Raw genomic sequence first — 144,179 nt, forward strand, 5'->3', positions numbered from 1 at the left:
TTAATGTTTCAACACAGCAATAATTAACTTACTTATAAATTTATCACAGAATCTTGTTACATGCTATTGTATTCTAGAATACAGGCAGGATATTTGGTCGCAATGAACATTTCATGCCATTATTGTAAAAACAATGTGCATAAATTTAACCAAAGTGCACCATTTTAAAGAAACTTAAGCCAACACTGCCGTGTCCAGACCATGGTTTGAGCCGATTTCAGGTGTTCTTTGGGAGTGGGTACAGGCCCAAAGTTGCGACGCTTAAGTGCGGTCGAGTCAAATCCTGGCAACGCCCCGGAAAAGTAATCTGTAAATAAAAGAAACCATAACTAGTTCATACATAACATCAGTGAAGGACAGTTTTTTACACGACCACTTACCCTGTCCTGATATATATTGCGACACTCTCAGAACACTTTTAATTTGCTTACTCACTCCATCCGCCGCCATGGTTCCTGCTTTCGTGTTGTCATTTTTTGTCCTATTTGGACTTTCGGAACATTTTATTTTCCTCGGGAGCAGCAGTCAACTTGGTAAGCTAAAAAAGAAATAATGATAAAATGTGAATTTTTAGTAATCAACAGTTCTGCTGTTACAAAAAAAAACTTAATAGAACAGTTTCAGTTTTCAAAGTATTTGTCAATAATGACTGTCAAACATCAACATTTCAGATATTCAAATGAAACATACTTATTTTGGTCAAGACCGTCGACTATCTAAGTCATCAGATAGATTTTTTGTAGTGATGTTCATGACTTAAATCAGATAATAGCCATTTGCTCAAAACATACTTTAAAAAGCCTGGACAAGAGGCAACTCCTATTTTCATCATCTTGACAAACATTTTAGTCAAGTGATAGGCACGTTTTTGAAAGAACTGCTGCTTTTTCGAAGTAAAAATATAGGGAAACTGAAAAACAAGCAGATCAAGATGTATGCATATCAATAAAACAAGACAATTAAACCGATAGCAATCAAAGACAGCAGAACACCATTTCACTTAAATAAGAAAGTGCAAAAGAAACTTGAACAAAAGGACATCATTGGAATGGTGATTGACGAGACGACTCCATGGCTGTCACCAACCATGACTTCTCCAAAATGGACAAAATATTAAACTTAAATGGTGCTGCTGTTTTCAGTCAACTTGAAGTTTGAAATCCTCCAAATTGAATGTCACCCTAGCAGCAGATACATAACAACTTTTATGACACACATGTATGGGACTGTACAGATACAATAGATTGAACTGAATTTGGCATTTTGACAGCATATATATGAAATATTTTTAGAAAATATTACCATCTCTCATTCAGAACATCCTAAAAGCAAGGACCAAATCGGATGGTGCTCTTGTATTGAGGACAACACAACAAGAACCTATGACAATTCGCTACAAAAGTATTCCATGGGTTTCATAGATATGGACCGACACTGAACAGAAGTTGGTGTGGGCTCAACAAGACGGAAATGACATTCTTCAGAGTGGTATTCCGTGGATCAGGAATGTCACGAGACCCGGTTAAAATGAAACGCACCAAGTCCATAACCCATCGAGAGACAGGTTCCGAGCTACTGTGCCAAGTTGATAAAAACAACTACCACAAAGACAAAGCCTCTGAGAAGGGTGACGAAAAATGATGTGAAATGTGGATGGACCGAAGATCAGAAAATGCTTTACTAATTTTACTAGATGTGTTGAGTGATACGGTGATGAAATTTTACGACACAAACAAACCGATTCAAGAATTGATAACAGACGCAAGTCCTATGGATATATCAGGAATTTCGACCCAGGAAGGCAAGAGTGGCGTTTAAAGAAGCAGGGCATTAACTGACACAGAGATTCGATACAGTCAGGCTGAGAGAGACGCACTGGGAATCGTGTGGCCCACTGAACAGTATAGCATGCATTTGAACGGAACGCCACACTTCACAAATACAACATACCATATAAAGCTCTGGAAATAATACTTTGCATCTAACGTCAGGGATTCGTCTGTAGCTGTTTAAAGGGACAATTAAATATCAACTAGGAAATACAATATCTCGAATTATATGTCAAGGCATCCATGAAGTGAGATCAAATTATGATTCGGTCGCTTCAGAACAAAGCCATAAAACACTGCACATAATTCCAACTGACAACGAGGGAAACAGTCGAACCACTTTGAATGTCCAAATAACCATTCGGTCCAATGCAAAACCTGAGCACTGATATCCTTGGACCGTTGCCATCGGGGGGATAATGTTATCTAAAAAGAAGATAGAATCGGTCCTTTTAACAACGAAGCCCTTGCACACTATGTAAAAAGCCCTGGTTGTAAAAGCTACAGGAAAGAACTGGAACCACGAAATGTTTAGGCTCCTTCGTAAATAATGATCAACATACTAGTGTGTGTATACCACGTGATAAATGACGTCATACATGCTACGTCGGAAGGCAAAAAAAAGCTTAAAATGAAAACTTAAATCAAAGATAACTTTTCATTTACAACACTATTTCAAATTAAACAAAGGGCAGTCTATGCCGCTTAAAGAGCCCCGCATTTGTTTTAATACCAAAATTTGATGAGGTCATTAGTTTCATCAAACACTTCGACAAACCTGTTTCCAAAATAATGTTTTGACAGGGCTCCGTCAGACGGCCGTATTGTGAAAAGGTTTGTCGAAGTGTCTTAAGAAACTAAACTCACGATCAAATTCTGGTAAAAGACCAAAGGTGGGGCTCCGTAAGCAGCGTAGACTGCGCTATGTTTCATTTAAAATGGTGATGAAATAGTGAAGTTATTTTTGTTTATTAAAGTCTTTTTTCAAATCAAAATATTGCCTTCCGACGTAGCATTTATGACGCAATTTATCACGTGGTATACACACATTGTACTAGGAACACACAGCGACGTGATATTCGTCATACAGGTTATTGTTCCAAAGAGAACCACAAACTTAACTCCCTGAACTAATGCACTAAGCAGAAACCAATGACGTCACCACAAGGAACAAGGACACCGAGTCAAAGATGATTGTCAAACAAAACGTAGATCAGAAACACAAGGCTAACCACCAAACAGAAACAATTCTGGAACTCGGAATTCTTTAACATCAATCCCGCCAAGTTGAGGGGTGATACGAACTGCTTAACTGTGTAATAAAACAAGAACATTTGGAACACAATGGCACGCAAAGCTGCGTTGTCAATAAAATTTATTAAAATGTCCAGTGGATATAACACGTATACAACATTGGACACATTTCAAAATATACTTTTGTACAGCGACCATTGTTTAAGGTTTCTGCACCATATACAAGACATGTCAAGATATGTCAATTCCTTGCCGTTCTTTCCAACAAACCCACACAGCGATCATTATATGCCTATACTTATATACTTGCAATAGTACAATTGCCGATCTTACTGAACCCTACGTACGCCAATCAACCATCCTTGCCAATCTCTCAACTAACCGACCATCATTGACGTACGTGTCTGCGCCAAACACATGACCACCGTTCTTGCCAATCTCTCAAACCAACCATAATTCTGTTTACGTGTGTTTCTGCAACCCACACATAACTACCATTACTAACCAATCTCAAAGTATCAACCGTAATATACTTACCTACGTTTCTGCACTGCACCCAACAGATGGCAATCACTTCTTGCATATCCCTCAACAAACAACCCTTTATTTAGTTATTTACGTTTCTGCATCCAACACATGGCAACCACTCCTTGCCTATCTCCTAACAAACCATTGATGTGTTTAACTACATGACTACATCCCATACATGACAACCATTCATTGCCTTTCTATTAACAAAGTATTTTATCCATGCGCCTGAACCAAAGACATGGAAACCGTTCCTTGCCAATGTTTAAAAAAACAACAACATTATTTGCAAATGATTCTACACCACACACAAGGCAACCAGTTCTTGCCAATATCTCAATACCAGCATTTGTACCGTTGTGTCTGCACCCCAAACATGGCAATCTCTCAAAGAACCAATCATAATTTACCTATGATCCTGCACTACGCACATGCCAACCATTACTTGTCGATCTCTCATTTACCCAAATGTTATGTACATCTGTGTCTGCACCCAACAAATGGCTGTCTCTCGATTGGCCAACCATAGTTTACCCATGATTCTGCATTACACACAAGGCAACCAGTCCTTGCCAATATCTCAATAAACCAGCATTTGTACCGTTGTTCTGTTCCCAACACATGGCAATCTCTCAAAGAACCTACTATAATTTACCTATTATTCTGCACTGTACACAGGTCAACCATTACATGCCAATATCCCAATAACCCCATTCAGAACTCCTCGGTCATTTTTATCGAAAACAACCTCGGATGTATGCCGGTACATCAGTTGAAGCAGTTCGTAAATTTGTGAATAATATCATTAACTAGAGCTATCACTGAAGGTGATTAATACCCCCGAACGCCGCCTCTTATTATGATTTATCATTGTATGAAATTCCATCTAGTAGTTTTAAAGTTACTGTCCGGACAAAAGTTTTACAAAAAAAAACACAAAAAAAAAACAGAAAAAGGCAATAACTCCGTAATTTGCTAAAATAGTGTAATGATTCATATACACTGAACTCCATCTCATTGTGCTGTACCATTGTATAAAGTTGTATTACATTCTATCCGGTAGTTTTCAAGTAATGCTCCGGACAAGAAAAAGTAACAAAGGGCAGTAACTTTGTAATTGGCTGAAATAGAATTGCGGTTCCTGTACACGGCACTTCCTCTCATTATGATCTATCACTGTATGAAGTTTTTTAAAATTCCATCCAAAAGTTTTCAAGTTATGCTCTGGACAAGAAAAAGTAACAAAGGGCAGTTACTCTGTAATTAGCTGAAATAGAATTGCGGTTCATGTACACTACACTCCCTCTCATTATGATCTATCACTGTATGAAGTTTTATTAAATTCCATCCAATAGTTTTCAAGTTATGCTCCGGACAAGAAAAAGTAACAAAGGGCAGTTACTCTGTAATTAGCTGAAATAGACTTGTGATTCCCATACACTGCACTCCCTCTCATTATGATCTATCACTGTACGTAGATTTATGAAATTCCATCCAATAGTTACAAAGGGCAGTAACTCTATAATTAGCTGAAATAGAATTGTGGTTCCTTTTCACTGCATTCCCTCTCAATATGATCTATCACTGTATGAAGTTTTATTAAATTCCATCCAATAATTTTCAAGTAATGCTCCGGACAAGAAAAAAGTAACAAAGGGCAGTAACTCTGTAATTAGCTGAAATACAATTATGGTTCTTGTGCACTGTACTTCCTCTCATTGTGCTTTACCATTGTATTAAGTTTTAATAAATTCCATCTAGTAGTTTGCAAGTTAATGTCCGGAAAAATATTTGACAGCAAAAAACAACAAATAAAGGGCAATAACTCAGTAATTAACTCAAGTAGAGTTATGGTTCTTGAACACTGCACTTCCTCTCATTGTGCTTTACCATTGTAGAAAGTTCCAATGAATTCCATCCAGTACTTTTCAAGTTATACTCCGGACAAAAAAAAGTAACAAAGGGCAATAAGTCAGTAATAAGCAAGAATAGAGTTATGGTTATTGTACACTGCACTTCCTCTCATTATGCTCTATCATTGTATGAGGTTTAATCCAATTCCATCTGGTAGTTTTTTAGTTATGCTCCGGACAAGGTAAATTGCAATGGACCGACCGACAAACCGACGGACCGACTGACCGACCGACCGACCGACCACAGGGTGACTCCAATATACCCACTTCAACTTTCGTTTGTCGGGGGTATAATTAGTTCTGGCTTCCATAACTTTAATGTTGATATTTATTTTTTTGATGTTTACAACACAGTAAAGTCAACCAGAATCAATTGAGTGTGATGATGCAATGCAATCACATGACCATGATGACGTCGATGGATTCTATTTATAGCATCGGATTCACATTGTTCATTTAGTTGAATCCAATTGCAGTAAGGCTGTAAATACCTTTTGATAAGTAAAAACAATTTATTTATTCCAAATTTGTTATTAGTTATTTATTAATTATTCGAAATAAAAAAAATAACAGCAAAATAAACACTAGGTCACATGGGTATTTTCTGAAAATCTTAGTGTCACGTGATTAAATTTGAACACAACTATGACCTAGATAAGGAATGCTTGTAATAGGATTTATTAAAATGCTAAATCAACTATCTTTAAAGCGTTTTTTTGGTTTTGAAAATGAGTTTGTGAACTACATTTTACTTCATTAACCTAAGGATACAGCTATTTTGTCTGTACAATACATACAAGTGAAATAACAGCGTGACATAAAAATGTCACGAATTCTGGTAGGGTTTGGATACGGCGTTCTCTTCAGCGAACACATCCAAAAAGGTAATATATAACGTGTTCGCTGAAGTTCTTTAGCTAGGGTATAATTAAATGTAGTGTTTTAGAGTTGTATTTATTGACCTAGGTTTAGTTTGATTGCCAGTGAAGTTAATAATTGGAGACATAATAAAGATTCCCAAGAGTTAAGTTATAAAGTTTAAATGCTAATAAAATTACTACGCGATCTATTTGAAGCGGACTTAAACGTACTGCTTTTTAAGTATGTAAAGCGTCCAAAACATACGAGGTTGTTTTCGATAAAAATAGCCAAGGAGCTCGGAATGGCAATAACCCAAGTATTATGTTCATCTTTGTCTGCACCCAACACATTTTAATCTGTCTACGAACCAACTACATTTTACTTACGAGTCTGCACTGCAGACATGTCAACCTCTCCCTTGCCAATATCTCAATAACCCAGGTAGTATGTACCAAGTGCAAGATGGGATAATCTTAACTTACCAAAACGTAGTAGACTTCGTAATACTTGTGCAGTGATGCAATGAGGATGCTGTACAAACATAGACATCACAAGAACATTGAATTAGCTTTTCTCTTTATTGCACATATCTTTTAACATATACAATTCATATATTATACATTTTGTAAAACAATATTTACAATTCATATAATACTGTAGATATTTCATTTAATATAATAATTGTAACAAATGCAGTGATGCTGTGAGCTTACACTTTCCTATAATAATTCATGTCCTACTTAAAATACATTCATTTTCAAATTAACTTTTGAAAAACAACAACAAAATATTCCAAATATCATCAGATGTCAAGTAGACTAGGTGAAAAAGTCACAGCATGCTGTACAACCTTGAACATCCAAGGTGACAATGAATGTAGCATACTACACACTTCTGAACTTTTAAGGTGGCAATTGACACAGCACACTATTCAGCCTTGAACTTCCCAGATGACGATGGATGTAGCATACTATTCACCTGTGAACTTCCCAGATGTCAATGGATGTAGCATGCTATACACCTGTGAACTTCCCAGATGACAATGGATGTAGCATGCCTTGCATAATTGAACTTCAAAGGTGGCAATAGAAGCAGCATACATACAACCTTGAACTTCAAAGGTAGCAGTTGACACAGCAAGTTATTCACCCTTGTTATTCACCCATTCCAATGGGTGAAGCACACTATACACCTGTGAACTTCCAAGGTGACAACAAATTAAGCATGTTCTGCAACTGTGAAATTTTAAGGTGACAATGGATGTAGCATGCTATACACCTGTAAAGTTCGAAGGTGACAATGGATGCAGCACACTATAAAACCCCCAGGTGGCAATGGGCGCAGCATGCTATATACCCTTGATCTCCTAAGGTGGCAATTGACAAGGCACGTTATTCACACTTGAACTTCCAAGGTGACAATGGATAAAGCATGCAATACGACCTTGAACCTCTAAGGTGACAATGGATGAAGCACGCTTTACGACCTTGAACTCCAGGGTGACAATGGACGCAACAGACTATACACCTGTGAACATATACGGTAACAATAGATGCTGTACAGTCAGGTGACAATGGTCACAGCCAGTTATATAGCCTTGAACTGCCAAAATGACAATTGCTGAAGCATGCTATACATCCTTGAAGATTCAAAGTTGCAATGGACACAGAATGACTTTCAAGGTGAAAATGGTCACAGCATGCTAAACACCCTTTAACATCCAAGGTGACTATGGCCACAGCAACACTATATATACTCCTTTCAACTACCAAAGTGATAATGGGGACATAGTACCTTTACATCATTGAACTTCAAGATGACAATGGACGCAGCATGCTAAACAATCTTGAACTTTCATGGTGACATTGGATGCTGCATGCTTTTTGATCTTGAATTTTCAAGGTGAAAATGGATGCTGCATGCTACATGACCTTGAACTTTCAAGGTGACAATGAATTCTTTATGCTATACACCCGTGAATTTTCAAGGTGACAATGGACGCAGCACACTATACTTCCTTGAACTTCCAAGGTAAAAATGGACGCAGCAAGCTTTACTACCTTAAACTTCCAAATTGATGCAACACACTTAACGACCTTGAACTTCCAAGGAGACAATGAATGCTTTATGCTGCAAATCTGTGACCTTCCAAGGTGTTAGTTAACACAGCATATTTTACAACCTTGAACTTCCAAGGTCACAATAGACGCAGCAGGCTACACTGCCTTGAACTCCCAAGGTGACAATGGATGCTGGATTACTATAGTGTACACCCTTTATCCAGAGTTACAATGTACAAAGGACAACTTCTAAATTAACAATGGTCACCCAGGCTATACATCCAAGGAGTGTACAAGATGATGATGGATGCACTTTACACACTTGATCTTCAATGGCTACAATGGACACAGCACACTATACACCCTTCAACTTCAAAGGAATGTTGTCAGGAACCTTGTCCTCAAAGCAGGCTATATATCCTTGAATGTACAAGGTGACAATGGACTCAGTACACTTTGCACGCTTGATCTTCAAAGGTTATAAATAGACACAGCATACTACACACCCTTGAACTTCCAAGGAATGTTGTTAGGAACTTTGTCTTCGAGGTGAAGTTTATCTTTAGGTTTTGACCTGAAAAAGCATTGGAATAATTTGTTAACAGAACAACAATGTATAGTATTATGATGTTCTCTATTAAGATAGCAAACAACCATAATTCAGATACACATGAGGACTTGATATTTTGTTTCACTAACTAAAATACATAATTAACAAAGGGCAATAAATCAAAACAAAGACCATTAAGTAATGCTCTGGACAAGACTGCCCATTGAGGAGAAGTAAAAAAATAAGCATAAAATAATCAAAGGGCAATAACTTTTAAAATACCATACACAAAATAATGTTTCCTTTGCACAGCACTTCTCCTCAACACAGTCCATATGTGTATGAAGTCAAAACCTCAAAAATATATTGAGTAATGGAGAAAAGTAGAATTGTCTTAATGTCCCAGGACGGGCGGAACAATGTCAGATTAAGAATGTTGAAAAATATAATAAAATAAAAACTAATACCATATATGGTGAATAACCTTTGGAAATGGCCAAGAAAGTTAAATTACTCATGGGGGGAGGGGGGTATTGAGGGGTATGTGTTGACCTATGCGAAAAAGAGGGGTGGAGGATTATGTAAAAGTTAGAGTCATAGTGGTTTGCTACCACCTTGTCACTATCAGAAAAAAGCAATATTCTATAATATCACTGTTTATTGTATATAATTAAATTTCTGTATAAAACTGATACAAAAAATTCAAACTAAAAATATTTGCAGAAAGTGCATAAAACATAACTAAGGCATACAATGTATCAACTATTTACAACAGATTAAGGTATACATGTATAAAAAGTATGCTTAAAATATTATTTTCCACTTTAATACCTCCATATATAACTACTTTTGTATTTTCTTGAAAAAGAATATTTAACCAATCTTTATCAAGCAAAAGTTTGTTTTCATCAGATTTCATTTTTCAATGTTGAATTTCATGATCATTATAAAACCTAAAATTCATGCAAATCAGTTAAAAACATACATTCAAAATAATTACAGAAAAACATGAAAAAAAAATCATTTAGAAGTTATGTTCAATGATAAGTTCAATGTTCAAGAAAACCAAATCAAGATAGTGTTTAATACTGGTGTTCAACTGTAAATATTTTATAGGATACAGCAACATCCATTTTTATAGTATGTGATCAATTATGGTGATATCATTCTTAAATTATCGTTTTTCAACATTAGTCAAACATCATTTTATCCCTTTTAAAAACTATTCAAATTTATGGTAACTATCAGACTGAAAAACGGTAAAATGTTTTTAAAGAATTATGAATTCTAGCCATAAACTAACAAGTCATTCTAAGAAACCATGACCATTCAGGTAAACAGTTATTTATTTGACCCCTGGTGTGGAAAGTCATCTTCTGTATGAGGAATTTTAAACAAATAATATGCATGTGCTTAGCTAAACATGCAAGTATTGCAACTGGTGACAAGTTATGTGTACAATGTTTCATGTCAAAATCTTGAATGCTTTTCATTATGACCAAGGTTTATGATTTTACATGATGCTCAGCTACCGATAATAACACCAAGGCTATGATAATACCTCAAGTTTATTTCTTGCGCTAACAGACAAAATAAAAATTGCATAAAGGTAAATAAAGCAACTTAAAGCTATTCCTAAAAGATTTCTGTAAATTGCTTTAATCACACAGGTGTTTTTATTTCAGTTACATAATTAATTGTGAATTTAAAACTTCGCAAATAATAATATATGGTTTGAAATAAGTCTCCATATGGAAACTATTCATTTCACTATGGTATCGTAAATCATGAAATATTCAACCTCATTAAGAAAGGAAAACCTCAAGATTTTAAAGCAACCTAGAGAAGAAGACTCATTCACTGCAAAAATAAGCAGCAAGGATTAGTTAAACAACGGCAAACATTAAAGCAACTCTCTCATAGATTGGCACAAACACATATTAAACATCATGAACACAGCAAAGCAAATCAGACTTAATCAATCAGAATTATTTTAGTGTGAGCACCTGTAGTATTTTCACTTTATACAGGTAATATTAATAGAATGACAGATGTACATGCATAGCATTCTATTTTTATCAAAATTGCATTACTTACAAAATTCAAAACGCTTTCCCCCAAAGTTGGTATTTCCCCATTTATGAGAGAGTCTGATTAAGTTACTAATATTAGGATAACAACTAAAAAACACAGCAAACAATAGGGCCCATATTCACTTATGTAATTTGCTGATTGATATTATGATGTACATTTGTACAAATATTTAAACATTTCCTTTTGTAAAACCAGCTGAATTAAAATGACTTAATATAGGTTCTTTTACTGAAAATGTGTTAATAATGTGATGATAATTATTAGATGTGGTATTAGCAACAAATATAGCCAGCTTAACCAATTTTGTTCTTCATATATAACAATTGTAGAATCAAATGAAGATTTACAATTTTGAATCTTGACTTAGTGAATATGGACCCTTAAAAATTGTGCAAAATAAGTAACTGGCAATAACCATGGCATGACAGAAATAAACAGTGTAACTCAAGGATAAGAATGGGCTGATTGTTCAGAACTTAACAATAACAAGGTTGTTATATCATAGTAAATGTTCCTCAGAGAATGCAGTACCAATCCTTTAGTTTTTAGGTGAACACTTAAATAAGTTATCTAAAGGGATTGATAATAATATTGTTAAAGACGCACTCTTACTCCCAAATAGAGTTACCATAATTAATACAATTGTTTTAAAATACCAAAAAGGATGAAAATATGTCAAAAACAATGTTTTTTATGAAGGATACAGAGTTTGATTTGAAAGGAAGGTGCAGAAAACATAGTATTTCTACCATATGAAATGATAAGAGATCAGAGTAAATCTTTTAGCATTCACCAATCATTTAATATTTTTGTGTTTTCAGCAGGTAAATACATGGTCATAATCTTGTTATCAGTAATTACTATTTTCCAAAAGAGCATTGTTTAGTAAGTAGTTAAAGGTTTATCACTTAAAAATTTATGTTCGTTATAAGTGTTTGTATTGATTTTGAATAAGAGTGTCACTTAAACATTATTGTTGTTGACTTTCAAATCCATATTAGTCTGAGTTTCATGGATATACGGTACTTGTAACCTGCAGTAAATCTTTCATACATTTTAGGACAACTGTTTCAGCCATGCTTGTTATATTTGAATATATCAGCGCATCATTAAATATCTTACCTTTTAAGGTAAAAATTATGCTGTTAAAAATGTTAACTTTTGCAAAGTTTTAAACAATCAGCCTATTTTGTAACAGAACAAAAACAACACAAATACAACATTACAATACAGGGAACAACATTAACTTTCAACACCTGTATTTATTTACAAAAATTGCCAATTGTCTGTTGGAAATGTTACTTGATTTAGTTTCTATATGTAACCATCCTTGACAAAAAATTGCCAATTGCCTGCTTAAATGTTAACTGATTGATTTTCAACATGTTTAGGTCATAAACAGGTAAAACAAAACAAAAGAAGATTCAAGAGAGTGTTATGCAGTGATAGACGAAATAAAACAAAAAACACCACAAACTATTTCAAACCAAGTTGTTAAAACAAGCAAGCTGGTGCTAAACACTACAGTGTTTGACCTACTTTCCAATCAGTCTACGTTTTTCAGATCGATGAATAAATGCACCATCATCTTCATCCATCATTTCGATAAGCTGCGAAAGATCGCTTGAATCTATCGGAGCTATAGAAATGTCTCTGACAGCTCTGAATTGACCACAGTTGTTCAAGTGCTCATTTTCAAGTCGGAAAAAGTTCCATACAAATCGCCTGAAAATAAATAATTGCAAAATAACTTATTAGGTCAAATTCCACTGTACTGACCTCATTTCAAATATCACTACACAATTTTAGACATACGTCATAAAGGGAGAACTGAACTGAATTTTACTGTAGATAAAACACTACAATCAATTTTATACAGGGGAAATAAAGCTAGTAAAATCTAGTTAAAAACAAATTAACAAGAGATACTAGGTTTAGTACATATGAAACTAGAACTGTCCATGCCCACGCTTACGTACAGACAGAATCAAGGATTGAAAAGGGCAAATCTATATGCCTCTTCAATAAGTAAGGGCATAAAAACAGAATTGAAATATTTTTTTCCATAACTCCATTCCAAAAAAATGTCAAAAATCACAATCTAGTTCACAGACAATTGTTTTAATCATATTCTGGCATACTATTGATTGTAAATATCAGCATTTTTAAAATGTTAAGTAGGTTTTTTTACCAGAGTGAGGTAATAAATTTAAATATGTACTAAAATTGATATTAAAGCACATGTTTAAAATAAAAGAGTGTATTTCAAACCTGAATATTTCCAGTGAGGCAAGCAGGGTGCGCAGGATTTCACTGTGCACAAGAAGACCTTCACCTACGGATACAGAGAGCGACCACACAAACCGCAGAACAAAATCCTCCACCATCGCAAAGTAGTAATAGAACTGAAAATGTATAGATCACTTTACTCTTGAATATCTCATATTGTGAGGTGAGGTTTTGCAACTGACAAATTCAGGAGATTTAACATTGCTAAGTCTGCAATCACTTAGGAGATTTAACATTGCTAAGTCTGCAATCACTTAGGAGATTTAACATTGCTAAGTCTGCAATCACTTAGGAGATTTAACATTGCTAAGTCTGCAATCACTTAGGAGATTTAACATTGCTAAGTCTGCAATCACTTAGGAGATTTAACATTGCTAAGTCTGCAATCACTTATGTCTTGAGTCTAAGTTTTAGACTCAGGCTCAGAAAACTGAATTCTTAAATGTTTCAAAGAATCTATAATACTAGCATTACAAAATTTTGACAGAAGATAATTTATTTTGTTCCTGATTGTAGAGCAGGGTTATGTGTAACACATAGTTATTACCCTGATTGTAGAGCAGGGTTATGTGTAACACATAGTTATTACCCTGATTGTAGAGCAGGGTTATGTGTAACACATAGTTATTACCCTGATTGTAGAGCAGGGTTATGTGTAACACATAGTTATTACCCTGATTGTAGAGCAGGGTTATGTGTAACACATAGTTATTACCCTGATTGTAGAGCAGGGTTATGTAACACATAGTTATTACCCTGATTGTAGAGCAGGGTTATGTAACACATAGATATTACCCTGATTGTAGAGCAGGGTTATGTAACACATAGTTATTACCCTGATTGTAGAGCAGGGTTATGTGTAACACATAGTTATTACCCTGATTGTAGAGCAGGGTTATGTGTAACACATAGTTATTACCCTGATTGTAGAGCAGGGTTATGTAACACATAGTTATTACCCTGATTGTAGAGCAGGGTTATGTAACACATAGTTATTACCCTGATTGTAGAACAGGGTTATGTGTAACACATAGTTATTACCCTGATTGTAGAGCAGGGTTATGTGTAACACATAGTTATTACCCTGATTGTAGAGCAGGGTTATGTGTAACACATAGTTATTACCCTGATTGTAGAGCAGGGTTATGTAACACATAGTTATTACCCTGATTGTAGAGCAGGGTTATGTAACACATAGTTATTACCCTGATTGTAGAGCAGGGTTATGTGTAACACATAGTTATTACCCTGATTGTAGAGCAGGGTTATGTGTAACACATAGTTATTACCCTGATTGTAGAGCAGGGTTATGTAACACATAGTTATTACCCTGATTGTAAAGCAGGGTTATGTGTAACACATAGTTATTACCCTGATTATAGAGCAGGGTTATGTGTAACACATAGTTATTACCCTGATTGTAGAGCAGGGTTATGTGTAACACATAGTTATTACCCTGATTGTAGAGCAGGGTTATGTGTAACACATAGTTATTACCATGATATTACAACCTTTGCTTATATGATATAATTTTTACAATAATTTTAAAATTTAGCTTTTCTGAGTCTGAGTCTAAAATTCAGACTTAGGATGTTAGTAAATACTGACCATAACTTTACCATTTGCCAGCAGTAAATTGATATTTCTGAAGGTTTTTTAATCGTCATCTGATTAATTTGTGAAATATTTATCCCAAATACCATATAACCAATCAACAATAACAAAGTCAAAGTTTATTGATGTAATAAAGTAACACCATATTTAAGACATCAGACTTTGTACACTAGGTAAAATACAGCGGTGAAATACAGCTGAATTCCACTCTGGTAGCACCATATCATAATTGTAATAAATGCCAATATTAGAATTAGACACAGTTTAACATTAAATGGGTTTTGACTATACCATAATGCAACATATTAATAATAGTAAAAGTCAACATGACCTTGACCTTTGACCTACTGACCCTAATTCAATTATTTATAAGGGTTCCATGACCATGACCAATGTGCACAGCAAGCTTGAAAATCTATAACAAGTTAATCAGGGAGTGATTGTTCGGAAACAAAACTTTGATGCGGACAACAATGCCACAGAAGCTGCCAAACAAAGTAAATGCTGTGTGACTGCCATGCTTTGCAGGTGAAACAAAAATGACCATGTTTAACCGAAAGCCTCATTCATCAAAATGATGACTTGAACAAAAAAATAAAAAGTATTGAACCAACTTAAATACTATGTTTACAATATAATATGGTAATAACCCACAAGCCAACACAAATAAACAATTCATTATACCAGATAAACTTGTGGTAATTTTGGTAACTAAAGCGAATCTTACCTTATATGCATACACAGTTTCTTCTCTTAAGAACCTATTTTCCCCTGCACCAGAGTCAAGCAAACCCCAGTCCATCTTCAAGTCCCAGGTCAGCGTATAACAGGAACTGAATACAGCCGACACAATCCACAGATAGAAGAAGGCATGGTTCTGTCGATTTTCTTCACCATTTAGCTCTGAAATACGCGTTTGGAGACTCAGGTTGTAGGATCTAAATTTATACCTCAATTGCAAGTGATAAAATATCTCATCTGAAGGGGGAGATTGTCTCATGGTATACATCTCTGCCCACCAGGGCTACAATCTTTTCGCCTCTCTAAAACGGACACCAGTACTTGTTCCTACCCAAGAAACAAACTCAAACCTCTCTAAAACGGACACCAGTACTTGTTCCTACCCAAGAAACAAACTCAAACCTCTCTAAAACGGACACCAGTACTTGTTCCTACCCAAGAAACAAACTCAAACCTCTCTAAAACGGACACCAGTACTTGTTCCTACCCAAGAAACAAACTCAAACCTCTCTAAAACGGACACCAGTACTTGTTCCTACCCAAGAAACAAACTCAAACCTCTCTAAAACGGACACCAGTACTTGTTCCTACCCAAGAAACAAACTCAAACCTCTCTAAAACGGACACCAGTACTTGTTCCTACCCAAGAAACAAACTCAAACCTCTCTAAAACGGACACCAGTACTTGTTCCTACACAAGAAACAAACTCAAACCTCTCTAAAACGGACACCAGTACTTGTTCCTACCCAAGAAACAAACTCAAACCTCTCTAAAACGGACACCAGTACTTGTTCCTACCCAAGAAACAAACTCAAAAGTGGTTTATATAAACAGCTTATAAATATAGCTGTGTTTACAATAAAACTAAAATAAATTAGTATAAACTAAAGCAATCTAAAGAAGAATTTAGAAGATGAAAGAGTAAATCTACCCTCACTTCTAAATATGGTATAAAGGCATTTAGGCAATAATAAGTTCCCCAAAAACCAACAACAATGAATGACATCTTAAGCTTTACTTGACTAAGAGAAGATAAGAAAGGGGGATCATCCCGGTTAAACAAAGGCTTACTAGGCTCTGTGAGTGTCATCTTGGTTGTGGTGCAATGTGTCACACCCAAGGGTGGCTCAGAGCCTGGACTTACACTTATCATCCTATTGGTATTCAGCCAGATATGTGATGTAACTTTGGAGACTGGTACTGGTTCCCCTAATACAAGTGCTTTTTAGAACAATGCAAGTACGGTGATATACATGCCAACGCTTGTTTTTTTAAGTTGATAAAGGGGCACAAGTGAACAATTATGAAGTCAAGTGTTACAGTCACTGCTACACATCAGTGTATTTTCTCTGGCAACATATGCTCTAAGTTTTATTTAAATATCTTGAACATTCAAAGATTAAACGTTATGGTCCAGAACGGTCACAATGACAACAATGACTAAAAGGATATCACAATAACAGTGTGAAGAAGCATGTGACTTAAAACGGATTCTCACGTGTAGAAGCAAAAAATAGCATAGCCTTTTATAGGCTTAGAATTTTTTTCATATCTTGTCTGTCAAAAAAGTTATTTAGAAATTAATGTCAATTACTTGTTTGTTTACATTGGTCTTGACCCGTGGTGACCTATGTGAGAACCCCTTTAGGTCACATGATTCCTCACCCTGATAACTCTTATTTTACACAGAAAAGCTAAAAACACTTAATAATCATCTTTATACAGGGCCTTACCAATCTGTAAGTGGTAGAGTGTAGAAAATATCGCAGTTAGGAAAGAAGTGGAATATTTCCCGGCATTGATTATATGAGGAAACACAAGCTTTGTATCGCGATATCGGCGCAGGCACTGAGCAAATCTGAACCACGCTGGCAGGATGCTGATCACTGTTCGTATACCATACACTCGTTTGGTGCAAACACTTGGTCCTGTGATAATGAAAGAACATATTTATAACATTGTTAGTTTTCTGTTTCACAATATATTTTTAACAAGTAAGCACTCAAAGTGACACAAGCTATGCCAGTCATTATTATCCCATTTTACTCTAGGCTGGTTAACCAACTACCATGTTTACCACGTTTGCGTCTAGGCTGGCTAGAAAATACCATAGAATCGGAAAAATTATAATAATCAATAATTGTTGTCCAAGAACCTTCAAATTATGGCCAAAATGTTTGAATACACTACAAATATGAATGACCATTTGGGTGTACAATAATAAGATACACAAAATAGATTACTTTAAAAAATATATATATATAAAAGCATTTAAGTATGGTATTAATTAAGTTACTGAGATGGTTTGGCGTTAAGTTATTTGTTTAAAAAAAACACACAACTAATTATTGAAAATAGTAGCAGCCTATTTTTTGAAAATATTTAGAAATCTGTTGTTTTCTTATATCAGAATGTGTTTTTCTTTCTTTAAACATATTAAATTTATTCTACTGTTTATAGGTAAAATATGTGACATTGTCAGCAAAATAAGACCTAAGAACTGTATACATACATTTGAATTGAGTATAAAAAGCTGACCACAACATGCAGTTTTAAATAATACGATTTCATTTTTGAACATATTTAAAAAAAGCAATGCTTGCATGGCAGAAAAAAACACATAAAAAATGTCACTTTTTACGCGAAAGGACTAAATTCCAATGATTACATCACAGATATTGTAATTTTATGCTTAATTTTAAAACATACTGTCAGGCCCCAACCAGTCGACCTCGAATGCATAGAAGCAAGCCATGAACTCAAAATCCAGGAGAACTGTAACTAGACTGTTCAGCTGATCAGCCAGCCAAAAGTCTGCAAATCCCACATGGTGGAACGGTGAGGTGAAAATCCGGAACTGGAAATAACAAAAATTAATAGCTAGATATAATATTAGCGACATACCTTAAGCTTGCCTGGAGCCTAAATCATGGCGAACATTTCTAGAGTGTAAGATTTCAAATTTAGAAACTAGTATATATTGATAAAATGACAATCATTTGTAAGATGCAACTTGTGCAAGGTTTAAAATTTGTGTCCTGATTAATGTGAACATTTTTGTTAATATTAAATTTCTTTGATATGTAAATAACTTATAATGAATATAAGACACTCCTATGAATCCGTAGAAACTTGAACCCATAAATTTTTACCAGTCTACAATTATATTCACCAGAATTCTGAGGAGCCACATTCTAGAGCTATGGTGTAGTATCTTGAGTGGGTTGATAAGAAACAATAGCATGAAGCCTGCCATGGCCAGGGGGAAGATGTACCCGGACACGCCAAGTAAATCGCTGTACAGATATCCCAGCGTACTCACACACCAGACAACCGCTAGGCCCGTGGACAGCTGAAACAGCAAATTATTAATGAACCAGTTGTAATTTGTACTTCTGGATTAAAAATCAGGTGCCCAATATCATAGATTTTTTTTGTTTCAAAACAACAACAAAGAACAGTGCAACAGATAAAAAGATGCATAACTAAACAATAACACAAGCCAGAGTTATTGGCCCTTCAAGATTTGTGTGTATTGTATCTCAAAACAAGAGTCCTGAGTTTTGTGTAATTTAGTTTTCTTTAACAGGTTTATGGTTTTTGCCGAAATGAAAGCTTTGGACCAACATTTCCACCGACAATGGCACCGAAGCTTTCATAATACTTAACAAAAGTGCTGCCCAGCGACTGCCAACACCCATCTGGGTTTTTTTTAAACAAAAATGGGACATTAATTGACAATTTTTTGAGCCAGTGTTATGGAACTTGCTACAAATGTGAATGTTGTCACATGTGTGCCAAGTTCCATTTTGAATTTTGCTAGAGTTATGGCCAAAATCTAAGATTATGCTGGAATTTGATGATGACACCAAGGCTATCACAATAACTCAAATTTTTTATTCTTGAAACTAACAAAAAGGTCTTGCTTAAACATGAACTTCGTCAAATGTGAGGTCTTATCAAATTATTGTGCGGTAAGGATTATCTTGTTCAACAACCAAATGGGTAGGCTTTAATATACATTTATTTATAAGGCTTTATGTAAGAATGTTATTGTTATCATTAGGTCATGGTGTTTAAGTAATCACTATATCAGTATAAAGCTTTTTAACCCTTAGGATGCTGATAGCAATTTTAAAGGCTTTGCAAACAGCTTGGAACCAGACCAGACACCGAGTAACTCGGCGCCTGGTCAGGTTCCAAGCTATTTGCCACTCAGTCAGTATATCCCCAAAGTTTTAAGTAAATTGAAAGAAATTTAGAATAAACAAGATGACATTTTTGAGCAGACGACAATTTACCCAGCATGCAAAGGGTTAAGGAACATATCAAGACACATACATTTTTGAATTTTTTTAATCAACTATTAAATCGGTAGGGTCAGCCCCTATTTTGAACATAGAGTCGGGTAAATGAACCAAAAGCACGTTTTTTAGGCTTGAGTCATAATCATCACTTACCTCCATGAGCTGTTGATGTGTAAGATGATGTCTAGGGTCGATCTCAAAAATGAGCACATGATTCACTCCAGAGGATCGCCAACCATATGTGTTAATACCGAGCAGAAAGATGTCGAGGATCACAATGAACATCCCTCGGTACATTCTCAGGGCTGGCTCCCAAGGTCCAGGCTGCCATGTGAAGAATGCTGAGAACCAAAGGAGGGGAGCATAATAAAAAGTAAAGATACTTGATAAACTTTGGTGAAACAAATCAGAAATAAAGAAGAAGTAGATATTTTCTTGATGCATTTCTTTGCAGAATTGTCCAATGCATTCAATTTCATTATTATTATAGTATATATTGTGCACGAAATGAAGTCATTGTTGAGAGCCAAGCCTTATAATAAACAAGGCAATGACTTTTCAACTCTCTCATTGGAATGTTTAAATACCTGTCTAACAGAATAATTGGATTAGCTAATAACTTCTTTCACAAAAAGTTTAGAATAAACCCTAATGTTTCAGCCAGTGTTTCAACATTTTCATATTCTTGCTGTTGTGTTTGTACTAGTTAAATCCCAGTATTAATAATGGAATATTACCCGAGATCATGATGACAATAACAAGGACAGCAAACACACCCGAAAACAAGCCCACTCGGAATGTGGTCATAGGGTTTTCCTGAAATAAAAATAGCACAAGAATTTATGTTATCCAGTGTTATAGATGTCCGCCTCCCATCCAAGAAGTTGAAAGTTTGATCCCCAATAAGAAAACTTTATCTATACCTCTAAAAATGCTTTCTCTCAAGGTAACAGACTTAATCATGATTCCATAAGTTAACAGTTTTCATCCTAACTGGCCTAAAGAAATTAATCAATCAGATGAAACAAGTAAAAACAAACAGAAATAAATCACAAAATGTTAGACAAGGTCCAAGGAAGCTGCTACAAGGTCAGGGTTCTCAATAAGTTTCGGTTGAACCATTTCAAATAGTAAAGTAACCGACCAGAATCTACTTTTTTTTACTTAAAATTCGCTTATTTTTTCCAAATTTGAACCAGCCCAAATGGCATGTTAACCATCCATTTTGGCCAGCAGCCAGTTCTTGGAGAGAATACTGCAGAGCTTGTAAATTTTTCTCAGTTAACAATGGAGACAAAACTCAACAATCATTTAAAGAAAGGACCCTACTCCTTATATGTTTATTGCCATATTTTGGGTTAGATGCATGGTTGTTCTGTAAATAGTTTCATGGTTTGTTAAATCAATACCAAGGTTTAAGATTTTGCATGTAAGCAACATCACTATGATAACAGCTCATACTTTGTAAGTTGGAAATCTGTAATTTGCTGATGAGTAAATGTCTCATAATTCTTGTATTTCACAGGAACCAGTGAATTCCAAAAAAAATAGCACCAATAAACCCTTGCTACATTGGATGATTGACAGTCCAAACTCTTTGTATTTCAGACCACTGAAAATTTAAAGGTTTTCATTTCTGTGATCCTTGGCTACATTCAGTCCAAATCTTCCTATTGAAGACCACTGAAAATGTAATGGTTAGAATTTCTGTGACCCTTCGCTACATTCAGCCAAAATCTTTGTATTGAAGACCTCTGAAAATGCAAACTTTTGAGTTTCCAAAATTACAAACCTTATCTCCGAGTGGTGGAACCCTCAGTCTTTTCATTGCTTTCGATCTGTTCCCTCCCTCCAGGCTTGTGGTTACATTTTGCTGAAGAAAATAGCTAATGATATTCACAATGGCATGGGAACTCAGAAGTGAATAATAAAGTGAATAATAAGTATCATACTAGGATTTTAGCCAGGGTTTAGAAAGGACAAGATGCTCTTGAAAAGGGACAGGGTCCTAAGGAGAAAAGGGACAGGGTCCTAAGGAGAAAAGGGACAGGGTCCTAAGGAGAAAAGGGACAGGGTCCTAAGGAGAAAAGGGACAGGGTCCTAAGGAGAAAAGGGACAGGGTCCTAAGGAGAAAAGGGACAGGGTCCTAAGGAGAAAAGGGACAGGGTCCTAAGGAGAAAAGGGACAGGGTCATAAGGAGAAAAGGGACAGGGTCCTAAGGAGAAAAGGGCACATTGTGCTGGTCTGTGAATAATTTGAACACTAAATTTTTCCGAAGGGCTTCAACTGATAAATATGTCAAGATTATATGAATTTATAATCACATTTTAAGTTTTAATCGAAACAATAGAAATATTTAATTATACGAAGAATTTAATTCTGTGAAGGCAGAAGGGTGCTACCATAACTACCTTGACAGTACCTAGCACCTGCAAGACAGTCCATACTATGGGTGCCTGCATGCTATGATTATTAGCAGTAACATGAAACTTTGGTGACATATTTCCCACTTAAATCAGTTTCAAAGATCTAACTAAGGGTTAAATCAAAGAAAATGAGTACCTCAACTTCATTTATGAGATGGTCAACCTCCTTGTTTGTGTAGAAAGCTGCCGTGTCAACGTGTGACCGTCGCCATACCATCCCCCGGGTCGTCTTCATTAACTGAAGGGAGGAAATAAAAAAACATGATTTCAATGGTTTGGGTCATTTTCCTGAGGATTAAAATCAGTGACATCAATATCTTATAAACAAATATTTAGCTAGATATTGAATTCCTGACCTGGCCCCAATTTCTCAAAACTTCTTAAGTCCCTTATAACAGGATTAAGCTAAGCTCACAATTTTTGTTTTTGAATAATTTGCGTAATATTTACTTCTTTAAGCGTTTTTATACTTAAGATAGGAATTATCTTTATGATAATTACAATAAACAAAATTCAATTTAAGAATGTCTTTTGGCGTATTGAAATAAGCTTCTTAAGCCTGTTTAGCTGAAGAAGTTTCAAGAAATTGGGACCTTATCAATTGGCAAAATATCGTGAAAAATAAACCCTGTTGAAAATTATTTTTCATCTTATCATGTTTCTGGAAGATTTTCTGGAATGTTTCTAATCTAATCAGCACCTTTCAAGATTATTCCCAACCTTATACTGTTTTTTGAGAAATTTTCCAAAATATTTCTAATTATCTTTAGGATTTCAGAAATATTTCTAACCTTAACATCACCTTCGAATTTCAAAAATAATTCTAAGCCTATTAGTATCTTGATAATTTTCTGAAATTTTCTCACCTTTATTAATATATCTTGATAATTTTCCGGAATATTTCTCACCTTATCATGTTTCTTGAGGATTTTGCGGAATCCAGTGAAGTTAAGGGTCTGGTAGTTTTGAAGGAGTATCAGACTCAAGTAGAACTCACTGAAGGCCAGCTTCATATCATGGAGCTTGCGAGTCCTGGAAATATGACACATATAGCTAATAATAAATTCTTGAAGTTATATACTGGTATGTATTGTCTAAATGTGGAATTCAAGGCTTTCTGTAATATATACTGACCACAGATAGAATTCATAGAAAATAATAAGAATTGCGTTAAATTGAAGTAATGTAAGGTTTCAAATGCCAAATATGTCAAATTGTTTAAGTTTTAATTAAAACACAAGAAATATTTGACGGCATCAGCATTTAATTCTACTAAGGCAGCAGGGTGCCTATGCTGGTCTCCATGAGCACACAAGGGTGCTACCATAATAGGACAGGATACAGAAACCTTTCAAAACTCTTTAGCTAAAACACTAGATACATGTAGCTTTGTTAATGTCTATGCAGCAAATAAATACTCCTTGTAAATGGTTTAATTCTCCACCTGTTAAGCTCCTTGTTTTCCTTCTCCTTGAAGAAGCCGACACTGGCTCTTCGTCGCCGCAGATGAAGGGTGGAGGGTTTTTTCTCATGCTCCGTGTAGTGTTGAAGGTCCGACTTCAGACTCGCGTACTTCCTCGTTGCCTCCGAGATCTTCTCTGAAAAGATTCACAGAGAATAATTAGTTCTGTGCATGGAAATTTTGGGCAAGAGACCTTACATGCATCTCTTAAACACATTTCGGCATTTCAGAGACCTTCTGTTACCCCCATCGCTCCCACCCATAAAATTTAATCTGATTTATATCAACCTCAAAAGTGCTCCCAGAGACTCTAATCTGGAATTTTAGACCACTTGTATAATAAATTTAACACTGTTACTTGCCAAACTAAATAACAGCAACAGTAACCCCAGCAACATATATGAATAACTTATATTACATGTACGTACACATTTCAGTCATTTGTTGTTCAAATGTTTCACAACAAAGCTTAGCAGTAATTTATTCACTGCATGTAGTAATAAGAACATGTATGTAACTTAAATTGAAACTGACAATGCTAACTGCCCCATCTTACAGTTATTCCAACTTTAACAATCAAAGAACATTGTTCAAATTGATATTTAATTATTCTATCCAGCATAATACTCAATCTAGTTCTACTCACCATAGAAAAATGTGTTGATTTTGGCAAGCTCTTTATCACAGAACTGAAAAAAGTTCTCATCAAATCTGGCAAAGTAGCGCTGAATAATACTCTCATCAGTCACTGGAAATATAAAAAAAATATTATAAGGAAGACATCAACTTTTGAAGGTGGTTGTACAAAATTGTTTCAAGACAAGCCTGCATTTTTTATGTTCCTATATTTCAAGGATGTGATTGACCTACTGACCTTGCAGTTGAAGGGCTGAAGCCATTTCGGCCATGGGTTTAGGGGGCTCTTTAGGCCCCCAATGGGAGTCAAACTGGGTGAAACACCCTGTCGCAGGAGCAAAACTGGCTTTTAAGAAGCCCTTTTAAGGGCTTTGCTGACTTCAATTTTGAAGCAAACTTGAGTATCAACAACGAAAAGCAAGCAGTTAACTTTTTTCAATCAGTAAAAAAACAACTTTGTTTTGGTCCCTTGCAGACAAATCACATCCCTGATATTTATACAAGTTACTGCACCCATTTTAGGAATTACTTCAAATATACACAAGGGTTAACACAATAATAATAAATACCCCCGGACATTATCTTAACAAATGAATGGTACTTTTCAGATATTTTTTCTACGAGGTGCAGTCAAAAAGTTCACGGACTGCCTTTGTACTGTTGTCAGTTTTTTTTTTAGGAAAAATTAAATTGTACCGAAATAAAGCAAAAACAATTTTCTAGAGGACTGTACATAAATTACTTTTTAATCATACATAAAACAATCATTTTTTACACTGCAAATAAACATATCTCACACCGTACGGATCACTTCGTACGGAAATGACGTACTGTTAACGTTCATTAATGTAATTACGTCAACGTAGGCTCTTGTGTGCTAGTTAATGCTTTTCAAAGTATTGCCCTTGAAATTCAATACATTTTCTGTGTCGATCTACCCACTTCTCAAAAATATCTGCGTACCACTCCTTTTCGTAGCTTCTTATTGCCGACCTGACGGCAAATTTCATTTCATCTTCACTTTCAAATCTGCGACCTAGTAAGTCGGCCTTTAATCTCGGAAACACACAAAAGTCCATTGGCGCAAGGTCGGGACTATACGGCGGATGTTGCAGTCTTTCATAGCCAAAAAAGTCTATTGTTAGTAACGTGTCTTCAGCCCGATGTGCAGGAGCATTGTCTTGATGAAAGATCAAATTTTCAATTTCGCAGTCAAGACGTTTCTTTCTCAATGCGTTCGTGAGATGTCTCTGCACGACCTAAAATGTCACAAACATACCCAATATGAACCCAAATCATATTAAACGAAATGCCTGGAATCAATAAGAATAAAACATTAAATTTTATAATAGTATTTGTGATCATAATTGATATGTTGATGTAACTTACTTTTTGATAGTAATCTTTATTGACTGTCTGGTCGCTAGGTACTGCATGTTGCAGGAGCATTCCCTGGCTGTCCATGAAGAAAATATACATTATTTTCTTTGATGATTTGGATCGCCTCGCTTTTTTAGGAGGAGGCGAAGATCGTCTTTTCCATACCATTGACTCCCTCTTCGTTTCAGGGTCATAAAAGTTCACCCAGGTTTCATCCGTGGTTATGATACGACTTAAGAATCGACCACCCTCCTTTCTCCAGCACTGTAGAAATTTCTCAGATGCTTCTATCCGGGTTTTCATCATTTCTTCGGTCAAAAGGCGTGGCACCCATCTTGCGCATACTTTTTTCATTCCCAAGTCCTTTGTCATGATGTTACATACATTTCCATGGCTTAATCCAACACTATCTGCTATATCGTCGATCGATTTCCGTCGATCTTCGGAAATGACACGCTGCACTCTGTCGATACTGCCACTATCCTGTTGTCGACCGCTTCTTTTATTGTCACTTACGTCTTCACGACCGTCCCGGAAACGCTTGTGCCAATCAAAAACGAGCGTCCTGGAACATTTCCTTAATCCATCCTGCGGATTCATAAATTTATATGTTTCCGTTGGTGTCATTCCCACTCTCGCACAGTATTTAATGACTGTCCTTTACTCCATTCGCTCGGATGACGTTGACGTTTCTACACCAGCGATTTCTTCCATTGCTTTAAACAATGCGCATGAATGCAATGATTTTCAAGCGATGATGTTTGTTTTGCACGTGTGTTTAGAAATGACGTTGATGTGACGTCATGTAAATTTATCCGATAAAACAGCGCCAAAATGTTGCATATCTAGCGTTAATAGCAGTGAAGACAATTTGGTAGTCGTTAATAATTCAAAGTGATCCGTAGCATAGGTTATATGTTATAATAAACATATTTTTCAATTAAAATATGGATAATATGTTATTAATTTTTATAGCAAAATGTAAAAAATTCATTAGGATTTATGTGTGACAAGAATCGTCATAGTCCGACGTCAAAATTGTGCAATATATAACCAGTCCGGGAACTTTTTGACCGCACCTCGTACTATGTCAAACAAGTTGTTTTGCTATGTCAAAGAAGTTGTTTTACTATGTCAAACGCCATAACTGTTATTGGATGGAGTGAAATGTCACACAATTGCAGGTGCACAATTTTCCATGCCAACGAACAATCCTATGAAGTTTCATGAGAAATAGGTGCAGTAGCAGAATGGAGCTAATTGTGACACAACATTTTTCAGGGAAGCAATGTGACGTGATGTGAAAGAAATCAAAATCCTGTTTAAAAGGGGTATAAAAAACATAATTTCAATCACAAACTTTGGACCAAGTAGTGTTTTGTACCTTGTTGTCAAGCTTATCATGCAATAACTAGTGTGCAAAAAGTAGTGTGTACTTGTACGGTATATATATTGAAATATTGTCGTGTTCTATCCAATATTGCTGCTTATTGCAGGGTAAATCTATATATCAATCTCCGCATTCAGTACATTACTACAAGTAAATTATTTTTCAATTTCATATCAGGTTTACCTTCCTCAGAGGGGGCCTGTTCTTGGGCTTGATACAGCATATCCTTCATCACCTGTAACAAAGTAGATAAGACTAAGGCAAAAAAAAAAAACATTGTGTGGTACAGGTTACATCATGTCCAAAAACAGGTAGGGTAGATAGGCTTTTTTTATTTATTGATTATTAAGGTATTAGGCTTTGTGTAAGAATGATAGTGTCATCATTTGGAAATGGCATTAAAGTAATTTTCAGAATAAAGCTTTAAAGGTTTTTAAACTAAATATCAAAACACACACTAACAAAAAACATTTTTTTAATCATTTTTTTAACCGACAGACTATAAAACTGGTACAGTCGGCGCCTTTTCCGTAGATAGGGTCTGGAAACCTGAATCGATAGTAATTTATTAGGTCTTAATAAAGGATTTTTTATTTGGCCTGTTTGGGGACCGAAATTCAGCCCCTTTTACTCCCAGCCAAAAGTAATATATTTTCTCCCCATAACAGCCCAAAAATGCCCTTCTCAAAAAAATAAATAAATAAATAAATTCTTGAATTTTATAGAGCCATTTAAAATGCAATTGTTTCAAATACTGCCATTTTTACACAAGTGTAAGGCTTTAAACACAAAACCATGATATTTATATGTAGGTCTACTTTTACGAATGTGGAATCAACAAGACAGGGTAAAACTATAATATATTGCATCACTTTGTATAAAATCATTGGCAGTGTTTCAGTGTTTTCATGTACCTCATACTGAATGTACTGCTTTCTCCACTCGGGCGTTATGTGGGCCCCAAGATGCTCTGCAAACTTCATCTTTACAGCTTGCTACGTCAAACTATAATAAATATGTAATTCATCAAAATGGAATCAGATATCAATGCGACAATGAGATTGATACAGCCAAGATGAACGTCAATATGGCCTAGATAGAAACAAGAGCTGTCACAGTATGTGACGAATGCCCCCGAATGTGACAATGATCTATGAACAAGGTCAGTACATGAAAAGTTGATCTTGCCTTTATGTGTCAAATACATAAGGCAAGTTATTTTAAATTGCCTCTAAACATAAAAAATACCACCCATACTTGACAACCTACACTGTTATGTCCTTATAAGCAGCATTCCATTGTGAACAAACACTTAGCGTGACCTTGAACTTAGAGGTAGGGACACGGGTCTTGCACGCAACACGTCGTCTTGATATGTGGAACACATGTGGAAGTTATTTTTAAATTATTTCCTTACAAGGGAATGTTACAGCCCGGACACGACAACTTATATTCTATGTCCTTATATGCAACACTCCATTGTGAATAAACACTAAGTGTGACCTTGACCTTAGAGGTAAGGACATGGGTCTTGCAGGCGACACGTCGTCTTGGTATGTGGAACACATGTGGCAAGTTTTTTTAAAATCTGTCCATACAAGGGAAAGTTACAGCCCGGACACGACAATCTATACTCTATGTCCTATATGCAGCACTCCTTTGTGAATAAATACTAAGTGTGACCTTGACCTTAGAGGTAGGGACACGGGTCTTGCACGCGACACATCGTCTTGGTATGTGGAACACATGTGACAAGTTATTTTAAAATCTGTCCATACAAGAGAGTTACAGCCCGGACACGACAACCTACACTCTATGTCCTTATATGCAGCACTCCATTGTGAATAAACACTAAGTGTGACCTTGACCTTAGAGGAAGGGACACGGGTCTTGCACGCAACACGTCGTCTTGGTATGTGGAACACATGTGGCAAGTTATAATAAAATCTGTCCATACAAGGGAAAGTTACTGCCCGGAGACACGAGTTATTGAGCCGGACACACGGACGGACGGACGGATAGACGGTGCGATTTTAATATGCCCACCTTCGGGGGCATAAAAATGATGAGGCCCAGTCCAGATTGAAAGAAGTAACATCAATGACGTTAGAATTTAAGATGAAATGGCCAAGACTGTTAGATGAAATGGCCAAGACTGTTAAATGAAATGGCCAAGACTGTTGGACCTTATGGCCTAAGTCAGCAAATCCGAATTTGACAAAACAGAAGGATCCCATCTCATTGAGATTGATAAATCTCACGGCCCAGATTCTTTATAATGTCTTCTTGACATTCTTAACTTAATGTCAGCCAATGTTGTATTGACTGCTTCTAATAAACATTGTTAACAGTTCCTGGCTGTGTTCTTACAGCAACACACAATGTTTTATCAGTGTAAAACTAGTAAAAGCTATGAGGTTGCGCTAATGAAAAATACATTATTTTACATATTAAACTGACAAAGACAAAATATGTTCACATATCCAGGGGTTGTCAAGACATTAGGAACAAGACATAATGGACCATTTTGGGAAATTACAGACCATGAGGTTTTTTTTTAACTATAGAATGTACCATATTAGGGGACATAAATACAGACCATATTTTATAATTTTAATTACAGTTTATTTTAACTTTATAACATATCATTTTTGGGGGGGGACTCTTCGGACCATGTATATTTGTGTGTCATGTGTTTATTTACATTTTCTAATATATGTTTGATTGCTTACTGAAATAAATTTTCATACATGCCCGATCCTTATCTTGGTCTCCGAGTTGGGGATTAAAATCCCTTGGAATAAAAAAAATCAATACAGTTTATACTTTTTTTAGAGAATTTTTTCAACAGGCACTAATGACAAAGCGAAACTACAGTATGTGAGTGAGACTAAAGTAATCACGAAATCAACTCCACAAGGGAGAAAATGACTTCATGAATTACAATTATTATTTTAAAAAAAATTGATTAATGTCAAAAGAAAACTTTTTCATAAAGTGATTAATTAATTTGTGTAATGATGATCAAGGGCAAAAAATTACTTTTTTGGAAATGAAAGAAATTAATCATATTTATTCCATTCTCTTACTGTCTGAACGTCATCATTGCTGATAGTAAGCAGAACTTTTTAATTGACTTCAGAGGAAAGTAAGTCAAGAACATCTTTTTCACAAAGGGTTTCATAGCAGTAAATATATCATTTTTTTTATATAAAAATATTTTTTCGTACTTGCCTCTAAAATTATTTTGATATTTTGCCAATTCAGACCTGCTAAAAAAATCCACCTGAATTTACAGCCTTCTGAACAAATCCCCTGGAATGATCTCCAGAAATATAATGGCATATATGAATTTTGGATTGTCATATTTGTATGTTTTCTTACATCTATTTTAATAAATTGGCATAGTTTCACAGTTTATTCATCAAGCCTTTCGAGGACATGAATATTTTACATTTTATTTTATTAAATATAAATTCAATTTGTATATCTATTTACTACAGATTTATTAACTTTAGGTGTGTACTGGTCTCTAACAACCAGTGGAATTTCATAGGAATGGTAATGTCCACAAATATGGTCTGTAATGCAGGGTTCTCAATAAGTTTAGGTTTAACCGTCTCAAATGGTAAAGTAACCGACCAGCTTCTACTTATTCTACTGAAAATTCATTTAGTTTTCCAAATTTAAACCGGCCCTATTGCCATTTGAACCGTCCATTTTGGCCGGCAGCCGGTTCTTATTGAGAACACTGGTAATGTCCCCAAATATGCTCCCAAATTTGGTCCGTAATGTCTCAAAATATGCTCCCAAATTTGGTCCATTATGTCCCCAAATATGCTCCGTTATGTCTCGTTCGTTAAGTCCGCGATTCATCCCGGGTACGAATCAATATTGGCGTGAATGAATGTGGGTACAAATGCTATTGTTTGATACTAAAAAAGACACCAACATAATCGGATTTTTTTCAAGGTCATAAACCAAAGTAAACCATTCATTTACTTTGTAACTTTTATCAGATGTCAAAGTAGTTTTTTTTCAGAAACTCAGGTCATTTCTAAAAAGTAAACAATGGTTCCTGTCACCCCTGTCACCAACTTCCTCTTCCTAAGTAGGTCAAGCGGTGATGATGTAAGTCGTTCCACGCAATGAGTTGCAGATCAAACACCTTTGCAGTTAATCGATTTGAAGAGGGGACAACTACTGTAAGTAAGTTTTCTAGTAGAATGATTTCCATTTAAACCATTAAAATATTTTCGATGTACATTCTACGCGAAACTCAAACAAATAATATAGATTTATTTTCCAGATTGCAAATTCTACAGGTTGTAAATTATTTCAAGTTTGTTTTGGAAATGTCAACCACAGCTGTCACGCAGAAAGATTTGTCAATTTAAGATACAGACAGTCAACTTTGGCAGGTTTTGCTAAGTATTCTATGTATTGCAATGTTTTGTTGAGAACATAGCTGTTTTAATCCATCTGATGACAATTGTAAATTAATCACCAATGCAGATAGGTTTGACCACCTTCCCCTTCTTCACCTGGGATTTGGAATTTTGAAGCTAAGAAGTTGTTCACACCAAACTTTCACTGATTCTTATCTTAAATGGGATCTTCTCATGAATCATAATCTGTCTTAAATTTTGTTACAGCTCACTCATGTTTATCACTGTTTTTTTGTATTTGATATGTACCATGAGATATGTTTTATACTTCAAAAACACTTAATCAGACGCATCAACCATGCCAATAATACAGTTTGTTATAAAAAAAGAGATCGTTTTTTTAAACGTGTCTTCATAGTAAGTAAATAGCTAAACCTCATATGTTGAAGGCACTGTCTAGCACTTGCCCATCTTTTTATGCCCTTAAGATAAGATATTAATTTATGGATAATAATATATGGTTTAATTTAAAAAAAATTTTTTTGCTGAAGATGCATTTAGCCAAAGGATCAATAAAGTGTTTGATTTCAATATGAACTTTGAATAGCTACTGATATTATTAAATCTGGACCAAATTATAGCTGCCATTGTTAATGCTTACAATGTATAACTGCTGTGTGGAATTCAGCATTAAATTAACAGCAATGAGGATGATAATGCTTGAGTCTGCCAATATACATCTATTTATATGGCCATAAGTGTATCTTTCTTTTGTGCACCTGTGGCAAATCAGGCAATGTATTAGTTTCACGGTAACGGAACTGATGTGGTTAGGAATTATGAAGTCTCAAATGAAAAAAAGCTTTATTTTAATACCCTTTTGGAAAGAATGATTTTTAGGTTTTATATGGAGAACTACTCTCTACTATTTACATGGAAACATTTTAATTAAACATTCCATTAATAAAATCATGGTACATGTTCATTTCTACATTGATAATCTTCTCATTCCTATATTTACAGAAAATTTACATGAAGAAATCACAGATACTTATCAATTAAGTTTATGTATTTGCATATCATGAAATTAATGATCACAAATAACTCAACTGTGAATAAAAACCCCAACTATGTAACATAGATGGTGCTTGTTCTATTTCACTTGCTTAGCATTGCAGATATGTAAGGATCATGTTGTAAGGCTTCATGTCCACTCTCTCTGAAATTACTCAACTGTGAATAAAAACCCCAACTATGTAACATAGATGGTGCTTGTTCTTTTTCACTTGCTTAGCATTGCAGATATGTAAGGATCATGTTGTAAGGCTTCATGTCCACTCTCTCTGATATGAGCATTGATCTCATAAACTCTTTACCAAACTTGGTTCATGTTTTTTATAAAGAAAAGATTCTGGCAAACCTTTGAATTGGTTAAAGTGACACTCATATTTGAAATCAATATATAATGATACACATTTATAACAAACATAATTTTTGAATGATAAACCTTTAATTATTTACTAAATAATGCATTTATGGAAAACACCATGTTTTCTGCACCTTTCTTTGAAATTTAGCACGGTATCCTTCATTAGAACCATTGTTTTCGATATTTTTTTAATTCGATATTTGGTAAATTAAAACAATTGTATCAATTGTGGTAAATATTATTTGGGATTAAGGTTGCATCTTTAACATATTTTTAGTATCTAAATGTAAATTTATGAACTTCCATTCTATTTACAGCTGATGACATCTGCTACAGCTAGCAAACCATAATTTTGTGAACAAAAACCCACATCTTAGTAGCTACCATAATAATTTGTAAGATAGCCTACATCTTACATAAATCAACATGCCTACTATGTCAACAAAGCCAGATGCGGATGTGGAGCCGGAATGTGAAGAATGGAGTTGGAAATCATTGCCAGAGCACATACTGCTACAGATATTCAGCTATCTAACGGCACAGGACCTGGCACAGGTAACCAAATCAATAATTTGTCATTTTCTTTGATTTCTCCAGGTTCTTTTTTTTAACCAATTTTGAAGCATAACATTTCAGACTCCATTTTTATATTTCGCCACATTTTAAATTTGCAACCTGCAGTATTTATGTCAAAAAGTGTACTGTACATAAGTTTGATCCTTGGTTACTCTATTACAGGCTGGACTCGTATGTAAGGTGTGGCTAAGAGTTGCATTTGATGAGCTACTTTGGAAGGACTTGTTTTATCGACACTGGGGCGTATCTCGATCCATCGTCATGGCCCCCGGCAAATATTCATGGATTCAGGTATCAGTAGAAGATTTGTTTCAGTGACTCTTACACGTTTATTGGGCTAGACATGGAACATTTTAATTTGGTGTGTTATATGAACCAACTGCTTTTCATCAGTCAAAGTTAAAACAAGAGTTCTTGTGTTCTTACATTTTTGAAAATGTGTCTTTATTTTGTGTTTAAGCTCCAGTGAGAATTGATAGACTTTCCTGATAAAGGAAGTATTGAAGTATATTCATCCCTAGAAATGGGATAAAACCTCAGAAATAGAGTGCTTGGCTGTACGTGAAAGATTGAAAAATATGACCTTTACAGTGCATTGTCCCTTTAATTTGGACTTAGTAGTGTGTGACCTGACTAAGTTTGCTATATTTAATAAAGAGTAATAAATTTAGCCCAGAATGCACAATTTTGGACTAGATATTGTTAAAATTTTAGTGGGGGCGTACCCTCAAACCCCCATTCCAACAAATAAATTTCGGTTCTGAGAACCATGTCCTTGTCTGGGTGGTCAGATTTAAATCCAAATTTTGGTATCAAAATGAATGTTTGAACTGTTGTCATATTTTGTATTCATTCATTAGCAAATTGTATTTACCATGAAGAGCATGAAAGAAGACAACAACAATGAAACTTAGATTGTTGAAAAAAAAGGAATTTTCTCTTGAAATATTGCACTTATGAAACCATCTCTTACAAAATTCTGAAGTTTTTTTTAACATGGTTATTGAATGTAAACACATTTCAAATGATTATTTAATTAGATATTTCCCAATCTCAAATCACTGAAAGCATAATGTGGAGTCAAAAAAACAAAAGCACTGTTACAATGATGGCTGTAAGAATTTTTTTATAGGAGTTTGGTTGTCATGGCAACTTATATAAATAGAATGTATTTGGATATTGGATACCGAGTGTATCTATCTGTTTCTGTTACTGGAAAAAACACTAACATAGGAATGAATAAAAAGAAGAGTTAACATGTTTTCTAAAAATGTTTGGAGTAATTTTCCTTTTTTAATCGTAATCAGACAAGTTGGAACATATGTTCATGTTGATAATGAAGAAGAAAAATAGCAGATGCATAACTGTTTTTACCCTTTTTTCTGTCCATTTTATTCATGAATAGAAACTTCATCTTTCATGCTTTTGCACAAAATTATCTTAGATATTTGACTTAAGATACAAAAATAGAAGAAACAGAATAAAGACATTGTAACTATGATAGCAAGAGAATTTCATATATGTCAGAATTGTTGTACAATAATGGAGAAATTCATAGTGTTCATGAGAAATGAACTTCCTTGTTGGGAGGAAAACTCCAAAAGTAATGGCAATGAAATTCAACCATAGACTTTTAAATTCGTAATGGAAGCCCTGGTTAAGGCTTGAGTTTATGAATATCTGGTCAAATAATTTATTATCTATCAGAAATGGTTTGATTCAGATCCAAATAATACATATAATAACTGAATTTGAGAATTTTATAGAAGTTTAATATATTTCCCATTGCCAGGCGTTCAAGCAGGCCCTTCTTTTCCCCTTCTTTTTTGTTGAGCTCCTACTTTTCCCTACTTTTTCTTTAAAAAGCCCTACTATCCCTACTTTTTTGTAAAAATAGTTCGAGAAATAATAGAAAAGTTTTAACTAAACACATTGTTGAAATTATCTTAATCTTAATTTTAATAAGAAGCAATTTCTAGTATTTTTGTAGGATAAGTTTTACGCAGTAGGTCTCCAGTGCTTTTTATTCAAGAGGGGTTCTGTGATGAGAAGGAGTGGTGCATGTTGACAAGACTGAGACACCATTTCCTCATCCTGTGGCTGAATCCATCTTGAAGCTCTGGTTTCTAAGCAAAGATCACTACAAGTACATCACAATTGATGAATAGTTTAAGTATCATAATTTGCATTCAAAAAAGTTAGTGAAGAGCCCTACTATTACCTACATTTTCAAAAAAAATCCTCCTACTTTTATCCCATCTATTTTGTTATTGGTCACTTGAAAGCCTGCATTGCCAAAAAAGTATACCTTTCTCTGTTGGTAATTTATTTTTGCTTTATTTTACAGTTAAAAAACACAAAATATTTTTTTCATATGGCCTTCTAAATAAATTAATCAGAATTCATCCAAGTATCACATAAATGGGTACATTCAGTGAATGTTGAAAGTTTGTGAAGGGATTTAGCATAAGAATTATGGAAAGGTGCTGTACATGATGTCCATTTTTGGAAGCACCTATCTGCCCTCATGCAAACAAGCATTGGACCCTTTTGTCTTCATGGAATTAAATGCTCAAGACAGTCAAATATTCCTTTTGTATGGATGAAAACTTATAACATGTTTATAAATATATATACAAACAAGACATAAATGGTAGTTAAAACCTAATATTACTTCTGTTCAATTAAAATGATTCCCTAACAATTTTTGTCAAATGCATTAAGTTCTTCATAACCTGACACCATTTAAACACTAAAAGCAGCCTGTCCCTTTTCTGCAGCAGCCTGTCCCTTTTCTGCAGCACACCGTCCCTTTTCTGCAGCACCCTGTCCCTTTTCTGCAGCACCCTGTCCCTTTTCTGCAGCACCCTATCCCTTTTCTGTAGCACCCTGTCCCTTTTCTGCAGCACCCTATCCCTTTTCTGCAGCACCCTATCCCTTTTCTGCAGCACCCTATCCCTTTTCTGTAGCACCCTGTCCCATTTCTGCAGCACCCTGTCCCATTTCTGCAGCACCCTGTCCCTTTTCTGAGGCACGCTGTCCCTTTTCTGCAGCACCCTGTCCCTTTTCTGAAGCACCCTGTCCCATTTCTGCAGCACCCTGTCCCTTTTCTGAGGCACGCTGTCCCTTTTCTGCAGCACCCTGTCCCTTTTCTGAAGCACCCTGTCCCATTTCTGCAGCACCCTGTCCCTTTTCTGAGGCACGCTGTCCCTTTTCTGCAGCACCCTGTCCCTTTTCTGAAGCACCCTGTCCCATTTCTGCAGCACCCTGTCCCTTTTCTGAGGCACGCTGTCCCTTTTCTGCAGCACCATGCCCTTTCAAAACCTGACTCAAACTTTATTCCAGGGTTCAATGCAACATGATGGTAACCCCCTTATATAGCAATAGAAAAAGTTATCCTGTCCATCTCCATAGCTCAGTGGTAGAGCATTGGTTGTGGGTTTGCAAGGTTAGGCGCTCAAACTCTGGCTGCATCAAACCCAAAGACATCAAAATATGAATCCCTTGCCTATAGTGGTTGGCATAAAAAGGGTTGTACAGGGAAAATGGTGTACTCAGTACTGGTTCAACCCAGAAGAGCTGTATCCTGTGTATCAGTGCAGGGCTTTTTCTATAGTACCCACGGGTCCGACTATCGGACCCATTCCCAAAGCAAAATATAAGATATTTTTCCCAATCTTCAGAAAAAAATCCCAATCAAAAAAAAAAAAAATTTTTTTTTTTTTTTTTTTTTTAGAAATTCTTTTTACCTATACTGGTTCATTTTCAACATCCTAATAATTATGTGATGTGAAGATTTTTTGGTAATTGAACTCAGAAGTCATTGATTTTCATCACATTCAGTGATGAGTATAAAATATTATCTGTCATGATTTATTGCAATAGATATTTACACCCCAAGGATTGATATTTCAGCCATTGTGGGTCTTTTAAAGGGAAAATAAACTAATATTAAATCATTTCCTAATTCACAGGAGACTAGACAGCTTTTTGTTTTCACTGTAAAATTTCCCAATTTCCGCATTTTCACGACGCAAAATTTCCCAAAATGTCTAGGGTCTTTTTCCCAAAATGGGCAGAAAAAGCCCTGCAGTGCTTTAAATCAACCATGTAAAAGAGCCAAAAGGTATATTCCCAATGAGCACATGGATCTCTAATATCTAATTAGGTTTCTTCAAGTCTTCTTATTCAAATGTATCTGGATTTGACTGCAAATTGCTGTCATATCTATCTCATGGCACTCATGGCATTTAAAGACAATTTAAGTCATAATGGCGTCACAGCAGGGTCAAGCCATAATTCAGTCACGCAAGACCTTGCTAAACGCAAATAAACAATCTTATACTTTCTTTTACTTTGTTTCAACAGATTTTATTGAACTTAAGGACACAGCATACCAACATAATTACAGACTATTATAACAGTACTGTAATTCAAGGATTGAAACAGTAGAAAAAGCTATTATAGATCCTTTCCTTCTCTCAATTGTACTCTTAATTAACATTAAATGCAGGAAGTATTTAAAGAAAAAATCCTTTACAGGCTGAATAATAAATACCATACAGCAAGCTTAGAGTAGCTTTGGAGTTAAAAAATACAGTTAAATATATTGAAAATCTAGTTAATGTTGAAGAAATAGTTATCATAATAGAAAACTATTTATAAAAAGAAGAAGAGATTAATGATAACAATACCGGTAGCAGGTCTGATAAAACTGACAATTTGCCGGTTTGGACTAAGTTTGATCAACATGTGGACCGATTTAAATAAAGGAAAATGGCTCAAAAATCGGTCTCAAATGTGTTCATTTTTTTATATTTTTGTTCCAAAATCATCAGTAAAAAAAGTAGAAATTATGATACTCAAAACATTGTTTGTTATTCACTCATCTCTAGTCCTTGAGGGCAATAACTTTACTCCACATTAGTTGACTTAGCTGTATTATTTCATCAAAGAGAAGTCGACTTTGCCGTCTTTTTTCATGTAAACCATTTATTGTCTGACTTTTGCTACGAAGAGCTATAGTCATTTAAAGGACTGGACAGATGATACAGTTGCAAGAAAAATAGAAAATTGTCAAAAACTTACATGAAATTGATATCTTTGTGAACAAAGTTGAAACTTAATTTTTGATGTATCACATCGCTTACCACAGTCATGCATCTTTTGCAATTTTTAAAATTGGTATATTTATCTGTTCTCATCACGTGACTCATAAAATGCCTAATATACTCTTTATGGCTTCCCAGAAAAACAGACATTGCAAGAAAGCTTGAAATAGCTGCTAAACAATGTAGACACAGAGCCCAACAGATCAACATCGGTGATAATACTGATCAATTAAACTCTAGGCTTGTTTTGAGGAAATACTGTTTTTGCTGATTTTGGGACCATCTGGTGTTGAGTCCCTTAAAAGGATGTCATTAATATTCCGCGAAAGCCATAAAATTTTAAATTAATTATACCAGTTCTGCTATTTAAGTATATAAACAGCAACATGCTTGATTAACTGCTGAGACTGAAGTAGAGTGCTGCTTACATCACTTTAAGACAATATTTTGAAAAATAAGTTGTCGCCATTTGTCGCAAATGAGAACGATAGTGATTGCCAGAGGGAATGATATACAGTACACTTATAGTCATGCCACAGAAACTCTAGATGAAGATGGTCACAGACCGATTGAGATTTCAAGATTTTAGAAGCCCTCACTGGTAGTAGTAATAATATTGATACCTGTAATGATAATAATTATTATAGTAGATACTAATATTATCATTGGTGTAAAAGGAGAAAAAATGGAACGTTGTGTTTTAAACTTTGCCTTTGAATGTTACAAATTGTGTTCCAGGAATACAAGAGGTTACTGTATCACACGCCATCCGTGGAGAGCGAGGTTCTGAAGCAACATACAGACCAGGTTCTACACGTCAGCTTCTCACACAACGGGAAAATGTTTGCTACCTGCTCCAAGGACGGCTTTATTAGGGTAAAATGTTTTGTTTTATCTCATTCTGTGCAAAATGCAAAAGCCCTTAAAGGCCTGAAGCTTGTAAAAAATCTTCTGGGCCTATTGAAATAGTCCAAGGGCTTGTACTTGATTATTTTGGCTTTTAAAGCTGCACTATTACAGATTGATTGTTTTGACAACTTCTTTATTTTTTTGTCTTTGAATGAGCCTATTTTTGCTTTAATGTCTTAAAACCAGTGATATATAAGGCTACTGACAAAAAATCAGATTGCAATTTATCATATTTAAGTTAAAAATTCATGTTTTATGGCTAAAAGCATTACTAATGCTTTAAGAAAAATGAACTTTTTTGGCAGTTTTACTTCAACATTTGCATTTTTTTCCATGTGAAATATCTAATATGACTACGGTAAATTGAAGGCAAGATACCCAAATCAGCCAATTCTGAGACAACTTTTTCAGGATGTTTCAAAACTGACAATCTGTAAGGTTGACATACAAAAAAGTTGTATGTGTCTTCAAATTTCCATTCTTGCCTATGAATTCAAATTATTGCATCAGACAATTTGCCAACATAGATGTTGGCATTTTCTGTAAAATAGGCTTGGTAAATCTTTAGAAAGGAATCAATACTTGTTCACATGGCCTCTCACATGTTTTAATATCTCGCAGATGTTCTACTGCCCTAACTTGTTAATAACTTGCTATCCCGTGTTTAGCACATGACAAATCTATTGTTTGACACTGGCAGTACTATAAATAAAACTGTAAGACCTTATGAAATGAAATGTTTGTTAATGGTAACCAAGGAAAAAAACACAAGGTAAAATTACATTTCCAAATATTTCAGATAAATAGGTCAGTTCTTATTATTACTACAAGTACATTAACACATTTTACAGGGCTATTATGTATAGAATACTTGTAACAATATGTTATCGTATAAATGTGTATAACAGCTTTTGTATCCCTTTATGTGAAATGTATCTTGTGATAATAACCCTATAAAACTTTAACATTGGCCTTAACTCAAAAAGCATTTAAAGGTTTTTGAATGAAACTTGGTACACATGCTGCTGATCCAATATGCAATGCACAACAAGTTTCATAACTCTTGCTTGAATAATTTTGCTTTATGCACCTTGTTGTTTCACTGAATGAAAACAACAGCCAACAAGTTTGAGTTCGTTCAGGGGCACTCCTGATTATATTACACACTAGCTATGAACAAGAGCCTTGGGTTTTAATTAGCTCCACTGGCCGAAGGCCATGGAGCTTATGTCGTCACAGATTGTCCGTCATGAGTGCGTGCGTGCGTGTGTGCGTGCGTGCGTAAACTTTTACTTTAAACGACATCTCCTCTGAAACTGATAAGCGGATTTTGACAAAACTTCACAGGAATGTTCCTTTGGTGGTCCTTTACCAAAATTGCTCAAATGGTTCCGGTCCATTGCACAATATGGCCGCCAGAGCTAAAAATAGCAAAATCTTTAAACGACATCTCCTCTGAAACGGTTCGGCAGATTTTGATGAAACTTGACAGTAATGTTCCTTGGGTGGTCCTTTATTAAAATTGCTCAAATGGTTCTGGTCCATTGCACAATATGGCCGCCACAGCTAAAAATAGCAAAATCTTTAAACGACATCTCCTCTGAAACGGATAGGCAGATTTTGATGAAACTTGACAGAATTGTTCCTTGGGTGGTCCTTAACCAAAATTGCTCAAATGGTTCCGGTCCGCTGCACAACATGGCTGCCAGGGCAAAAAAATAGAAAAACCTTTAAAGAACATCTTCTCAGAAACCGATGATCAGATTTTGATGAAACTTAACAGAAATGTTCCTTGGATGGTCCTTTATCAAATTTGCTTCAATGGTTTCGGTCCACTGCACAAGATGGCCCCCAGAGGTAAAAATAGAAAAACCTTTAAACGACTTCTCCTCAGAAACCGATGATCGTATTGCAATGAAACTTGACAGAAATGTTACTTGGGTAGTCCTTAACCAAAATAGCCCAAACAGTTCTGGTCTGCTGCACAACATGGCAGCCAGAGCTAAAAATAGGAAAAACCTTTACACCACTTCTCCTCAGAAACCGATGATCAGATTTTGATGAAACTTGACAGAAATGCTCCTTGGGTGGTCATTAACCAAAATTTGTTAAATGGTTCCAGTCCACTGCACACCATGGCTGCCAGAGCTAAAAAATAAAAAAAACTTTATACGACTTGTCGTCGAAACCGATGACCTTTTTTCGATAAAACTTGACAGAAATGTTTGTTTGGTGCTCCTTTACTCAAATTGCCCAAATCATTTCAGTCCACTGCACAACATGGCAGCCAGAGCTATTAAAGTAAAAAAATTTTTTAAATAACTTCTCCTCAAAAATTGATGATTGTATTTCTATGAAACTTGACGAAAATGTTCGTTAGGTGGTCTTTGCTTGAACCTTTTGGCCAGTGGAGCACAGGCACTGATGTGCCTCTTGTTTAAACTGATTTTATTCAACATATATATATCAAACATCAGATTGCAACATTATAATATACTGTTATACATATGATATATTATAAAATCCACATATCAATATCTTATCCCGCCCAAGCACTGTGGGATGGGGAGGGGGAGAGTGGGGGAAAGGCACACCAAGGGGATTAAGAGAACTGCAAATACCCCTTCTGGGCAAATGGCACTAGCCTTCAAGCCCTGCACTGGTAAAATGCTTTTCAGGCTTCCTCAAATTATGGATTTCGTAGAGCAGGGCTTGTTGAGTTTTTTTATGCTAAGCACTTGTGCAAGAATTCTGGATTGTTCATTCTGAACACTAATTTCTATAATGCCTGATTATGTTGTCGAAAGCCCACCTTTGGAACACCTATATGTAGTGATGTTCCGATGAACGATTATAATCGAAAATCGATTGGTTGGGCCTGAAATCGGCAACAATCGAATGTATTTGGTTATAATCGATCATCTAAAAAAAATTGAAAAAAAATATAAGTAAGTGTTCAGACGTTATCTTTAACGAAATGGCAGATGCAAGCCACAATGAGCAAGTAAAAATGAACTATTTTTGATATAACACTTAATAACTTCAATCATAGACATAACGTATATGCATATAATGATTAAGAGTTTAATAATTGTGCATGAATAAAACTTCACTTTAGGTTTTATCTAGTATTTTAAAAAAAACGATTGTACTATCGATAATCGGTTACTTGAGTGGAACCGATTATCGATTGTAAAATTGGAACTGATTCCCAACACTACCTATAATTGTTGTCAAAATTCCTGTGGTTGAAGTGTTCTACGAGTCAAAAATCCTTTGAAGCAATTGGACAATTTCCCAGTTCAGGTTTTCAACGGGCCTTTTAAACACTGCCTGATGGAAATCTGTCTGAAGTCCCTAAGATGATCCCCCTTCCCCGGTTTCCTACCCTCTAATATTTGCAGGTGTGGTATGCAGGATAACATGAAAATACATGCAGTATTTGTGTAGTATGATTTAAACATGTTATCAATTCTGACAGGTGTGGGATGCTGCATACCCAACGTCCATCAAGTACAAGGCAGATATGCGCAAGTTCACGTGGAAGTACACACAGTATTCACAGTTCAACTCAACTGACAGCCTTCTCCTTGTATCTGGTGTACACTTCGGCTCGCTGAGTACTTCCGGGGAAATTGCTGTCTTCAGTTTGGATGGTAGGGACAATTAAGTTATCATATGTCTGATCCTATGTCATCCTTGAACATTATACAATAATCTTTATACTTAATATCTGAATGTCTGTAGTATGTATTATATGGGCTGAAGGCTTAATAACATGGTACAGTACACATCCAAGAGTAGGCATATCAATAGCAAGATCCAAAATTTTACTGAAATATTTCTGAATCGTGACTTGTTGACCAACTGCAAATAATGAATGAGACTTGACATTGGCTTGGATTGATTAATTTGCATTATACAGATAAATGTCTGCATGTTTGGTAAACAAGTCGTTAAAGCACTCAATTTTACCATCAAATCCCGGGTTTGATACCTTGCCTGGGGGTATGTGAGTGTGGCTCGTGGTCACCAAGCCAGATAAGTGGGTCTTCTCAGGGTACTCTGGTTTCCCCAGCAATCAAAGGCCACACCTTTGTACAATATCATTGAAGCGAAGAAGACTTAAAGCTGCACTCTCACAGATTGAACGTTTTGACAACTTTTTTATTTTTTGTCTTGGAACGAGCCAGTTTTTGCGAAAGTCCATGGATACCAGTTATATAAGACTTCTGACAAAATATCAGATTGCAGATTTTTATTTATAAGTTCAAAATTGATATTTTATGCATTTTTTTAAACCATTAGTAACGGTTTAAGCCATAAAACATTAATTTTCAAACAGAAATATAAAAAATCTACGATCTGATTTTTTGTCAGCTATCTTATATCATTGGTTTGCAGTTATTAACGCAAAAATTGGCTCTTTCCAAGTCAAAAAATAAAAAAAAAGCTTTAACATAAATATATATATATATAATTTTTTTACAAATAATAAATTAACATATATATATAAATTATAGGCCTGATTGTTTAGAACTTGGGTAAAGTTAAATGTGTGATTAATGACATCGTTGTTAACTTAAAATGCCAACTTTTTTACATTGAGCTCATATTTAAATAAAACAAGTAAAACTGAAACAGCTGCCTCAAATTTTGTTAGGAACACTGTATGTCCTTGAAACTTCCAGAGCAGTACAGATGTGAAAGTTTACAACAATGATGTTAATAACTGTTTTAACTTCATCATGATTAACTTTCACAAAGTTCTGAACAATCAGCCCATTTAATGGCATAGTTATTGAACAATACTACCACACTGCAGGTGAGTTTGTGATGCAGAGCCGTATGATAAACAAGCCGTACGATGTGTTTGGAACATGGTATAACGACTACTACCTGCTGTCGGGAAACCTCCACTGGACCGGACATCTCAACTCGTGCTCTGCAATCTGGCTGAATAAAGTGAGTTTGTCTTAGTTTTAACATTAATTTTTTTAGTCTATTAGGATTTCCATATAAAAAATCTTAAGAAATCATTTCAAAATGCAATTATTTAGACTAAGGTTTCTTTTTTTATTTGTCACAACAGTTCTAATTTTCTTTTTGCTAGGTGTGTGTCACCATACGTTTTGCTATGCCTTCAGGATAATTGAATTTAACACATTCTCTTAAATGGCTGATTCTTGGAGTAGGCATTAACAGTTTTGAGTATTTTTTCATATTTGTGTCATATAATTCAGGCATATTTGTGTCATATTATTCAGGCATATTTCTGTCATATAATTCAGGCATATTTCTGTCATATTATTCAGGCATATTTCTGTCATATTATTCAAGCATATTTCTGTCATATAATTCAGGCATATTTCTGTCATATTATTCAGGCATATTTCTGTCATATTATTCAAGCATATTTCTGTCATATAATTCAGGCATATTTCTGTCATATTATTCAGGCATATTTGTGTCATATTATTCAGGCATATTTCTGTCATATTATTCAAGCATAAGTATGCCATATAAGTAAGGCATATTTCTGTCATATCATTCAGACATATTTTTGTCATATTATTCAGGCATAAGTATGTCATATAAGTAAGGCCTATTTGTGTCGTATCATTCAGGCATACTTCTGTCATATTATTCAGGCATATGTATGTAATATAAGTAAGGCATATTTGTGTCATATTATTCAGGCATATTTCTGTCATATTATTCAAGCATATTTCTGTCATATAATTCAGGCATATTTCTGTCATATTATTCAGGCATATTTGTGTCATATTATTCAGGCATATTTCTGTCATATTATTCAAGCATAAGTATGCCATATAAGTAAGGCATATTTCTGTCATATCATTCAGACATATTTTTGTCATATTATTCAGGCATAAGTATGTCATATAAGTAAGGCCTATTTGTGTCGTATCATTCAGGCATACTTCTGTCATATTATTCAGGCATATGTATGTAATATAAGTAAGGCATATTTGTGTCATATCATTCAGGCATATTTTGTGTCATATCATTCAGGCATATTTGTGTCATATCATTCTGGCATATTTGTGTCATATTATTCAGGCATACCAGGAGACAGGGTCTGAGGAGGAGTCTGTTGTGATGCGACTCTTCAAGTTCTCCAACATCAACGCAAGTTCCATTCGAACCATCATGGTTGCCAACTGCCTGGAGGAGGAAACCAGACAAACTCCTACAGGTAGCCTTACACTTGTCTGGTTCTCTTTTAATCTTATTCCTTTTTTAGAAAAAAAAGGTTGAGGTATTGTGAAAGTCTAACTTGTTGTTGTTGTTGTTGTTGGGGGCATGCCAACATTTAAAACACATGTTGCCAGATACCTGACACACATGTTAAGCAAGACCCATAACTTTGGCTTTAATGGATATTGGGTTATGCTACAGAAATAACAACAGACCAGTATTATCAATAAAATAAAATTTCATGTTAAACTAAGACTTTAAATATTGAAATAGCAATGATGTTGTCCTTTTTCAAATATTGTTAAAGCCATGCTGTTGTCAGTATAGTCATTGTGGGTAACAATGGGTAAGATGAATAATCTATTATGATTAACTCATAAAATATAAAAAAAAAATCTGAAAATTAAAATGGGTTCCCATCCTCAGCTATGTCCCTTAATAAACTGGAAAGCGTTGCTGCAGATGAGTATCTTGTTAACAATTTGCTGCATCAAGAGAAAAAACATGTAAGCAGAAGTTTTGTTTTACAAATATAGACTTTTTTTTATCATCGTCTAGTTTTCAATGAATTTAAGGATCGTTCTGTAAAATTATATTTTTTGTGATTTTTAGAGGAGAAAAGTGAAGACCTGTCATCAAAAGAAAACCAGTCTCTAATTGATGAACAGTTAACCAATCAGGAAGATGATGAGATGCAGGAAATGGAACCCAACAAACCTTTAGACCCAAAAGAATATGAAATGGAAGCAAGTAAACCAAAGACATCAAAATCTCTTCAGGGAATCCAGGTGTTTGAAAATGGAGAGTTCATTACAAAATATCTGGAAGTTGACCCAGATGTTCCCAATGATAAACTGAACTGTACAATTGAATACAGCAATGACTACCGGCAGGCCCAGAGCCCTAAGAAACGACTGCTACAGAGACCATGTGGTTACCATTCTGACACAAATGATAACCTACCTGCCTCAGAAATAAGTGAGCAGAGCAACAATGGACACTCGAGCACGGATTCATTCGACCAGAGACAGCTTCTGTCAGAAATCGAAACAGGTATTAAACTGTTCAGTAAACTCTGGATAAAATGAACTCCTTGGGTCCTTTCAGATGTGTTCTTTATATCCAGAGTTTATGTTTTGTACAAACTTATTTTCTATATCTGTAGTGTGTATAACAAACTTATTTATATAACATACAGGGCTTGTAAGCACTTATCAAATATTCAAGTATTGAAACTACATTTCATGGCATTATTTTTTTAAATGAACTTCATCCTATTCAATTTTGCTTTTACATTTCATCTTATTATTTATTTACAGCAAATTACTTGTATTCCTTTTTACCTCCTTTTAGAGAGTTTTAAGGAACAATAAGTGTAGATCATTGTAGAAAATAAGACAAGTTCATAAAAGCTCATTTTTGGCCTTGCCATTGTGTTGTTAAGTTTAGTTTAAACTTATTTATTTTACGATTGTGAAGTTATTACAACATTAAATTAATCACTCTCCTTGGCACGATGTTAGCGAGAGTGTGGTTTTGTGTTGTGGGGGAAACTGGAATACCCAGAGGAAACTCACTTGTCCGGCTTGGTGAAAACAAACCAAACTCACTTGTGCCCAGACCTAGAATTGAACAAGTGTCGAAAGCAGCTGTTTCTTTGTTCTGCTTAACAGTTATGGAATTTTGCTGCACCCTGTCCCTTCCGTAGCACCGTACTGCCCCAAAGGAGACCAACACAGGCACCCTTATGCCTTGTTAATATTTCTTAAGTTTAGATTAAACTTATAATGCTATTTCAATAAATACAGCACATGGCACTATACGGTAGTTGAAACCTAATATTACTTTAATTGAACATATTTCCTACTATTTTCTGTCAGATTATGTTCAAAATTTCACAGCCCGATACAATGTGCTTTTTTCTCATTTAGCACCCTGTCCCACTTTTACAGGAGACGGCCCTTTTTAAAAAATTGGCTAAAGCCCTAAGTATATTTGTTTGTTAAATTTTGATATTGACAAAGCAACTGATTGCTTGTTGTAGAAAGATGAGGCAAAGTTGATGGTAAATTATCATAGCATTAGCATAGTTGAAGCCTTTGCCATAACAAAAGAATGTTCAGAAAAATCAAATGAAATTTGGTACACATGTTTCCAAACGATAAAAAACCTGTACAGAAAGGACCATTCAGCTGGCTTATTAAAGTGAGTTATGTGTCTTTTTCTACTGAAAAAAGACGAGTGTTGACATTCACTTTGTGGCACTCTTGTTTCCTTCTTTGGGGACCAGTGCCTGAGCCAATATTGATTTGATTTTGATATGAATTATGAATTTATGCCTCTATATGTCCTGATACCTGTTAGTACATTATGAATGCTTGTAAGAATGATCTTTATATTTTTATTCTTCCAGCAAGCAGACCAGGTAGTAGTAGGTCCCAGACTGAAGATATGCAGACAAACCAGCCATTCCCCACTAGCATCACTAACCAAGAACGGATGGTTATTTCCAATAACCAAAAGATCTTTATGCCCATTAACAGATCTGAAGACTTGGTAGCAGCCTGTGAAACAAGTTCAAGTTCTTCTAGTATTGCTGGTGCAGTGAGTCATTCTGATGTTGAGTTGCCTAGCCACGGTTATCAAGGGTTTGTGTTCACTAGTAACAAGAAAAAGGTTAAACTGCCAAATGTCCCATTTGACTGCGGAGTTTGGAGAGATAACACTAGTGAAATGGATATTCAAGAAGTGCCCTTAGATTCAAGGCAGTTAAATAGAAGAAAAGTATCGGGTGCGGAAAATAATGTTTTAAATACCACTGGATCAAGTTCAGATACCGCTGTCCCATTTAATGTCAACGCTGTTGTTGGGGAGTCCCATGCTGAGGCTTTATTTGCTCCGGACACTGGACAACAGTCCCTGGAAGCGTCAACTTCATCAGTCGCAACGTCATCTCTGAAGAGAACTCTCCATGGGCAACAACAACAACAGGGCGAAATCTGCAGAGACCCAAGAACATGTGACTCCCAGTCTAGTCAGCACTCATGCGATGATAGAAGTGAGTCAAATGATGATCTGGGTGAACGGAAAATCAATTTCTGTTGTGTTGACTACAAAAAGAAAAAGGTGAATCCTATTAGAATGCGTTCTGATTATCGGTTTAGTGTTGAAAAATTGAACGTTGCAGAAGAAAAAATGGATGCACAAAAAGTTGAAACTTCAAAAGCTCAGTCCGATCTGAGTGCAATTGCAGCAGAAGATTCTTGTCTAAATCAAACTAGGCAAAACCCTTCTTGTAGTCAAGTGACTGGTTTTGAAGCTGATCTTAAACCAGTCAAACCAAAAATTGAGACTGGTTTACAGAATGAGAGCAAGAGCTCTAAATGTACCACAAGTTGTGCTGGTAAGGTCACCCAGTCTAGACTGTGCTTAGGAAGTGCTAACTTATCTCAGGAAGAAATGGATACCCAGTCAGTTTCTGACATACTTGTAAATAACCAATGTCTGCCTGTAAGAACTCAATGTCATAACCAATCAGCTGAAAACAGTGCAGCAGTTAGTGTTCCAACAGCAACTGTCAGACCACGACCAAACATATTTGACATAGAAATACCTGAAAGACATTATAAAACCAGAAAGTCAGGAAATGGAAAATGTAAGAAAATCAAAGACAAGTACTTGATCTTCACAAAAGGCTCAGAGACTTATACTCCCCATCAGATTGGAATAAAAAGAATCAAACCATTCCAGGCGTTGGGCAAGGATGGGTCACGGTTGTTGCCGAATGTGACTGAGACAACGTACAATAATGAGCAGGCTGGTGACACGTATGACGAGGTGGATCACTTGATTGACATGCATGGCCACATCATCGGGATGACCTTGTCACCTGACCACAGGTTTGCATATTGCAATTATGTTTTGATTTTTTCATGGAGCTTTAGCCTGACACAAGCATGCAAAATTATATTCATTGCCCCAATACGAGGCTGATGGGTCGGTTGGGGGTATGTTGAAAAATCTTAAGCGTAGTGTAACGAGTTGAAGTATCATGTTTCTTACATCTAAATTACTCACTGTAACTTGGTTGGCAGAACAAAAAGTAGTTAATATTATTATAATTTTATATTTTCTTTAAAAATCTGTCAACTCTCTAAATGGTGAATATTACACAATTAATACCAAAATAAAATGGTGTTTTTAGCTTGATCCTGTTATATTAGAAACCTGATATTGTTCCAGCTGGTGCCTTGGCCCAATTTAAGTCCCTTATTACAGGATTATAAGCTAAGCTCACTAGTTTTATTGTTTGTTTTTTGTTTAATATTTACATTCTTGAGAGTTTTAGGAGTAGAAAGGAAATGATTTTCATGAGAATCACCAAAATCTATTTTTACTTTAGTAAGATCATAATTTAGTAAGAAGTCTAATTAAATCAGCTACTTGTTTAATAACATTCAAGATATTGGGCACTACGGTCCTTTTAAATTAATGGCTATAACTCATTATTTTATGCTTGTTTATAATTGTATAAACCTTATTTACAAGGTCATGGTTAAAATATTTTACTCAATTTTCCACTGTATTAATATTGTCTTACATTATATGTATACAGATAATTCAGATATATATTTTCAATTTTGTATTATTTAAAAACTATTCACTACAGATACTTGTATGTGAACTCTCGTCCTTGGCCGAAGAACTACTTCATCGAGAACCCACTATATCCACCGCCGATTGCTTCAGAAATCGACATTCACGTTATTGATTTACTCAACATGCGAGAAGTTGGAACAATGCATCGTGCTCATAAAGCCTACACGTCTAATGATGAATGCTTCTTCATCTTCCTTGATGTGTGTGAAGAGTATGTTGCAAGGTAAGTGCTTTGAAACAAAGTTGGGAGGGGGGAGGGGAGTATATAATAAAAGTAAGCTTGTCAAACTGTCAGTCAGTCTCTTATAATCACATTATCACTCATGAAAGGACTGAAATGAACACATAAGTTAAAACCATTGAGTTACAGTCAAGTTTGCCTTCGGATACGATCCACCACTGTTTGATGGAGTTATTGCCCCTTTTGAAAGAATTAGTTTACCATTCCATTTTGTACTACATGATGGTTGCTGAATTCATGGGAAAACCCAGATTAAATTAGTTCTGAAAAATGAAAATTGAGTCCAAGGTAAAATGAGTGTGTTGTTATATTTGTAACAAAGTACACATTGTGATGTGAAATGTTTGTTGTTTCTGAAATTGTATACCTACTTGAAATTCTTCTTGACAGTGGTGCCGAGGATAAGCATGGATATCTCTGGGACCGTCATTACGGGCTCTGTCTCCACAAATACCTACACACCGACGTTGTGAACTCTGTGGCGTTCAACCCTGCTGACCCGGAAGTACTGGTCACCGTTAGTGATGACTTCTCCATCAAAATATGGAGGTCTCTTAGCCGTGAGAAAGAGGTTTGTACACATTTGATGTCTTGATTAGTTAACTTACTTGGATGTTTAAAGCTGCACTCTCGCAGATTGAACGTTTTGACAACTTTTTTATTTATTTTTAGTCTTGAAACGAGCAGTTTTTTGTGTAAAAATCTGAAAACCAGTGAAAACCAAAGTTGATGTTTTATGCATTTTTCTTAAACCGTTAGTAATGGTTTAAGCCATAAAACATTAAATTTGGAATGGAAATATGAAATTATGAAAATCTGCGATCTGATCTTCGTCAACAGTCATTCATCCCTGGTTTTCAGATATTTATGCAAAAATTTGCTAATTCCAAGACAAAAAGTAAAAAAGTTGGAAAAACAGTAAATCTGTGAGAGTGCAGCATTAACATTATTTGGTTTAAGGTTATTTCCATACATTGCAATGTCCAAATCCATTTTACAGATTTAAAAAAAAATAGACAAATTAATATACATGTACGTTCTATTTAGTCAATAAAGAAAGAAAAACTGTCCCATGTCTATTTTGGAAATGCATGTTATTCAGCTTCTCACTTATTATAATGACATTGGTGTCGTAGACAGCATGCAAATTTATTAACCTTAGTGATAATTCAAAAACATTTTAAGCTATTCACATGAAACTTAGTTAATGTGTTGCCGAAGACTTTAATAATATTAAAAATTTGCCTTTATGGACTGAAACACAACAACATGGCATATATTGTGTATCAAAAAAATTTCAGTTTATGTAGATAACGATTGTATTAATATTGCCCCAGGTGGTGAAGGCCTTCAATCGGGAGCACAGCATTCGACTGAAGCACGTCCAGGCCATGGTATCAGACACAGCCTCATATCCAAACAATGACGTGGTTCACAGGCTTGGTATAGATTTGTAAGAAGAGAATGCTTATGAACAGCTACAATGCAGCTCCACTATAGCTCCACTGCCCTGGCTTTTAACTAAGAAGAGAAGAGGAATGGTATTAACAGCTCGACTTAACTCCACTGCCCTGCCTTTAACTAAGAAGAGAAGAGGAATGGTATTAACAGCTCGACTTAACTCCACTGCCCTGCCTTTAACTAATATAAGAAGAGAATGTGTATAAACAATGACTTGGTTCACAGGCTCAGTATAGATTTGTAAGGAGTTAAGGGGTATAAACAGCTCCACCGCAGTTCCATGACTGTTAACTTTATAAAAAAGCTTCATGGAATTACGGGTACACATTTATAATCCCTAAAACAACAGGAACAGCAACAGCAGCAGGAACAGCAACAACAACTACAGCTATGTGCACAGTGCAAGTCCCCATAGTTTATTTCAATCAATAGATTACGAAACCTAGTGAAGAAGTTATACAGTTGAAACCAGTTGCCTCAATATCGCTTGGCCTGATTTCCTTGTTGGCTCGAATTGGATGTTAATGTCTGATTTTATTTTACTCTCTGTTAGCATTCTCACTTAGCTTGATATTCGTGAGGTTCAAAGTATTTTGGCCGATACCTGGGATATCAAGCAAATGGGTATCGACTGTATCCTTAAAAAGAATGGATCTGTAAAGCAATACAATGTTTTTGTGTTTATACACTAAAGTCTTTTCTGTTGAAATTACAAATGAAGAGAAGCCTTCTTTAGAAGGCAAGTGCAAATATGAAGGCAAGTCAAACAACCTGTATATAGTTGATTCATGTTAAACATATATTTTTTTCAAAGAAGATATTGTCATAGCCTTGGTGTTGTTGAGCATCTTGTCGTCAGCGTAGATGTTGTGCCAAAAACCTTGCCTATAACTCAAAATCAGTTCAAGATATTCACATTAAACTTGGTACACATGTCGCCATACATATTACGCACATGTTCAGCAAGACGCATAACTCTGGCATGAGTAAATGTTTACTAATGCAACTTGATGGAATTAAAAAAAGCAGACAAGCGGTGGCGTTCTCTCAATGGTACTCTTGTTCATGCATTTAAATGATCTTCTAATGAAATTTTCTTCCTTATATTCTCTTGTTATTGCTATTGTTCATTATAGTATCATGTGATTATTCAAGAGTGCAATATCTTATCAATATTGTTATAATTATTAATCGTATTTGACATCTTGTTTAGCTGTATAGCAATTTTGTGAACATTTTTGTCTAAAAGAGTTTTGTTATTCTTTGGTGGTTTTTGAAATGATAATTACTGATTTCTTGATTTCACAATTAAACACATGAATTAGACTTTGTGTATTATTATAATTTTGGATGTGAGTTTTCCATTACCTTTTTCTTGGGGTTTTAAAAAAAGGTCTTTTTGTTACTCTTAACAGCTAGTACAGATATATTTAATGCAATCTTAAGCTTTTAAAATGCTGCAAACCAATAAGCTTTCACCACCACCATGATGCTCCCCAGGACCTGCAAAAGGGCCTTAAAATGGGCTACCAGCGTAAAGTTCAGGGATGTTTGATTTCAGCCATTCCCACCCCTGTTTAACACAAAATGTTCTGTAGGCGATTGTTCAGATTTTGTTAAAAGTTAACAATATTGTTAATGTCATTGTTGTTAATTTTCAAAACATTACTGCTCTGGAAATTTAATGGATACTTTTGTGATCTGCTGTATTTCTAGCAAGATTTGAGACAATTGTTTGATCTGTATTTAAATTAAAAGACACGTATGTGAGTATATCATCAAATAGTTCATGTTTAAAAGTAAACAACATAAATATTAATTAATAATCACGTTGTTAACTTTAACAATCAATCTTCGTATGTCTTGATTCAGTTAATGAATTTTTTTATTTTGTTCTACGTCTTTTAGTGTATTATTGCTTACATTATTATTTAATTGTGTCATTTTCGGAGTATTTTTGTTGAGGCATTATCGTATCAAAAAGTTAACCAGTAGTTTAGCAAAGTACCATGCAATAAGTAGGATATGGATAACTTATGACAATATTCCAATATACACATGTCACACTCAACTTACGGTAAGCTTGACTGAGTATGGTACAAATAAGTTACCAAACCCTCATTTTTTAAATTATAAATACATAACTTGTGGTTACATGGATGGTCAGATAAGACTATTAATATACTAACTTTATATTTATAAATGATTCTTTCAATCCAATAACTAACTAATTATGGATTTTTTTTACTAATACTCTTGATCTTATGTTATTGTTTGTTGATAAAGATAGCTTCATTGTGTATAATTTCTTAGTTACTTCCACCGTATTCCCATCACAAATAGCTATGTTTAGTTGTTCTTTATTATTATTATGCAGATAATCACTCATTGTAAAATAATTCAAAATCAATATATATCATAAGTAATCGGAAATTTCTCAGGCTAATTAAAAAAAAATCTCTCTCAAAAATTGGTTATTAGTTTAATGAATCTGTTCATTAATGTTAAAAGCACAACTTTGTTTATATGTGATACTTCTATCTAATCAATCATTTAAGTATGGATTGCAGAGAAATTCAAACTTGTAACTATATTTTTTAGTGTATGGTTTTAAAACAATGTTTGTTTACATTAAAAATACTTAAAATAAGACAAAAAATGAAGCGGGTTATGTAAAAAAATGAACGGGTAGTGCTGTGTTGACTAAATGTTATTTGTATCAAGCATTATGGATAACCCGGACTTTATTTAAATGCTAGTATTAAAACATGTCATGGACATGTCTACCTTGTTGTTTACGTTTACTGTTTGATTTAAAACTGTTCATTCTTGTGTGTATAATTATATGGTGGATTTTGTTTGCGTTAATGTTAAAAATGTTCTATTACATCACAAGGAAATCTTGCAGAATAAGAAATTCTGTAACCGTGTCACAACACATTATATGTAACAGTCACAAGCAGCAGTCCACAGGCTCAAATGTGAGACGAGAAATCACATTTTTTCAACAAACCTTTTCTTTTACTGTCTATTAATTGACTGTAAAAATAAAACCATCATTACTTAAAAACAGTGTGTTGAAAATCCCGTTGTATAAGCCGAACTTGCTTGATTCTCAGAATCTTTTTTATTATTCCCTTTGTTTTTCATCCTATAACAAAATAGCATCATTATGAAACATAACAAAGCTTGTTGGTTAACTCTATTTTCAGTTTCAGTGTCACATGTATGAATTTTCTAACTCAATTTAAATAATCTTTAAATTAACCCTTTCATACTGAGGCATTTAGTTAACATTAGGCATTCATTATATTTGCACAAACTCAACATTGTTTGATTTTTTTCGAAAAAGAAAGGAAATGTGTTAGCTTTTGTGTCATCAGTAGAATTCAAATGAAATTTAGTACACATATTCCCAGAGACAATTATGTGTAGGCGACATTTAGTTCTCGTCTTCAATTATTGTTGAATTTAACCCATTTTCCTTTGAAGAAGAAATAGCAGACAAGCCTTGGCAAGCTGCTCGCTGTTTTTTTGTAATTGCACAAATTAAAGTTTGCTCTTGCATAGAACACGCTTAGTTTTTGTCTTGAATTATTATTTAGTTTAACCCATCTCCCAGTGAAGAAGATAAAGCAGAAAAGCCTACCGTAGTTGTCCGCTTGCTGGTTTTTTGTTATTGCACAAATTTAAAGTTCGCTATTGAACCAGGGACACTTAATTCTTGTCTTCAAATATTGTTGTATTTAACCCATTTTCCATCGAAGAAGAAATAGCAGACCAGCCATGGTGTCCGCTTGCTGGGTTTTTGTAATTACACAAATTTAAAGTTCGCTTTTTGAACCACGGACACTTAATTCTTGTCTTCAATTATTGTTGAATTTAACCCATTTTCCATTGAAGAAGAAATAGCAGACCAGCCATGATGTCCGCTTGCTGGGTTTTTGTAATTACACAAATTTAAAGTTCGCTTTTTGAACCAGGGACACTTAATTCTTGTCTTCAGTTATAGTTGAGTTTAACCCATTTTCCATTGAAGAAGAAATAGCAGACCAGCCATGGTGTCCGCTTGCTGGGTTTTTGTAATTACACAAATTTAAAGTTCGCTTTTTGAACCAGGGACACTTAATTCTTGTCTTCAATTATTGTTGAATTTAACCCATTTTCCATTGAAGAAGAAATAGCAGACCAGCCATGATGTCCGCTTGCTGGGTTTTTGTAATTACACAAATTTAAAGTTCGCTTTTTGAACCAGGGACACTTAATTCTTGTCTTCAGTTATAGTTGAGTTTAACCCATTTTCCATTGAAGAAGAAATAGCAGACCAGCCATGGTGTACGCTTGCTGGGTTATTATTATTGCACAAATTAAAGTTCACTTTTTGAACCAGGGACACTTAATTCTTGTCTTCAGTTATAGTTGAGTTTAACCCATTTTCCAATGAAGAAGAAATAGCAGACCAGCCATGGTGTCCGCTTGCTGGGTTATTATTATTGCACAAATTAAAGTTCACTTTTTGTCCATGTTTTATACAACCATGCAAATTTATGTTCATCCATTTAGATGGTGTTTTTTCTAAAATAATATAATAAGCTTCAAGTTTATGAATCGTTATTTTAATATGATAGTTGATTGTACTTTCCTGTTATTGTCAATTAGTTAAATCCGATGGTTAATTGTGTTTGCCTGTTGTTGCCAATACGTTTAAAATAAATCTTGGAAATTTTTTCTTGTTGATGTGGCTGGTTCAGTTGAATGACCATAGCGCTGTTTTTTTCAGTCATTCAATTAGTTTAAACAATATATATTTTAAAAAGATTGTGAAGAAAGTTATGATAACTAATACCAAGTCACTCTTGTTGGCACGATGTTGCCTGAGAATGTGGTCTTGTGGGGGAAACAGGGGTACCCGGAGAAAACACACTTGTCTGGCTTGGTGACCATGAACCAAACACATATGACCCCAGGTCGGTTTCGAAAGCGACCTTGTTGAGAACGAGTGTGCTAACCCGACAACCAGTCATTTAATTGATGAAAGCAAGTCAGTAAACAATAGAACATGGTTGTTAAATCCATTGGATTGCTCTGACCACAACCTGGATGTATGACATTTTTGTTCTCGAAAAAAGTTGAGGCCTACCAGTTTCAGGAGACACAAAAAAGTTGTAAAGTCAAACGAGGCATTCTAGATTATGTGGTCAATTATATAACACTTTGGAAGAAAAGGCTTACCAATTAAAGTTTATTTCACAAAAGCATCAACATATACATATATAACAAATACTTAAGTTCAACACAATTGTTGTTTGTCATGGACGGGATTTTGGCTGTAAAATTACCAAATTGAATATATAACAAATACAATTATATTTAAGAGAATACAAAATTACCAGAATAAAAATCAAAAGTTATATTTAAAGATAACTTCAGACATGAAATGCATCAATCATAATTTTCCCCTCTATTATAATAATATAAGGCAAGTCAGTTTGTTATTGCAGACTGATAAAAAGCAACATTAATATAAATCACATTCATTTAATATACCAGTATGCTTTCCGGTGTTGTATGTTGAGACATTAAAATGACCTTTCACTGTTTTAAACAGTGAAAATAACTATTTGATATTTTAGCCTGCTCTCACTTCAAAATCAAATATTATGTAGTTTTAGGTCTACAATAAAAATGAAAATTGTTTGTTTCCATGTTTATATTTCACCTCGTGAACCCCAAAAGTAAATATCTAACACATGGCTATGCCACACATGAAATAAAGCTTTTGGTACTGACACCAAATACCTAGCAAGCTAAAATACACTGAAACAAACAATGACCCTTTTAACTCTAAATGATTAACATGGCATTTAAAACAGATTACTACTGTAGATGGTAAGTTTTGCAAAATAATCTTCTCAACCACAGTCCACACGCACTTGTCCAGGGTTCTTATCCACTAATGTCCCAAGTCTGTGTTATGAGACTCAATAATAAAAACTGCACATCTTCATTGTATTTCAACGATATAATCAAAAGAACAATACTTGTTAAACTGGCCACATATGTTGCAAACATCATGTTTAACCATCATTGTAACATTTTCTATATTAAAAATCTAGATTTGGGATCATTCATCAAAGTCACTTATTTAAAGCTGCCCTCTCACAGATTTACCGTTTTGACAACTATTTACCGTTTTGACAACTTTTTATTTTTTTGTCTTGGAATGAGCAAATTTTTGCGTAAATATCTGCAAAATACTGATATAAGACTGCTGCAACAGATCAGATCGCAGATTTTCATATTTCTGTTCGAAAATTAATATTTTATGGCTTAAACCGTTACTAACAGTTTAAGAAAAATGCATTAAACATCATTTTTTAAATATTAAAATGTGATCTAATTTTTTGTCAGCAGTCTTATATAACTTGTTTCCATGGAGTTTCGCAAAAATTGGCTCGTTCCAAGACAAAAAAAACAAGCATTTTCAGTGAAAAGATATCCCCCGCCAACGATGGCTTGTTTGTGCTTGATGGCTTGTTTGTGCTTGAAGGTTAAAAAAAATCTCAGAAAGAATAAGATAAGCACATTGGTTCATATTTATTTCAAGTTTCAAGAATTTCTACCAACTAGTTACTGAGAAATGGCTGTAAATGAGAGTTTTTCAAAAAATCAAGGGCAATAACTCCAAGTACAATTGACCAATCCAAAAAAAAAATGAACAGGCATCATCCCAGTATAGTAATTCATTTTTATTTTAACTTTCATGAAATTCTGCCAGCTAGTGACTGAGAAATGGCTGTGAATGTGCATTTTTTTTAAAAATCAAGGGCAATAACTCCAAGGACAATTGACCAATCAAAATTTTTTTTGGACGGGCATCATTCCAGTATAGTGGTTCATATTTATTTTAAGTTTCATGAAATTCTACCGGCTAGTTACTGAGAAAACGCAGGTGACGGATGGACGGACGGACGGAAGGAAGGAAGGACGGACGGAAGGAAAGACGGACGGAAGGACAACGCCATTTCAATATCCCCCTCCCTATTTCATAGGCGGGGGATAAAAAGTTGTCAAAACGTTTCATCTCTGAGAGTGCAGCTTTAAGTCAGACTCAAGTTGTTAGTGAATATGAACCCTGGGCTTAGTAGTTAGTTAATTGCTCCATTGGTTGAATGGTCTTGAATACCTCCATATGTAAATAAGTGCAGTAAGGGTTCAATTTTGTCAATTATTTGAAATGTGACTTTATATAAAAATGCTCAAGTACATTAATATTGATAATTCTAACATACCACGTATACATAAAAATAGCCAAATATGACCAGCAGAAGGCCTCAATTGTAATCAGTAGTAGGAATTTTGTACAGTTTCATATCTTGATCCTAGTAAACAGCAGTACAAATACAAATTTAAAAAAAATAAAGATTAACATTCAGACAATTAATATTCAATGTCCTAATGACAACAAATGTATATCAAGCGGCTGTCGTTTAAGCTCATAAATGACATATTTATTCATTTGACGATCGTCCGATACCCACGTGCAGCCAATTCTGTTTATTACTAACTGTACATTGCTGAAACAGAATGGGTCAGTTGTGGGTATCCAATGATAACAAATTATATACAGTACAAATGTATTATGTGTATTATAAGTGTATTATATGTTACAAACAAAATAATACATCACAAAATATCACAGTACGACAATCAGCAGTTTAATAGATATCACAAAAATCACATCATACCATTGGAATGTAAACTGTATCACTGTAAACACTGTTTTAGATCCTTAATAGGTAAACAGAACGAAATTTGCATATTAATTTTCTTCTTATAAAAAAACATAAATTGAGGCACCACAAGGGGTATGGCTCATATGCTGTTTTTACAGTTGAAAAGAGGTTATAAACAACAATTATTAGGTGGTATACAACTATTACTATTGCAAGAGTTATGTGCCTTTTGTCTCTGGCTATATGTTTACCATGTTTTGTTACAATATCTTAAACATTTATAAGTTGTGGCCATGGTTAATGTTCTTGCATGCAAACGATGATGCTATAGGCTATCATAATACCTAAACTTTAAGAACAAGGCAATAAACAAGATTTTTTATAAGTTCCTCATAAAATGATCTAAATAAATGACAGACTTTACTGCATTCCATTGATAAAAACTAAAACAATGGAGGATTGTTTTTTATTCTCCTTCTGTGGAGAGAATTGGTTCTCTTCCCACCATCCTATAAAACAAAGTAGATCTGCCTGCATTTTATTTTGTTTCAAATAGCTATGGCACCATCTTGTCAATGATCATGCCGTAAGTTTTAGGTTTCGAAAAGATTTACTTGGTTATGATGAAATATAATTCAGAACAACTTGTATGACTGGAAAGGCTAGACTAGGTTTATGTGCAATCTTGACACTCGTCAAGTATTCATTTGAATTCCTAGATTGTACAATATCCCGTTGTACGCTCTTCATTAAGATGGACCATATAAAAGTACTCTTAAAACAATAAAGACAAAATATAAGTTAACATTATAGATAAACAATTACTAACAGCTTCAGGAAAATATAATGAACACAAATGTTAAAATGTCATGGTATTTTAAATATCAAATATCAGTTTTGATTTTAAGAGTAAAAAATAAACAAAAAATATTTGTACACGATTTACTCTGATAAAAAACATTTTGATTCCAATATAATATTCTTCATACATTTTGTAACTATAAATGCAATATGTCAAAGTGATATAACAATTAACGCAAATAAAATACTGGCACTATTCAATAACAACATCAAACTAAATTGCATTTCTGGCTAACAGGCTTTGTGTAATTGAGTAAAAGTATTAATTAAAATGGATGACAACATTTACAGTACACTCAACAAGTTAGACCCACTTTCCTCGCTCACTCCGAGGGATAAAGTCGATGAACGCGGATTTCCTCCGAGGGTAAAACTGTTGCCCTTGCTAAAATACCCCCGAGATCCTCCGAGTGGCTGGCTCACCGCCAAGTTTGATATGAACGAAATGGAAAATCGTCCGATTTTATGATCCCTCGGCGGGACCCCGAATCTAATCAGATAAGCAAGAAATCATTCTTGTTTAGAAGCTATTTATTTTTATGCTTATGCACATTGTTAATCGTAATAGATTCTTACCAACGTTTTATTTGTATTTGTTTCCGTAAAAGCCAATTGAATATTATCTTGAATAATAAACATTGAATTATTAAAGTATTGCCACTAATTGTATTGCATCATAAAGCATCCGACATTTTACACAATTCTGAACCATGACCTCTGACATCAAGTGCGTGATCAATACAATGTGGAATATACTATTTATTATTGGTGGTTAAAAATAGCTATGATGTTTAATGGAATTTTCCACAGAAAACGAGGCAAGAAGGCCTTCAACCATGCGCTGTGAACTTTGAACGCGTGTTTGACCTGATTTTCCGAAAATGTGTAACCTTGCCTTTCTCGGGTGAAATGTATTTATCAATGCATTCAGTCATGAGCAAAAACACAATTTTAAGATGCATGTGCAACTAGTGAAATACGACTGCATTCTTGTGGTAAGCTAACTTCATGCAAAACGGGCAAAGGAAAAAGAATAATAGCAATTTACTGGAGCCGTCATAATCGGTTGAAAATTTTAATAACAAAAAAATTACTTTTGCGTAGATTCTTATCAAGTGTCTGCAGAGTTTTGCAGAGTTAACCCCTCTGAGGAACGCCACGTTCTTTATTCTTCGGTCGACTGATCACCCTCCGAGGGCCCTAAATTCAAACTCCGAGCAATGCGGACAGTCGATAAATTCATTGTGCTGGCCGCGATAGCGAAAAGTCCGCGGAGGGAAACGAAAAGTGGGTCTAACTCGTTGAGTGTACTGTACAAGTAATTGGACGAAATTCCAACAACAACTTTGGAGTTCCACATATTAACATTTGATTGTTTTCTCTCATTTCAGTAAGTTCCCATTAAACTTACTGGGTATAAATTTTCCCACATTTTAGTAAGTTTCTTATTTAAGGTGTTAAACTTTATACAGTTCAGTATGTTTTTATTAAACTAGGTATTAAATTTCCCAAATTCATTACGTTCCAACTACATTTCCCAAATTGCAGTAAGTTCCCACGTAATTTCCCACATTTCAGTCAATTCCCACTAAATTTCGCACATTTTTGTAAGTTCCCATCAAGTTCCTTTCAAACTAGGCGTTAATTTTCCCATCTCGCACGTCCTTGAGATTGATGGTCTTTGCAAAGACTGCAGTCTTTTTCATCTTCTTCCAGCGACTCTGCGACATCTTCTCCTTCTGTTTGCGTCTCTGTTCCTCCCGAGCCAGTCGCCTCTCCTCCTTCTCTCGGTCCTGAAAAACATGACATCATCTTAGCATTCAGAGACTTGACACAAATTCCCAAACAGGTACAAAATACATAACCTAGATGTGAAGTACCGAAAAAATCTGATAAAACTGGACACTGTGAAGCAAACGCTCCTCTGTTTATTTTTAAGGTGTACAAACAGCTTAACTCTACAATTATTTAAGCCCCTGTTTCAGGCAACATGTATACCAAGTTTCGTTTCAATATCTTAAATGTCTTTTAAGGTATAGCCATGGTAAAGTTTTTGCACAATGACGAAGACATGGCTGACAACAACACCAAGGCTATCTACATATCTTGACTTTTTAAAAAACAAAACAAACAGTAAAGTCTTTAAAAACAAGTCCAACTCACCGACTGGTACCATCTGATGGGGAAGGCCCTGCGCCCATCTAACGCAGGTTGGGAGTAAGCAACCTGAAACTTCTGCCGTTCCTTTGTTGTCACACTTTGCTCTATCACCAGCACAATCTTCGCCCACTGGAATATACAGGAAGGACAACTTACCAAACTACAAAGAGGACTCAGGGTTGTGCATTGACATTCTATGTATTTTGGCAAAACTCTTTTTATCAATTTCTCCAACAAAATTGTTTATATTTAAATATAAAACAATGAAAAATCAACTAATGAAATAAAAAAAAATTGGTTCCAGTTTGGGTTTGACCTGATGACAGGAAAATCCCATAAAATCAGAAGTTTTGCAATTTTAAAATATATCCAGTGTGCCAACTTTGCATTATTCAAGAGTTAAAATTCAAAGGAGGAATTTTAAAGCTGCACTCTCACAGATTGAACGTTTTGACAACTTTTTTTGTTTTTTGTCTTGGAACGAGCCAATTTTTGCGAAAATCCATGGAAACCAGTTATATAAGACTGCTGACAAAAAATTGGATCACAGATTTTTATATTTAAGTTAAAAATGATGTTTTATGTATTTTTCTTAAACCGGTAATAATGGTTTAAGTCATATAACAATAATTTTCAAGCGGAAATATGAAAGTCTATGATCTGATTTTTTGTCAGCAATCTTATAACATTGATTTGCAGATATTTATGCAAAAATTTGCTCTTTGGAAGACAAAAAATAAAAAGTTGTAAATACGGCAAATCTGTGAGAGTGCAGCTTTAATAGGCATTTTAATTCCTCAATTAACCAAAAACAGGAACAAAATGGGATGCAAGTCCCCAACCCCAACACAGAAAAAAAAGTATAGGCTCTTAACATTGTACTGGATTTTTGGACTTACCATTAGCTTTATAAAGTCTAAAATTTATGTTGTATTCCGCTGTATTTTTTGCATAATTTTCCTACCATATTGACATCAAAAGCTCACTTAGACACTAATAGGGAAGCCTGAAAATCAGTTTTAATAGTACCTACCTGTCTAAACCACTCCTTCTGCGTCTCTGCTACAAGCTGGTATGTGTTTCCCATCATAGCAATCAACATGTTGACAAGCAGAAGAGTTACCATGATCATGTACAGGCAAAACATCAGCTGTAACAGTTGGGTAGTGGGTTTTACAGTTAGGAACAGGAAATGGAACAGTAGGGCATGGGAATTTTAAATTGCAAAAATGATGTGAAATATATATATATAACCTAACTCATATGGATTGTTTGACATACAAGCTATTAAAATAGTCTTATTTATATTTTTCGGAAAACAATTGAAGTGTTTTCAAGAACAGTTACAAATTTCGAAAATCTGACAATCTATAATGTATTTAAATTACACATGCATAATATATTACCACAAAGGGCACACAACAAAATTAGAGCTCAACTGACTGTAAAAAAATGCACTTATATAAGCACAAAACAAAAATCACAGCACAATAAAACAACTGAAAACTAGGCAAAACATAATTATTAAATTAAACAAAGGAGTTCAAAGGGATCTTATGTTAGGAAATTCTTGTTCCACTGTCTGAAACTCATATTTTTAATGAAGCCATTTAAGCATCATGATTTAGTTATTGTGAAGGTCAGTGGTTTTTATCTCAGATCATGTACTCTGATCAGTTAGCATTAAAATTGTTTTTTTAGCTAGTTATTATAAGAAGATGCGTTCAGCACTTGAAAACATCTATTCCATAAATAAGTGTACAAGTGTTGAACATGCCAACAGACTTGCTACCTACTTGCGATTTCCTCTGTTCTGTGGTAAGTTACAAAATATTCAAAAGCAAACCAGTCATGTTCTGTAAATTATGTTTTTTTGAGTCACACACTATGTCACACACTGAAACTCACTATGTAACTCACTGTAACTCACTATGTCACACATTGTCACTCACTATGACACACACTGTAACTCACTATGTCCTACAATATGTCACACACTGAAACTCACTATGTCACACATTGTTACTCACTATGTCCTACAATATGTCACACACTGAAACTCACCATGTCACACATTGTTACTCACTATGTCCTACAATATGTCACACACTGACATACACTGTAACTCATTATGTCACACATTGTTACTCACTTTGTCACACATTGTTACTCACTTTGTCACACATTGTTACTCACTTTGTCACACATTGTTGCTCACTATGTCACACAGTGAAACTCACTATGCCACACATTGTTACTCACTTTGTCACACATTGTAACTCACTATGTCACACATTGTTACTCACAATGTCACACATTGTTACTCACTATGTCCTACAATATGTCACAAACTATGACACACACTGTTATTCACTCTGTTACACACCACATTGCCTAAATTTTGCTGCATAATGGAGAGCGCACTTCAGAGACACATGTTATATAAATTTTCCATTCAAAACCATGAAAGCTTACTGGAGTGTGATTTAACATTTCCTGCTCTCTTTTGGTTAACTTATTCTATTGCTAACAATGCTTTTGAAAAGCTGGTCAGTAGATTAGGAATGTAGGGCTCTTATATGGTCATACCAAATAGCGCTCTTCCTAAGCAACTTGCCCCAGCTCTCTAAGTGACATCAAATTAAATGGAAGACTTTCCTATCAGATTAATTGTATAGTCATTTTGAAGGCTGAAATGGGATATAAGCAAAATGGTCTAGTGGTAATGCACCTGACTGTCAATCTAGGGGTAACGGGTTCGATTCCCTGATGCACAACTAAAAAGACTAAACGTCTTCCGGGAGAAACGTTAAAATGGGGGTTCCATGAGACAATGCTATACACTAGTGCACATTAAAGAACCAGGGTATCTCTAACCAGGGTTACATTCGGTCTATGAACTATGCTAAAAAAACTTAAAATGACTACACAACAAGCTAATCGCAGCACTTGACGGATGGGCCATGCGTGAGTGCGATTATAAATAAGCTTACATACACACACCCTGGCAAGTTCTTACACCCAAACAAACTGAGAACTTATTTCTAAGTTACACTTACGCTAAGCATTGTAGTATTTCTAGAGAACGGGAAAGTTTGTACAATGTCTTCAAAGTCTCCAACCGACATTGAAAATGTTCCAAGTACAGCATCAATAGGGTTCGCAAACACACAGGGGTCAGTTTTAGGGTTACATGAACTGCCTATGAAAGCTATGTAAAATGCTGCAAAACAAGGAAAACGAAACAAAATCTTAATACAATACCACAATATTCAATACCCTACAACAGATGTGAAATTATGGATCACTAAGTATATACCGGTAATCAATAAAACAAAAATCTACAAAACATATGGCAAAAATAGCAGCGACCAAAACAAACAATATAAAAAGTAGCAGAACAGAATATACCCATATAATACAATGACAATATTTAATGCTTCTGTATTGGTATGTTTTCATTTGTCTCCTTGGCAATATCCATTGTAGTGTTGTTGTTGTTGTTGTTGTTGTTGTTGGGCATGATTTATTTTAATTCATTGTGTTAATGAGAGAATAGTTTAAAAATCAAATCTGAAGCTTTTGTAGAACAAGGAAATGGTTTTATGCTTATATTTAAATATGATACTTAATTCGGATCTGCCCTCGATCATTACCTACTTTGTATAACAAAAGAATATATTGAGTCTATGTACATTTGCTACGTGTGACCTTGACCTTTGAAGTACAGACCTGGGTCTTGTTGGTGACACGCCACTTCATAGTGGCAAACCATCATGGCAAGTTTTTTGAAAATCCTATAATGCATAGTCAAGAAACAGCCTGGGCAAGAATCATTTCAACCTTTGAACCTTAAGTATGACCTTGACCTTTCAGGTACAGACCATTTGCTTGGCAGGTTATCATGTGAGTCATGAAAATTCATATCAGCATGCTTCAAGATGGTTTTATGTCAATTAAAACATTTTTCATGTTACTTTAGTATTTTTTTTTGGCAAACTCAGTCATCAATGTTATGAAACCAAAAACACAGACAATCATGTTATTATTGTTATACACCCAAATTGTTGTTAATTATTTTAATTTTAGTTTGTTAATTAATAAACAACTCAGGGAAGGTTTGGACAACATGTAAACAATCATCATCGTCAGAAACCCTCTATACCCTATGCTCTGAGCTTCATCCTGTTCTGTGTGACAATTGACTGGCAAAGCCTTGGTTTTTCAGCCAGAGAATCAATTTGGAGGGATGTATCAATATTGTATTATGCAATCCTTGATAGCTATATATATCGACATTTAATTATGTCATCCTTGATAGCTATATATATCGACATTTAATTATGTCATCCTTGATAGCTATATATATCGACATTTAATTATGTCATCCTTGATAGCTATATATATTGGCATTTAATTATGTCTTCCTTGATAGCTATATATATCAACATTTAATTATGTCATCCTTGATAGCTATATATATCGACATTTAATTATGTCATCCTTGATAGCTATATATATCAACATTTAATTATGTCATCCTTGATAGCTATATATATCAACATTTAATTATGTCATCATTGATAGCTATATATATCAACATGTAATTATGTCATCCTTGATAGCTATATATATCAACATTTAATTATGTCATCCTTGATAGCTATATATATATTGTGACATTTAATTATGTCATCCTTGATAGCTATATATATATATATATATATATATATATATATATATATATATATATATATATATAGACATTTAATTATGACATCCTTGAAAGCTATATATATATCGATGTTTAATTATGTCATCCTTGATAGCTATATATATATATCGACATTTAATTATGTCATCCTTGATAGCTATATATATATCAACATTAAATTATGTCATTCTTGATAGCTTTGTCAGTAACACTCCTGACGACATTCCAAAAGGACTATTGCATAATTGGATCTAGTCTCATTTACAAAAAAAATAATAAAAACAAAACTTTGTCAGTCAATTATCCCACGAGACACCGATATGCTGTTAGAGAGTGTACAGTGGGTGCCGACGATGGTGAACAATACACCAAGACCACTGAGCCATACTATTGCCAAGACATGGTGTCGGGTTGAGTCAAAAGAGTCGTAAAAATCTCCGAAATCGCCCAAGGACATTATAAACATGGCCATGATTGCTTCTAAAGGGTCAGAAAACGCACTTCCTTCTATACCCAAGAAGATAATATACATCGCTGAAAGGGAAAAATTGCTATTGTGTAAGAAACATGAGTAGCATCATCCAGAAAAAAATGCACCATGTACTGTATTCTGAAGTATTATTTATGTATGTTAAAGGCTGTTTGGAAATAAACCTGCGAAAGAAATGCAAAAGAATATTAATGCACACATGAACAGTTGTTGGAAAAAAGTTCTTTTGCCCTCAAAGAATAAAGGTCAGGGAAAATAAGGTAGTGCCAGTTTGTATTTAAGATGTTATTATTTTTTCATTCTTAAGTCCAAAAACAATCACAAAGTTGGGTACGATTTTTTTTTTTCAAAATTTTATTCGGCAAATAATCACCATTTTAAACTTGATTGACAGAGACCCTTAATTCCAACAAAATTCATTTTTAATTTTTTTGCAGCTCAAATAAATATTGTCTACAAATAAACACAAAACAAACACACACAATTGTGACAAAGAAAGACGCTACAGGTTCGTAACAAATAACAGAATAATTTTTTCGAAGTCCACAATTTATGATAAGTGTGACTGATAGGATGCAAGTTGGCTTAAAACACACACAATTTAAATAGCATTTCATTTAAGTTTTTAAAATTAAATACATTTGTAAATAAAGAGTTAATGCACAAAATTGTTAAGCTTAAATCGTGGACAGAAATAAGACAAAGAATGCACTCATACATATAGTACACTCACGCGAACAAAAAACAGACAAAACAAAAACAGAACATAGGTCTGAAGTAAAACACGCAAGAAAATCTTATAATTAATTTTAATTACAATTCCCATGAATCTGTAGTCATAACTAAGGCTCTCGAAAGAATCGTAAAGATCTCCAAATTCGCCGAGCGACATCATGAACATTCCCATAATTGACTCTAATGGGTCGCTGAAGGTATTGCCTTCCACGTCACGGAAAATTATAAACATTGCTGTAAAGTGAAAGTTGTAATTCCATATACAGTTAAGACACAATCAACTGCAAAAAAACACATGCAAAGTAAAGTTACAAAGTAGCAGAATACAAGAATGATAAAACTTTCCATTGTACAAATTCAATAAGAGATGTTTGAAATTTAAACATTATGCCTCCTAACTGCAGCTTTATCTGTAACTGCATTACAGTTCTTGAAGACAGGGGTCATCTTCTACTGTTCTCAAACTATTGTGTGGACAAAACTTTCAAAAACTTTAACTGTGACCTTCACCTTTGACCCCAAAAGCAATAGGGGTCATCTATCAGACAAGGGCAACCTACCACTTAAGTTTCATGGTCCTAGCCCAAACTGCTCTAAACTTATGACGTGGACAAAACTTTCAAAAACTTTTACTTTGACCTTGATTTGACCCCAAGGACAATAAGGGTCATCTACTGATCAAGGGAAACCTACCACCTTAGTTTCATGGTCCTAGATCAAACTGTTCTTGAGTTATTTTTTAGACAAAGTTTTCCAAAAAACATTAACTGTGAACTTGACCTATTGACCAAAAAGACAATAGGGGTCATCTTCTGATAAAACACAACCTACCATTTTAGTTTCATGGTCCCAAGACAATGCATTCTCAAATTAGTGTGTATTAATACAAGGTCTAACAACTGAACAATAGACAGACTGACCTACAGACATGTTTTTAAACCGAAACCAGAATTTGGACATGGAGGATGGACGAATATTTTGAATAAAGTGTTACTCTAAAAGTGGTATTTGCATTCAACAGGCATGTGCCAGTTATCAAGCCAGACAGCCAGTGTTTTTTCCAGTTTCCCCCACACATGAGACCACACTTTCGCTTAACATGTTGCAAACATAAGTGACTTTGCATAAGTTTTATAAATTCCTTCACAATTGTTGTAAAATAAATATAATTTAAACATGAGAGTGTTCATTTAAAATAGTAATTTCCAAAACTATCTTAATAAAATAAGATTTAATACGAACACTGTGAGAAGCCGATGATGAAGACTAGGTAGATGATGATGAACCTTTTCAGGTCACCCTGGATCATCTTGTAGATCATGACAACAAATGGGCCGACAATCCGAAAACCTCTGAAAATATGTTTGCAAGAGATAGTTCATTTGTTACACAAAGGTAAACCTCACTTAATACCACTATTGTCAATTATACAATGAAAACTACAGGGACAAGCCCAGAAGTTGAAAATTTCAAAAATTAGCCATGTTTAGGGACACAAGGCAAGGGCCCAATTACAATAAACTAAAACCACAATACATAAACATAATAATAAAGACCATATTTTTTTAAAATTCAGGGCTTTTTTCAGCCTTGCAGGCTGATAACAATTTTGATCACTTTACTTTTACCTGCAGAAGAAGAGGAAATAGGGTGCGGTAAAAAGTATGGCGAGCACCCCCATCACGTCTTCATACTGGTAGGCCCCCGCCGCCCGACCCGGTAACATCATCACAACAAACAGGCATGCTAGCAGGAACATGGCTTTTGTTGGGGCACCTCTCTGGAAAAGAAAACAATTAAGGTGTTTTATGTGTTCAATGCTAAAGTCAATGAAAACAAGACAGTTGTTTTGTAATCAAAAACTGATGTCTCCCCCTCTGCATATTGTCTCAACATAGTGAACATTTGTGGCCAGTTATTTCAAATCTTTTAACCCTTGCAAGAGATATGATGCAGACATGAAATGGGGTCATATGACCTTTGACCTCTAGGTGTGAACTTGACCTTGAACGGAACTGGTTGTAAAATGCACTCTGCACATCGTCTCAATACGGTGAACATCTGACACAAAATATGACCTTTGACCTCTAAGTGTGCCCTTAAATCCATTTATGGGGGAGACATTATAACCTTTTAACAAATGCATAACGTAAATAATAGCAATTATGTTTGCATAAATATAATTCAAATTATTTGCTAAGAAATAGTTTTACTTAGCTACATGATGCCGTTTCTAAGGCATTCGGATACATTTGCATGTCACCGTTATCAAGGTCACGTGATTTTATTCATCACGTGACGAGATCTCGCGATAGTTCTTTCTCTTTGGCGATACTGTAGCGGCCGCTACAATTAAAAAACTCTTAACAATATCTAAATTAATCGTAGTATTTTGACAAGCATTCAGCGATGCCGGGACGCGGAAGAGGTGTGAAGAGAAGACGGCACCAGGTCGACCCGGACAGGACAGCTGACGTGCCTGAACAACGCGATGACGGAGGTAAAGATATCAATGTAACCGCCCCAAGGATCATTGATTTTGAATCCATTATAAGGGAATCTAACATAATAAATGGGTGTGGTGAGGCAGTTTGTAACGTACAACCATTACAGGACACTGTGTCTAACATTACCAGTAGCGTCGCGCAATTAGCACAGCAAACGAACGTCCCTACTATCATACGCCTGGCGGGCGACGATGTCGCCGCACATGTGCCAGAATCACTTAAACGCCAAATTATCAACGGCGACTATGTAAACCTTGCGCTTCTGTTGAAAGGCTCAGTCGAGCTTTCTGACCTTTGTGGCGGAGCCACTTTACATCTTTCTAATGACGGCCGGCTTGAGACGCGCCCGAAAGAATGTAAAGATAAGGTAACGAATATCGAGAAATGGACTGACGCGTTCATCATATATAGTGCAGTGTACATATCGGCCCATAAAGATGCAACACAGGGTTTGTTCAAATATATGCGCGACATAAGAGAATGCGCCGCACGCCAAGGCGGCTTTGCGTGGCGCGCGTACGATGAGCAATTTCGGATACGGCAAGCAATCGAACCAGCCCCTTGGGCACGTATCAACAACGATCTCTGGTGGCGCTGTCTGTTAGTCCGCGATACCGCAACTCCCACAAATCCCACCCGCAAAACTCTTGTGTGCAATTATTTTAATGCGGGTCATTGTCACTGGGCGAACTGCAAATACTTACACTCATGTGCTAAATGCGGGGAAGGCCACCCGGCGGCCCATTGCCCTAGGCCACACACGATACAAAATATCCCCCGTTACCCTGCGGGAGCGACATTTCGTGCCCCCCGACCGAGGCGACCAGATCAGGCCCAATATAACGGTGGTCGACACCAGATTCGGTATTCTTCCATGTAATTTGAATGCGACTGAAATTGCCCCATCCCCCATCAACCTTAACACACTGTCAAAACTTCTTTTAAATTACAACGAGTCTGAGGCCGAATATTTGTTAAAAGGTTTCAGACAAGGTTTTAGCCTACATTATCAAGGCCCTAGACAGGAGCGTATGTCAAAAAATCTAAAATCAGCAATGTCAAATCCGCATATAATACAGCAAAAAATTAACAAGGAAATCACGGAAGGACGAGTCGCGGGACCGTTTACATATCAGCCACTGCCAAACTTTATAGTGTCGCCTATCGGTTTGGTTCCCAAAAAAGCCCCGAATGAGTTCAGAATGATCCACCATTTATCTCACCCTCATGGCACCTCGGTTAATGATTTCATAGATCCTAATCTGACATCTGTGCATTATACCAATTTTGATAAAGCGGTGGAGCTAATACAAGAGCTTGGCCAAGGTTGTCACTTGTTTAAGATGGACATAAAAAACGCATTCAAGCTCATTCCAATAGAACCTCAAGATTTTCCGCTATTAGGTTTTCATTTTCAGGACTTCTTTTATTTTGATAAAACTTTGCCTTTTGGTGCGTCGATCAGCTGTGCAACATTTGAACGTTTCTCAACGTTTTTAGAACATTGTGTTAAATGTCGTTTGTCATCGGGTTCGTTGATACACTACCTAGATGATTTCCTGGGTGGTGATAGGTCAAAATCCGCTTGTTCGCAGGTGATGAACACATTTGAAAAGATCATGCATCAACTTAATGTACCCATGGCTTCGGATAAGACGGAAGGCCCAGCGGAAGTTCTGGTTTTTCTGGGTCTGGAATTAGACACTAGGCAAATGGTGGTTAGGATCCCAGGGGATAAAGTCAAGGAGGTCATATCCAAAATCCAGGCTATACTACAGAAAGATAAGGCAAAGGTGAAGGAAATTCAATCCCTCATTGGTTCTCTCAATTTTTGTTGCAGGGCCATTGTGGCCGGGCGCCCTTTTTGCAGACGTCTCATCAACGCGATCTGTGGTTTCTCCAAGCCATTTTATTATGTCTGAATTAAAAAAGCAGTGAGGTTAGATCTGGCGATGTGGCTCTGGTTCTTTGAGAGATTTAACGGCGTATCGGTTTTTCACGACCGTTTTTGGTTGTCGAATGAGGACGTTCAGTTTTTCTCTGATAGCGCAGGAGGGCCAGGGTGTGGTTTTGGTTTGTTTTTTCAGGGTCAGTGGTTATCAGCGGCTTGGCCTGAAGAATGGCATAACGAGGGTATAACAAAAGACATCACAGTCCTGGAAATATTTCCTATTTTAGTAGCTACATGTATCTGGGGCCCACGCCTTAGGAATAAGCGCATTAGGTTTAATTGCGATAACTCGGCCGTGGTACACATTTTAAACACGCTAACATCGAAATCTGACAGAGTTATGTCCATTGTTAGAACGATTACTCTGAAATCCCTCCAGTTTAACCTTCTTATTAGGGCCCAGCATGTAGCCGGCAATAACAACGGAATATGCGATGCTTTATCCCGGTTTCAGATGGACAGGTTCAGACGCCTAGCTCCGGAAGCAGACCTGGAACCGCAGCTTCTTCCGGTACATCTGTGGAACGTCTTCAGCGTGGAGCCGTCGACCTTTTGCAACATGCCATTGCCCCTAACACACAATCAACATATAGAACAGGGTTAAATGCACTAAGGGGTTTCCGTCGGAAACTCAATTTCGACGATGTATGGCCAATTCCCGAACATCATATAGTAATGTTTATAACATACTGTTTTCAAAACAACTGCAGTGCAAGTACGATCAGGACATACATGGCCGGCATTAATTACTTTCATAAGTTGCAGAATTTTAAGGATTTTTCTACAGTTTTTGTTGTAAACAAACTGTTAGAGGGATGTAGCAGGGCAGGTCGACACCCGGAAGAAGCCGACAAAAGGCGCCCAATCACACTCTGTATTCTCATTTCAATAACGGAGGCACTTCCTTTGGTGTGTTATGATGCATTCGAATCTAAATTATTCAAAGCTATTTTTACGTTGGCATACTTTGGGCTTTTCCGCATTAGCGAGCTAGTCGCCCCTGCAAACGCATGCGCAGGTAACCAAATACGCGGGGGTGATTTGTTCTTATTTGAGGACGGAATAAGAATAGGGGTACGCTTGGTCAGATCCAAAACTAGTCAACGCGGTCCGCCTATCACCTTTAAAATACCCAAACAAAGCATTGGGCCATGCCCGGTTAAAGCCGTTACTGATTACCTGGCTGTAGCGCCAATTTCCCATACTGCCTTTTGTCACATGGACGCCGCACCCGTCACTAGGCAACAAGTTACTGCAGTCTTAGAAAAATGTATTAAACGCGCGGGACTTGACACAAGCGTTTACAAAACGCATAGCTTCCGTATAGGTAGGGCTACTGATCTCGCGGCACATGGGTGTCCTCATGATATGATAATGAAACTTGGTCGGTGGTCGTCGGATTCGTTCAAGGGATACATAAGAATATAGACACGCCGAACTGAATATGCCTTTGAGGTCATTACTTGAGTATATGTATTTAATAGTATGAGGATTAGGACACGTTGAATTAGACGGCCCGGGGAAATAGGTTAGGAGATAAAACCTCATATACATAAATAACATTACGGATACATATATAAATATATATATATATATATAGAGAGAGAGATAAATATATTTCGCAGACATATGGGTCCTGGGAGATTCAATCCCGCGTCGGGCCGGCGAGAGAGCACGATCGAGGGGTATACCAGATCTGAAGCTTCCCGCGTCAATTTCCTGGTGGGGAGTCGGCGGCCTCACCTGGCCTAAATTCAGGAGGTCGTTCGAAACGCAGGTTCTCTTGTGTTCTCCACCAAAGATCATAGTCATACATCTCGGGGGAAATGACTTAACCCAGGCTCCCTGTAACGTAATTTCAAACCAAATCGCAAAAGAAATCCGCTATCTTAGAGCGGCCTTTCCTAACGTAATAATAATTTGGGTTGACATTTTGGACCGCATGGACTGGCGCACACAGTCTTACCCAAAAAAAATAATTAAAGCCAAAAGAAACCGCTTAAACAGACATGGTAGGAGCTGGGTTAGGCTTACGGGCGCGTTCGATGTTCTGTCGATCGATATTGACTCTACTACACCGGGGTTTTATCTGTCCGACGGGGTACATCTCTCGGACGTCGGACTAGAGTTTTATTTAGATTCAATGAAGGACATCCTTAAAAAACATTTCTAAAAACAACCGATCATTTGCGTGGCCTAGGCATCAGAATTTTGGAGGATAAATTTATTTCATTAAATTTATTGTGGCGTAAAATTCTGTCGGTTGGTTGACCGTTGGCACATAAATATTAATAAGTTTAATATAATAAATCATTTATTGACTATAAAATAATGACTACTGGATTTTTGACCTCTACCAGCGTTTAGCGTGGCTCCGGTCTCATGTCCTTTACAATGGTTTAGAGGTTACAGTCCACCAATTTTTAAATATAGTTAGGAAACATGTTGTACAAGTTAGTTTAGTCTTGCATGGCCGTCGGGAAGGTCATTCCTGATATTGTACCATGTGTCAAGGCTAACGTTGTTTTGTCAGAGCCAGTGCCGGCTCCCGAGCTAGTGCCAGCTCGCATTAATATTAGTTTGAGCTAGTGCCAGCTCGTGTACAACTGTTAGGTTTAACATCTGTGAACAGTTTTTCTTATTTTACATTTACAAGCATTTAGGATGCTTCAACCGGCGGTCTTACGACCGACGGGATTTTACGTCACGCTGCGGCCAAAACTTGCCACTACTTAGGTTTTTGATAAATATGGTTCATACATATGTATATATGTATATGTCTAAAGGTTTCCATCAATAAAAGTAAACATATACCCACGTTTTGTTAGTTTTTATTTCGCATGATATAAATAATAACAGAAACTGTCTGTCCTTCGTAAATTGATAACATACCCATATAGTATGAACTGATCTTACATTGAAGACATGAAATTTTTTTATCGGCAGTCGGAGCACGGTAGAGTTCATAACCTTCCTTTAGGTTTAAAAACTCCTAGCACTTTACATGATGTAGATCAAAACTCACACAGTGTAGATTCACATTCAGATGAGTGGAATGGTTGACACTTTTACTACTGAACATGAGCCAATCAACAGCCATTTGGCTTAATTGGTTAAACCAAAATCAATAGGTTAGAGTCTTACCAGTGTTGTGAAGAAGATGTTGAAACCTTGATGGAATATTTCCTTCATAGCGAGGAACAGGTACATGATTGCTCCAGTCAGAACCAATATCTCCAATACAAAACGCGCCTGGAAGTTACAATGATACTTAATGAGTTTGAATTTTATATGCCATGCTTGTTCATGATTAATCAACACTATGATTGCATACAATAAAACTGTTCATGAAGGACCTTCAACATATTGAATATATAGCTAATTGTTTTTGATTAACCTACAATATATTGAATATGGCTGACTGTTCATGAATGACCTACAATATATTGAATATGGCTAACTGTTCATGAATGACCTACAATATATTGAATATGGCTGACTGTTCATGAATGACCTACAATATATTGAATATGGCTGACTGTTCATGAATGACCTACAATATATTGAATATGGCTAACTGTTCATGAATGACCTACAATATATTGAATATGGCTGACTGTTCATGAATGACCTACAATATATTGAATATGGCTGACTGTTCATGAATGACCTACAATATATTGAATATGGCTGACTGTTCATGAATGACCTACAATATATTGAATATGGCTGACTGTTCATGAATGACCTACAATATATTGAATATGGCTGACTGTTCATGAATGACCTACAATATATTGAATATGGCTGACTGTTCATGAATGACCTACAATATATTGAATATGGCTGACTGTTCATGAATGACCTACAATATATTGAATATGGCTGACTGTTCATGAATGACCTACAATATATTGAATATGGCTGACTGTTCATGAATGACCTACAATATATTGAATATGGCTGACTGTTCATGAATGACCTACAATATATTGAATATGGCTGACTGTTCATGAATGACCTACAATATATTGAATATGGCTGACTGTTCATGAATGACCTACAATATATTGAATATGGCTGACTGTTCATGAATGACCTACAATATATTGAATATGGCTGACTGTTCATGAATGACCTACAATATATTGAATATGGCTGACTGTTCATGAATGACCTACAACATATTGAATATGGCTGACTGTTCATGAATGACCTACAACATATTGAATATGGCTGACTGTTCATGAATGACCTACAACATATTGTATATGGCTGACTGTTCATGAATGACCTACAACATATTGAATATGGCTGACTGTTCATGAACGACCTACAACATATTGTATATGGCTGACTGTTCACGAACGACCTACAACATATTGTATATGGCTGACTGTTCACGAACGACCTACAACATATTGTATATGGCTGACTGTTCACGAACGACCTACAACATATTGAATATGGCTAACTGTTCACGAACGACCTACAACATATTGAATATGGCTAACTGTTCACGAACGACCTACAACATATTGAATATGGCTAATTGTTCACGAACGACCTACAACATATTGAATATGGCTAACTGTTCACGAACGACCTACAACATATTGAATATGGCTAACTGTTCACGAACGACCTACAACATATTGAATATGGCTAACTGTTCACGAACGACCTACAACATATTGAATATGGCTAATTGTTCACGAACGACCTACAACATATTGAATATGGCTAATTGTTCACGAACGACCTACAACATATTGAATATGGCTAATTGTTCACGAACGACCTACAACATATTGAATATGGCTAATTGTTCACGAACGACCTACAACATATTGAATATGGCTAATTGTTCACGAACGACCTACAACATATTGAATATGGCTAATTGTTCACGAACGACCTACAACATATTGAATATGGCTAATTGTTCACGAACGACCTACAACATATTGAATATGGCTAATTGTTCACGAACGACCTACAACATATTGAATATGGCTAATTGTTCACGAACGACCTACAACATATTGAATATGGCTAATTGTTCACGAACGACCTACAACATATTGAATATGGCTAATTGTTCACGAACGACCTACAACATATTGAATATGGCTAATTGTTCACGAACGACCTACAACATATTGAATATGGCTAATTGTTCACGAACGACCTACAACATATTGAATATGGCTAATTGTTCACGAACGACCTACAACATATTGAATATGGCTAATTGTTCACGAACGACCTACAACATATTGAATATGGCTAATTGTTCACGAACGACCTACAACATATTGAATATGGCTAATTGTTCACGAACGACCTACAACATATTGAATATGGCTAATTGTTCACGAACGACCTACAACATATTGAATATGGCTAATTGTTCACGAACGACCTACAACATATTGAATATGGCTAATTGTTCACGAACGACCTACAACATATTGAATATGGCTAATTGTTCACGAACGACCTACAACATATTGAATATGGCTAATTGTTCACGAACGACCTACAACATATTGAATATAACTAATTGTTCACGAACGACCTACAACATATTGAATATAACTAATTGTTCACGAACGACCTACAACATATTGAATATAACTAATTGTTCATGTTGAATATTGTTAATTGTTCACGAACGACCTACAACATATAGAATATGGCTAATTGTTCACGAACGACCAACAACATATCGAATATGGCTAATTGTACACGAACGACCTACAACATATCGAATATGGCTAATTGTTCATTGTTCATGAATGACCTACAATGTCCTCGTTCGAGCAGATCTTGAGGAGGTAGCCACTATCAATTTCCGTCACATTCTGCATGTTTCCGTTTGTCCCGTTCACTTGTCGGGTTGTTGGGCAACGATCAGTTCCCGGACGAAGTACAAAGGACGATACAAACAAGAGGAAGTACACAATGAAGATCGCAAACCTCCGGTAAAATCTGTGAAAGTATAACAATAAGAGCATGTCAATTTAGACAAAGTCACTTTTCTGTGTTTTTAAGTAAAAAAGGACATAACTAAATAATTACCAATGCCAGAGTTATTTGCCTTGCTACACATATTGTGTCTGGCAACATTCATACCGAGTTTCATGAGGTTATCTTGCGTGTTTTAAGACATGGTCAAGGTTAAACGTTTATCTATATCACAGATGCCACACCAAGATGACACTAACTCAACGTTTTTCTCACAAAAACAGAACTAAAATTAAAAAGATTATACTTTGGACTAAAAGTTAATAAAAAATATTCTGGAAAGTATTTTTCACACTGATTTCTGGTGACACTGCAACTATCGAGATTTAATAGCAATATAGGATTGATTAATTTAACGTTGCTTGACACTAGTGTTTACACATGCCTACCTGAATCTGGCAAAGACCTTCCATTTCTCCTTCAGCAGGTTGACAATCAGTCCATCCATCATGTCAAGGTGCCCTTCTGACTCCTGCAAAGTAGCATTGGAATAAAACATTTAAAGCATTTAAAACCATACATCACACAAAAGGTTAAATTAACACTATTTCAGTAAAATTCATTATTAGATCTTTTTGCAGATATTTTGTCTGATTCTTGGACCGGAAAAGAATCTAATATATTAATATTCTACCACTTTATTTACACTGCATCTGTTGTCATTTGCATTATGGAAAAGCGTACCCCATAAACCACGAGGTTTAGGACCGAGAATTTGTCCAGCTCTCCTGCAGCGCTGATTGTGTCAATGTCTGGGAGAGGGTACCCAGCACATGTCACGTTACCGAAGATCCAGTGAATATGCCGTATTATCTCCAGAATGTGCTCATACATCTGCAAATACATTTAAGATTGAGCATTTATAAGTTTGAAGCATTAATTAGTAACCGTATTTAACTCCTCCTCCCTTCACAATGGCTGCTAAGCAATTTTAGTTATAAACACATCCTAAGCAGTGGATGTTACATGAATACCATGTAACAATTTTCATTTTTTTTTTAACTGCCAGACTGCACTGAAACTAAAATAAAGGATATTTGGGGGTTCATATTAGGGGAATGCAAAGTGGCACTCACAGTGATTCCAAACCTATTTGAAATGTTTGAGTCAGCTCTTTTAGTTCAAGTAATATAACACAAGTTTTTCATTACCGTAAAATCACAATGAAAAAAATGCTTTGGTTATCGATAAACAAGCACATTTCGCTGAGTTTATTGGCTTGCAGTAGCTACAGTTTCCTACCTGGCATAATTAACAACAATATTTCTCACCTCTTTTCGAGCAAGTTTTGCGGCCAGGGTTAGAGGAGTCAACCCCTGTCTATTTCGGATATCGAGCCTCGCTCCCAAGCTGTACAAAATGTTAAACATCTCCTGAAAAGTGAATAAAAGGCATACTTCTTATTATTTAATCTATAATATTGTAAAATAATATATTTTTGTGATGGTCAAATTGAACGCATTTTACTCTTTTGCAATTAATTTAATTTAATAATATATTAATCACTCTTACGAACAAATAGATTTCAAAAGAATTTGTACTTTGTTTTTATAAATATTTTTAATAAGTCAACTTAAAAAAAAAGTTTCATAACTACTAGGATTTACATTAATTGATAATTTATTAATTTTACTTATATTCCATAATAGATTTAATAAATAAAGTTTTAATGTCTTATATTCACATTACCATTATCCAGACATCAAATGAAAACTTAACACAAAATAAAATAACTATTAACACATGCCACGTGATTTATGGGTTATATTCTTATCACTGCAACAATAATATAGTGTAACTGCTAAAATAGCCCTATAACATCATGCGTTTCATGTATTCCCTCTTAGGCCACTGTTTTTTGTCTTCTTAATTATTGTTTCACTTTCTTTTACCAAAAAAAATTTGTTTGGTTGGAGAAAACAAAAGAACACAGAGAACAAATTTAAAGATTGATAATGAGGAGTTTAATCATTGTCAAATACAACCACAACATCTCTTGAGATCACCACGATTAGAAAAAAAGGGGTTGAGAATGGTCTAGTGGTATTGGTAACTGTCTCTCATCCAAGAGGTTATGGGTTCGATCCCCACTAAGGGTACTTTCTCGTGGTCTCTTGAAAAGGACAGAATACTGGTTGATGTTCAGGAAATGGACTTGGTTCTATTAGCTATCAGGTTTTGTCAAAATCTAGCTAAAATAAATTAGTATAAACTTATCATATCTTGTGTAACACATTCCCTAATAGTTATAAGAACTTGAATATCAATCACTACAGGGCTCAAAATTTAATAAGAATATTGTGAATTAACAAGACAGTTTACTAGCCCTAAAAAATGTCGGAATTTTCTTTTTTATTTCTGTTTTGCCAAAAATAGAGTTGACAGATCAGCAAAACAAAAAGTCAACAAACAGTGGCCTATTAAAACACACAATCCATACATTGCAATGATTAAACTCATTTCTCATCAATGAGCATGCATTATCTGAGTAAATTGTTTGCAAAACATCAAATTATTAAAAAGCAATTTTTCCATGCTTCCCAAATTACAAAACATACCTAGTCCACATACTGAAAGAGGTGTTCAGAGAATATATCTATTAGCTGTAAAATGATGCTATGTTAGTAACTATAAAATACTGAATCATGTTTCCATATAGATGTATAATATTGATGGCTCCATTTAAAAAAGCTGAACCTACATTTTTTACTATTTCAGGGTTTCATCTTTTTATTAACATATTTTAGTTTGCTGCCTTTTCTGAAAACACCGGACTTAACAGCCAATAGAAATTGAGTTTACTGGTCAGAAAAAGTGGCAGAAAACCCCGAACCTACATGTCATTGTATATGACATTTTATATTGTTTTTGTATCTCCTGAAAAAGTATAAGAATAATTAAGTTCGGCATTTTTAAATGGTGCCATCGATATAACATCAAGAAACTCTTTTCGTGTTGGTGTTTGTGCTCATGTTTCTGTCAATGTGATCAAAATACTAATTCAAATTTAATTATCAGGAAGGCCTCTGGTAAAAACAATGCTAAAATCACATCTGAGTTAATAAACAGTTTCTGCATGATTATTTACTGAGAATAGAGACATTAACATGAGCCAACACTCAAAAACATTTGATTTGAAAAATATTTAAGAACGAGATAATGACATCTAAAACACTACACAGATGAGAAGAAAGTACAAAGGGCCAGTCTAGATTATAAGAGCCAGCCAGGGGTCATATTTAATACAATTCTTATCCTTATCCTCTAAGTGATAGTGATTCCATCGTATTCATTTAATTGTCCAATCAAAAAGCTCAGATTCTTTAACTCTAAAATTAAGTTAAATCTAAGTTTCATATTGCAAAAAAGCATTCCCTAGGGAGACTCTCAGACAACCAATAAGGCTAAAAATCTTTTATAAAAAGTTATACATAATATTATTTTACTTTCTGAAACATCAAGACATTGAAGTATACAGACTGAGGCTGACACAAAAGTGAAAATTAACTACACAAATTATTAGAAAAATGTGCTCATTAGATTATTTTTTTGTTAAACTTTATGATGAATTTCACAGCTGCAGTATTGTTAGAAACAGTTGAAATCAAACTAAGAGAGGTAAAAATTATTTCGTTCATTAAAATTGTGCATCTAAGGGAGATAATTATTTCCTAAAACTCCTGATCATATCACCTACTGTTGGCTCTGTTTTTGTGTAATCAGTCTGCAAATATTTATATAGGAAATAGACAAGGGAGTAATTATAGCATGTATGAATTAGACATGATTAACATAATGACATAAAAAGCTAGCGGAAAATCCCCATTGGCATCTCTGGTACACCATTTGGTTTGCTGCACCTTGCACTATTCAATATGTTGCAACCACTCTAGCTCCTAAAATTTTTTCCAACACAAACTACTGGGTCAATATTCACGGCTTTCTTGAGTCTGAGTTAGAATTTCGAGACAGCGAAACTGTGTTCTATGGTAAAATTGCTGCTAGAAGTATAATATTAGACTCAAGACATATATGTCTACATGTATTTCACATATACGTGAATAGGGGCCTAATATTTCCTTAATATAAGTCTTTCTCTTAACACCCTCCGATTTATCCAAATTACATAATATATTAAAAGCTATTATGAACTGTAAATGGTTAAAAAAAACGTTACAAACTGTCATATATAGGTTTGTAGCTCAAAACCTTGTGGCAAGATATATTGTGTCAACACAATTTATTTAAAAAAACATCCTGAAAAAAAGAACCTTTTACTCATAAAAACAATCCAACAAAAGTTGTGTAGTTGAAACCGGATGTGTACCAGGGATGCCAAAGATGTCATAACACAAACATTTTATCAGAAACAAATTAACAGTAGATTTGGATGTTTTAAGCTTACATTAATCATCTTTAATCTATAAATTCAATTAATGTGTGTCTGCTAGCTAGGTATGAAATGTTATATTCTTATCAAATCTACAGTACACAAAAACAATAGTACAAGAAAAATTTGCTGCACCCAAAACAAAACCTTCAAGAAGCTATAGCATGCATTGAAGGAAAAATATATCATGAGTCAATTCCTAGCATATTTGATAAAAATGTCTTTTATCTATAAATTCAATAAGCATTTATCTGCTAGCTAGCTAATTGTGTACAGTACATGAGCAAATTTTGTAGAAGTATTTCAGTTTTTAATTTTGAGAAAAAAAAAACTATAGGAAAAAATGCTTACACCTGAGTAAAAGAATTACCCGGTACTTAAGATTTGAAAGAAAAAGTTCCTTGTACCATAAAGATCAATAAAAAGACATCCAAATTTACAGTACACAAAACAACTGTACACAAAGAAATTGCCGCAACCAAAACAAAACATTAAAGAAGCAATAGCATACATTGAAGAAAAAATAAATAATTCCAAGCCAATTCCTAGCATATTTGATAAGTAGTAGCACCAAAATAAAATCATACTTGAGGAATAATGGAATCTTGCTCATAAGTGGTCTGCAAGATGTTTATTAAACATATTTTTAAAACAAAAATGTCACAGAGCAAACAAGAACACTTTGACTATAACAATAGCCCGACTTTTTCATTGGAAAAGAGACAAGGCAAATTGTCAATCACATGATAACAAAAGGACTGAAAACAAAAATAGTATGAAGCGATTTGCAACAAAGGTATTTTGGACACATGTTTCACAACATCGTTTTAAATAACAAACCTTTTTTGATGTATACTGGCAGCAAAAAATAACAAAAATGTTTTTAAAAAATGTAAAAAAAGACACTTTGAAAATATAATTGATTTGACCAATGTAATATCTTTAATGCAGTTATGGTAAATACAGATATTAATATAGAATATATAGGTTCATTTTATTGGCAAATTTAAAGCTATAAAATGCTATCTGAAATTCTTTTTTTAATTTGATAAGCTTTCTGAAATATTTCAACATAAAATTCAATGAGATTATTTATGGATATTTTTTATTATATTTTTTAAAACTAACCTCTCCGTCCATAACGGTCTCCTTGTTGCATAAACAAAAATAGCAAGAATGAATAAAAAATATTCGTAACATCCAGATAAATTAGCCATGAGGGCCTAGAAGGCTGTATATATGCTATATTTGACCAAAACTTTTATTATTATAGAAAAACCCGAAGTCAACACATAATGTTAGGATATTGTTGTGCCTTCCCTAAGAAACAGACTATGAGCTTGTTTTGTCAAAGCATCTGATTCTGTGTCAATATACTAAGGGTATGGTTAATTGATGACATACAAGTGAAAACAAGTCCTGTAGAGGCAGACAAAGAAACATACTCATCACAAGATAAGGTATTGAACTATAAGTTCTTAAATGTGTTTCGAAAAAAATACAATTGCCTCCTGGTGGGGCATACAGTTTGTAGAATAATGAAAACAAACTTTTTTCCTCTACAGAACTTATATTTGCTGAGGGCTATTCCAGTAAAATATATAACCCCAGGGGGAAGGCAATTATTTGAATAATATATTGCTGGGTATGTATTTTTGCTAATTTTGACCCCAAAAGGGAAAATTTGCTTCTGTAGGTGGGTGGCATAATATAAAAGTGCCTTCCCCCAGGAGGATATATGTTTAAATGGAATAGCCCTGATGACATCGCATTCATAATGACAACATTTACTTAATCTTTCATTAAAAAGATTATCATTAATTTTGTTAAAGAAAAATAACTTAGAATTGGAACAAGTAACGTATATCCAAGAAAATCCAATTTACCTTTCTGTCCATGATGACCAACATGTGCATGACTGTGTTACCGTTGCTGTCCTGGAGGTTAGGGTTAGCTCCCTTGGCAATCAACAAGCGTACACATTCCTCCTGACCCAGGCAGGCAGCAAAACTGAGCGGATACTCCCCAAAATACACATGCCTGCAATTAGGAATACTGAAAAGCACATCTTCCATATTTGTCATTTATTTTATTATAGGCTGCATGCCCTAATAAATGCACAGATGGGTCATTCTGATTATGCCTTATGGACAAATTTTCTGGTATTTATTCAGATTTAAGGACTTCAACAAAGCTTCAACTAGCTGAAACTTGTTAAAATGTGGTTTATCCTGCTTTTAACATTGTCCAAACTGCGAGTGCACATGCCAACGTCCTTTCTTATAACAAACTGCCACATTGTGACATGCCTGTCAGTATAGATATATAGAGACATTCAGAGACATCCAAGGAAATATTTATATGGATGCATTAAATTAAAAGAAAAAAGAAAACAATGATAATCTGACACTAGTCTATAGGTAAGGGAATCACTCACGATGTCCGTTTTATGAGTAAAAGTATTGGTGTCAAAATTGAAAGGACCTTAGAAAGTTCCCCTCATGGGAATTGAACCCACAACCTCTTGGGTGAGTAATGCACACCCAAACCGCTAGACTCCTCTTATCCTTTAGGTTTAAATAAGGATATAATACAGATTCTCAATAGTTAAATACAACTCAAATACCCTTCATAGTTTGTTTTCGCACACACATCCACCCATTCATGGTCGACACTGTCCGTCCGAGAATCCTTCTGATCAAACGGCGTGAAAAACGCTCCACAACATCGCTGGTGGTAGTCAGCACCTGGTTGATGGAAGAAACTATGTGTTATCATAAAAAAACAATTCATATACTGGTTTCCACATGTAACCATGGTTTGGATTTTCCAATCCAGACAGTCACCCCATGATAGATATCATTAATCATATTACAAAATTACTGATTTTGGCTGAATAATCAACAGATTTCACTTAAAACACTTAAAACACTACTGGCCACGTGCTTAAATGATAAGATAAACTCAAAGCATTGGTATCATAATCTATTCAAATTTGAGCCTTAGAGATCAGTTGAGAAACCTGCACTAAGTAGTAAATTATCTGGCCGTTTTTCTCTCTTAAACCAAAATTGATAATCAATCCGTAATTTTACTTACCTTTATCAAGTAGATACTTCACCATGCATGGGTCCTCAATCACAATCGCCATGTGCAGGGTATTCTCTCCTAAAAACAGTAAAAACATTTTGTACAATATGAAAGCTGAATGCAATATACAGCCTAGCTATTTTTGGACCACATTTAACCCTAATCACACAATATACATTTTTTTCGCCAAAGTAAAAACAACTGGGTCATCCATGTTAACGGAATTATTAAGGAATGTTTTTAATTAAATAACAAACTTTGAATAAGGTAAAAATAAATGTTTGTGGGTACCTGGTAAACACACCTCTTATTTTTCAAAATAAAACCAAAACCATATCAGTACTTTGACAACTGTAGTTGTATTTCGGGAGGGTTTTATTTTCGTGATATTTGCAAATGTCACAAATGTAAAATCTAGCAAACATTTACTTTACATTTGCTTTCTGTTGATACAATTATGTTGTCACAATCTTAAAGCTGCACTTTCACTGACATTTTATTTTGTCTCGGAATCAGCTGATTTTGGCATCAATGCCTTCATTTAAGTCATATAAGATAACTCACAATAGGACAAATCTCAATTGGTTAAAAATCTCATCTTTAGTCAGCATTCTTATATCCCTGGTTACCCAACATTAACGCAAAAATTGACTGATTCTAAGACAAACAAGAAACGCCGCAATGCAACGAAACCAGGTTTTTAATGATTGACAGAAGAACTTCAGCCTGTGTCTGTTTTTCTATTTTTAGTAACAGTGACCTTGAACCTAGGGACCCCAAATGCAATCCATTGAAAGGTATCCATAAACTCTTCCTTTATACCAAGTTGTGTCAGGATATGTCAACCCTAACTTAAGTTATTCAGTTTCACCCATTTTTCTATTTTTAGTAACAGTGACCTTGACCTTGAATCTAGGGACCCCAAACGCAATCCCATGAAAGGTATCCATAAACTCTTCCTTTATACCTGCTTTGGTCAAGATATGTAGACCCTGCCTAAAATTATTCAGTTTCAACTGTTTTTTTCATTTTAAGTAACAGTGACCTTGACCTTGAATCTACGGACCCAAAACGCAATCCCATGAAAGTATCCATAAACTCTTCCTATAGACCAAGTTTGGTCAAGAAATGTCAACCCTAACTAAAGATATTCAGTTTAAACATTTTTCTATTTTTAGTAACAGTGACCTTGACCCTAGGGACCCCAAATGCAATCCATTGAAAGGTATCCATAAACTCTTCCTAAAGACCAAGTCAAGATATGTCAACCCTAACTAAAGTTATTCAGTTTCAACTGTTTTTCTATATTTAGTAACATTGACCTTGACCTTGACCCTAGGGACCCCAAACGCAATCCCATGAAAGATATCTATAAACTCTTCCTATACACCCAGTTTAGTCAAGATATGTCATCTCGAACTAAAATTATTCAGTTTCAACCGTTTTTCTATTTTAAGTAACAGTGACTTTGACCTTGAACCTAGGGACCCCAATCGCCAAACCATGATAGGTACCTATAAACTCATTCTATAGACCAAGTTTGGTCAAGATATGTCAACCCTTACTAAAGTTATTCAGTTTCAACCATTTTTCTATTTTTAGCAACAGTCACCTTGACCTTGAACCTAGGGACCCCAAACACAATCCCATGAAATGTCTTCATAAACTCTTCCTATAGACCAAGCTTAGTCAAGATATGTCATCCCTAACTAAAGTTATTCAGTTTCAACCGTTTTTCTATTTTTAGTTTCAGTCACCTTGACCTTGACCCTAGGGACCCCAAACGTGATCCCATGAAAGGTATCCATAAACTCTTCCTATTGACCAAGTTTGGTCAAGATATATTCAACCCTAACTAAAGTTATTCAGTTTCAACCGTTTTTCTATTTTTAGTAACAGTGACCTTGACCTTGACCATAGGGACCCCAAACGCAATCCAATCAAAGGTACCCATAAACTCTTTCTATAGACCAAGTTTGGTCAAGATATGTCATCCCTAACTAAAGTAATTCAGTTTCATAGGTGAGTTTGACGCCGCCCGGACACCCGCCCGCCCGAACAACGACATTCGCCATTCTAATAACCAGGTTTCACTATGTGAAAACCTGGTTAAAAATACAAAAGTTGTCAAAACAGTCAATCAGTGAGAGTGCAGCTTTAAACCTCACCAAAATAAAGAATCAGTAAAAAAAAGCATTACCATAGTATTCCTCCCCAAGATAGATATCATTGATCAGCTTGGGGAAATGAAGAAGCAGGCGCTTTGCGAGGTTGGCGTGTATTATTGAAGAGTTCAGGAGACACAAGTGAAGAATTGTCTCCCCTACTGTGCCTCGCTCTTCAATCTTCCAGCAAACCTCCTTGTACTTCCGGTCTAAATATAGAAAAACTAATGATGTCATTTCTAAATAAATATAATTATACAGAACCTTCTTGTTATTCTAATCTAAAAATATAAACACTAAGATGTCATTTCTGAATATAATTAATAATATTATTAATATTATACATAATATGAAATGGGTGAAATATTTTATACAAAAAAAGCTAAAAAAGTTCAGAATATTTATATTACTATAAGTAAGTATCATTAAAACATAAATAGAACATTACCAAATGTATACATAGCATTATAATTTTGTTATCAATAAAATTAAAATGTAAGCATTTTATGCATTCTGGGAATATGATGAATGTTTTTATTGGTTTCAGATGCATTCAACATAATTAATATGTTAAACAAGAGCTGTCACAGTATGTGACGAATGCCCCCGAATGTGACATTGACCTACGAACAAGGTCAGTACATGAAAAGTTGATCTTGCCTTCACGTGTCAAATACATATGGCAAGTTATTTTAAATTGCCTCTGAACATAAAAAAATACCACCCATACTTGACAACCTACACTGTTATGTCCTTATATTCAGAATTCCCTTGTGAATAAACACTATCTTTCACCTTAGAGGAAGGGACATGGGTCTTGCACAAGACACGTCGTCTTCATATGTGGAACACATGTACCAAGTGATTTTAAAATCTGTCCATACAAGGGAAAGTTACAGAGCCGGACAGACGGACGGACGGACAGACGGACGGACGGTGCGATTTTAATATGCCCACCTTCGGGGGCATAAAAAGTTTTTTTTATCATATAACACACTTAACAAGATGCCAACACTCATTCAATTCTTTCATACAGTGCTCCAGCTAAGCCTAAATAGCAGGGTCGGGCACCAAGCTGCCCTTTTCCAGCACCCTGGTGCCTTTTTACTACACCCTGTTTTTATAATGCCCATTTGTTTGGCAGTCAATTTTTAAAAATAAGTAAAAATATACATAATTTTGACACTACTGTAAAGATCACAGCTTAGGTAGTCATGACAAACAAATAAGTATTGAAAGTAGTTACACAGCCAGGATATGATAAGGGCAGGGTGTTGGGTCATAAAGGGCACTTTTGATGCACATTGAAAGAGCCTTAATGAGGCACTTGCAATGGCCAATGTTAAATTCTTATTGGGTATGCTGGAGCACTGTCATATGATCATTAGGTTAGCCAGATTTATAGGACTTAACTGGTCCAAGAACTAAGATTTGCATGACAAAAAAAGTCACTAAGGCAATGACAATCAAAATGACAAGCTTATAAAAACCATGCCATTTTCAAATTAATAGGAATCATGTGCAAAGATCTGGCAACTACTTTTTTTCTTTTTCCCTCTACAATCTAGCCTCCACAACTTGATGACAAACGTTATGCAATGGTGCAAAATACGAATAAAATCCTACTTTTAAGAATGGTTTAAATATATTATTTGTACATAAAATATTAACTGAAAATCATATGAGCTAAACATTAAATCTATTGATATAATTGAAAAAATGCACAACATAAAATTGAACTCAATAAAACTTAAAAAAACACAAAAACCATTAGTATAAAAGATCCAATAAAAGAAAACAACTTAAGTGATTTTTTTTATATATGTACAGTCAGAACCAGTTGGCTCAATATCCCACTAGAGACAGGCCAAAATACTTGGAGCCTTGCAAACATCGAGCCAAGCGGGAATGCTTACAAAGCGCTACACAAAATGGTCCTTTACATCCAATTCGAGCCAAACAATATCGAACCAAAGAGTTTTGACTGTAATCATTTCAAATGTAAAAATTATACTTTTGTCAGACTTTTCGAAAAACCTTCAAAAATTGAGCAACACTGACTTTATGAATTTTTTTTTTTTCAAATCAAAGAATAATTAGAACTCCTAGATCAGCTTATGCATTATCTACAGTGAATGCATAAAAATAAAAACCCATACAGTGAAATCATTTAAATACTGTGAAAGAATTGTTGGATGCCAATTGGAAAACTTGTTTCAATTTTTTTAATGAAAATCATATACAAAATTCCTTTGTAATATATAAGGTTCTATGTTAAAACAAAACATTATAATGGCAAAACAACATTTTGCAAAATAAATGATTTCAATGTGTGAATGCAAATTTAGGTTATTCACTCCATATTATACAGGTGCCATGACACCAAATAATTAGATTTCCATCATTTTATTTGATTAGATATTAAGGTAGGGTGTAGGCAAGTCTCAATAAAACCAATATACCTTCCTCATCTAACTCTGAAATGCAAAATCAAATTTCTGTTATTTCGGAAGACCTGATTTAAAATAAGCCAACATTTTTTGCAATATTTCAAGGGGAGGGAATTAATATCATCAAGACATACATTTTATATATACAATGGGTGTGGAGTGCCTTAAATCACTTCACAGCTAAACTATAATGAGAGTTTGTCTGGCTATGCTTTTACCGACTTAATTGTTCAAGTAAGCACAAAAAAGCTATTTCTTCACAAAAAAATATATGAGGGTAGCTGCATGATGCTATGGACAAATTTTTTATTTTGAAGTGAAAGTATTACCATCTTTTATCAAATCTGAAAGACAGGAATTATCATCATACTAAAAAAATTGTTCAAATTCAACTAGACCAGTGAGAGTGTTTCAATGTGTTTTAAATCAATTGTTCAAACATAATTGATTAATTTACCATTCATTTTAACAAAGTCAATTTTAAGTTATTATTTGCATAGCTAAGTTAAATTACCATTGTTTGTTAATATTAAATGTTATCATATTAATTCTAATTTACATGTATATTTAAGCAATACCAAAAGCTAAAAACATCTTAATTAAGAAGTAAAACATAATTTTTATAGAAAATGAATGAACAGCAGTTAGCAAATTAAAATAGAAATTATTAATTGCTACTAACCAAAGAACAAAGAATTAAAATAGATTTTTTTCAATTTAATAGTGTAATATGTAATTCTTTAAGAACCCCCTTTGTCAAGATATCTTAATTTATCAAATAGAAAGTAAGAAAATATGTCTGTATATCACGTCTCCAACATAAATGATGCAACGCCATTGGTCCAGGACTGGTCAAGCGGCGACCCCATATTTTTCCATATTGGGTGACCAAATTTAAATCATTCGAAAATGGCATTTTTTTCAGATTCCGATGAATATTCTGATGATTAAATGAAACATTTAAACAAGTTAACAGGTTGTCCACGTGATATATACATTACAGGGTTAGCAGATGACCAAATATAGGATATACGGGGCGCAGGAAACCATATTCGGGTGAGAGTGAAATTTATCCTATATCGGGTAACCTACTAGCCCCGTAGGTTATAATATTTGACTAAGTGTTTAAAATTATATTTTGTATAATGAGATGGAAGTATTTTAAAATTTGTCATAAAAAAAACTGCGATAACTCCAAAAGGTGATCGCTATAGAACTGTAGAATGTTTGCGGGTTCATCTACCACTCCAGTTTCATTGTCCTAGAATAGTTCCTTCTTGTCACTTTGCTTTACAATTATTAAAGGCACTTACAAATTGTCAAACAGTGAAGAACCTTTTACTGGGATAAATGTTATATCAGATGCATTAAAACTAGACATGCTTTGACTAGTTTGAAAATGAGGCATTACATAAAGGACAAAGATTGAAATTCAGGAACATTCAAAACTTTTATAGAATAACTCGAGGTTTTAGATCGGGTCAAGGCATCCTTATGTTATCACAGTTGTACTACATAACTATTCAGCCTTTATTGATTTTAACAAGGAACATCAGTTGATTCAAATAGAGGCAGGGACAGAAGACAAACTATAATTATGAACACTAAGCTGGTAAATGTTTGTTAATATGCATTTATAAAAAAAATAATAATAAAGTGAGTCCTGCCTTCTCTGTTTCCTGTAAAAAAGGTTATGAGTAATCAATATCAATGCTGTGAGTCCAGGAAATACCAAATTTGAGTTAATTATTAAACATAGTCAAACAACACAAACTCATACAAGTCATAAGAGACTGAAGTCTTGCCAGATTTGGAGAAGTCATCCGGTGATTAATTAATTGTTTAGGTGCAAAATGTAAACAAAAATATTTTTAAGGATCAATAACTGGGCTCTCAGTCTGATATGCTTTTCATATTACATGTAGGAAATTAAAGTAAAAAATAATCTGAAAAGTGTGAGTGCAGGGACTGCTAAATGTGAGTAAGTGTGAGATGTGATTTTTTTTTTACTATTATTGGATGTTTGTAATTTAAGGCAAAAGATGTTATCCTTATGCACCAGTTAATTGTAACAACACCCCCCCCCCCCCGAGGTCCAGGGAATAGCAAGGACAAAGACTTTCGGTCCAGCAAATCCCAGGTAATTCTCTGCCCTGCAAGGACAGTCCAGCCAATCCCAGGTAATTCTCTGCCCTGCAAGGACAAACTGCTGGTAAAATTCCTGCTAAATGCCCCTGCTGCACCCTGGGGACATCCTGTAATATGAAACTGACTTCTTTCAAATTGTTAAAGAATCTGGAGGATGAGGCGCCGACTTTTTTAAATATCTCACTAGATCTTCTTAAACTCCCGGAAAAGCTTGGCTAAAATGCAGACAAATCTGTTTGAAGAACAGATATTTCCGGGAACAAAGACACAGCTATTTTCACGTGAAAACAAAACTACCGCATTCACTCCGCACTGCAGGGCCACTTTAAAGGTAAAAACACAGCCCATTTCCCCCAGTATACCCCCGGACCTGGGGGGGGGGGGCATAGTTACAGTTAACTAGTGCATTATCAGCAGAATCATTTAACCATTCATCATTTTAATGGGATACGTTCTCCAAAAACATGTATGGTATGACTTTGTGTTAACAAAGTGTTCTCTCATATGTAAATATCTTTGTGTTAACAAAGTGTTCTCTCAAATGTAAATATCTAACTTCTATGTTACCTAATGGGAATGATAATGTTTTTGATTTCAGAAATTTACAGTAAACACCTTTTGTTTCAGTTTTCCCTACCTGGTTTACTATGTAAATAGTTGCCCTCAGCATCTGTCAAGTTCATGTCAATTTTTGCAAGCTCATTAGCCATTTTTTGTTTCTCTTTTCCCATCTTTATAGCCGTCTTTTGTCTTTCCTTATTGCGCATCATTATTATGTCAACAATGGGAACTTTCTTTCCATCTCCATTGTTATACAAAAACTTTGGGACCTCTGTCAAAATCTTTGCATCCAGTTCAGAATAATTTTTGGTCCAACCAGCTTTCTTTGCTATCTCAACTAATTCCCCTCCACCCTTTAAATTGACAAGCTGGTAAAGGTTCCTAGCTTCGCCTTGCTTCTTAACGCCCTGTGCCACGACCGCTGTGTTACCCATTTTTGTTTATTATAGTGAAATTTAAATAAATTTATGTCTCATCGACCTCCATCTCCAATGTAAACAACATCCATTTCTAATTAGCATACAGGAAGTTGGAAGGCGCATGATCAAGACTGGTGTAAAATTTATAAGCAGTTTTCATAAATATTGTTTATCTGGGACCACAAAACTATACCAGTCTGGAATTCATGACACCGAAACAGGATTTTATTACTCGCCGATTGAGGTAAACTAGTCACGCTCGGGCTGTCAAGGTATACATCCTTAGCAACTGTTTATAGCGCCTGTGGAGACCAATTATCGAACTTGGTATTTCCACAAGAATTAAATCGATTGACCGGAAACAAATAAGTGAGGAGGAAACTCACAAGATTTAAGTGGAATTGTGTTTATTTTTTAGGCGAAAATAATGACAACCGTTGAATTCGGAGGAGGTCCGAGCCTTCATCAGAGGCGGGGGTTTACAGCCTTACGAGACGGTACACATGTACCAGGGTAGGTTAAAAACACAAACTTTAAGTATTATAAAAAATGTAGAGATATGTATGCTACATGTATGCTTTAAATGAATTTTGTAAAATCTTTATTGTCACTTTTCTCATAAAAATATACTTAAAACATTGTTGTTTTTTATACTCATATGGTAACTTTGATGCATACATCTACTACATGTGCATACACTTTAAATAAAAAGTATAAAATTCACAGTTATATCACCAATGTTGGCAATTAGTCTGTGTGTTACTGTATTTGTTGTTTGTTCTATCAAACATGACTAGTAATTTAGTTTAATATTGCCTAAATGTATTTTTTTAATTTTATTTTATAATTGAATTAGGGAAAAAAATAGAGGTGCCTAATTTTCATGGTTTAAAATGTATCACTTTAGGTAAAGACAGGCACATATGCACATCATATATATCGAATTACTTTTCTATGAATTTAAGAACATTACACGTTGTGGTCATATAAAATATTCAATTAAAGACTACTCCATACCATAAGAAATTAAATATGCTGTGACTATATTACTTATGTTGGATATACATTATGTTCATATCTGATCTCCAATGTATACTCATTTATAATGCATAACCAGATATATATCTCATTGATTCTCAATATCTACTTTGAACAAATTGAATGCCAAATAAAGTACTTTAGTTAAGCAGCATTTTATGTTGAGTGAACAAGTTTAAGTGCTTACTCAATCTTCTTGACTACCTTAAACAATGTACTTCTGAAATGAAAATTTATGATCAAATTTCATTTGATTTATAAACAGCATTTTCCTTACATACATGTAGTTGTGATACCGTCTTTATACAACATAGACCAAAGTATAAGAAATATCATGCAACATAATGTGTATAATATACCAATTTCTACGTACACTGTAATTATTAATGTATTGTTTAGTACCAAAATAGAAAAATATTATCTTCATCATGCAGAAACTTTAACTTGGCAATTACTCATATTCCTAATATTCAACTGAAACTTAGTACAAATGTTGTCAGAGACAATAATATACACATTTCAGCAAGGCTTATGACAGGCTCTAATATAGCTTTGTGGTGCTCAATATACAGTAGATTGATGCCAAACAGTTAATTTACATCTTATTATGTTTAACTGACATGACTTAGATTATCAAAATAAAAAAGCATATGATTTGTAGATAAAAAAATATCAGTCTTCATAAATGTTTTTTTAATAAATAGCTATGTGGCCACTATTTCCCCAGTTGAAAGAGTACCAAAATTTGCTAGCAATACTGATTTTTTATATGTTTTATCATTAAAGTCAAACATGATAATGCCTTAAAAGGCAAAAAAAAATTTTTTTTAATCAACCTATATTGCGCAAGAGTTATAGCACTTTTTGTGACTGAAAAAAAAACACACAATAAAAACACACAGGCATTTGTGCTCATTATGCAATGCTCTTGTTCTTAATTAAAATATTTTTTTAATCAAGATATACCAGGTATAGTATTTGTTGACTTTTAATGTAATGGATTATCTTTCGTGACAATAATTTATGTTTGGAAATGTTGACTTAAGCCAACCCTCTATGAACCACCAGATGTTTTAAGTGAATTACGAAGTTATATTTAAATTATTTTATACAAAAAAACATCTTTGATTTTTTTTACCTGAAAAAATTGTTGTCTGTTTAATGGTCAGCAGCATTCCTCTGTCACTAATAATTCTGTATTGTCTGCAATTAGGGATCTTAAATAAATGGGGTGCATGAGACTGTTACAGTTAGTTATGTGTTTTAATGAGACTGTTGCAGATATGTATTTTAATAAGTTATTCACATAAAACAAGTAACATTGATTATTTCCCTTTAATACTTCTTATTTAAATATATTCAATTACTTGGTATGGAAAAAAGTTTTTGAAAATTTGCATTTTAAATTAAAATAAATTTATTTATGACATGTAAATTTCAATATAACGAACTTTACTATTTATTTGAAGTAGGACAATGTCTTGTTAATTATGTTTTTATATTGTTAATTATTTTTGCTATTGGGTATTAAATTTTCAAAGTAATGGCTGACTATAGTAATGGCTGACTATAATTGGTATTAAATTGATATTACATAGAAGTAAGTATGGCATTGTCATGTTATAAACATATTTTTATTGTATTGTCTGTATTGTTTTTCTTCAGGTACCGAGGATATTGCCCACAGATAAAATACCGGGTTGGAAAAACATATGGCACTGACACACATGAACTGGCAAAGGTACTACGTTGTTGTAATTTAACTTATAATTTTGCTTCAAAAAACTGTAGGCCAGTATTTTGTGCTCTCTATTGCATTTATAAAACTACTTTATGAGGTTAACATTTATTTATCAGACCATGATGTCATACTTAATAATGTATCCACAGGTGACAACAACAAGTTCTATGTCTGTTATAATTCTTGGACATGTGTTACAAATTAAACAAACTCATTTTTGCGGTTGCTGTTAATACTGAGAATAAATTTGTTTAATTTGTAATACATGAATGTGTACTAATAGTTTTGGAGTGATTTCATAGATTTCATAGATATTTTTCTGGAGCTAAAACGTATATTTGTTTTCCCAAATGTAAAAAGAAAATTCCAAATTTCTGTTTACTTAATCAATTCTTTTAGCCTTTCTGTTATATTTTTAAAGAATTCTAACATGTTTATTTCAAGGCACAATATGAATATGAGAATTTTGCCAATCAGAATGCTCCGGCCCCATTCAAGAAATGGTGTATTAAAAAACCACAGAATTTTAGTCACTGTTTTGATGTTTAGCCTGTTCTCTTGTCTAAATCAAACCGCAGTGCACATGGGACTTGATCAAATTATCATCACACGATATGATGGGGTGGAATGGTATGGTGTACCTTTTGAATGTTTTGAAAAATATTTATGAGTTGTCCATCAGAAACATTTTTGCCAAAATGTTAATCATTAAATTTGCTGATTACCGGTACTATCATCGAAATTAGGATTTTGGATGAACAAGCCTGAATTCTTACAATACTAAGTGACTAAACATAAAATAATTCAATAAGCTCCGAGTGCTATATAAATCAAGAATCGTATCAATCCCATAAACCAATCAAAGTGCAAGGCTTGCATGCTTGTGGTAATTTCGACTACTCTGATATATATGGCTATCACAAAATTTTAATATCGCTACTGATCAGTTTAATTATACATACAATCAGGCTGTTCCTGAGTTATATTACCTCTTTTAATTGTTGAAAATGCTCAACAAATCCTAAGCAAATATTTATAGAACACTTAAAACTTGACAAAATATTTCTTGCTACCCCTGTGTCTGCAGTTTTAACTATTGTTCAAATAATCAAGTTTGCCCACTGTAAAATAATACTTAGCTGTTCTCTGTAATCTTTTTTCACATGGTTGAAGCATTACATTATTTCTCAAACATACTTATATTGGATTATCCGCTATCTTTTCAAACCCCCAATTAAAATCCATAAATCTTTAAATAGTGGTTAGGAATATTGTTGAAAATTGCAATTAATTTTCAAATTCTAGAGTCAACAATATCGGAAGTGTTTGAATAGCCATGTGTGAAATCTATTTTCAGATGAGTGCAAAAGGTCGACCAAAATTTTGAATCCAAAATTTTGCAATGTTTTTTCACCTCAGAAACATTTTAGACCAAAACATGAAAGACATGAGCTTTAATTATTGTACAATAGTTTTTGGTGACTTGTTTCGAGGTGTTTTATTCATTGCATAAAACACTTTTACTTGTTGAAAAAGATGTCTACTTAAGGTCTAAATCTCATTTATATATATGTCAATCATTAAAGCACTATCCTGGTCAAATAATCCGTTAAAAGACAGGCAACAAAAAATTGCCCAAATATATCATATGATACAATTCTTTAATAAACAAAAATATTGCTGTGAACCGCGATTTAAAGTAAGGTTTCAAAATAAACCTGCAGCAAATGATCAATCACACTTGAGTTTAGACAAAAGAGGTAATAATACCTATACAAATGTTTACTTTATAGCCTAAGTACACACTGAGTACCTCATGATAATTAACAAGCATTGTTTCAATCAAGCATAAATGATGTATGTCGATATTCAATGGAGACCTTTCTCATCATAGTTCAGCCTATTTGTGAAAAATTATCGCAAAAATCAATCAGTAATTGTCTTTATGAGCTTAGATAGTTTGATACTGTATGGCCCTAGCAATCAGTATACAAACAAAACTATTGAATAAGGTTTAATATCTACTTTAATTAAGTTACTTAAATGGGCAATATAAATTGAACATTGAAATGAAAGTTACCTGCAGTAATTGAAGTGGCAAACATTTTTAAATAGTTGATATGCTGTTTAGTATAGAGCTGAGGTGGTCTTTCTCTGAGCAAAGAGACCAATCCCAAATATCCCTGCTTGGTATGGGCACATTTTCAGGTCTCTCTTAAGGACGTTTGTTTGTTTCCTAGAGTTTATGAAGGTCAACCCTTCCATTGGCTGCATGATGGGTTGATCTCCCCATTACACCATCATGATTTAGTGTGTTGTTTTTTATGCAATAAGTGACATAAGATAGAAGGGACTGCTACCATATCTCAGTCAAATCAAGATATTGGAATGGTTGAAAAATCACATCCTCGGCACCCCAGTGTATCATAACCTGTATTGTATAGGTTATGAAACACCGGGGTGCCGAGGATGAAAAATCAGTTAGAAAGAAGAAGGTCCTGATATGAGACCCTAGCTGTTTGCTTATATACCTCTTAGTTCTTAAATATGCTCTGTGTAAAGCACCAATGCATGCGATACAATTATCCTAGGTTTTAACCATTACTGAGTACATCATTTTTCCAGTTCTATCCTTATTAATGCAGAGTGCATGGTTACAAATACCCTAATAGGGATACAGTACTTATACCCTATTTAAATCTCCTTTGGTGTGACGCATCCAAGGATTTAACATGAGAAATTCCGCACCTGAACAAAAATGCTAGGATACCTAGGCAGTTGGTCTGATAGAAAAGATTAAATTCTCCTTTCTAACAATGTCATGGAAATCAATTGTGACCTTAAAATGTCTTAGTTAAAGTTTTTAATTCAAATTACCCCTTTTAGCTTTTGTCTCAGAGCAACCTAAAAATTGAAAAATATTTTTTTATTACTACTGTATGCAAATGAACTTAGCATTTCAAGGTTTTGAAGCTTTGAATGAGCATTGCTTATCTCCGCCCAAATCTACCAAGTGAATTTCAAATGATAGCCTGTCAATCTACTAAACATATCAAAGAAACTGACTATTGCTGTCAGCGCTTTGGTGTATACTTTTACATCACTTGGAACTATTAGTACAAAAGAGGTGGGCTTATACTGCCCTGTAAACCATATATGTGCTCATTGCATTGTTTGCACCTCAACTATCCACTTAAATTGTAGCTTTCAACTGTGCTGCAAGAATGACAAACCAAACTCTTCAAAGAGTTGAAACTGACTGTTTGAAACGCCGTTCAGGCAGTACAAATGAATATTCTCCTTGGTTCAAAATAGCATTGTGATCATGTACATTCAGGGTAGTTCTAAACCAGCAGTTAGTGTTAGTCTACTTATAAACCTGTTGTGGTGTTCAAACCCACCACCTTTAGGGTGATAGCCAGGCACTAGGTCATATACCACTTAAATTGCAAATCCGTTTTTTCACTTTAATATTCAAAACCTAATAAAACCACATGACTTGTGTACTGATATTGGCAATTATTATAATTTGAGTGCTATTTAACTGGCAAATTAGTGACACCACGTAGCTATAAATTAAAAACAACAACATTTCTTAAAAGGCTATTTTTTTTTGTACACAAATCATGTGGGGGGTTTTATATGAAAAGTCAAATGAGTCAACATGATTATGCATTAAAAGTAGAAAAATAGGTTTGCATCAACTTATATTGTACGCCTTCAACATGTTTTATGTGTACAGACCCTGATTTTTATGACTTATTTAGCATTGGCAAATCTTAGGAACAGCAACAAAAGTAATTTTAAAGCAAATTTTATCTTCAAACTGTCATCCTTTCCCGATTTATGAGGAATACAACCATGACCCATAAGTGTTTGCATTTGACACCTACCTTTGAATTTGAAAAGGTTCATGATCTATTTTAAAAAGATCTTGAAATGTGAAGTGGAGACTTAAATATGCTCCAAATCTCTCGCTCTAATACTTAAGTACAGTTCCATGTGCTTGTTAATGTGCCTAAAACTTCATAAAGAAGCATTCTGAAAAGAAAACGACATGCACGTATATTTGGTCAAAGATTTATCTTGATTCTTGATCAAATAAAAAGATGAGACTGTCACATTAAGTTTTTGTAGACTCTTCAATCCATTCATTTTTTTGCTAAATATATCTCCCCGATATCTTATATTACACCCCGTTATCATTTGCTATCAACTCGTATTCCTTTGCTTTTGTCATGCTACCATTTAGCAGGCTTAAACTCTCAATTTATCAGCACAATTTATCTAATATAATACTGTTTTTAATCTGCTACTAAAATTACGAGCTTCATAACTTGTCCTGGTTTAAGGGGGCACCGGTTGACAAATAGAAAGGGAAATCTTTAAAGAGAGAAATGTAAATATTCCAACATTTGCTTATCAGTTTTATGAAACTGAAGATATATTATGCCATTGCCTTACGGAAACCTGTATAATGCTAGGCCGTATAATTAGGAAAAGGCTAAACATTAAACAAATTTCACAGCAATTTTGTACACAGCCTATATCTTTAAATGATAAGTACGATGTTTATAACTTTTATAAAAATATTAATCCAAAAGTATTCATATCAATTTGTGAAAATTGGGTTTCTGAAAGTGTTTGACTATCTCTCTACTTTGGTTAATATTAAAGGATTAACCCTTTTTATGCCCCCGAAGGTGGGCATATTAAAATCGCACCGTCCGTCCGTCCGGCCGGCTCTGTAACTTTCCCTTGTATGGACAGATTTTAAAATAACTTGCCACATGTGTTCCACATACCAAGGCGACGTGTGGCATGCAAGACTTGTGTCCCTACCTCAAAGGTCAAGGTCACACTTAGTCTTTATTCACAATGGAGTGCTGCATATAAGGACATAGAGTATAGGTTGTCGTGTCCAGGCTGTAACTTTCTCTTGTATGGACAGATTTTAAAATAACTTGCCACATGTGTACCACATACCAAGACGATGTGTCGCGTGCAAGACCCGTGTCCCTACCTCAAAGGTCAAGGTCACCATAGTGTTTATTCACAATGGGGTGCTGCATATAAGGACATAGAGTATAGGTTGTCGTGTCCGGGCTGTAACTTTCTCTTGTATGGACAGATTTTAAAATAACTTGCCAAATGTGTTCCACGTACCAAGACGACGTGTCGCGTGCAAAACCTGTGTCCCTACCTCAAAGGTCAAGGTCACACTTAGTGTTTATTCACAATGGAGTGCTGCATATAAGGACATAGAGTATAGGTTGTCGTGTCCGGGCTGTAACTTTCTCTTGTATGGACAGATTTTAAAATAACTTGCCACATGTGTTCCACATACCAAGACGACGTGTCGCGTGCAAGACCCGTGTCCCTACCTCAAAGGTCAAGGTCACACTTAGTGTTTATTTACAATGGAGTGTTGCATATAAGGACATAAAGTATAGGTTGTCGTGTCCGGGCTGTAACTTTCCCTTGTATTGACAGATTTTAAAATAACTTGCCACATGTGTTCCACATACCAAGACGACGTGTCGCGTGCAAGACCCGTGTCCCTACCTCAAAGGTCAAGGTCACACTTAGTGTTTATTCACAATGGAGTGCTGCATATAAGGACATAGAGTATAGGTTGTCGTGTCCGGGCTGTAACTTTCTCTTGTGTGGACAGATTTTAAAATAACTTGCCACATGTGTTCCACATACTAAGACGACGTGTCGCGTGCAAGACCCGTGTCCCTGCCTCAAAGGTCAAGGTCACACATAGTGTTTATTCACAATGGAGTGCTGCCTATAAGGACATAGAGTATAGGTTGTGGTGTCCGGGCTGTAACTTTCCCTTGTATGGACAGATTTTAAAATAACTTGCCACATGTGTTCCACATACCAAGATGATGTGTCGCATGCAAGACCCGTGTCCCTACCTCAAAGGTCAAGGTCACACTTAGTGTTTATTCACAATGGAGTGCTGCATACAAGGACATAAAGTATAGGTTGTCGTGTCCAGGCTGTAACTTTCTCTTGTATGGACAGATTTTAAAATAACTTGCTACACGTGTTCCACATACCACATACCAAGACGACGTGTCGTGTGCAAGACCCATGTCCCTACCTCTAAGGTGAAGTGTTTATTCACAAGGGAATTCTGAATATAAGGACATAACAGTGTATGTTGTCAAGTATGGGTGGTATTTTTTTATGTTCAGAGGCAATTTAAAATAACTTGCCATATGTATTTGACACGTAAAGGCAAGATCAACTTTTCATGTACTGACCTTGTTCATAGGTCAATGTCACATTCGGGGGCATTCGTCACATACTGTGACAGCTCTTGTTGGTTATAAGATTCCTTATTTATGCCAAACAAATAAAAGCCATGTGTTTTACTGTTCAGAGTAAGTTACTTTATGCAGACATAGTGACAGGGGCATTACAGCTAATGTTATGGAAGTATGTCACAATTAACAAGTAGGGCAAGGGCCTTGACTCGGTATCCTGTGTGTATTATCAAAACTGGCCTTGATACCCTCTGATTGGTGACACAAACATGGCCAACCTACGCCACTGATTGCTGACACAAACATGGCCTAGCTATGCCCCTGATTTTTTTTATCTAATTCTGTCCTAGCTATACCCCTGATTTTTTTAAAACTAAAACTGGCCTCAGCTTGCCTCTGATTATTGACACAAAAACTGGCCTAGCTATGCCCTAATATTGACACAAAAACTGGCCTAGCTTAGGCCCTATTAATGCTATTATTGACATGAAAACTGGCCTAGATATGCCCTTTTATTGACATAAAAACTGGCCTAGCTATGCCCTATTATTGACACAAAAACTGGCCTAGCTATGCCCTATTATTGACATAAAAACTGGCCTAGATATGCCCTATTATTGACATAAAAACTGGCCTAGCTATGCCCTATTATTGACATAAAAACTGGCCTAGATATGCCCTATTATTGACATAAAAACTGGCCTAGATATGCCCTATTATTGACATAAAAACTAGCCTAGCTATGCCCTATTATTGACATAAAAACTGGCCTAGATATGCCCTATTATTGACATAAAAACTGGCCTAGCTATGCCCTATTATTGACATAAAAACTGGCCTAGCTATGCCCTATTATTGACATAAAAACTGGCCTAGATATGTCCTATTATTGACATAAAAACTGGCCTAGATATGCCCTATTATTGACACAAAAACTGGCCTAGCTATGCCCTATTATTGACATAAAAACTGGCCTAGCTATGCCCTATTATTGACATAAAAACTGGCCTAGATATGCCCTATTATTGACATAAAAACTGGCCTAGATATGCCCTATTATTGACATAAAAACTGGCCTAGATATGCCCTATTATTGACATAAAAACTGGCCTAGATATGCCCTATTATTGAAACAAGAACTGGCCTAGATATGCCCTATTATTGACATAAAAACTGGCCTAGCTATGCCCTATTATTGACATAAAAACTGGCCTAGATATGCCCTATTATTGACATAAAAACTGGCCTAGATATGTCCTATTATTGACATAAAAACTGGCCTAGCTATGCCCTATTATTGACATAAAAACTGGCCTAGATATGCCCTATTATTGACATAAAAACTGGCCTAGCTATGCCCTATTATTGATATAAAAACTGGCCTAGATATGCCCTATTATTGAAACAAGAACTGGCCTAGATATGCTCTATTGATGACACAAAAACTGGCCGAGATATGCCCTATTATTGAAACAAGAACTGGCCTAGCTATGCCCTATTGATGACACAAAAACTGGCCTAGCTATGCCCTATTATTGACATAAAAACTGGCCTAGCTATGCCCTATTATTGACACAAAATATGGCCTAGCTATGCCCTATTTTTTGTGTATATATCTGCAGACCAATGATATAAAATTGCTGACAAAATATCAGATCGTAGAAAATGAATGTTTTATGGCATAAACTGTTACTAACGGTTTAAGAAAAATGCACAAAACATCAATTTTTGAACTTACATATAAAAATCTGCAATCTATTTTTTGTCAGCAGTCTTTAACTTAACAGGTTTCCATGAAGTTGTCAAAACATTCAATCTGTGACGGTGCAGCTTTAAAACAATTACTTGCCTATGTACACCTTTCATTTGTGGTACTAAACTAGCTACGCCCCTGATTGTTGATATAAAAAATGGCCAATCTATAGCCCTAAGCTATGCCCCTGATTTCATATACATAGCAAGTAATTTTTTTAGCCTGAAGCAACTTTATTCAAGAATAATGTACAAGATGACTATATCACTTTAGAAATATCACCCACATTTCGTAACTATTTGAGTTTCATTATATATAAGGCCTTACTTAGGCCCTAGTTGAGAATTATATTGAAAATATTCTCCATTCCTCAGTGCTGTTGAAAAAGACAGAGACTGCAATGCTTTGAGAAATGAAAGTGAGAAACATAACACAGGGTAAATATATGATTACAGTCGACCCTCCATGTCTACCCGTCCCAGTCAGTAACACCCGGAGATGAACAGGTGCCCGTTATCCAGCTACGCAACACAATGCCAAAATCCACTGGCGACAACAAATACACAGAGTCCATGGTCCCTGGTTATACAGGTATGCACTGCACAGCAGTAAGCAGCAAAAGCAACAAATACAAGTATTTTAAGGTTAATTTAAATTTTTAATACAAGGTAGAAATAGTATTTATGACTAGACAGTAAGATGCATGTTGCTATTTTTACAAAAATGCCTCGATGTTAGGTGCGAGATTTTATACAATCTTCTTGCTAAAAACTCAAAACCCTTCTTGATATTGTTTCTAGGCATGTTTTTGATAGAAAACTGAGATAAACCTATTTGAACCCTGAGTGACCAGTTCTGACCAATCCAATTTGTCAAACAAACTCATTTTAATGAATATGAAATTCAAATTCATTGGATAAAATGGTATTTTTTTGATGTCAGACATTTTTCAAGCAATTATTACTTAATATTTCAGGGTATATTCCTAGAATGACATTCAAGTTTGGTGGCACATACAAAACAGAATGTGATAACTGTATAGATGAGTACATGACAAATCGACAAAATCACGATTTACGGCAAGGTGATTTGAGACGATCTGTTACCATGGTGCCTCGATTGACTGCTGTATCACATGATCCTACTGTAAAAGAAACATTAGATCGATACAGAGATACACATCCCACAAGACCTATGCTCATGGGTGAGTAACAAGTTATTAAAGTGTCACTCTGACATATTTAAACTAAATATATACACATGTATAACAAACATAAATTTTGAGTGATGAACCTTTAACTAATTTCTGCATTTCTGTAAAATATCAATTATAACAAGATTGGAATCCTGTATTTGATAGCTGAAAACGCACAAATATTGAATGACTGGTGGGTCCTAAAAGATTTACAGTGATAAACTATCGTCTCATGGTAGTAATACCATGTTTTCTGCACCTTTCTTTCAAATTAACATGGTGCCCTTCATGAGAAACATTGTTTTCAATATTTGTTTTCATCCTTTTCGGTAAATGAAACCACTGTATTAATTGTGGTATTTGGGACCAGGGAGTAAGATAGCAACATTAATGCAACTGCAGTTTATGTTTTGTACTGTTTGGATCACATTGAAAAAGTGTAAAAAATTTAAAGCGCCAGATTAAAAGTGGAAAACACGAGGACATAGCCATATGAATAATAATTGATATCATTATAATGATAAAAGTATGTATAATTGTATTTGCAAAATAATGATTTGTATGTTAAAAATCACAATTATAGATGTTCAGTAAAATAATTAATGTTCCCAAAATGCCCAGATTATGTTCTTGTGGAAAAGCTATCCAATTTCTACCCAAGGGGACCTTTGTTCAAGCCCGACCTGAGGGGCACTTTTTTGAGCATTAAAGGACTTGGTTTTCTTGGGGAAACATACCTAAGTGATTCGTGTCATCTTGTAATTGTTATCACAATATTTACATTCTATTGCGCTTCCTAAATGACAAATGCATATGCTTTCAATTGTATTCCTATTCCGATTGAACACAACAAATGACATATTACTGTGGTGTGACCATAAAGAACAAGCTGCCACTGTACAAACTGAGGAACTTTTACAATTTTTAGTTTTTCAAGCTATATTATTCAGACTTGTAGATAAACACAGGAATTTTTGCAAATATTGAGTTTCAATAACATTGAAAATTTTAGATTTTTGGTTCATCAATTAATATATGTATGAAAAAAATTGGTTAGTACATGGATAACTGTGAAGTTTTTCAGACTTCACTAACTAATGCTTATTTTGAACAGATGAATCGCAATACTAAAACAAGATTAGTGAAAATATAACTGTTACAAAGGTCCTTGAAAAATTTAAATGATCTGCAGTAAATAAAACGTTGTGTTATTACAGAGGACAGACGGCCACTGACAGAGCCCCCAATGCCTGGATACAATGGCTACATTCCCCGCGTCAAGCCCACAGAGCTTGGCCTGGGTCACCGATATCATGTTGCCTGTGATAATGGCTTCAGCCAGTTTGTACGGGAAACAGCGAAACATGCTGAAAACACCAGCGGAACTTTGCCAAGGGCATTAGAAAGGTGACTTTTATATAATATACAGTTATTAACTGATAATGAATATGCATTTTTATGAGCCAGTAAAATGACATATCACCAGGATTAAGGTCTTGGGAAAATAGCATTCCGTTAATCATTGTGTATAGGAGGCTATCACATATATATATATATATATATATATATATATATATAGCACACAGGCAAAAAATACGAGAAAAAAAATAAAAAAATACTTAATTGCATAGATAGAACACAGTGAAAAAAATGTCATAATCGGCAGCCGCCATATTTGTTTTGATGAATTTTATTGTGCTTATGTGCACATACATGTATTAGCTTTAGAATATGCATTAAGCTGATGCACATGTTTAAGAAAATAGGCTTGCAAGAGACTATGAGAACAGAATGCAAGATGTGGAGGAAAATGTATTATTTCTGTGATTTTGTTTCCTGCAGGATTCCGAGAGAACAGCTGAAGACAGCCCCTGCAGCCTACAACAGGAGACTGTACAAGCATGACGGCATGATCCCAAAATACACTGGCTACATCCCACGTATGTATCATGTGTTGCTCTGATATGTCCCCATTTTAATGTTGAAATGATCCCCATAAACACTGGCTACATCCCACTTAGTGTCTGGTGTAGCTGTAACATGTTCCTATCTTAATGTTGTAATAATCCAAAAATACACCAGCTACACCCCGCATATATGTCTTTTAACTTCTGATGATGGTTGGGCAAAATGTTGTTTTTAAAAGCAACTTAAACCAAAAGGTGTTTCTTTTTTACTGATAAAGGCATTGAGTTAAAATGTGGTTTTTAATTACTGATGAAGACTTTTAACCCGAAAAGTTTTTTTGAACTACTGAAGGCCTCTAGATTTAAAAAAAAACTTTTTTTATTATTTCATTAAATTTATTATTTTATTTCTTCAGATCGCAGATTTATATTCGGAAATACGTATGGTGATACCACACGAAGTCTGAGTGTATGCGCGCACGATGCACCTTCCTACGCAGATTATGTACAGCAAAAATCGGGCAATTGAAACAACATCAGACTTTCCTCAGAACCATATTGGCAAAGAACGACATTCTTTACTTGAACAGTAATGCTACACGATGATAAGCTCATCAACAGAGTTTATCGATGGGATTTTTAGCCCCTCAGAATTGCAGTGTTAGAGAATTTTTCCTGTTCTTTCCTGTTTCGGTCAAAGATGGTAAAAATCATTTGTTTATATAAGTATATACATTATAACTGACTGATGCTGCCACCTATCATTTGCATGTACGTAAAATACAGAGGGGCTTTAATAACAGGAATGTTTATTGTTAAGAAAGGGTGCATACAATTTTGTATCCATTCATTAATTTGTGTAAATTTTATTAACCAGCTTTGCGATTATTTTTCTTTAATTTTGAGAACTTATCACCTTTTAAAAACAATCTTTATGGGGTGGGTGGGGGGGTTTAAACCTGATTTTTAGTTCTCTTTAAATAGACATTTCTCTTAAAAATCCTGTCTGGATATTTTGAAGCTAGATTTAAATTGCCTTAAATCTAGAATAAACTATATTTAAAATTAAAGAATGTTTTCCTTTGCAAATAAGCTCATAGTCAGTATGTGTGGAATTTAGTAGTTAGTGTACGGAAGTGCCAATGTGAGTTTAGAATTATATACTTGCCAATAGCTTTTCTCTTTGAAACTATTTGTCATTTTTACTGCATGATGCCTACTTGGCACTATTAATTAGAGATGGTGAAACAATCGGCCGATTGTTCAAAGCATTGTTAAAGGAAACACTGTGATTAACGAAATTGTTGCTTGGATTTAACCGTAAATTATTTGATGATATGAGCTCAAATATTTAAATGAAGCAGGTACAGCTAAAATAGTTGTCTCAAATCTTCAGCTCTTTTTAACGTTTCAGAGCAGTAAAGATTTTAAAGTTAACAATGATTACGTTAACAATGTTGTTAACTTTTAAACATGTTCTGAACAATCAGCCAAATATTTTTATAAAATATTTTACATAATATTAATAAAGATTTTCACCATCTCTGATACTGCCCCCTATGGCTTGATGTGCATGCAACTTCCTTGCTCATTTTTGGCATGCAGTCTGTGAACTGCTATATTGTATTACTCTGTTTGGACTGTCTTATTGTTGTATTACAAATTATTTATCTATTATTATAAACTATGCAATCTACGGTACTCGTAAGTTAGAAAAACTTCCATTTATACCAAAACCAGAGCATTATTATTTTTTGTAACAAGTTAGTAATTTGGAAGTAACAATACTTCAATAATTCCTTATATCACTGCATGAAATGTTCTTATGTATTTTGTGACTGTAAGTAAACACCTTTGAACAAATATAAGAACAGAACAGAACATTTCTCGTTAACTCGAAAATAATTATACAGTTTATCGTTGACAAATATCATTAGTGCTAAGTTTAAATGTGTACATAATTATGTGTTTGTTATTCCCAAGTACAGTCGCTAACAATATGCTTAATTGTAAACAGGGTAGCTTAATATTTTCCATGCATTGTTTTTCTTTAAAAGCATACCCATCTAAACATTATAATATACTGTGGTAAAGGCTTCATATTTTAACGAGCATCAAATATCAAAAAATTATGATGTGTTGTAACGAGTTATCCGTCTTTTTGTAATCTTAATTAATTTTTAAATCAAAATACATTATGCATGAGTTTTTAAGTTAAATTTCCACGGGAAAACTATATTCTCCACACTGTGTAAGGTAATTATACTTTCAATGTGTAGAAATCATACTTTTATACAAAAGTGGATTGTGATTTTTTTTTGGAAGAAATGATTTGCAAGGGTAGCATTTAATGAAACTGATCTGTGATATTAGGGTACTTGTAGTGTCTGTGTATAATTTCAATTTCATTCAGAACACCTTGGCCATTTTCCATCAAAAACAACCTTGGATGTATGCCTGTACATCAGTAGAAGTAGTTCGTAAATTTTTAAATAACAGTATAAGTTAATTGTAGAGTTTTAATGTGTATTTTGTATTTCTCAGTTAAGATTGATTGCCAGTGAAGCGTAATATTGCATAAATAATTAAGATTCCCAAGACTAAAGTCATAAAGTTTAACTGCTAAATTGAAATTACTACACGATCTACTTGCAGCGTAGTTAAATGTAAAATTATCTGACATTGTAAACCGTCCATATACATTGTCATCCGAGGTTGTTTTCAATGGAAAATGGCCGAGGTGTTCTGAATGATTTCTATATATGTTAAAATAGACTAGCTATCAGATATTTGTATATGATTAAGTAAAGTGCTTTATGAACAGTGTGTGAAATTATTATTTTAAAAGCATAACTAGTAATAATTGTCATTAATAGATATATCATTTTATGAAATCGGTATGAATCACATCTTTTATTTAAATAGTAGTTAGCAAACTGAAGAGTCTTTTTTGTTTATGAATGAGGAATTTTAAAATGTTTAGTTTTAATTGCATAAATCGATTTGTGAGTAGATTTTTTACCATTAGTTGAAGTGTTAGTTGTTTAATGTAAAGAAATCAGAAATTTCCTGTAAAGGTAAAAACAATAACTAAGATTTTTTTCATGTATAGTTATATGCCTATTTATGTTAAAATGCTAAAAACCATACAAGGTTTCTCGTAACTGAAAATCAGCCTTTGCAACATGATGGGCAGTCAAATGAACAAATTTCAGCCAGTAATTCAGTATTGTTAAAATCCTAGTTTTATTTGTTAATGATATAAGTGTGTGCAATAGTCTATATTTGGAACTCAATCTTTGCAGGGTTTTCCATTGTTTGTACTGCATGGCGCATTATCTTAATTGTTTGTATCACATCGCCCAAGCTGTATTGTTTGAATCGCATGGCGCGTGCTGAATTATTTGTATCAAATTGCGCATGCTTAATTGTTACGGCACGTGCTGAATTTATGGAAAACCCTGTAATAAACGAGTTCCCAATAAAGTCTATCCAGTTTGTCAGTATTCCCTATCATTGTTAAGTATTTCCTGGTGTAAATTTTACTCATATTTATTATGTATGTCGAATTGTGTTTTGTATTTTTTAACTTTATTGAGTATACAAAGTTTGAAAGCCATAAAAAACTACAGCAAGCATCTCAGGATTATACTTGTAATAATTCTATTTTAAGTATTATAAAACATGGGGGCTTTTTCATCATGAATTCTTGGAGCAATTTTAAACATAGTGTACTCAGGGGCCATACATGCTTAATGAATACCAGTCCTGGTGCCCCGTTTAATCTAGTATCTTACAGGCAATTTTATACAACCCTTCTGTTGAGAGTCTCTCCTTTGTATAAAAAACTCTTAAGTTAATTATTGATGAATCAACTGCAACTATGAAATATATATTTGCTTCTCGGATTTTTGATGGAACTGTCCCATGGTCTCCCAAGTATTACAGGTATCATATCGAGGGCTGCCTGTTAGATTGTAGTATGTCCTATAAATTCAGGTGTTAACTACATTCTTGCAGACTTACCTCGACATGTATGCATGATGGTATTAATGCAATTAATTTGAATACAGTATTTTAACCTTGCATAAATCTTTCAGCATTTTGTAGCATCAGTATTACTATAAGAACAAAGGAACAGTGACAATTTTGTTACTATGAATTTTGAAAGAAATCCTGTTACCTAGAACCCAGATTACGTTTTGTGCTAGGAGTTAAATATTGATGGTAATAATATGTTTTATGTGTAACATTATATTTATTGAATAACAATGTTTAACTAAGTATAATATTTGATCGAAAAACAAGAAGATCAATCTTTTGTTATTTAGGTTGTTTGCTTTTCATTGAATTTTAGTAATATCTCAGAAATTTGATTTATCTACGCGTTGCCTCCTTTCATCTTTGTAAGGAATTATGATAACTATGTTATAACATGTATCGTTTTTGGTTTATAAGTTAGTGGTCTAATATTTATAGACTTTTTACTGTGATTTTTCTTACAAGATTTTTCTCATAGACACAGTTTTATTTACATTTGTTTTATTCTCGTGTAAACAACTAATAAATGTTAAGAATAGATTATTGGTTCTTCTTGCTGTCGAAGTTGTTTCATGGTATTTTTCTACCTTGGCACGAAATACTTCAAATTTACCGCATTGTGAAATCTTTCAATTAACACGACAAATAATTGACAAATAAAGGGATTAATTTTTGTCAATAAATAGCACATGGTTGTATATTTCAACAGCAGCCATTTGTATAAAACTTGGATAAGTTTTCCAAAGGTTATCTTTTTGATAAGTTTGCACATTTAAATGATTTGATTGGTTTATTGTAATGATTTGGATAAATATTGACCAATCAAAAATCATTTTGGCTAGCTTTGACCAAACCAAAGAAATAAGGTTCTGATGAGTTGAATAATTCAACAGCAGCCATTTGCATAAAACTTGGATAAGTTTTCCACAGGTTATCTTTTTGATAAGTTTGCACATTTAAATGATTTGATTGGTTAATTGTGATTATTGGATGTATATTGACCGATCAAAAATCATTTTGGCTAACTTTGACCAAACCAAAGAGATAAGGTTCTGATGAGCAATCTCTGACAAGGGATCAGGTGGAGCTAATGGCTTCCAATCGCGTGATGTCAACTGACATTATTACCATGCCCAACCACCCTTGTTATCAGACCAATGGAGATATTTACTAGTCATGTGATAACCCTAAACAAATGATCATTGGACTTATGATTAAATATATGTACGGTAAGCAGATATTATAAAGCGTAGTCGTAATCTGATTTTTGCGAGAATTTCAATAAGAAATTCCACTAGGAAGTAAGTTTCAAATCCAACATAACAACAATGATGTGACCTTGACCTTTGAACTATGAAATGAAACTGCCCTTGTCTTGAATTTCAATGAGAGAACACAATTGAGCCCAAATATTTAATATTGTTTTTTTCGAAAAAGGACAGTTTTGTGGTTCCTTTAATTCGTGGATTTTAATTTTTTGAAAATAAATCAAAACTGCGATCTTGTATCGTGTTCACATTCACCATGCGCTGATATCATGCTATGTATCATATCTGTCGAGCAGTTTATGACACTACAATGAGACAATATGTCAATCATCGCAGATACCCATTTCAGCTATCGCTTGATCATTAATTTACAGGTTATAAATACAGATGAACCAAATCAAGGATATAAAATATTGAAGCCATAGAATGTCAATTAAGAATTTTGCAAACTGTGAAAACACAGAAAGAGCATTAAATTAAATAATCGATTACATATTTGATCAAACAAACAAAATCAAGTGGCGGCGCTCAAACACAAGAGGTTAATAATCAGCACGTTTTACATGTGCCGCAACAGGAGGTTGATAGTCAGCTTGTTTTCATGTTCTGTAATGACTGGCAATGTCATACAAAAAAAAAAAATGAATGCAAGTACTAATAATTGACTTGAATTTATTATCATTGAGGTTAAATAATATAGAATATAAAATGTATTAATACTAAATAGTAAAATAAACTATGATTTAGGTACTGGTACTTACAGTTATATACGGTACGGCGACCATGTATATTCATGTGAATACTTGTATACCCCTTTTACAAAGCCAGTATGATTTTAGAATTAAAGGTCAAATTTTATTTGGGATCTTGATTTCATGGATAAACCTATCCACGAAATCCCCGAAAATTAATATCCCACAAATATTTATGATTTCACAGTAACACATGTATGTTGACCTCTTTGTGTGGCATTGACCTTTCAATAAGGTCTTGACCACATGCATTGTCTCAAATATGGTAATGTCAAAAAACAGAAACAGTAACTAATAAAACATTTTTAAGGCTTTATTTCTCAACTTATATTTCTGCTACATCATGAAAACAGTGATGGAATCTTTATGTCCAAGGAAATTATCAAACCCCATGCTAAAAGATGTACATATACTTCTATTTAAAAAAGTCTACTGCTGAAACATGGTCATGCATGTACATTACAACTGTTTGCAAAATATTTTAGCATTTCAATACTTTGAAGCATTGAATAGTGGCGGTGTTAACTCCGCCTTAATCTTCAAATGCCTGCTGTAACATTTACGTTTCTGGAGCATGAAAGACCACCAGAAATGGTGTTATAAGTAGAAAACAATTGGCTGATTGTTCAGAACTTTGTAAAAGTTAACATTGTGATTAACCACTTGTTAACTCTTAAACGTGAAATATTAGATAGTGTGCCAATATATTTAAATATAAACAAGTTCAGATGAAACAGTTGTCTCAAATATTGTGAGAAATGAGGCAGATCGCAAGAATATCCATTCAACTTCAATAGCAGAAGAGATTTGAAAGTTGACAACGATGAGGTTAAAAACGTTGTTAACTTTAACAAAGTTCTGAACACTCGGCCAAATATATCACAATTTCATTATGTCATAAATGCCTCACAGAAATCACAACGCAAATTAATATAAACAACAATGACACAGCAAATTTTTCAGGGCCAATATCAAGGATGTAAATGTTGATGAAAAATGGTCCAAAATAAAGAGGGGCTTTTACATGAGTGGCCATTCAATACAGAATTTTAGTGTTGTGCCGATGATCGATTATAATCGACAATTGATCGGAAAGGCCTACGTCAGCGACAATCCATAGTGAAATTTGAACAATCGATTATAGAAACAAGGCAACCGCTACTAATTTTCTTTTTCTGTTTATTGCAAGTTAATGTTGAAATGTTAATATGTTACTATGTTAAGTTATCTTGTCATATTCTGATCAAGTCAGTAAGTCACTACAGTATCTTATGACAAATTTTCATTATAATTTAACTTATTAGTAACTTGTAAACACAAAAGATCACTTTCTGAATAAAAAAATGTAATTTTACAAAGAAATGTACAAACAATATTGTAAGGGAACATTGGTACTTAGAACTGGTGCATATACTGACCAAATGCTGATTCAACCAATTAATAATCGATCATTGATCGGTTTCATAAACCGGTTATCGATAGTATCTTTTATGTCCGATTCCCAACACTACAGAATTCAGTAAACAAGTTTCTTAAAATGGATTAAATTATCCTCTCAGAGCTTTTATCAATTTTTTTTTTTTAATGTAATCAATTTTGTTTTGAATGACCGCTCTTGTGTTACATTATAAATACTAACTTTATAATTTACAACGCTTATTAAATGAAATGGCGCTTCATAAAGCGCACATTAAACCATATTAATATATGATTCCACATTTAAAGTTTTGACACCAATTATAAATCAAAAGTTTGTACATGTTATGACGTTATTTCATTCTAGCAACGTCATCTATGATATAATAAATCTTACTACCTCAAAATCTGAAACTTGTATTGTATTGATTTTGAATAAGAGTTTCACTTTAACAAAGTACTAATGTAACATTCATATAGCTTGTACTTGGTTGCATGCATGTAGAAATGTAAAATTTTCTCCAGAATGTAATCATATTGATCACCGTGAGTTTGAAATATGGGGATTTATATTTAGACATTTATCATGTTCAATATATTTCATTGAACTTGTTTCAGTGAGTCATGACATTGATTTTTGCAAAAATAATTATGAGCAAATCAATGAGGAAGCAGAAACAAACCTTCAGCAATGAGAAAAGAAATGGCATAAAAATCACACACAGAATATTCAAGTGTGAAATAATGATAAATTGTTCTTGTCCAGCCTCATATCACAATAAACAATGTATAACAACTACTATCAAACAGTTTAAGACTCAAAACAGCAAATTTGAATTCTTATCAATAACTGTAATATTGCCTCTAGTAAGCATTGGTATTGAAAATGTTTTACATCTATAGGTCAAATTACATGGTTTACAACTATATATGTATCTTTTGACAAATAGAGCTATATTAAAGAAATATTGTACTACTCAAAAAATATTTTTCTGAGTCCAACCTCAAACTGAGACTGAAGACATTTAAATAGTGAATATATATATAGACTTTGGTTTATCAAAATTTCATAGTGTTGTCATCATATGCCGCCTTACATATCAAATCATAACAAGGGACCACAACAACTGGCATATTTTTTAACACTGTTATAATTCAAAAGTGAAATATCTGGTCCCCTTTGTCTGGAAAACCTTTCCCCTAGTCCAGTAACATGTCTGTGGTTGTAAGTAAACTTGTCAGGCAGACTCATGCAAAACGTATGGTGGGTGCGTCTGCAACAACCTGAAATTGTATCAGCATACATGTAACTAGAGCTTTTACAGGAATCATTACTACCCACACACACCACTCTGTTTATAGGGGTATAAACATGCACAGATGTCTGATGCTATACTTTGGCATACCAAATTTATCAATGGGAATTATAATGTTATAATAATTAATTCTTTCTTATTTCAGTCATGTGAAAACCAGTATGAATTTGGTCTACTAAGTGTTATGGTAGTTCTAATAACATAGAGTATATCTGCATATAAATCTGCTGGTCCACAAAACAAGGAAATTCAAAAGCAGGGCCAATATTCACGAAGGTCTCGAGTCTTAGTTTGAAAATTGAAAAAAGATTTTTTTTTTAATACAGTCAACCTACTTAGGCTCGAGCTCGCTTAGCTCGATTTCCTTGTTGGCTCAAACTAGATGCAAAGGACATATTTTTTTCTACTAAAGGTAATCATTCCCGCTTGGCTTGATTTTCCCGAGGCTCAATGTATTTTAGCCATCCGGGTTCAACTGTTTTGCAAAACATTTTTTTTCAACAAACTAGACGTTGATGAAAGTAAATAATTGTGTTATCTTTTACATCAATTCTTAACAACAAACTTCTTGTAGCATGAAATTTTGCTACCATGAGTGATTTACTCAGACCCAGATGTAAGCAATTATGGACCATTGAACCTCCATCTAGTTAGAAAAAAATGTTTTGCTGTCTTTAACAACAACCTCAAAATGGATTTCATCGCCATCTAAAACATCATATCTGCTTAGAGGGAGGGCGCTTATGGGTATCTGTTCAAAAGGGTCGTCAACTCTGTCCATCTGGTGCTGTGGACTTGTATAGTGGTGAAACATCTTCAGGCTCTGCTTGCTGAAATATAAAAATATATTTATAAAAAGGATATTACATTACTACCATAAGTGGTCATTCGATATAGAATTTATCACACAAGTTCTCTTAAAAAAAACACACACACACAAAATAATGACATTTGGTCATGTATCTGGTTTTTAAAGTCTGAGGGAGAGTATGTCCTTTTCAAAGTTCAAAATTCTGCCTTAACACCAACCAAAAAACATTTTTAAATCTCAAACCATATAAAATCTGTCTCAAAATGTAAAAAGAGTTTCTTTGTTAGAATTTTGAAAAAGGCCTTAAGGCAGAAACATCAAAAAAAATATAAATAAAGCGTTTAAAATCAAATCATTCAAAATAGTCAGCTTAGCTCGACCCTGCTATTTAAGGTACATGTAGTTCAGATAGTTTGATAAATAGGGGCCAGGCAAATTGCAACATTGCGAATGGCGCCTTAACTAAAAAACTTAAACCTTTATACAGTAAGCATTCCCAAAAAATGAAATTAAAAATTGAAAATAAACATGTATCCAGTATTTGAAAAACATAGGAAAAAATTATATCATGTAGTGATGTTCCAATGATCGATTATAATCAAAAATTGATTATTTAGACCTAAAATTGGCGGCAATCATTTTCATTTTGCCATAATTGATCATCGATTCAACCGGTGAGTTGTTTTCTTCTTTCTTCTTGTTATTTATGTTTGGTTTATTTCCGCCAATTTTCTTTACATATATATTTTACAATGATTGTGAAATAAGTTATTACAACATCATATTAATCACTCCCGTTGGCATGATTTTACCTGAGAGTGTGGTCTTGTGTTTGTGGGGAAAACACCGGAGAACCCGGAAGAAACCCACTTGTCTGGCTTGGTGACCATGACGAACCAAACTCACATGTGCCCAAGCCGGGAATTGAACCCGAGTTGCCTAGGCAAGAAGTGAGTATGCTAACCACAGCGCTAACCGGACAACAGTTCTTTGAGTTCATTTATACATTTGAAAGTGTTAAGTTGTTATTATAAACAATATGGCTGAAAGCAACAACAACATTAAATAACATCAAACATACACATACCATAAGCATAGTTAAAGTTTACAAAATTTATACAAGAAAGAAACTACAATTAATGTATTGTCAAAAAATGATTGTACTATCGATAATCAGTAACCTGAAAGGAACCGATTATTGATAAACAATCTCTAACCGATTCTCAACACTAATATCGTGCACTCACCCTTTCACAAGTCCGATTTTTTTGCCAATCATGTTTCTCAGACTGCCAGTGTGTTCTTTGACACTGACAGTTTCTGTGAAAACAACCTCCGAATTCTGATGGAAGGTCAAGGTCACATGCTCCTTGTATCCCTTGCTGATGTCTATGTCGACCAAGGGCGTAAGTTTACCTGTAATAAAACATCAATGTGTTTCCAAACAGGCGAGAAGGTTATGTGTTTCCTTCTGAATATAAAGATGTTATTTTTATCATATGAATATGCACTTGAAATGAAACCTCAATGACTTTTTCACTTGATTGGAAAATATATCAGCATAACCTTATTTGCAACTGAGTAAAACTGATTCAAAATATCAATGGTCCGATGTAAGGTTTATATAAAGGACAAAATATCAATGGTCCGATGTAAGGTTTATATAAAGGACAAACAACAATTGGTGTTAAAAGCACCTTAAGTCAATACCAAAAATATTAATATATTTTCTTGGTACGAGAAGGGGCATAGCCCTTGTATATTGTCTCCGACAACATGTGTACTAAGTTTCATTTAAATATCTTGAATTTTTTTAGTAAAGCCAACGTTAAAAGTTATCACACACAGACAGCACTGCTGATGATGCTGATGACATGAAGGCTATCACATCTTGACTTTTTTTAAACAGTACCATATTTTTTCTCCAGTGTAGCGTATATGGGCGGCTTGTATTTCTTCTCTGAGAAGCATCTGACCAAGTGACGCTCCGCCCGCTCCCTCTCTGTGTCCGATATCTCACTCCCGTTCAAGTTACGGATCCTCGGAAGGCTGGAAGAAACATTAAGGGTTGCTCTAAGCAATAAAGTTTGAAGTGACATTGAAAATAGCAGCACTTAGAACTCACGGGCAGAATTTAACACCCAGATAAAGTGATTTTACATGTGAAACAATTGATGAAAGTGTGAGATTATGTTGCTCAGACTTCAGGATAAGCAGATTATTGTCATGCAAGAAATGAAAGAAAAAAGCCAGTACCAAATAATTACAAGAAGAAGGTAATAAAAGCAGAAGTAAAGAATACCCGCAGACCCTGCCTGGATGCAGGAATGGTATTTTTCAGACCATATTTTACTAAGTCATGGACCATAGCTCTTGCTTTACTGAGTGAAATATCACACAATTTGCAGTAGCACAATTTCACATGCAACACACATTACTATGTATAAGGATAGGTGCAATACCTTTGTAACTACATGAGACACAAAAAAATAATCAGAGACGCAGTGGAATATGGCAGTATGTGACAGGACATGATCTGGGGGTATAACAATTTATTGCCTGGCATCTTTGCTTTAGGGTTGTTATATTTGCAAAATATATACATGAAATAAGTCATTACCATGCAATAAACATGTTTCTCCTGTCCTCTGCACTCAGTTTAGAGGCAAGCTGAATGTTCTGAAAATGTGACCACAAAACTTTGTACATGAAATTGATTATCAGCAAATAACTTGTCAGACAGGTATCATCTGTTGTTAGCTTACAATTGAACAAGCCCAAGCTTGTATAATAATTAGTTAATATATGCACAAGTCATGTAATTGTTATCTGGTAAAATCATTATGCTTTCAGTTTGTCAACAAAAAAAACACCATTAATATTTTGTTTGTCACCGGCCATGTGGCTTATTGAATATGTTTTCAAAATAAAATAATTATCTATCTATCATATTGAATAAAATCTTAAAGATAAAATACTGCAATATGTAATAATACTATTTTAAAAATCACTTTTGTTGAAATGCTAGAAAGTTATTAATCGCATACATTCCAACCAGAATGCAGGATACATATATTTAACCTTTTGGTTTAATATCTAGTCTACCCAGAGGTCAAAATGATCACAAGCCTGCAAGCCCTGAATGGCGAATTATTCATCTGACTTCCTCAAAATCAGAATTCTTCATGGCTAAGCTTGTTTCAATATTTTTGTAAGAATTCTGGATTGTTCATTAAAAAGTTTAAGTTCGATGAACAATCATCTTACCTTTATCCTGACTGAAGACAAAGAAGGGAACGCCTTCAAGGCATCCAGGTGTTTCCACTTCTTAATGTGAGTATCACTCAAACAGAGTGTTTCTAAGGCTTGAAATGGTTTTTCTATTGCCTCTGCTCTTTCTCGCACACTTTGGCTTGTTTCATTGTTTTCTATGGATTGCTTTCCTTCATCTGCGTCATTACTTTCATAAGTACCACTTTGTTCCTGATGCCCAGCTTCTACATCAACCTTTGATTCATTACCCTTGTCCATCGTTTCAGGAAAACTACTTTGTTGATCAAACATGAGTTGTGTACTTTCATGTATTATATCATTATTGCTTTTCATAGTTGCTTCAGGCCTTGTTTCCATCTTAGTTTTGGTTACTTCATCTTTAATATCATTGTTTTTCTGATTGTTAAGACCTCTTTCATCCGACTGAAGATCATCCATAATAACTGCATCTTTAGACTGACTTTCAGCATTTTCTAGTACATCACATGGCTGAAATATTTCTTGCCCATTAATTTTAACAAATTCATTTACAGCAATTTGAGTATCACAGCTTTTAGCTTGAGAATCACATGTAAAAAGTTTTGCCTTCTTGACAGTATCACAGTCAAAGGTTGAATTGATTTCTTTTGATTCAGCTTCGAGGTCAATGTTTTCACTATTGCCTTGACCCTTTGTGTCAAGGTCATGTTTAGAATGGTGTTCTTTTTTCTGATCATCAGTGACAGTGCAAATGTTACTATCCTTGTTTTGACCTTGGCTATCAAGGTCATTCTCAAGACTGTTGTCCTTCTGTTGATCATTTTTGACAGTGTCTAGGTCACCATCCTTATTTTGACCTTGACCAGCAATTATAGTTTCTTCTTTGACTTTACATTTACCAACAACGCCATCATCTGTATTACTTCCTTCATTTTGACCTTGACCAGCAAGGTCATCCTCATGGTAGTATATATCAGTTAAGGGATTGCCAGACAGTATTAAGTATTTCAGGTTTGGTAAATGTCTGAGCTTCCAGATTTCTTCCCAGCTGCAATGACAGACAAGAAGTTAATCTTAAGTTTCTCAGGAACATATTAATAAAAGTTGTGGAGGGAGTGCAGGATTGTTTAATTTCAGAAATAAAATTGTGTCAAAAGTGGAACCATTTATGTAATTATGCATATATAATATATAAGAATATATAAAGGTGTTGAACAAATGAATTCACATTTTTTTACCATTTGCAATTGGAATTTATTCTGATCGATTTCCAAAAAAAATTCTGAAAACATTTCTCCCAAAAATCATCATGCTCAAAGAAGGAAAAAATCGGAATCAGAAGGCCCGAACAATTTCATACGGTACAGTACACAAACTATAGTGCTTCCAAAAAATAAAATCTCCTCTTGCCTATTATCCTGGAGTTCCTTAAGACCCTATCGAAATTTTACTAACAGGGGGTGTAACTGTGTGAATTTATCCAGACTGATGTCGTACCACTAACCTTTGAATGCTGTTATCGTTCATCCGAAGGCAGTAGACACTCTCAAGACCCTTAAACCCTGCATCAGGGAGCTGGGTGTAGTCTGTAATGAATATAGAAAACCCGTTATATTAGTAGCTATTAACCTCTGACAGCAAAACAAACAAAAATCATCATTTCACAACGGGCATAACTCAACAATAAAAAAATATTTAAATGCAGGGCTATGTTCCTTGCCTGTCAAATTTGAAAGTTACATTTGCAGACATTGAGATTTGTGATATTTTCATTTATAAATTCTATTAAATGATTACAATACAGTAAAGGATTAAAGGTCAGAGATGTAATAATGAATTAAATCAATAGTTTACCATTTGTTTAATGCCTGTCCCAAAAAGATCTTGTTAATTTTTACCCAAAAAGATCTGACACGAAACTTGAAATTTTGCACAAAAAATATGGGCAAAGAGAAATCCCCAACCATTTCCACATATATGCAGTTCTTGCAGACTGTCCAACATGCATGCTAGTGTCAACACAGCCTGCCAGTTTGCCCCTGTACTGTTCAACACCACATTCTCCACGGCTGGAAGTCTCTTGGACCAAGTCATTAGGGCCTCCTGAAATACCATGTACTAACTGATTTAGAGGGAGGCACTTAAAGTGGATGCCTGCTCTAAGTTTGCAAGAAAATACATCTTTAAAAAAGAGTAAAACTTTGAATAAACATTGAATAAGAAAAAAAACAAAATAATAGTGCATCATTCTGACAAGAATTACAAAAATATATGACTAGTATACATGTATCCTAACCTACCCCCTAAACATAATTGCAAAAGTGTATTTTCTAACTAGTCTATGTATGAAGGTGCAATCCCTCTAATATGAAGTCCTGCCGCCCAGCAACGGTAACTGTTTACAAGCCTACCATCAGATAATTGATTGAATGCAAAAGATCATTTTGACTCACTGTTCATATACAAGGTCAAGAGTTTTACCATTACAAATTAACAATGTATTAAAAAAAGGAGGGATAATTATTTTAGGCTAACTGTAAAAGACATACGATAACAAGAAAAGTTGCATTTTGATGAAACCAGGTTAAAGAATTGACAGAAGAACCTCAGCCTTTGTTCACAACATATTATAACTTAGCTTATTTGTTTAACTTTCGTGAGAAGTGTATATAAAATAACATGTCAAATTGGTTAGAGGACAGAAGACAGAAAGCAGGTATAAGAATGAAAATGAATATTAAAGGGAAACGTTAATCAATGAATAATGAATAATGAATTCAGTTTCAACTGTTTCTCTATTTTTAATAACAGTGACATTGACTCTAGGGCCCCAAAACACAATCGCATGAAAGGTATCCATAAACTCTTCCTATATACTAAGATATGTCAACCCAAACTAAAGATATTCAGTTTCAACCATTTTTCTATTTTTAGTAACAGAGACCTTGACCCGGCACCCCAAACTCAATCCTATGAAAGGTCTCCATTACCAGTAACTCTTTCTATATACAAATTTGGTCACAATAGGTCAACCTGAACTACAATTATCCAGCTTCATAGGTTAGTTTGACCCCTCTAGCCCGCCTGACAGAACAAAGACAAACATCATTTTTATAAACAGGTTTCAGTATCATATCGAGAGGTTAAAGGGAAACATTCTATATTCTTTATTTAATGTCACTTAGAACCTTTATGCACTTATGCCTTCATAGCAACATGTTTTGTAAAGATTTAAGCGCATTTACCAGGTACATGTATGTTTTTAATAGACTTATAATGAAAAGCACTTTCCTTTCAAGTCCTTTGTTCCAGCCATTTCGTAAAGATTACCTGTACCCATCAAATTGGAAATAAAGGCTATAAAAACAGCTGAATAAAATTAATGGGCCTACTTGTTCCTTGGTGATCTTGTTTCGAGCCAAGTTGAGAAATTTCAAGTTTTCTAGCTCTGACAGCACAGGCAAAATCTCTGCCCAAGATTCAATCAGGTTACCTGCAAAAACACAATAAAATTTCAATTAATTTGAATTTCCTGTTATGTATTATTTAAGTGACATATTTCTTTATCAAATTTTGAATAGTTTACCCGGTACTGTATATTTAATTATTTCTTAATTATGCAATGCCAAAGTTCTTAGCCAAAATATTGAAGCACATGTATATATATACTTGTATACATTATTTTTTTTTTGTAATTTCACAGGTCATTAAAGTCAACCTGAAACGAAAAGCGTGACCCTGGTGGGACTTGAACCCACAACTGCTGGAATACTTACTCTGGAAGTTGCTCAACGTACTGACATTCAGCTACATTTGTGACCAAGTGGCTGGATCATACTCACACAAATTACACTCTTCCCCCATTAACCATTTAGGCCAGTCCAGGCACTCCTGCTTTTTACTCCTGATACAAGTAAAATGACCTTGGAGGAAAAGAGTGCCTGGTGTTGGGCTTGAACATATGACTACCAGAACACTGGCAAAGCACTCTACTGATTGAGCTAACCTGAATGCTGAACGATCAAGTTATTTGTTAATTATGCAATGCCTAGTGCTCAAATAAACATGTATTTAATTATGTACATTGTATCATTTTACATTTACATGTTCTGAATACATAATTATTGGATCATTTTGAAAACCTTGATAATGATAACCTTACCAGCCAGATCCAAGTCGACTACATTTGGACAGAGTGACTTCAGGCTTTGTGCTTCCAGCCCCGAGGTCCTGATCCCACATTCACTAAGACACTGAAACAATAAACAGGTCGTTTTTTCTCTTGATTGATTTAATGATTTAATGAGTGATCCATTAAATCAGGTCTTCTGTCATACTTGTATATCAATGGCTTTGTCAGATGGAACCTTCCCAAAACTGTCTAGTTGTACTGCAACATGGCAATATTCAATGTGTATTATAAAAAGTAACATACAATGTGCCCAAATGTGTATCATTTATTCCATGGTTATTTGCTGATGATTGTCTCTCAAACAGGAATGTACACCCAACTGAGGACGCTACTAGGCAAACAAAATCTAGAGGACTAATGGAACTGTGGGAAAAACGTGACAAATTGTCTTTAACCCAGACAAATTAGAAGTGATGAGGTATAGACTCATATTCTTTATCCTATGTTCTAGAATCATGTATGACGCAAGGCCGAAAAAAAGAGGTTTTGGTTCCGGTTACCCAACTCTACCTACGAAAAAGGTTCCAACCCTATCATTGTTATATATAGTCTGTTGTTAAAAAAAATAAATAATTGATTGTGTGTTTCCATATGAAGACCCTTTAAAGCTTTAAACAGGAGATAACTTGATAGCCATTCCCCAATGTTCTTACATGAAGCCTAATAAATCTGAGTGAAATAAAGCAAACAAATATACATATTTAGGTCCAAGGAATCATTATTTTGGAGAACAAAATCTATCTGGAATGCACTGCTAGCTCAAGCTGTTCCAGCCAATAACACAGATGATTAACAGCGTTCTGCCTTCACCTATTTTATTTGTAAATTATACAATACAGTAATTACACACTATTTTATTGTACTTGTCCTCAAAGGACATGTAGTTTGTACAGTCACTAAATTCAAGAATTCACACAAAGTTGTATTATGGCCTAGTTTAATTGAAAAATTCAAATACCAGATTATGCAATATCAGCGACTTTGGTCATAAATTTGAAACAATTTATTTTTTAATTTTAATGATACAGTATACTTTTTATTCCAGAGTAATGCACCAGTCAATTGTAACCACAGCCCCCAGGTCCGGGAAATAGCGGGGACTTTGACTTTCGGTTCAGCCAACCCCGCCTAAAATCCCCGCCCTGCGAGGACGAACAGATGGTAAAATCCCGGCCAAATGCCCCCACACCCCAGAGACCCTGGGTATGGCCCATTCTCCGCTATATTTGAAGCGAAGACAAAACCGCGCATTCAGCCAGCACTGCGGGGCCACCTGAAAGGTAAAAACACAGCCCATTTCCCCGGTATACCCCCGGACCTGGGGGGGCCGTGGTTACAATTGACTGGTGCATAAAGGTTATATTTACCATATTCCGAAGATAATCGAGTTCTGCTTCCCCAGCTGATTTTGGCTTGCCATGGAAAACAATGGTGACACCTTTTGTTTGAATGTCATGATTCGTGCAGTATTTTTGTTTTAAAACCTGAACAAGTGACTTAGCAGATTTTCTTGGAATTCTGCGTTTTTGAGTATTGTCACTCTTACTTTCGAAGTCAATCGCAAAACTTGTGCCACCTGCTGCCATTTTTGCACTATGGAATTTATTAGCGCATCTGATATTTTAGGTCATATTTAAATATACTTGGCTATTTCTCATCTCTGACTCATTTTGTTTGTTTTGATATTTTCAGTTACCTCCCTTGTTTATGAGACAAAACGTCCTGAAATTACCAAACGGTCGATCTGCATTTCATGATAGTAGACGGTAAAGGGCAAGGAGAGGAATAAAGAACATTTATAGCGGAGGATTCCCGACATACACTGGTATGATATTTGATAGACCTAAAAGCCTTATTTTTTCTTGTGTATGGAATTATTTGATATGCGCTTGTACACTAACCATTTTAAACGAAAAAATAAACAAACAAACAAAAAATCGCAGAAAATATGTTTTTATTCTGCTCGTTTTTTTCCAAAAATAAATATATATATAATGACCCACTACTATGCAATGATCATCACTGAAAATCGCAAATAAAATAGCATACCTTTCTCTTGGCAAAGAAATCAAGATGAAGATCTTATTATTCATAAAAAAAAACACGACAACATCGATCCGTGTTTTCGTTCCCCACACTGGCGTTATATTTAAGCAATTATTAAGCGACACCTGTGGTATTATCATACACACAATCAAGCATCACAAGTGAAAGGGGATTTTTTTTCATGTGTTGGCAGAGAATGTAGCAAGACAACGAGAGGGGACTCGGAAAGGAGGTGGGGGGGGGGGCAGAGGAGGAAGCCTGAGGAAGAATGGGAGAGTGGGAGGGAGGGCGAAAGATGGGGCGGAGGGGAGGGAGAAATTAACTAATATGATACATTCAAGTTTAATTATTGTAAAGTGTGTGACACATTTCTAGGCAAGCAAATATTTGCTAACATAATGTATTCCCACCTGTTTCAAAAGGTTTAATAAACAACATTGTTCGTATTCTTGGAATATTTTATATATACGTTTCGAGTCTTGGGGGGACAAAGTATACGTGGGAGAATTCCGTAAAATAATATTTTTCATATTTTTTGTGCATGAATATGAATAAAATAAACCACCCAAACACGTAAAGTTTATTATCTTAAACGTTTCGGCATAGCGCCTTCATCAGTGGATATAAACAATTAATATAAAAAGGAAGTTACGTCAACGTCATATAACGGCGGCACGTCGTTTGGCGGCAAAATAAGTGACGTTACTAAATATACATAATATTTATATATATTATATATATGATAACGCAACATACAAATAAACATAAATACTATTATTAAGAGGTTAATAAACGGCGCCAGTGTGTCGTCTGTCCATAATGGCACACCTGGACCGTAATGGCCCGAGGGCCATTGCAGACCAGGTGTACCATTTTGGACAGATGACACACCGGCACCGTTTTTTAACCTTTTTATTGCATATTTCGGCCTTTACTCTACAATAAGTATTCATTGATTGTTTAATTGGACAAAAATCAAATATCGCACCGATTGACCTATGACGTAGCTATTGTATTCGTGACGTCATCAGAGTCATTGTTTCTAGGTCTAACTAGTGTGGTGTGGGATGATAAATTTAAGATATTTCCTAAGGTAAGGTCTTTTAAAACATAGATATGATATATAGCTATAGTATATATGTAAGCAACAGAAAAATCACACCACCGCGTGTTTGCGTTTTAATGAATACTACTTTAAATTGTATTATTTAGCGGTTTTGAAACAACAAAAATGGATGACTAGAATATGTCGATGACATATTCTTGGCAACTGTCAATGCAGAACTTGCAGTAATATAAATTTGAGGTACGATCATGTGATGCAAAACGCCACTGCTTGGTTAATGGATCATATGGTCGTGGATTACATTTGACATCGTTTGCTTATACTGAAAATGGCAGTGGAAATGATATGGTTGAAAAGATGTATCAGGTATAAGCATACTGTAAGGTTAGATTGTGTTTACATCATTATTATTTGTTATTTCAATTACTCGCGAAATAGGGGCCGGCTTGCCATGCGAGCAACCTTTCTCTGGCCATGTTTGCGTTGCTAATTTCGTCGAACACTGCAGTGCCGTTAAATGTTCAGGTGCGCGTTTTACCGGAAGTCTCATTATGGATTTTTGGCACACCTCGAGGTGCCGATTATGTTTAATTGGCACACCAGCCATTACAGCGGTGGAACCCGGTCCGCAATGACTCATTTTCGGCCTAAAATGTTACTATACTGTATATACTAACATATATGCAATAAGGATCATTAAGTGATACAATAGTCTATTAAAAATGGTGTAGTAAAAATCGTAATAAAAGGCAAAGTAATAAATTATGACAACTATGTAGTTTTGTTAATTAGCATATAAAAGTTTATTATTTAGACCGTTGCCGTTGGGAAACATCGTTTTAGGTTTATGGATAAAAAAATGTTTTCTTACATAGGCGGTCTTGATTATTATAAACAACATCTATGGGAAGAAAAAAAAATCTTGCATACCGGACGTGTGTTTCCGGTCATGTGACCGGTGCTGGAAAAACTAGTCTTACACCCCCCATGTAAGATGAGTCACGCGCAATCGTACAGTGAGCAGTCGTTATTTTGTGATCCAAAATGGATAGCAACATTTGATATAGGGTTGATTCAACAATTTTTGATATCAAATCTATGTGAATTCATTCTGCGAGACACACATTGATAAGTTTGTCCAATATTGAATATTACATTTTTTACATGTTATAAGATATATAACATCGCTAGAAGTACAATTAGAATCAAAGCGTAACTCATCTATAGGTTGAACCTGTGACGCTAAGTACTATAGATGCAATTGTGAACTAGCATTGATAGTGTTACAATGTGTACTTCTACGTCTTAAACATTTTAATTTTGGATTAACACGTTTTAGTATTGAGAGTACTATTTATGAGACAATCATGCATATTTCTATAAGCCAAAATAGGTTTAAATTCATGTAGAGATTTGACACTTTCTTTATCAGACAATTTCAAAAGGTCCCAATACTTATGTACAATATCACCAATATTTGGTAATGATGTGTTAAAACATATTGTAAATGGTATGACTGATTTAACATTTGTTTTCAGCCGGATTTTTCATCGAAAAATTGCGGGTTATAGAATGGCGAAAACCGGTCGGGCGGGCGGGCGTTAACAATTCTGCGTTAAAGTTTTCATTTTATGTAATAAAATCAAGAGTTTTTATCCAATGGTAATTAAACTTGGTCAGACTATTTGTCGGCATGTTATCTTGAATATATATGCATATGGGTCATCCCGGGTCAAATTCTAGGTCACTAGGTCACATCTTAAGAAAATCATTCCACGTCATAAATTCAACAATTTTTGTCAAATCTGTATGAAATTTGGTCAGAATATTTGTCTGCATAATATTTTGAAAGTTTTTTTAAAATGGGTCATCCCCGCTCAAAATCTAGGTCATAAGGTCAAATCTTAGGAGAAAGAATTCCACGGCCATGAAAATTCATTAATTTTTGTCAAGTCTTTATGAAACTTGCTCAAAATATTTGTCTTCTTGTTGTCTTAAACATTTGTGAATATGGGTCACCTCAGATAAAAAACTAGGTCACTAGGTCAAATCTTAGGAAATATTTTCCTGATGTCATAAAAAAAATAATAAAAAAAATCATGAAACTTTTACATTTTTTTTTCTCCAGGATATCATAGTCACATTAAAGTTTAATAGAATTTAAGCATAAATTACAGTTTTTTCCTGCAGGATATGGAATTATTTGTTTTCAATTTTCATGACATTAGTTACTTTACATACATACACAGTATAAAAAATAAATATGGGTCTTTTTGGTTAAAAATACTAGGTCACTAGCTCAAATCCTCGGTTTGCAAAATTGCATCGTCAAATAAAAATCCGGCTTTAATGCGGCGTTGCCGCATTGGCGTCTTGTTTGTTTTTGTACAGCATAATGCACCATCCTGTGACATATTTCGAACTAGCGTCAATCCATCCGCTATGAAATCTTTGGGGTAATTTCTTTCTTCGAAATAACTTTGCAAACTAGTTAAGACCTGCTAAACACATTATCATTTGAGATTGAATACGTCTCAATACATTTTTTTTTTAAATCTTTTGCGCTGAAGATATGCATGGCTATTTCTGGTTGCGAATTAAGGCTCAGTTTTAAGCACTATTCTCCATTGTATTTTGCGTTAAACGTATGCTTTTTAATGAACATTCAAAGTACTTTGTTCTAGTTTTATTCTACAGAAAGCTAGCATTACATATTAAATATATAAACTCACATACATGCGATTTTATTGATTGACTCGACTTTCATCAATACTTTATTACATACTGGATGAAGATGTCAACTTGTAAAAGCGTTTTCTCCACAGCTGGTATATAAACATAACAAGGGCGTAGCTAGATCAAATTGATGTGTAGGCCCGGATTGCTTTGGTGGTTCGGGGTATGCTCCACATTTATGGTTTTAATACAACATGCGCTTAAGTGCGTTTTAATTTCTCTGTTTCTTGGAGAAAAAAACACAAAAAAACAACAATAAAAACAAGAACAAAAAAACAACACAAGAACACAACACAACAACAACAACAACAACAATAAAGAACAACAACAACAAAAAACATTTGATAAATGAGAGCTACATGGAAACACTGGTTAAAATTCTAACCTAAAACATACATCCTCAATCCCTTCAGTTTTAAGAGCATTTACCAAATAATTAATGTAAAAGCATGAACTTGATGTCGAAAAATAATTTTAAAATTATGAAGGGTAACGCTATACGCAAAACTGTTAATGAATATCGATAACCGAAATACATGTTAGAGAGTAGAAATGTACGACTAAATAGAAGTTAATCATTCTGGGGAATAAGGAAGATAATTAAGAGTGCATGAGATAGATTAACAATGCCTGATCTAGCTGGGCCCGGTGGATACACAAGGCCCCCCCCCGCCCCCCAATTGGCCGAAAATTGAACACAAACATCTAAATCTAAATTTAATACATCACACATGAAGAATCAAAACGCTAATATAACATTTCAATATTACAGTGAAATATAGGTTTTGAAGGGGGTGACGGAAGTGCCCCCCCCCCCCCCCCGATATGGAGCTGCCACTGGTCAAGTATTACAAAGTGCAATAGTATACATTACCTGTATAAATAGATGATGCAGCTACTTTACTGATTTTCTGAAAACAAATCTTTGTTTTTAGGAAAACTCAAGCCTCTCTCTAATGCATAACAAGTGTATGATTATGTCAAGTTAATGAGAACATATATATGGATACTGGTTCGTTTGTATTTTTGGATAAACTTATCGACTATGCTAAAAGTAAGGGATTATCCGTTATTATTGTCGTTAATTTGTTAACACTGCCTACATATATGTGTATCGTTGTTAAACTATTAATTTTCGGATATAGGCCGCTTATATCAGCATGTTATGCAAGCTAGCCTTGAGCGTTATCATTCACATGAGTCACCAGAGGCGTGCCTGGGCCTAAATCAGGGATACGCACCTTTTTAGCCTCTCAACACAGTGCCCCCACCCCCTGGATTTTTTTTTGAATGGTTGAGGTGCCATCTGGAGTTTATTTAGACAAAACTAAAAAACAACATTTTACTCATTTTTAACTTGATTTCAACACACGTGTTCGTAACATAAATGCATGTTTGGTATCTTATGTCGATACAAGAAGAAACGTTTATTTTAGTTACCCATTTTAGGTTCGCAATCTCAAAACTTAAAAAGGAGATCTAGTCGTCTGCCTTTCTTGCATGCAAATGTGTCAATCACATAGTCGACACTGATATCTCGATCTTCATGAATATGCATGAGACCCGGCCAAGACATCCTATCAGTCAACATGGTAGATTTCAAATATGTTTTGAGGCGCCGCATGTTGCTAAATGATCGTTCAGCGGTCGCAGTAGAGACTGGCATTGCTAGAACAATGTGAAGACATGTGTTCACATTAGGATACAGTTCTTCATTGATGCCTGCCAACCTTTCTGCAATGGATGCCGGCGGATTGTCTTCCGAACGATCTGTTATATTCCAACGAGGTGTAGACAACGATTCCCCTGAAATCGACGTGCATTTAGCAAAACCAATGACATTCTCGGTCACATATCTTGAGTTTGTTTCATGATATCGCAGACAAAGGGCCATCCGCTTCATCGTTGATGCGCCCGTTGTCTTGCCTGCAATGGAGCCAACAAATGGAACGCTGTTACAACTTTCGACTATTTTAGATTTTATCTGGTCAACACATATGTCGATTATCTCATTTTGAATCTTATTGGAGGTATACTTCGTCCTTGAGTCGCCGTTTTCGAGATTGTCTTTAAGAATAGCATTATGCTTCGCTTGATATTCCAGCAGTGCCTTGAAATTTCCGCGATCTTCACCACAATGTCCCCTCAATGACAGATTATGTTATCCATATAATATAATTGTTTCTACAACTGCATGTAATGTTTTCCGGTTTCTTTGCACTAAGACATTTGGCATTACGACGATGACATTGGCGCTACAACGTCTTTTTGTTCACCAGACATGATGCTCCTGAAGTTCTCCGCACCTTCCACAGAGTAATGTAGTTCAGATTTCGCATGCCTGGACAATGTTTTCCCAAGGTTGCTAGGGTCGCTGGCCACAGATGAGACCAACAATCTTGTAACACTCCCTACAAACAGGTAGCATGGGGCACAGTAGACGCCGCAGGCCGATTGGGAATAACGGAGCCAGTAGTATAGGCATTAAACCAATGTGTTTGGCTTCTCCGGAACTTACCACTGACATAACTGAAAGCAGAATGAGAGAGCAGTCAGACCAAATTGTTTTAAGAATTATTAGATGAAAAGGAGATGACAGAGATATATAAGGGAATTGTTAAACCAACAAAGTCTGTATGATTAATTTAGTTATGTAAATACATTTATTTTTCACATAACATAGTGCTCAGAACCTTTATATGTGCTATCTACTGTATTAATTGTCTTGTACCTGGCATAAAAATATTATAACAACATTGCCAAATTATACATCGACAATAGTAGTTTGTTTTGGTGCGTAAGGTCATGGGTTCGAATCCTTGCCGCGTCACCGAATATTATAAACAAACATATTGTTTGCGAGGCTTGTTGACCGCATAATATTTGGGTATCAATTGAACCAAATTCTATTGAAAAAAGTAAATATTAAGCAGAATCATTATGTATTAGTCGCTTTGAATTGAAAGATCGAAAACCAGTTAAAGTTTAACAAAGGAACCACTTTATCAAGGTATCTATAGATATAACGTTTTCAATACAAAAAAATAACATACCCGAAATGACTTTTGATTTTAGGTATAAGGAAACTAAACACGAACAAGTTATGATTGTGATGGAGGACGACTTTGAAACATCTATAAACATTGATGTAGAGCAGGAAAATGAGGAAAACAGACGCAGAGAGATTACCTTGCATGACGAAGTGCCGAGACGAATGCCTTTAGCCAATAAAATGTTTCACAAGAGAGCTAATTGGTCTGCTACAGGTGACATCGTAACCAGTAGTGATATTGGTATATTCTTTTTATTCATTTTATCATTGTTTATTTAATAAAAAAGATACTATCTAGACAGAACGTTTGATGGCTCACGTCTTACTCTGGATTGCTTTGTACTGAATAGGAATGGTTGTATCCACAAATGGGTTTCACAATATTATCCTTTTTAAAATGGCCCCTTATGTAGTATATCTCATTACTGGTAAGGCCTGCGAAGAGCCCCTTCTATGTTGAATTGGCATTGGGTTGGCTAAAATGTAACCTATTTGGCTGCCAACAGTCTAATATTTATGTGTAGTGAAGACATCAATACATATTGCTATTCCAGACCGTGTTTCACATCCAAGCAACACAAACGAAACATCAAAGGTAAACATCACCTATTTTAAGGAATTCATTAAACTCAAAGCACAAAAAATATGATTGTTATAAGTTTATTATTCGGAAAACGTGTTGTTTCTTTTAATACTTCGTTATGAATATATTAATTCATTTTTGTGTAAAAAACGAAACCACGCGATGCATGTTCCCTGATTTGCTTAACTAAACGAGTTTGCAAGTGCATTAGAAGGAACACTCTCACAATTTTCCCATCGTTTTCAAAATGCCAAAAAATGTTATTTGGACATGACAATACTGTTTGAACCGAAAATTCGTAAATTGAAGCCAGAAATCATCCAATTTTCAATCGCATTACTAAGTTAAACTAACGCTTTTCGGCAAATAAAGTATTAAATGTAATATTTTTAGATATTTATAGATATTTATAATAAAACGAACTCTTATGTGATTCCAATGGCGATTTTACATTGCTGCAAGCAGTTTGTTTACGGCATACGACATTCAATGTGTAACCCAACCGTTTACACGAGACAGATTCTTTAATTAGCCCTCTATTAATAATATATGTGTGATCTTTTCAGGTCAAGCTCGAGGCAGTCTCTGCATGTAAGTTGCAAATTCAATTAAAATATTTAAAAGTTTATACTACTGCTTTTATTAACTCTATTGTGCTTAAAGCTGATATCTTTTTGAATCACTCTCGTGTCCTATTCCTGGGTAGAAACCAATACTGGTCAAAGCTGATATCTTTTTGAATCACTCTCGTGACCGATTCCTGGGTAGAAACCAGTACTGGTGTCAATTTCGAGAGGCAATGAGAATATACCCTTGCGGGGATCGAACCGAAAAATTATTTGGATATTGGTGGAAGTCTATTTCTTGAGAACTAGCAATGGTTAAATACGATTGAACTTCATCATTTTGAAGAAAAAATTGTTCTCAATAACAAGTAAGACAATTCAATTTACCGTTATATAATATATCGAACTGAAATTGCATTTATAATATGCAAGTCCTGTTTCGTTGAAACGTGTATGTTTTTAAACATATGCAAACTATGGATCAAACTGAAACCCACGATCACAGGGTGCATATTATCTCACTATAAGGGATGCATTTGCACAAACTATAAATAATACAACTCCTTTGCAATTCATAACACGCATATATATATCTAATTCATGTGCTTCAGCCGGGTATCAAACTTTTGTTGCTGTAGATAAGGAACTAACCATAAATGCTGACGACGAGAGAGAATATTGCTGTTTATGTTGTAAACGGGTGACAGGCCACTATGATGCTAGAAAATGTTGTTCAGCATGCTGTAAAGGCATAGGGCAATCGTGCAGAAACAGATACACCAGAGGACAACTTTGTATGGACGACTGTGCGCAATATTGCGGTATTTGCTTGCGCGATTTAAGAGTTAAGGTAACAGCATTTTGTGGTGGAGTTGGAGACGCTTTGTGCCAATGTGCAAATGGAATATGTAAAGGATTGTCTTTGCTAGCGACTGGAACATATACAGGAGTGTCATTACTAGGGCAGTGTTTATATGGAAGTTGTTCAGTGCAGGTTTGTCATACTTAATAACCTTCTTTAATATCCCTTAATATCCCTTTATATTTTAAAAATCATTTCGTTAACGCACTAGTTACTTCATTCAAAAAGTTAGTCAAAAGTTGTTATAAATGCATGAACAATTAGACACCAATCACATCAATACTGTAGAAACTTAATATAAAGATAGGACTAGACTTCGCAAAATTTAACAAGTCTGCTTTGCAATATTTCCAGTTGGTTCTGTTCCTCACCTAATATCTAGCCTGCACTTCCATGTTTTCAGTTGCTATTGTACCGCAAATAAACTAAATTTGCTTTTCAATGTTTTCAGTTGTTACTACACTTACTTCTTCCACTTTGTTCGATGAGCATTGCAATATCCAGTGTTGTACTGCCATACTGGGCCTGGGGCGAAACAAGCGACGTAGCTGTTGGTCTCTTTAAATGCTGCAATTTTACAGAGGAGAATCGGGTGTGTTCACCATTGTCTGACTGTCTTCCATCTGAATCTAGTAAGTTTTAAATGACATATATTTTGATTTAAAGACTTTAGCACGTGAGTATGTTCTTCTCCGTAATTTAAGATCTTTCTAGGGTTTAACATTCAGAAACTGTTGAATCTAAAACGAAATAATTGCGATGATTTCAAATCATATATGTCCTATTGTGAATATTGTTATAATTATATAAATAAATACACTAATTCATTTAGTTTCACTTGTTTCAGAATTGAACTTGCTCTTCAATGCAGCTGTCGGTCTACAGATCACATATATTGTCTTACATGGTGTAACTATTTTACTGGTAACAATCAGCCAACAAAGGGAATATTATTCTGATGAGCCAGATGTCCGCAAATGTTGCAATGGAATGATTATTTTTCTTGCGGGTAATTATTATTTTTCATCAGTCCATGATTTCTTTTAAAAACTGAACTAGTACTCTATTTTTTCAATTATTAAATCACATATTATCTGTGCACACATGACTTGCTAACCTTAAATATTTGAGGATTGGAGTTTTTACTTGCTCATCTCTACGCATTTTGTGCATCATTGTTTTCTTGTTAAATAATTGTGAAGCAAAACTTGTCGAACAAAAGCTTGAATTAAAATTATCATCGAAAACCTTTTTCAATTTTCAGCTGCAATCTCTTACATCGGCATCATCGTATTTTTATCCGGTGTTATCCAATTACCAAGCTTTAAAGGCGGTCCACCCCGCCTGTCAATCAATCTGGCGATGATATCCTGTGTTGTTTACCTCTCTTATGCAGCCGTTTGCTTTGGGCAACCTAAAGTGCTTATATGTGTACCCACTTCGACTGCTGTGGTCTATTTAGTGATATTTATGATGACAAACAAAACTGTTCTGATTGTTGTACTAGTTTTGATTGGTCTGTTTATATTAGGTACGCTTATCGTTTTGCTCATGAAAAGCAGAAAGTAATTAACTGCATGGATATAACGAAACAGAAGGAAAATGGTATGAGATAAACCTATTTAACCCATGTTTTCAATGACATTTCTATCATCATATATTCTATCATTTATATCAGGTGTTATCGAGGCACACAGCTTGAAAGGTGGTCCACCCCGCCTGTCTATCAATCTGGCGATGATATCATGCGCCGTGTACCTTTCTTATGCAGCCATCTGTTTTAGAGAGCCAAAAGTGCTTATATGTGTACCAATTTCGACTGTTGTGGTTTATTTAGTAATATGTATAATGACAGACAAAATTGTTTTGATTGTTGTATCGGTTGTGATTGGGCTGGTTTTTATATTTACACTTGCAACAGCTGCATTGTGTCTTAAATGCAGAAATAAATCAGCTACATGAGTGGGAATAAAACCTGCCTGAAACTGGAATATGATGAAGCTGTTATGATAACCGAATCAAATTTTGTACGGCATATTATAATTAATTAAACAACATTAGTTTGTGAAACATAATTCTTTTCTAACAAGTTTTTGTATTAGACAAATGTTTTATAAATGTGTGTCGAATTAAATGTGATTATTCAATTGAAGATATAGAATTAAAGAGATGTGGGGTATAAGTAAAATTGCATCCAATATAGTGATCTTTAATAATTGACATGTCCACATAGCAAGCGCCTCAAAGCTTCCTGTTCTACCATGTCAGAATTGATTTGTTTTGTGCATATACCACATGCCTACTTTCATATATAATTGCCCATTTATATTATATGATTATGCAAATATTTTTTTTAAAAATGTTGTTATATATCGGGTTCAGCTACATCGAACATCACAAGCGTGTTTAACACCTTATGGGAAAATGTGTTTACACGATACAGTTGTCAACATAAAACAAGGTGATGTGGACTTTTATATACTTGAACTATTTGGCATTCATCGGAATTACAAAGCCTCTCCTTTTGTTCTTAATTGCTCTCTTCGGGTTTACACATATATATTTCTCATTTTGGGAGAAACTCAAAAGAACACTACCATATAAATGAAACAGGCAAAGACGTAACTACAGGGAAAAGAAAAAAGAACACACGTGTTTTCAAAACGTATGAGTGAATTGATGAAATTGTCCTAAAATTGGGGGTACACAATGAATGAAGGACGATTTAAACTGATAATGTCAAAAGTAAAATGAGCAATTACCCCAAACTGTGTAATATATACACATGAGTGAAATGAGGGAAGAGAACAGAGAGAAACAATTTAATACACATAAAATAGTCCGACTTGTACCTTATTGGCGAATCAGTATATGTCCGATATCGTTGTCGATATTTACGACTTCTATCAAAGAGGCAAAGCAACACAGGTCCGATATCGTTTGCGGTATTTACGACTTGTATCAAAAAGACAAAGCAACACAGGTACGATATCGTTTGCGATGTGTATCCGATATTTGGAAGATATTAGTGTGGTGGTGGACTGATTCATATTTGCTTATCCGTCCATAACTACTCCTAAGCACTAATAAAGTATTGAATAAATAATAGCAACAAATTTCAGTTCTTAAAACTGAACTGATCAAATGGCAGTATTTATCATATTTAAGACTTATTACAAAATTGATCAGAAAACACACGTTCCTTTTCCAAATCTTAGAACATATTTATAAGGCACGTTACCTATGGTTTCAAGATGTGGGGCGTCCGGTATGGGTATGGCCACATCGCTCGGGAAAGTGGCCGTCAACTTCAGGGTCTCCACCACCACTGAACCCTGTCTTTCCTTGTCTCCTATCCGAGTGACATGTACACGTACAAGTCATTTTATCAGATGAATAATAATAAAATTTCTTTTAGTATTTCATTATACAGAGGACGACATATAGCATCTTATGAATAAGACAGAAAAGCAAAACACTTGAATCAATGCTGCTTTAATATGTTCAACGTTTTCAATACTAAGTTTTTTATTTACCATTTTGTTCTGTTTTCATAAGCTTAACAATAGAGATTATTGTTTAACATCTGTTTAAAATACCATAAACATGATAACATTTAGAATGCAGGTCGCTGTTACCATCCGAACATGAAGATCTGCTCCTTCGTCTCAAGCTCATCTTTCATTACTATGATCATCTCCAGTATCCATGGTTTCCCAGGACCCTTAACAACCACAATTTTCACCAAGGTCATCAATCTCAAACTGGTCAATCTGACAAAAGGTGTGTGTTGTGTGTCTACCGTGTTTGAAAATATAATCTTTTTAAAGGTTAGCCATTAAGTTGTAAAGGTATTAAGTTGTATTTATAAAGGTAGTGTTAAGTTGGAACGCGACCCCGAACGAATTTTTGAGTTAATGTCTGAAATTTGGTATACGAATAAAACAGGATATGTCCATTTAGGGACTTTTATTACATTTACAATATTCAAAACAATTTTGAAACTACGAGTCGTCAAAATATACCATTGAATGTAATATTCAGACGTCTGTCAGTGTTTTCAGTTTCAGCTACAAATACAGATATTTTCATCAATTCTTTGTTTAAAGCTATGTTATCCCCCCTCAAGTGCATCTTGTAAAAACGTCCACGGACATATGTATTTTTCTTTCTCCAAAAGAAAAACGGCGTCGTGTTTCGTTGAAAAAAATGTGTACTTTTAAATTTTATTATAGATCGCCTGATATCAAGAAAAGTTTACCTTACCTACTTCGTTTTATGTGCAATTTCAAATTATCTAACCCCTGTACCTGTTTCTTATTCAATACTTATTGTAAGGCCAATACGTTAAGCTAGAGAAAAGGATTAGCCTAAACACGGTTTCGTCAATAAACAAATTAGCAATCATCGCCTTACCATGAAGAACCCAGCTGTCTATCTTCGAATGAGAGCCTCACTTTGGATATCAACCCGATGTCTGCAGCTTTCACCTGCTTAATAGAAAACATATTGGTTTATTAGCGTATGGAAACAAAAACCAAACATATTTGTGAGTGTTTGGTAATATCAAGAAGTAGATCATGAAATTTAATGAATCTTAACACAGTAATGAAACTAATACAAAACACCTTTAAGTAAGGAAACAACATATTTTAAGACAATCATCATAAGTTCAACTTTTTATCTTGGAATATATCATCTACATGTTAGTGTGCACTGTAACTATAAGTTGATTACCTGTATTGTGCCTACCTGAGACAAGAACACGACACGTGTATCACTAGGAAAAAGCCACTGATGGCAGTAGAACGTGTGCTGTGTAGGCGACCTCACTCCCTCTGACACTGACATCTGCTGTTTGTGCAACCAACCTGCAGGAGAGGGTACATAGTAACATCATGGGGAGTAATCACCATCATTATCATCATCATTATCAGGGCTTTTTCTGCCCATTTTGGGAAAAAGACCCTAGACATTTTGGGAAAATTTGCGTCGTGAAAATGCGGAAATTGGGAATTTTTTCAGTGAAAAGAAAAAAGATGTCTAGTCTCCTGTGAATTAGGAAATAATTTAATATTAGTTGATTTTCCCTTTAAAAGACCCACAATGGCTGAAATATCAATCCTTAGGTTGTTAATATCTATTGCAATAAATCATGACAGATAATATTTCATATCTCTAAATGTGATGAAAATCAATGATTTCTGAGTTCAATTACTAAAAATACTTCACATCACATAATTTATTAGGATGTTGAAAATGAACCAGTACAGGTAAAAATAATTTTTTTTTTTTTTTTTTTTTTTTTTTTTGATTGGGATTATTTTCTGAAGATTGGGAAAAATATCTTATATTTGCTTTGGGAATGGGTCCGATAGTCGGACCCGTTGATACTATAGAAAAAGCCCTGATTATCATCGTCATCATCGTCTTCATTTCAAATCAAACAAGGATCATAGTTCATTTTTCTTCTAAATCCAGAGGCAGCTATGAACGTGCTCTTTGTCACTGGTAATATGTGAACAATGTTTTATGTGATTAGTTATTAAGCAACCACTCATTTCAAGTTTTGTTTAACAATGGACATTATATGACAGAGCCAGAGCAATAGGCATTTCAACACATGTGAACTCGAATATTATTGATAGTTACATGTGTGCACAGTTGCATGTAAATATCTTTTACACTGATGGACAAGGTTAATGTTATTGTACGCCGCCGACACACACTTTACAACACTACAAATGCTAGGACAATTACTTGTTGTTATGCTACTTAATGTGACTCAAGTGTGTTTCATGATCAGAACATAATTGCACTTCCTGCTGTACTTGTTACTTTTACTGTTCAAATGTTTTCATATGAGAAAAATGAAACTTTGAACATTGACGCATCCATTCTTCTCAGAATTGCAGTAGTTTCTCACGTTTATTGGAAAATACTTACAAATAAATATAAAGTAACCCTGGAAATATGTTTATGAGAACTCGGGTGAATGTTTACCACATCCTGCAGGTTTTCATGGAAGGGTGAATAAGCTTTGATGGACATGTTTTAATATCAAAACCACACCGAGGGATTATGTTTTTCTGCTATTTATTTACAGTAGAAACTCAAAGGTTGTAAAATTCATACGATATACAAATTTTAAAAGGATAATTGCATTGCACGGCTAAAATGTACAAGCAGTACAAAATGTTGGTGTTGATAGCGATGCTACTCAATGTAACAGGATTAGTAAGAAGTAGTACAGTGGAGGAACGGTTAAATGTCATGGAACAAAAAGTTAGGATACATACACTACAGCTGGCCTACTGGGAACAAGATTATGCAACCTTCAGACGAGACATTACAAAAACCCTTGAAGAAATTAAAATTCAGCTGGTCGACGCACACACAAATAAGTCTTCAAATAATGAAACACCACGGGAAAAAATCAGCAATGAAGGTAAAGATAACCAGAACTATGAAGCTGTAATGAAAGGCTTTGCGACAGAGAAGAAACACAATCAAGAGGTTGAGAAAAGGATGACGAACATTGTAGAGTCTGCGAGCAAGCAGCAAGATGCCCTGAACAACAGGTTATCCACTGTTCAAGAAAAAGTTGAACATATTCATTCAAGGATGAATAACTTTGAAGAAGAAACCTCAAAGCAAAAGATATTCAATGAGAATCTCGGTGAGAAAGTTGAAAGTATTGGAAAGGTTACGCAAGAAGTTGGACCAATCAAGAATGAAATGAGTTTGATCAACATTAAGATATCAGATTCAAACAAACACATGATAAGTGAATTATCGAAGCTGGATTCAGTCAACAACACACTTCATGCTCTGAAAGTTGCGCTTGAAGATGAAAGAACACAAAGAGCCAACGGAATATCGCATATAGAACAACATCTGAACAACAAGGAGGTGGCATTTTCCTCTAGACTAAGTAAAAGTATAGAAGACCTGCAGGCATGGCAGACGATCGTGTTTGAACATGTGCTAACAAACAAGGGAAACAGTTACTCACGAAGCACCGGGATATTCAAGGCACCAAGGAGAGGGATATATGTGTTCTTTACACATATTATGGGATCATCAAGGGTTAATGAAATTTCTCTACAAACGAATGGCAAAAACTCAATGTATTTATATCCAGCAGGGGCACCTTATGGAACCGATGCGAATTTGGTTGTTTTAGAACTGGATGAAAATGACGAAGTGAAAGTTGTAAAGCACGGGCCTTGGGGAGGGAAACCGTTCTATGTGCACCATGCCTGGAGCTCTTTTTCGGGATTTATGCTTTACTCACTGTAGAGTAAGTCTCTTAGTTTGTTCCAAAGCATTATATGGATACTACACGGACACAATAAACTGTATGTTTTCATACCATACTTTTTGAATTTTGTTTGATATATTTAGTAATAAAATATTTAATTTAGAAATTAAACGGTTTCACATGTACAGTAAAAATTGGCTGTGTCGATCTCTGATAACTCGATTTCACGGTTGTGCAGAACCTTTTTCCCGGTTCCGAATACATTCCTTGTTTCTAATTCAAACATTTCCGTATATATTTATT

The 144,179-nt window shown here is 34.8% G+C and overlaps 7 protein-coding genes across 20 annotated transcripts; 4 read left to right on the plus strand and 3 right to left on the minus strand.

Annotated features, from left to right (window-relative positions):
- Positions 1–6,949: 6,949 nt before the first annotated feature.
- On the minus strand, positions 6,950–31,487 carry LOC128224137 (xenotropic and polytropic retrovirus receptor 1-like). The gene is made up of 17 exons (XM_052933840.1): positions 31,338–31,487; positions 28,250–28,340; positions 27,519–27,570; positions 24,576–24,677; positions 23,912–24,065; positions 23,376–23,499; positions 22,604–22,705; positions 21,834–21,914; positions 20,779–20,857; positions 20,195–20,382; positions 18,907–19,086; positions 18,444–18,591; positions 17,468–17,662; positions 15,720–15,895; positions 13,361–13,494; positions 12,629–12,814; positions 6,950–9,019 (listed from the first exon to the last, which is right to left on the minus strand). The coding sequence occupies exons 2-17, from the start codon at positions 28,316–28,318 to the stop codon at positions 8,944–8,946; spliced, it is 2,046 nt and encodes a 681-aa protein (XP_052789800.1). The 5' UTR covers positions 28,319–28,340; positions 31,338–31,487; the 3' UTR covers positions 6,950–8,943.
- On the plus strand, positions 31,411–57,057 carry LOC128224134 (uncharacterized). 5 transcript variants are annotated; one of them, XM_052933826.1, is made up of 12 exons: positions 31,411–31,544; positions 33,470–33,707; positions 33,891–34,019; positions 39,578–39,715; positions 43,230–43,404; positions 44,574–44,713; positions 45,833–45,968; positions 46,583–47,023; positions 48,384–49,869; positions 50,640–50,852; positions 51,261–51,441; positions 52,208–57,057. In XM_052933826.1, the coding sequence occupies exons 2-12, from the start codon at positions 33,579–33,581 to the stop codon at positions 52,325–52,327; spliced, it is 3,288 nt and encodes a 1,095-aa protein (XP_052789786.1). In that variant the 5' UTR covers positions 31,411–31,544; positions 33,470–33,578; the 3' UTR covers positions 52,328–57,057. The 5 variants fall into 5 exon arrangements, with proteins under 5 accessions (XP_052789786.1, XP_052789785.1, XP_052789788.1 ...); XM_052933825.1 differs by having other exon boundaries at positions 31,454–31,540; XM_052933828.1 differs by lacking the exon at positions 31,411–31,544 and adding an exon at positions 31,686–31,756.
- Positions 57,058–57,554: 497 nt separating this feature from the next.
- Positions 57,555–94,811, minus strand: LOC128224135 (transient receptor potential cation channel subfamily V member 6-like). Of its 9 annotated transcripts, XM_052933830.1 has the most exons (20): positions 94,396–94,811; positions 91,623–91,637; positions 89,196–89,369; positions 87,005–87,073; positions 86,532–86,652; positions 85,792–85,945; positions 85,034–85,054; positions 84,493–84,525; positions 83,213–83,239; positions 80,787–80,888; positions 80,200–80,349; positions 79,905–79,987; positions 79,296–79,479; positions 76,630–76,737; positions 70,656–70,807; positions 70,270–70,379; positions 66,148–66,311; positions 64,122–64,238; positions 63,092–63,217; positions 57,555–62,721 (listed from the first exon to the last, which is right to left on the minus strand). In XM_052933830.1, the coding sequence occupies exons 1-20, from the start codon at positions 94,751–94,753 to the stop codon at positions 62,563–62,565; spliced, it is 2,427 nt and encodes an 808-aa protein (XP_052789790.1). In that variant the 5' UTR covers positions 94,754–94,811; the 3' UTR covers positions 57,555–62,562. The 9 variants fall into 9 exon arrangements, with proteins under 9 accessions (XP_052789790.1, XP_052789791.1, XP_052789792.1 ...); XM_052933831.1 differs by lacking the exon at positions 85,034–85,054; XM_052933832.1 differs by lacking the exon at positions 83,213–83,239.
- Positions 94,812–94,949: 138 nt separating this feature from the next.
- LOC128224562 (uncharacterized protein C10orf82 homolog) lies at positions 94,950–109,571 on the plus strand. Of its 2 annotated transcripts, none has more exons than XM_052934446.1 (8): positions 94,950–94,982; positions 95,157–95,251; positions 97,442–97,517; positions 106,007–106,142; positions 106,528–106,755; positions 107,964–108,153; positions 108,589–108,686; positions 109,070–109,571. In XM_052934446.1, exons 2-8 carry the CDS (start codon positions 95,166–95,168, stop codon positions 109,180–109,182), a joined length of 927 nt encoding a protein of 308 aa, XP_052790406.1. In that variant the 5' UTR covers positions 94,950–94,982; positions 95,157–95,165; the 3' UTR covers positions 109,183–109,571. The 2 variants fall into 2 exon arrangements, with proteins under 2 accessions (XP_052790406.1, XP_052790407.1); XM_052934447.1 differs by having other exon boundaries at positions 94,974–95,010.
- Positions 109,572–115,012: 5,441 nt separating this feature from the next.
- On the minus strand, positions 115,013–127,384 carry LOC128224823 (tubulin-specific chaperone cofactor E-like protein). Its single transcript, XM_052934889.1, has 11 exons — positions 127,069–127,384; positions 125,672–125,762; positions 124,902–125,002; positions 123,474–123,612; positions 123,014–123,095; positions 121,525–122,557; positions 120,878–120,936; positions 120,170–120,306; positions 119,505–119,673; positions 118,132–118,276; positions 115,013–117,414 (listed from the first exon to the last, which is right to left on the minus strand). The coding sequence occupies exons 1-11, from the start codon at positions 127,285–127,287 to the stop codon at positions 117,379–117,381; spliced, it is 2,211 nt and encodes a 736-aa protein (XP_052790849.1). The 5' UTR covers positions 127,288–127,384; the 3' UTR covers positions 115,013–117,378.
- A 5,156-nt stretch (positions 127,385–132,540) lies between these two features.
- LOC128222771 (uncharacterized) lies at positions 132,541–138,423 on the plus strand. Its single transcript, XM_052931888.1, has 8 exons — positions 132,541–132,603; positions 134,625–134,842; positions 135,156–135,196; positions 135,751–135,775; positions 136,362–136,744; positions 137,064–137,244; positions 137,460–137,621; positions 137,877–138,423. Exons 2-8 carry the CDS (start codon positions 134,653–134,655, stop codon positions 138,179–138,181), a joined length of 1,287 nt encoding a protein of 428 aa, XP_052787848.1. The 5' UTR covers positions 132,541–132,603; positions 134,625–134,652; the 3' UTR covers positions 138,182–138,423.
- Positions 138,424–142,416: 3,993 nt separating this feature from the next.
- Positions 142,417–144,047, plus strand: LOC128223044 (uncharacterized). The gene has a single exon (XM_052932282.1). The coding sequence runs from the start codon at positions 142,790–142,792 to the stop codon at positions 143,912–143,914; it is 1,125 nt and encodes a 374-aa protein (XP_052788242.1). The 5' UTR covers positions 142,417–142,789; the 3' UTR covers positions 143,915–144,047.
- The last annotated feature ends 132 nt before the right edge of the window (positions 144,048–144,179 follow it).

Source organism: Mya arenaria, chromosome 17 (assembly GCF_026914265.1).
Source record: "Mya arenaria isolate MELC-2E11 chromosome 17, ASM2691426v1".
Taxonomy (NCBI): Eukaryota; Metazoa; Mollusca; class Bivalvia; order Myida; family Myidae; genus Mya; species Mya arenaria.

Bases quoted from the DNA above. Each gene is read 5' to 3' on its own strand.
- LOC128224135 (XM_052933830.1), bottom strand. From the start codon at position 94,753: ATGGGTAACACAGCGGTCGTGGCACAGGGCGTTAAGAAGCAAGGCGAA. The intron at 79,988-80,199 runs GTACGCTTTTCC...GCTACTTTGCAG, and splicing joins TAAACCTCGTGGTTTATGGG to GAGTCAGAAGGGCACCTTGA. The intron at 66,312-70,269 runs GTTCGTATTAAA...CTTGTTTTGCAG, and splicing joins CATCATCGGCTTCTCACAGT to CATTTTACATAGCTTTCATA.
- LOC128224823 (XM_052934889.1), bottom strand. From the start codon at position 127,287: ATGGCAGCAGGTGGCACAAGTTTTGCGATTGACTTCGAAAGTAAGAGT. The intron at 123,613-124,901 runs GTAGGCCCATTA...ATGGTATTTCAG, and splicing joins ACAAGATCACCAAGGAACAA to GAGGCCCTAATGACTTGGTC. The intron at 117,415-118,131 runs GTTGTTGTTAAA...ATACAATTTCAG, and splicing joins GCGATGAAATCCATTTTGAG to GTTGTTGCAGACGCACCCAC.
- LOC128224137 (XM_052933840.1), bottom strand. From the start codon at position 28,318: ATGAAGTTTGCAGAGCATCTTGGGGCCCACATAACGCCCGAGTGGAGA. The intron at 17,663-18,443 runs GTATGTTTTAAA...TCATTATCACAG, and splicing joins CGACTGGTTGGGGCCTGACA to GACCAAGTGTTTGCACCAAA. The intron at 12,815-13,360 runs GTTTGAAATACA...ATTTATTTTCAG, and splicing joins GCCTCACTGGAAATATTCAG to GCGATTTGTATGGAACTTTT.
- LOC128224562 (XM_052934446.1), top strand. From the start codon at position 95,166: ATGACAACCGTTGAATTCGGAGGAGGTCCGAGCCTTCATCAGAGGCGG. The intron at 95,252-97,441 runs GTAGGTTAAAAA...GTTTTTCTTCAG, and splicing joins GACGGTACACATGTACCAGG to GTACCGAGGATATTGCCCAC. The intron at 106,143-106,527 runs GTATGCACTGCA...TTAATATTTCAG, and splicing joins CATGGTCCCTGGTTATACAG to GGTATATTCCTAGAATGACA.
- LOC128224134 (XM_052933826.1), top strand. From the start codon at position 33,579: ATGCCTACTATGTCAACAAAGCCAGATGCGGATGTGGAGCCGGAATGT. The intron at 39,716-43,229 runs GTAAAATGTTTT...CAATTCTGACAG, and splicing joins CCAAGGACGGCTTTATTAGG to GTGTGGGATGCTGCATACCC. The intron at 50,853-51,260 runs GTAAGTGCTTTG...TCTTCTTGACAG, and splicing joins TGTGAAGAGTATGTTGCAAG to TGGTGCCGAGGATAAGCATG.
- LOC128223044 (XM_052932282.1), top strand. From the start codon at position 142,790: ATGTACAAGCAGTACAAAATGTTGGTGTTGATAGCGATGCTACTCAAT.
- LOC128222771 (XM_052931888.1), top strand. From the start codon at position 134,653: ATGATTGTGATGGAGGACGACTTTGAAACATCTATAAACATTGATGTA. The intron at 136,745-137,063 runs GTTTGTCATACT...CAATGTTTTCAG, and splicing joins ATGGAAGTTGTTCAGTGCAG to TTGTTACTACACTTACTTCT. The intron at 137,622-137,876 runs GTAATTATTATT...TTCAATTTTCAG, and splicing joins AATGATTATTTTTCTTGCGG to CTGCAATCTCTTACATCGGC.